Genomic DNA, 112,843 nt, shown 5'->3' with positions numbered 1-112,843 from the left:
AGCACTATGAACACCACACGCATTGTCCTGGAGTATATGCAGAGCCCGAACATGCCAAAGCAAAACCAGGCGAGGAGGCGATTGCAGCAATTGCAGCACGGCAACGAGAGTGATGAGGAAATTGACATGGACATAGACCTCTCACAAAGTACAGGCCCCAGCAATGTGCAAATCATGGTGTTACTGGGGCAGGTTCATGCCGTGGAACACCGATTCTGGGCCCGGGAAACAAGCACAGACTGGTGGGACCGCATCGTGTTGCAGGTGTGGGACGATTCCCAGTGGCTGAGAAACTTTCGCATGCGTAAGGGCACTTTCATGGAACTTTGTGACTTGCTTTCCCCTGCCCTGAAGCACCAGAATACCAGAATGAGAGCAGCCTTCACAGTTGAGAAGCGAGTGGCGATAGCCCTGTGGAAGCTTGCAACGCCAGACAGCTACCGGTCAGTCGGGAATCAATTTGGAGTGGGCAAATCTACTGTGGGGGCTGCTGTGATCCAAGTAGCCAACGCAATCAAAGACCTGCTGAAATCAAGGGTAGTGACTCTGGGAAACGTGCAGGTCATAGTGGATGGCTTTGCTGCAATGGGATTCCCAAACTGTGGTGGGGCGATAGACGGAACCCATATCTCTGTCTTGTCACCGGAGCACCAAGCCACCGAGTACATAAACTGCAAGGGGTACTTTTCAATGCTGCTGCAAGCCCTGGTGGATCACAAGGGACGTTTCACTAACATCAACGTGGGATGGCCAGAAAAGGTACATGATGCTCGCGTCTTCAGGAACTCTGGTCTGTATCAAAAGCTGGAGGAAGGGACTTTCTTCCCGGACCAGAAAATAACCGTTGGGGATGTTGAAATGCCTATCGTTATCCTTGGGGACCCAGCCTACCCCTTAATGCCATGGCTCATGAAGCCGTAAACAGGCAGCCTGGACAGGAGTCAGGACCTGTTCAACTATAGGCTGAGCAAGTGCCGAATGGTGGTGGAGTGTGCATTTGGACATTTAAAAGCGCGCTGGCGCAGTTTACTGACTCGGATAGACCTCAGCGAAGCCAATATTCCAATTGTTATTGCTGCTTGCTGTGCGCTCCACAATATCTGTGAGAGTAAGGGGGAGACATTTATGGCGGGATGGGAGGTTGAGGCAAATCGCCTGGCCGCTGATTACGCGCAGCCAGGCACCAGGGCGGTTAGAAGAGTACAGCAGGGCACGGTGCGCATCAGAGAAGCTTTGAAAACGAGTTTTGTGACTGGCCAGGCTACGGTGTGAAACTTCTGTTTGTTTCTCCTTGATGAACCCTCCGCGCCCCCTCCCCCCGGTTCACTCTACTTCCCTGTAAACTAACCACCCTCCCCTCCCCACTTCGAGCACCGCTTGCAGAGGCAATAAAGGCATTGTTACTTCACATTCATGTATTCTTTATTAATTCATCGCACACCTAGGGGGATAACTGCCAAGGTAGCCCGGGAGGGATGGGGGAGGAGGGAAGGAAAAGGACACACTGCAGTTTAAAACTTTAAAACTTTAACACTTATTGAAGGCCAGCCTTCTGATGCTCGGGCAATCATCTGGGGTGGAGTGACTGGGTGGCTGGAGGCCCCCCCACCGTGTTCTTGGGCGTCTGGGTGAGGAGGCTATGGAACTTGGGGAGGAGGGCTGTTGGTTACACAGGGGCTGTAGCGGCGGTCTCTGCTCCTGCTGCCTTTCCTGCAGCTCAACCATACACTGGAGCATATCAGTTTGATGCTCCAGCAGCCGGAGCATCGACTTTTGCCTTCTGTCAGCAAGCTGACGCCACCTATCCTCTTCAGCCCGCCACTTGCTCTGTTCATCCCACGATTCAGCCTGCCACCTCTCCTCTCATTCATATTGTGCTTTTTTGCACTCTGACATTGACTGCCTCCACGCATTCTGCTGTGCTCTGTCAGCGTGGGAGGACATCTGGAGCTCCGAGAACATATCATCCCGAGTCCGCCATTTTCTCCTTCTAATCTTCACTAGCCTCTGTGAAGGAGAAATATTTGCAGCTGGGGAAGGAGAAGGGAGAGGTGGTTAAAAAAGACACATTTTAGAGAACTATGGGTACACTCTTTCACGTTAAATTTTGCTGTTCACATTACACAGCACATGTGCTTTTGTTACAAGGTCGCATTTTTCCTCTTATATTGAGGGCCTGCCGGTTTGGTGTGAGAGATCACTCAAGCAGTGCCAGGCAACAGATTTCGGCTTGCAGGCAGCCATGGTAAGCCACAGTCTTTTGGCTTTTTTAACCTTCTTAACATGTGGGAATGGTTTCAAACAGCAGCGCCCTCATTTCGCATACCAAGCACCCATTGGGTTGGCCATTTAAAATGGGTTTGCAATGTAAAAGGAGGGGCTGCGGTTTCCGGGTTAACATGCAGCACAAACCCAACTACCCCCCCCCCACACCCAATTCTCTGGGATGATCACTTCACCCCTCCCCCCTACCGCGTGGCTAACAGCGGGGAACATTTCTGTTCAGCCGAGCAGGAACGGGCACCTCTGAATGTCCCCTTAATAAAATCACCCCATTTCAACCAGGTGACTGTGAATGATATCACTCTCCCAAGGATAACAAAGAGAGATAAGGAATGGATGTTGTCTGCATGCCAGCAAACACCGGGACCATACGCTGCCATGCTTTGTTATGCAATGATTCCAGACTACGTGCTACTGGCCTGGCGTGGTAAAGTGTCCAACCATGGCAGACAGGATAAGGCAGCCCTCCCCAGAAACCTTTTGCAAAGGCTTTGGGAGTACATGAAGGAGAGCTTTCTGGAGATGTCCCTGGAGGATTTCCGCTCCATCCCCATACACGTTAACAGACTTTTCCAGTAGCTTTAGTGGCCGCGATTGCCAGGGCAAATTAATCATTAAACACGCTTGCTTTTAAACCATGTGTAATATTTACAAAGGTACACTCACCAGAGGTCCCTTGTGTGCCCTCTGGGTCTGGGAGCACGCCTGGGGTGAGTTCGGGGGTTACTGGTTCCAGGTCCAGGGTAATAAACATATCCTGGCTGTTGGGGAAACCGGTTTCTCCGCTTCCTTGCTATGAGCTATCTTCATTGTCTTCATCATCATCTTCCTTATACTCCGAACCCGCTTCCCTGTTGCGTGATTCTCCATTGATGGAGTCAAAGCACATGGTTGGGGTAGTGGTGGCTGCACCCCCTAGCATGGCATGCAGCTCTGCGTAGAAGCGGCATGTTTGCGGCTCTGCCCCGGACCTTCCGTTTGCCTCTCTGGCTTTGTGGTAGGCTTGCCGTAGCTCCTTAATTTTCACGCAGCACTGCTGTGCGTCCCTGTTATGGCCTCTGCCCTTCATGGCCTTTGAGACTTTTTCTAATATTTTGCCATTTCGTTTACCGCTACGGAGTTCAGCTAGCACTGATTCATCTCCCCATATGGCGAGCAGATCCCGTACCTCCCGTTCGGTCCATGCTGGAGCTCTTTTGCGATCCTGGGACTCCATCATGGTTACCTGTGCTGATGAGCTCTGCGTGGTCACCTGTGCTCTCCACGCTGGACAAACAGGAAATGAAATTCAAAAGTTCGCGGGGCTTTTCCTGTCTACCTGGTCAGTGCATCTGAGTTGAGAGTGCTGTCCAGAGCAGTCACAATGAAGCACTGTGGGATAGCTCCTGGAGGCCAATAACGTCGAATTCCGTCCACACTACCCCAAATCCGACCCGCAAAGGCCGATTTTAGCGCTAATCCCCTCGTCGGAGGTGGAGTAAAGAAACCGGTTTAAAGGGCCCTTTAAGTTGAAAAAAAGGGCTTCGTCGTGTGGACGTGTCCAGGCTTAATTCGATTTAACGCTGCTAAATTCGACCTAAACTCGTAGTGTAGAGCAGGCCTCAGAGACCGTTTCTCTCTCGCCACACAACATATGGCCACAGTATGTAGCTCAGCAGAATGTGGCCCAGCGTGTTTTGGCTCAGATGGAAGTCACACACTTGTCTGGACGGGAGATCAGAACTGAGGGTGATCATGACAATTGGTATATTTTATCCAGAGCTTCTTAATTGTTTTTAAATGTGTCCCATTACAGATGCATCTGAAGAGTAACCATGGCCTCCTAGTCCTGCACTCAGCTATGCCACTGGGGCTGCTCCCCAGAGCAGGATTCCAGCCATTGGATCTAGCTGAAGGATCGGGGCCATCGCTCTAACTTTCCCTACAACAAGTGCATGTATTTAATGGAAGCCATGACCCATGAGACTGCTTTCTAGGCAGGATAGTGCTAAATGACTCTGCTGTTCCAGCAACTATCCTTTTGAGAGTTTTCACGCTGATTGTCAAAAATGGTCAGATATCCATCAAGTTGGCAATTGCTATGTAGCAAAATACGAGCAGTAAATCTGAGTTGTGAGGTTATGATTAAAAGCAGATTCTGAAGACATGGATTGTTTTGTGTAACAGGAAATTTATCTATTTTAGTGCTGGAAACTAGCTACAGGAATGAAGTCTTGCCTGCAGCTTGGCATTGCAGCAGTGACCTACTGTCATAGTGCTATCACAGCAACTTTGCAACTCTATTGATTTAAGGTTGCCAATTTTGGTTGGACATATTCTTGGAAGTTTCATCACATGACATAATCTTTCATTAAAGATTAATCTTTAATTCCTGGAGACTCCAGGACAATCCTGGAGGGTTGGCAATCCTATTATGTGGTGTTGCACTCGATTTATGCGGGTGTAAATTGAGAGCAGACTCCGGCTACACTCCAATCAGAGGTGCGACTGCAGCAAATATCCAAGCTAGCTTTGCTCTAGCTAGCTCAAATAACAATAGCAGTGAAGCTGCAGCAGCACAGGTGGCAGCATGGGCTATATACACCCACCTGGGATCCTGGGTACATAGTCAGGTGACTAGCCCATGCTGCCATGCTGCGGTCACACCTCTGATTGCAGTGTGTAGATGTACCTTCTGACCCAAGGGGTTTGTTTTATTCTTACAACAAACAGTTGGAAGATCACAAAAGCCAAACAGCATTAGTGAGTCCCCTGACTCTTACAATACAGCAATGTTCTAAATCTAAGTGCATGGGATTTTGAATGACCATTGGCCAAAAGCTTTGAAAAAGACCTCTGGCTTTTTTTATTTGCTGCAGTTAGGCCACTTTTGGGAATGATACAATTTCAGTATAGCAGTTACAAATAACTGGCACGTCTGTGGCACGTTCCATCTCAGCATGCTGTACAAACATCAGTAAATGAAGTCCTTGAGAACATCTCTGTTAGGGTGACCAGACAGCAAATGTGAAAAATCGGGATGGGGGTGGGGGGTCATAGGAGCCTATATAAGAAAAAGACCCAAAAATCGGGACTGTCCCTATAAAATCGGGACATCTGGTCACCCTAATCTCTGTGAGGGAAGGCGGGAGGGTATCGTTATTGCAGCGTTACAAAGCACAGTTACTAAGGACCTGATCCAAAGCCCATTGAGATCAAAAGGACTCTATTTACATGGACTTCCATAGGCTTTGGCTCAGGTCCTCAGGGACATGCCCAAAGGCACACAGCAAGGCTGTAACAGAACCAGGACACAGTTCAGTGCTTTAGCCAGCAGGCCATGCCCCTCCTGCAAAGCAGAAGCTACTTTTGCCATCACCAAGCTATATTCTGCAGGCAGCGAGTGTCGAAGGGCTTAGTAGCATTTGAGGTGAAACATGCAGTTTGCCACAGCCATCTGGACACGAGGGTGGCTGAATGATTGCAATAAGCATAACTGTTCACGGTGTGTCTGCTGTCTTTCCAATCCACCTCAGCCTGAGGCAGTCCCTACTTCTCATGTGATGACCAGTGCCTGTTGCCAATTGTCTTTCTGCTTGTGTCGCTAGGAAATGTCTGACAATGCAAGTGAATGTGCGAGGGAAACAATCTCTCATGAGTTGTCACATCCGATGATGGCACAAACTTGGGGCATTACTATTGAATAAGAATTGCTTATACTGGGCCAAGAGAGAATGAGGTGTTCCCCAAGCCTGTATGAAAGACAAGGTCCCTGCCTGTGGAGCTTGCAATCTAAGGACCTGATCCTCCCTCGACCAGTCTTCTACTGATTTCATTTGCACTACTCATGTGAGTCAAGTAAGTATTTGTAGGATCAGGCCCACCATGCTCATTGCATGGAATACTGAGAATGACATGCTATAAAGGCATCTATAAGGATTATCCTGATCTTTACGGAGATCTCCAGTTAACTCGTGTAACTTCAAAAAAAAAAAAAATCTGTTCTGCATGATTCAACTCTTGACTGGCTGGGATGCACTGGGATATCAGACCACATCATCTGCCCCAGGACTAGAAGGGTTCAGATTGAGATCTTTCTCTGCTTTTGCCGCACTTGGTTGTTGTAGTGGTGCTCTCATAAAACTTTTGTTTTCTTTTCTACAGCAAAAACAAACAAAGAAAGACAAGCCAATAAACAGAATAGGCAATGATGTTGGATTCAAACTGATTCACACTGGGCAAGCCAAAAGAGAAAAGGAACAGCTCAGCCAGAGATGTGATATTGCAATGAATTGGTTAGTGGAGCGGTTCTCAAACTGGGTCCACGGATCTGCAAGTCACGTCTGACTCCAGGGGATCCACAAGACCCCGCTGATCAACTCCTCCCCCTCCCTTCCAGTGCCTCCTGCACACTGCGGAACAGCTGTTCAGTAGCGTGCAGGAAGCGCTTGCGGGGGGAAGGAGTGGGGCAGGGGAGGGGGCAGAAAGAGGCGTGGAAGAGGAGGGGCAGGGGTGGAGTGAAGGTGGGAAGAGGTGGGGCAGGGGCGGGGCATTGGGGGAAGGAGTGGAGTGGGGGCTAGGGCCTGGGGCTGAGCATGGGTTGAGCACCCCGAGGGAAAGTTAGAAGCTGGCTTGGGCTGCCGTGAAAATTTTTAAATCAAAATGGGGGTCCTCGGGTTGCTAAAGTTTGAGAACCACTGGGTTAGTGTACAAGTAACTGCATTTTTGCTCACTATTGGACAGAAGCCAAACTGTCCAACTATATGTTCGGGGTGGTTCTTAGGTTCTGTACCAGTAAGTTTCACAGTTTTGGACCAGCTCTTGTGTCTCCTGCACAGAGTAGTACCCTGGCTGTAACAACTCCATGGTGCTAGAGGAATGGGATTGACTTTGGCAGTTCTGTTCTATTCTACATAGGTTTTTATACCCTCTCTGTGATCTTGAAGCTCAAGATAATCTTTTTGGTTCTCTGGACCCAAACTGTTACGAGCCTTGAAGAAAAGGACCAAGATCTTGACCTCAGTGTGCTATTCACTGGAGTATACAGATTGGAGGACAGGTCTGATGATCTTGCAGTAAATTTTCCCAGGGCTGGAGTTTTCATGCCCAGGTAGATTACATTGCTGAAAGGTGATAAAAGCATGATAGATGTCAAGTGATCCAACAGGATTGCCCATTTTATGCAGCATACAGTACAGCAGGACACAGGTTGAGAATACACATAGTGCTGCTCATTTACATGAGTTCCCTGCTCCCCAAAAGTTCTGCAATTCCTTCCTGTGCATTTAGTGCATTCTTTCCCCACCCTCAACTGGGCTGACGATCCCCAGGGGCTACAGTAGCTGAAGAAGAGCAGCTGTGTAGGATCTCCAAACCAAACTGCTGAATTGAGGGAGAGAGAAGGTTTCTTCCTCCTAATCTGTAGGCAGTTTCCCAAGACTTTGCATTGAGAGAACAGAAAGCAGCACTGAAATCAATGGAAGTTTTGTGCTGAATAAGGACTGCAGGAGTTGACCCAATATAAGTGAAATAAACAGCAAAACAGGTCTGATGCCCTTTGCATGTTTAGATTTCATTCAGTCATTACAATGAAGGCCTAAAACATGCACTAATGGGATTATGGTCTAATAATATCCAGCTCTTATATAGTGCTTTTCAGCAGAATACCTCAAAGGACTTTACAACTGAGGTCAGTATCATTTCTCCATTTTACATATGGGGAAACTGAGGTGCAGAGAGGGGAAGTGACTTACACTAGGTCATCCAGCAGGCTATAAGCAGAGCTGGAAATAGAATTTAGGTTTTCTGAGGCCTAGTCTACTAGATCACACTGCCTCTAGCATGCTACCTCTGAAGACAAAATGATTTACAGTGGCAATTCCTTATAGCGATCTTTAGCCAGTATTTTATTGCCAGAGTCAATGCAGAGATGTTCATATTACCAGGAGGTTGCTGGTTATTGAAGCCATTTCTTTTGCTATATTTAGGAACTTTTAAAATATTCTGTGTGTGAACATCTGTGCAGAATATGTACTGTGCCACAGTGACGATTAGTGAATCAGTCTACAACAGGGCTATTTGCGAACATTTAGATTAGCTGCACATGACTCTGCAGCCCATCATCATATGAAACTTGCAGTGATCTAAATGAGACTTCTGCTTAAGCCAGGACTGCACATATCCAATGTGAGTACCTAATAATTTTAGTTTCCTTCATTTTAACGCTGAGTTCAAACTCTCTTTAGCAGGACATTGCCGGAGGAGTCGGACATATTGCAGATATTATAGAGCCAGAAGTCCAAGTCCTTTTCAGGCATGCCAGCAGACAATGTACGTATATAAAATGTTGTGGTTTAGTGAAATAAATTGGAATCATCTGGAGCTGACTGGCATGATAATCTCTGAAATGTCATTTATTTCCCAATTCCAGCAACTAATTTGACGTCAACAGTTTAGTGCCGGCACGAAGGATAATAAAAGTCTGCAACTGGCCCCTTAGGACAGATTACCACAGAAACATTGTGGTTGGTGGCTTCATGCAACAGCTGTTAGAATCTTCAAAACAGGCCATGATATAATCCAGCCATTGGAACGCTAAGAGTGCCATAAATGGACCGCTTACATGGACAGAACTATTGTTTTATGTTTTTGTTTGAGTAACTGCAGGAAGTATCAGAAGAGTGAATAATTCCTGGTAGGTCACTCTCCTGGAAAAAATACCTGAGAATCTCTCAATACCCCAGCAGAGGAGGGCAGGGCTGTGCCTGGGGGTTCTCCAGCTTCTCTGCTCCACTACCTGCAGCTGGCTGCATCCAGGCTCCACACAGCACCCTCTACGGCTGGGCAGGAGGCCCAATGCAGGGAGGCGTCACTCTGAGCTGCTGTTGTAGCCACTGCCAAAGTTGTCCAAAGTGCTGCCACCTCCCTCTCCACAACATGGCACCAGAGGCCCAGCTCCTGCTGTGGAAAAGCAGAGAGACACCTTGTCAAGGCTGATTCCCCACTCTGGCACTTCGAGTGCAGAAGGTGGGGACCCGCAAGCATTCTAAAAATTAATACTGGCCACTCCAGGCTGGTAGTAAACTCCCAAGGTCACAGCTCCTTTCTGACCTTGGATGGTTAGGTGCTGCCACCACCCAAGTGCAAAAAAACCCCTTGGGACCCAAGAAGGTGCACCTGGGAATTCCTCCCTGTGGGGTACCCTCAAGCCCTTTCACACACACCCCCGACCTCCCGGGGAAGAGCTGAGAAAGAAAACAAAGGAAATCAGCTATTGCCACCAGCTAATTAAACAACATATGAATAAACCTCTTAGGACACCAAAAATCCAATCCTGTCCTTAAAAAGGGTAAATTTAATTAAAAACAAAAAGAAAGAAAATACATTGGAACTTAGGCTTTTGCTAGATTTAAAAAACCAACTCACAAAAATTAAACATCAAGAATAAACTTCTTGAGGTCCAGCTTAAAGGTTACAAGCAAAACAAAAAGCATTTGGGGTTAGCACCAAGGAGTCCACAAGCCAATAAGAAATAAACAGAAATAAACCTAATTGTGTCTTTCTAAACCTTCCTGATCTACTTACATATCTGGGTTGTTAAATAAGTAGTTCTAGATATGATCTGATGATTTTCATATCTGGCCTTCAGCTTCTCACAGCATAACTGCACCCTGTTCCCTTCTTTCCTGGAGAACCGCCTGTGGACTTTTTAACCCTTTACAGGTAAAGCAAGTAGAGAACAGCTACTAAGAGGAATTTTATAGCTAACTGGCTGGCTGGGTGTCCATGAAAGGGAGCTATCGCCCCCCCCCCTTCATTTATCACACACCTGGCCAGCCCCTTCTGCAGCACGATGAGGTGGCCTCAGCCTGACACTGTTGCCGTCACACACAGGCCCAGCAAAGGGACTAGGAGAAAATCAGGCCATCACGAGTCCTACTCAAATGCACTGAGGTACTTGGAGACCAGCCCTTTAAATTGAGGGACTGCCCCACAAAGTTCAGGCTGGGAACTGCACATTGTGGGGTGGGGGAGAGGAAGCAAAAAGCAAACAGGATGTTAGGAATCATTAAAAAGGGGATAGAGAATAAAATGGAGAATATCTTATTGCCCTTATATAAATCGATGGTACGCCCACATCTCAAATACTGCGTACAGATGTGGTCTCCTCATCTCAAAAAAGATATACTGGCACTAGAAAAGGTTCAGAAAAGGGCAACTAAAATGATCAGGGGTCTGGAACTGGTCCCATATGAGGAGAGATTAAAGAGGCTAGGACTTTTCAGCTTGGAAAAGAGGAGACTAAGGGGGGATATGCTAGAGGTATATAAAATCATGAGTGATTTGGAGAAAGTAGATAAGGAAAAGTTATTTACTTATTCCCATAATACAAGAACTAGGAGTCACAAAATGAAATTAATGGGCAGCAGGTTTAAAACAAACAAAAGGAAGTTCTTCTTCACACAGCGCACAGTCAACTTGTGGAACTCCTTACCTGAGGAGGTTGTGAAGGCTAGGACTATAACAGCGTTTAAAAGAGAACTGGATACATTCATGGAGGTTAAGTCCATTAATGGCTATTAGCCAGGATGGGTAAGGAATGGTGTCCCTAGACTCCGTTTGTCAGAGGCTGGAGATGGACGGCAGGAGAGAGATCACTTGATCCTTACCTATTAGGTTCACTCCCTCTGGAGCACCTGGCATTGGCCACTGTGGGAAGACAGGATACTGGGCTAGATGGACCTTTGGTCTGATCCAGTACCACCGTTCTTATGTTCTTATGTAAGGGAAGGACACAAGTGGAATGGGGAACCACATAGCAATGAGGGGCAGGGGGAACTCCATAGAGGAGGAAACAGAGAGGAAAGGGGAATGTTACAGTGACTGAGGAGAAAGGGGAACCCACAGCAAGGAGGGATATGTAGGAAGAAAAATCCACAGTGATGGGGAAGAGGAAACCCTGCACTGGGGGCGGGAGAATACAGGAGAAGGGGGAACCTCAAAGCAATGGAGGAGAAAGTGTACAATGAAGGGAGAGGGGAGGAGACGCATTAAAGGTGGCAGAAGGACATGACAGTGAGGAACATTTAGGGGTGTTTGAGAGGAGAAGATGCTCCATGAAAACACCAGAGGAGGGAGCAAGTTTGGGGTAGCAGGGCCAGTGAGCTTTTCTCCAAGAAGGTAACAGCTAGGGAACAGAGGAACGGTGGTTTTGAGTAGGAGGCTCATGGGCTTCCTGTAGTGTCTGTAGTTTCTGATAAATATTTGTAGCGTAGATGGAAAGGAAGGGTGGTTCGATGGTTCAGACTGGGATTTAAGAGACTTATGTTGAATTCCCTGCTCTGCCACAGACGTCTTCTGTGACCTTAGGCAAGTTACTTAGTGCCTCAGTTCCCCATCTGCAAAGTGGGGGGTATAGCACTGTCCTGCCTCACAGTGTTGTGAGGATAAGCACACTAAAGATTGTGAGGCACTCAGACACTATGGTAATAAGGCCATATAATCACTTTAGGGTATGTCTACACAACAAACAAATAACATGCAGCAGCGACTCTTAGAGCCCGAGTCAACTGACTTGGGCTCATGCTGTGGGGCTAAAAACAGCACAGTAGATATCCAGGTTCGGGCTGGAGACCAGGCTCTGAGACCCAGTGAGGGGGAGAGGGTCTAGGACAGTGGTGGGCAACCTGTGGCCTGCAGGGACGTGCTGGCCGTTGCTTCCCGCAGCTCCCATTGGCCGGGAACAGCGAACGGCGGCCACTGGGAGCTGCGGGGGGGCCATGTCTGTGGATGGTCAACATCAGCAAATGGTCTCGCGGCCTGCAATCAGATTACCCTGACGGGCCGCATGCGGCCCGTGGGCTGCAGGTTGCCCACCACTGGTCTAGGAGATCAACTGCAATTTTTAGGTCCACAGTATGAGGCCAAGTCAGATGACCTAGACCATGAGACTCTCTACCACGGGTGTTTCGTTGCTGTGTAGACATACCCTGAGATAGATGGGACTATAAGTGAGCTTTCTTTGTGCCGGCCTCTTGTTAGTTTCATGGTTCACCATCGAGATCACCCACAAACTAATTTTATTCCCTTTAAAATGGATTCTAGCAATCACCTTGAAACAGGTCTTGTGCCAGCATGCCCCTGCCTCCCTGACATAGTACATTTTACCAGCACATTGTTGGCTGTCTGGAGAGTTAAAAATATGATGAGAGATTTGTGACAGACACCATTTTGTTAACCGAGTGGTATACTGTACAGTCCAGCAGATTTTAACGATGGATAGCACTGCCGAAATGTACAAGTAATCCCATGATTTTCATAAATCATTTACATTTGGCTGTGGAAACCGACATTGTTGCAAAGCAGTTTTATATGCTTCATTTCTGTGCAAAAAAATCCACATATACCCCTCCCCAAATAACAGCCACAGTGGGAATTAAGTGCATTTGGTACTGCAGATATATGTGCAAAAAGTCAGACTATAATATCTGGAAACACAGAAGGGTTTTCCTTGTGAACAAAGCCCCTAATCAGCTCCACAGAAGAAGAGTTTATCATTTCTTCCATCAGGAGTTTTTTTCCTTCTTGATAAATATTGGGTGAGAAACAGCATTTTAGGAGCAGTTAGAATTCTGTGCGACAAATTAAAGGCTTGGGAATGGCTTCATTGAATGCCTTTAAATTACAAGCATGTGACCAGATTGCTATATAGCTCCCTAAACCATTTGACATTTCCTCTTGTTAGGGCGAACTGTTGCTTCATCCACTTTTGACCCTGATATCTTATGAAAGAGCAAGTTGCTCTCAACTAAGTTTAAACAATTGCCTGTACTAAATGCTCATAATAAGTGCAGTGGCCTGTTAAATGAAGTTTGAATTCATTCAGGATATGTTAATTTTATGAATACTTTTGAATAAGTAATTATGATCTTTTTGCCTGAAGCTTGTCATTGGGATGCTGAAGTAATTAAGGTGCCACTTAGCCAGTTTTTATTTGTATGCTACAGCAAACCAAAGGAAGGGAAATGTCTAGGTGAGAAATATCCAGTTATATTCTGGGAAAGGAGAGGACTTGGGGATAAGAATTAGAAAACATTTATCAACAGGCAAAAAGTGAATGAAATAAATTCCTGGAGCTGATTAAATAAAGAGATGGTTGAAGAGTTCTGCTTATCAACAGCACTCATTGCAGCTGGGTGTCCAGAAGCAGAAGCACCAAATGATACTTTGGAGTGGTTGGGAACAATTCTTTCATGTGGAATGGAGCATGACTGTCTCATGGTAGCGCACTAGCATATGTCTGGTAAATGGGACAATTCACATCAGCTGGTCATGACCAGATGAGATCAGCCTGCTGTCTAGAGAAAAGGGTGAGAACATGGAAATACCCCGATGCTCACTGGCTGAGAATTTCATGCATTTCCCTCCTTTTTGACAAGTGCCATGGTGTATCCACTAAAACCTGACAACCTATTTTTAACAAATGCTTGTTGATTTCTATGTTCTGTTGTAATAATTTTGTTAGATCCTTTTCTCAAGCTTCCTTTATCTGTTTATTACCATCCGACTAAGGCCTCCGTCCTGCAGCCCTTACAATGAGTAGTGCTTATTCACACAAGAAGTCCCACAGAAGACATTAGGGCGACTTGCTTAAATACTACTCAAGGTGAGTAAGTGTTGCACAATGAGGCCCTTATATTATTGGGGTGGGGGGTCTTCAGAGGTGAAAGTAAGCCAGTACGAGCTGGTACGCAGTGCCGGACCCGACCGGCTTCCCCAGGCTGGTGATTTAAAGGGCCGGGGCTCCCTGCAGCGGCCGGAGCCCAGGGCCCTTTAAATTGCCTCCTGAGCCCTGCCGCCGCTCCCCGGGGCTCAGGCAGCGGGGCTCGGGCGGCACTTTAAAGGGCCAGGGCTCCCCGCAGCAGTAGGAGCCCCTGGCCCTTTAAATCACAGCCAGAGCCCTGCCGCCGCTACCCCAGGGCTACAGCAGCCAGACTCGGGCAGCGCATTAAAGGGCCGGGGCTCCTGCCGCTGCGGGGAGCCCCGGCCCTTTAAATCAACACCGGAGCCTGGCTGCCTGAGCTCTGGGGTAGCAGCGGCAGTGTTCCGTTGGAGATTTAAAGGGTCCGGAGCTCCGCTGCGGTAGCGGCGGCCAGAGCCCCGGTCCCTTTAAATCTCCCCGGAGTCCCAGGGCTCCCAGCCGCCTCTGCAGCTGGTAGCTCCGGGGGTGATTTAAAGGCCCTGGGGCTCCCAGCCACAGCCGGAGCCCCGGGGCTTTAAATCTTGATGTAAAGGCCCCGCCTCTTCCGGTTGAGGCCCCGCCCCTGCCCAGGACTCCGGCGTACCGGTAAGTCCTTTAACTTACTTTCACCCCAGGGGTCTTTCTGTTAAGAATCCAACTCTAATGTCTGTAAAGTGCCATGCACACGTCTGACTGTAAAAGTAACAGAGAGACGAGGTAGGTAAGGCAATACACCTCTACCCCGATATAACGCGACCCAATATAACATGAATTCGGATATAACGCGGTAAAGCAGCACTCTGGCAGATCAAAGCAAGTTCGATATAACGTGGTTTCACCTATAACGTAGTAAGATTTTTTGGCTCCCGAGGACAACGTTATATTGGGGTAGAGGTGTATCTTCTAGTGGACCAACTTCTGTTGGTGAGAGAGATGAGCCTTCAAGCTACACATAGCTCTTCTTGATCTCTGTGCAGCTCGAAAACTCATCTTTCTCACCAATAGAGGTTGATCCAATCAAAGATATTGCCTCACTCACCTTGTCTCTCCAATATCCTAGGATCCACACGGCTACAACAACAGTGCATATAAAATTAACAAACAATCCTAAATGCTATGGGGTAATACAAATAAATAAACAATAATAATATAATGTGCTAAGTGCGTATGACTTTAATAACAATATTTGCCTTATATTAGCATAATAAATGCTCTCCTCCAATTCTGGATGTGGCAACAGTAGCCAGAAGGCATTGATTGGAGTCTGCAAGAAGCCTGCCTCACAGACTTTGCATTGTCTGTAGCATGTGATGAAGTACAGTACACTGTTGTTTCTGGAAATACTTAGAATCTGGATGTCTTGTTCAGTTGTCTGGTCATCTCTGACCACTGAATAATCATAACTATTACTGAGAATATAAATATGAAAACAAAGGATTAGTTTTTCTCTTCAGATTGTTTGGGGAATTTATTTCTGAAATTCCAAGAGTTGAGGGGAAGCCATAGAAAAGTCTCACAGCTGAGGTAAAGAGAGCGTTGTCAGATATTCAGCGAATAATACAAACCACAGAAAATAGAGGAAGGGAAATGTCATAGGTTAGCTGGTCCCTGTTCATAGACTAGGCCCAGCAGCTCTGGACCCGAAAAGGTGTACCAATCCAGCCAATTAAAAAGGGTTGGGCAACACCTCGGCCTATAAAAGGCTGCTGGGGGGAAGGGGAAGAGGAGAGATAGAGGCCTGGTCTACAGTACGTGTTTAGGTCGACTTTAGCAGCGTTAAATCGAATTAAGCCTGGACACGTTCACACGATAAAGCCCTTTCTTTCGACTTAAAGGGCCCTTTAAACCGGTTTCTTTACTCCACCTCCGATGAGGGGATTACTGATAAAATCGGCCTTAGGGGGTCGGAACTGGGGTAGTGTGGACGGAATTCGACGTTATTGGCCTCCGGGAGCTATCCCACAGTGCTTCATTGTGACCGCTCTGGACAGCACTCTCAACTCAGATGCACTGGCCAGGTAGACAGGAAAAGCCCCACGAACATTTGAATTTCATTTCCTGTTTGCTCAGCGTGGAGAGCACAGGTGACCATGCAGAGCTCATCAGCACAGGTAACCGTGATGGAGTCCCAGGATCGCAAAAGAGCTCCAGCATGGACAGAACGGGAGGTACGGGATCTGCTCGCCATATGGGGAGATGAATCAGTGCTAGCTGAACTCCGAAGCAGTAAACGAAATGGCAAAATATTAGAAAAGGTCTCCAAGGCCATGAAGGACAGAGGCCATAACAGGGACGCACAGCAGTGCCGCGTGAAAATTAAGGAGCTAAGGCAAGCCTACCACAAAGCCAGAGAAGCAAACGGAAGGTCCGGGGCAGAGCCGCAAACATGCCGCTTCTACGCGGAGCTGCATGCCATTCTAGGGGGTGCAGCCACCACTACCCCAACCGTGTGCTATGACTCCCTCACTGGAGAAACACACAGGGAAGCGGGTTCGGGGTACGAGGAAGATGAGGATGGAGATAATGTAGATAGCTCACAGCAGCAAGGAAGCGGAGAAACCGGTTTCCCCAACAGCCAGGATATGTTTATCACCCTGGACCTGGAACCAGTAACCCCCGAACTCACCCAAGGCGTGCTCCCAGACCCTGAGGGCACACAGGGGACCTCTGGTGAGTGTACCTTTGTAAATATTACACATGGTTTAAAAGCAAGCGTGTTTAATGATTAATTTGCCCTGGCAATCGCGGCCAGTACAGCTACTGGAAAAGTCTGTTAACGTGTATGGGGATGGAGCGGAAATCCTCCAGGGACATCTCCAGAAAACTCTCCTGGATGTACTCCCAAAGCCTTTGCAAAAGGTTTCTGGGGAGGGCTGCCTTATCCCGTCCGCCATGGTAGGACACTTTACCACGCCAGGCCAGTAGCACGTAGTCTGGAATCATTGCATAACAAAGCATGGCAGCGTATGGTCCCGGTGTTTGCTGGCATGCAGACAACATCCATTCCTTATCGCTCTTTGTTATCCTCAGGAGAGTGATATCATTCACGGTCACCTGGTTGAAATGGGGCGATTTTATTAAGGGGATATTCAGAGGTGCCCGTTCCTGCTCTGCTGAACAGAAATATTCCCCGCTGTTAGCCACGCGGTGGGGGGGAGGGGTGAAGTGATCATCCCAGAGAATTGGGTGTGGGGGGGAGGGGAGTTAGTTGGGTTTGTGCTGCATGTTAACCCTGAAACCGCAGCCCCTCCTTTTACATTGCAAACCCATTTTAAATGGCCAACCCAACGGGTGCTTGGTATGGGAAATGAGAGCACTACTGTTTGAAACCATTCCCACATGTTAAGAAGGTTAAAAAAGCCAAAAGACTGTGTCTTACCATGGCTGCCTGCAAGCCGAAATCTGTGGCCTGGCACTGCGTGAGTGATCTCTCACACCAAACCGGCAGGCCCTCAATATAAGAGGAAAAATGCGACCTTGTAACGAAAGCACATGTGCTGTGTAATGTGAACAGCAAAATTTAACGTGAAAGAGTGTACCCATTGTTCTCTAAAATGTGTCTTTTTTAACCACCTCTCCCTTCTCCTCCACCAGCTGCAAATGTTTCTCCTTCACAGAGGCTAGTGAAGATTAGAAAGAGAAAGCGAAGGACACGGGATGACATGTTTACAGAACTACAGATGTCCTCCCACGCTGACAGAGCACAGCAGAATGCGTGGAGGCAGTCAATGACTGATTATAGAAAAGCCCAATATGAACGAGAGGAGAGGTGGCATGCTGAATCGCGGGATGAACAGAGCAAGTTGCGGGCTGAAGATGATAGGTGGCGTCAGCTTGCAGACAGAAGGCAAGAGTCGATGCTCCGGCTGCTGGAGCATCAAACTGATATGCTCCAGCGTATGGTTGAGCTGCAGGAAAGGCAGCAGGAGCAGAGACCGCCGCTACAGCCCCTGTGTAACCAACAGCCCTCCTCCCCAAGTTCCATAGCCTCCTCACCCAGACGCCCAAGAACACGGTGGGGGGGCCTCCGGCCACCCAGTCACTCCACCCCAGATGATTGCCCGAGCATCAGAAGGCTGGCCTTCAATAAGAGTTAAAGTTTTAAACTGCAGTGTGTCCTTTTCCTTCCCTCCTCCCCCACCCCTCCCGGGCTACCTTTGCAATTATCCCCCTAGTTGTGTGATGAATTAATAAAGAATGCATGAATATGAAGTAACAATGACTTTATTGCCTCTGCAAGCGGTGCTCGAAGGGGGGAGGGGAGGGTGGGGTGGTTGGCTTACAGGGAAGTAGAGTGAACCGGGTGGGGTGGGGGCGGAGGGTTCATCAAGGAGAAACAAACAGAAGTTTCACACCGTAGCCTGGCCAGTCACAAAACTCGTTTTCAAAGCTTCTCTGATGCGCACCGCGCCCTGCTGTGCTCCTCTAACCGCCCTGGTGTCTGGCTGCGCGTAATCAGCGGCCAGGCGATTTGCCTCAACCTCCCACCCCGCCATAAATGTCTCCCCCTTACTCTCACAGATATTGTGGAGCGCACAGCAAGCAGCAATAACAATGGGGATATTCTTTTCGCTAAGGTCTGAGCGAGTCAGTAAGCTGCGCCAGCGCGCTTTTAAACGTCCAAATGCACATTCCACCACCATTCGGCACTTGCTCAGCCTGTAGTTGAACAGGTCCTGACTCCTGTCCAGGCTGCCTGTTTAGGGCTTCATGAGCCATGGCATTAAGGGGTAGGCTGGGTCCCCAAGGATCACGATAGGCATTTCAACATCCCCAACGGTTATTTTCTGGTCCGGGAAGAAAGTCCCTTCCTCCAGCTTTCGAAACAGAGCAGAGTGCCTGAAGACGCGAGCATCATGTACCTTTCCCGGCCATCCCACGTTGATGTTGGTGAAACGTCCCTTGTGATCCACCAGGGCTTGCAGCAGCATTGAAAAGTACCCCTTGCGGTTTATGTACTCGGTGGCTTGGTGCTCCAGTGCCAAGATAGGGATATGGGTTCCGTCTATGGCCCCACCACAGTTTGGGAATCCCATTGCAGCAAAGCCATCCACTATGGCCTGCACGTTTCCCAGAGTCACTACCCTTGATATCACCAGGTCTTTCATTGCCCTGGCAACTTGGATCACAGCAGCCCCCACAGTAGATTTGCCCACTCCAAATTGATTCCCGACTGACCGGTAGCTGTCTGGCGTTGCAAGCTTCCACAGGGCTATCGCCACTCGCTTCTCAACTGTGAGGGCTGCTCTCATCCTGGTATTCTGGCGCTTCAGGGCAGGGGAAAGCAAGTCACAAAGTTCCATGAAAGTGCCCTTACGCATGCGAAAGTTTCGCAGCCACTGGGAATCGTCCCACACCTGCATCATGATGCGGTCCCACCAGTCTGTGCTTGTTTCCTGGGCCCAGAATCGGCGTTCCACGGCATGAACCTGCCCCAGGAACACCATGATTTCCACATTGCTGGGGCCTGTGCCTTGTGAGAGGTCTATGTCCATGTCAATTTCCTCATCACTCTCGTCCCCACGCTGCAATCGCCTCCTCGGCTGGTCCTGGTTTTGCTTTGGCATGTCCTGGCTCTGCATATACTCCAGGACAATGCGCGTGGTGTTCATAGTGCTCATAACTGCCGCGGTGATCTGAGCGGGCTCCAAGATCCCAGTGCTAGCTATGGCGCCTGGTCTGAAAAAAGGCGCGAAACTAGTATCTGACGGACCAGGGGAAGGAGGGAGGGAGGGAAGGGCGAGTGACAACATGGCGTACAGGTACAGGGAATTAAAATCAACAAAAGTGGCTGTGCATCAGGGAGAAACACAAACAACTGTCACACAGAATGGCCCCCCCAAAGATTGAACTCAAAACCCTGGGTTTAGCAGGCCGTTGATTTCACGGAGGGAGGGGGAAGCTAATGTATACAGAACAAATCTATTTTTTACATCTTAAGCTGGCAGCCGACAGTGCAGCATGACTGATAGCCACTGCAGTACAATGACGACAGATACCAGTCGTAATATACTATCTTCTACCAAAAGGCAAGGGGCTGCTGCTGTGTAGCAATGCAGCCCCACGTCTGCCAGCCCCACGTCTGCCAGCACCCAGATCGCCCTCGGCCTCTTCTGGGTGCTTAGCAGAAAATACTGGGCGCTTGGCAGAAAATAGCATACTACGACTGGTAGCCATCATCATCAAGACAGTTCAATAGGACTGAGCATGTCTGCCCAGGTGCCTCTGATCGAACCGCAATATGACGACGATGGATACCAGTCATAATATACCATCTACTGCCAAAAGGCAAGGGGCTGGTGCAATGCAGCCCTACGGCTGCCAGCCCCACAGCTATCAGTCATGCTGCACCGTCTACCGCCAAAAGGCAGTTAGCTGCTGCTGCTGTGTAGCAATGCAGTCCCACATCTGCCGGCACCCAGATGACATATGGTGACGGTGAGCTGAGCTGAGCGGGCTCCATGCTTGCCGTGGTATGTTGTCTGCACAGGTAACCCAGGTAAAAAGGCGCGAATCTATTGTCTGCCGTTGCTCTGACGGAGGGGGAGGGGCCTGACGACAGGTACCCAGAACCCCCCGCGACACTGTTTTGCATCATTCAGGCATTGGGATCTCAACCCAGAATTCCAATGGGCGGCGGAGACTGCGGGAACTGTGGGATAGCTACCCATAGTGCAATGCTCCGGAAGTCGACGCTAGCCTCGGTACTGTGGACGCGGTCCGCCGACTAGAGCACTTAGAGCATTTTATGTGGGGACACACACAATCGGCTGTATACAACCGATTTCTATAAAACCGGCTTCTATAAATTCGACCTAATTTCGTAGTGTAGACATACCCAGAGTAAGACAGGTAGGTGGGGAGGGAAAGCCACAGTGGAGTAGCATGGAGTGGTGTGGTGGGTCTCCTCGAGAAGGGGGCCAGGTGCTCCAGGACACAGCCCTGAGACTGCTGCCCCAGAGAGGAAGAAGAGCTGGGAACCTGCCAGAAACCCCTGAGCCAGGTGGAGCTGAAATTTGAAAGTAAGGACTGAGTTAAAACTATTTTATTGTTTGTTTGCTGGCTTTTGTTAAGAAAACAAACCTCCTTGCAAAACAGTGGGGGTGGCAGTGTATATTTTGGAGCAGGAGAGAAATCCTGCCGGCTTATATAAAACATGTACATTTCCTGGTTGAGAAGTTGGCATATGTTTTGAGCCACAGAACTGATGATGGATGGGTGTGAATTTCCCAAGCTTCCAGTCTCTGCAAATCTAGCACAGGGTATGGCTCTCCTGAAACAATGACCGCAGTAGGGAAAACGGTCCATTCCTCACAGAGCTTGCTGAGCAATTGGTATCTTATAAATACTCCTCCCCAGCCACGCACTAAACTGCAACCAACAATGAGACAACCAGTTTCATCATCCCCACTATTTCAGTGCCTCCCTTCTCAACTTTTCATGTGGAGCTGGGACTCCGGCCCTTTCCACACCACTTTCACTCTATTGGGTTCAACAGATGTGGCTCAGTCCAGGGGTGCCCAAACCTGGTCCATTCCATGCAATTGTTTGGAGTCTGAGGACAGCACCTAATTTGCATGGAAGGGAGCCATGCTCAGCTTTAATCAGGAGGTACGGCTGAGTGCATCCACCTTTCTGCATGGCCAGGCTGTCTGGCCAGGCCTGATACACTTCATGTAGTGGAAAGCAAATGGCCTAAAGCAATAATTGGGGCTTTTTAATTGCCAGACCATCTGAATCAATATGGAACATTGCATGCTAGAATCTGTGGTCTCTATGGACCTCAACCCCCATATGAAAGATGAGGGCAGCTGTGACCCTCTCTCTACCCAGCCCCACCTCAATCAATACCTACCAACATTTAAGTCCCAAAAGGTGCGATTAAGACACTGCTGCACCAAGTTAGGATTCCCTTCTCTACAGCCTATTGGCTGTAATGAAATGACCTGAAAACCCTGGTCCCAGGAGGGTCAATGGCCAGATGTCCCTGGAAGGAAGCTCACCGCCCCTCCCCCATGGCTCCAATCATTACTGTAGTTGGTTTCCCTGTGCCTTAGCTTTAGTGAGTTGCATTGAGCTCTCTCCTGGAATAAGTTACTTTGCAGCAATAAACCCAATGAACTCACAAGCAGATGATCTGGATGCTAGTTTTTTTTTTATAGTACTAACATACACCTTTTGTGGGTGCTCTTGGAGGTGTCACATACCTTTGAATTTGTATGTACTTGCAGAACTGCCTGGAGTAGGGTGAACAGAAATGTGTGTCTTTACTAACCCATGGTAGGAGCTCGGCTTTCCAAATCCATGTTCAACAGTAGTCTCTCTGGAGAGGCTCAAGGAATGGGGTGATAGCCCTTGTGAGCCTGGATGTACTAGCAAGTCTTTAATTGAGCCCTTCTCTCATGAGATTAAGGATCTGAGACCTTGCAAGCTGAACATTCTGATGTCAGGAGTCTCTGCTCATTCTCTAAAGGAGGGGAACTACTGCTGTGGAGGGCTGGGAGGAAAGGCTTCGGGTTCACTGTGGCAGAGCTGATTGGGAGGGACACTAGATAGGTGAGGAGAGGGGTTGGTTTGGAGAAATGAATAAACAAAAAGCACAAGTTGCCAGGCATGTTAGGTATGGCTTATAGCTGTGTATAAGTAGTGTGTTTAGCTGTGTTAAATACCTGCACATTCTTCCCAAAAGGCTGTTTCAAGATCATTATTTCCATGAAGAAATCTAACAGACTGCATCAGGTCAAAATGGTTTTATAATCCGATGCTCTTTCTATATATGTTTTTTCCCACCATATCGTCACCAAATAACCCAAAGGAAGAGACAAATGCATGTATCTTGTATTCTGCATGGTTGGTTTATTATTGACTATATGTCATTCCATACAGAATACATGGTTGGATTGGCATATTGGTTAGCATAGTAAAGGTGGGGTACATGGTAATTGATGGGGCATGATTAACAATCTATGTAATGTTTTTGCAGTTATTTGTGATTTTTTATTATTTTCTATTTCCAGGTTCAATATTATTTATGTTTTAAAATTCTGGAAATCTGGAAGAGGCATGTATACATCTATGGCTTTGCCGCCAGTGGCAGATATGATCTTGGAGAAAGAAAGGACCTATGAATATTATGGCTCATGTCCATGATTTCTCCCTTGCACGTGAGTCTGTCTCTAAGAACAAGTAATTAGTTGTCTGTTGTTCAAAGACAGACACACATGCAAGGCAGAAATAGAATCACTCATGCACAGATCAAGGAGCTGGGGGATGAGTGGAAACCAAGGTCAGTCTGGCCACAGGTTAGGCTCTAGATTAGTTTCTGCTGAAATGTCATGAGAAACCATTTACTGATAATATTATGGGAACACAACCTAGGTCACAGCCAGGGAGGGAGACTATTTGAGGGAGAGACTGAAGGCAAAAGGGAGTACATCAGACAGATGTCTGGAAAGGGGCTAGGGTTCAGAGTCTAGGTTTGTATCCCAGCAGACCTGACTCAGCCCTTCATCATTCTTTGACTGGTGAGTAACTGAGTTGAAGGAAATGTGACCAGATAAACCCAAATGTGCATATGTCTAAACAATGGCCTTGCAGTTGCACAGATAAAATGTGTGCTGTCACCAGAAGATCTCCACTTCCGCTCATATAGTTTCAATACTGGCAAATATATGGAAAAATAATGAGACTCATACAACAACCAAGATAAAGTTCCACAATATTATTGAGATCCCCCACATTGTTACATGCTTCTGAAACTTAGCCAATGCTAGACACCCACAACAGGAAATGTAATGCATGTGCATGCCATCAGAGATGCTTGTAGAGAAGACTTGGAGTCTGCAGGTGGGGAAAAAATAACTAATGCTGATGTGTTAGGACTGGCCAACAGACTGTAGGGATAATGATCCGAAAAAGAAGGCTGAAGTGGTTTGGGCATGTTGTACAGATGTCAAAAAAAAGTATTCCTAGACAAGTCCTTAACTGGGTATCACTTGGTGGAAGATGGGAAAGAGGACAACAGATGACACATAAGAAAACCATTGAGAAAGATGTCACTGTCATGGACACAGACACAGTGGAGCAAGAAATGTGGCACTAGTCAGACAGAGGTGGAAAAACTGGATTGCTTCGTGTCACAAGGCAGGAGAGCATCTAATAAAAATGTCTATCTTAATTAGAGATATGCACTTTACTGAATATCATAGCTCACACTTGTTTTTATGATTTTTTTTTCCAGTTTCAACAGTGTGGAACATCTAACTCCTCCCTTCATTTGAAACAAGCAAAGAAAGATCCTCTGAAACCATGACTGTGAGCCAAAAGATGATACACAGTAATGCTACTAGAGTTTACAATTCTGAGAAAGTAGAATATTCAGCTAGAATAATTCAGCATAATAAATATTTGGAGCTACATTTGCCTAGAAAACCATTTGTTTGCTAGCTGTGACAGAGATGCAGCAGAGATGAAAAAGAGATGGAGTGAGCCATGAAGCTGCAAAAGAAAAAGAAACTGGCATCAGGGTAAACAGATTCAGAATCCTAATTCTGCAAAGCTCCCAATGATGTCAGCTGAACTGAGGGCTCTTGGCATTTCAATAAGTGAAAGGATAGGCTCTGGACTTGCGTAAAGCCAAGCATTCATGTGGGAAGGTGCCTCAAAAACCCATGCATAAAAACAAGCACTTGTGAAAGGAAAACACTGATAGAATGAATGGCACATTAACGTACCTTCTAAAAATTATACCAGATATGGCAGCAGATAATAGAGCCAGACTCTTCCCAGAAAGTGTCAAGAAAATAATGAAGGGCCAAAAGAGCCTGGAAATGAACTAAGCCTAGAATTCATCTCAAATGTAGATGACAATTGCAACAAGGATAATAGCATAATGGAGTCTATTAGTGCAGTAGGAGGCAGAAGGGCACAATATATACAGGGGCAAAGAGTCATTTAAGATTATTTTGCAATCTAAGTTCATGAGCGACAAGGACGGCAATCATAGTTGTAGTCATGATAACACAAAGAATGTGCTGAGTTACTACAGGAAATTGGGATTTATTTTCCTTTGCATGCAGGGGGGGTGAGTGGCATCTTTAGTGCCCTCTCCAAAATGAGAGTTCTCTCCAACTAGCATTTGTTGCAAAACAATATGAAGCTCAGTGTCTAAGCATGGGCTGCTACCCAAGCAGAGAGGAGAGCTGATTTGACATTCCCAGCAGAGCTATGCCAGTGCTGGGCAGCCTGAGAGCGATCCCAACCTTTCCTGGAGTTCCTGGGATTGTCTTTCAATGTTCAGGAGTTTGGATCAGTCCTGTTCCCAGGAAGTGGGGATTGTGAAGCCCATAAAGAAAAATGACCAAGGTGGAATTGTCTCTTGCTCTTTTCTTTGAGTTCATCTGAGTGAAATTTTATAATGGTATTTCCAGAGCCACCTGGTTCTTCCGTCTCACACAGAAGAGCAGTGCCACCTGCTGAAAAGAGATGTGTATGTAATAATGACTTGTGACTCCAGAGACCAAACATTCAGGGCCCGATTCTCCACAGCCTCACACCTCATACAATAGTGAGGATGAAACACTACCAAATCCGAGTGGTAGCACTTTACACCTCCACAAAGTGAGTGTAAGAGACAACACAAGGTGAAGAGAATTACACCCTAGACTATTGTCCCATAAACAACAAGATCCCCACCCCTACCCCAGTGATCACCTTCAGAAGAGGATATATGTGCAGCTAATGATGAGACCAAGACAGTTTGCAGCTGACCCTGGGTCTTTATATAATTGAGATGGTTATTTAAATTCTAGTTGAATTTATTAAAATGGGTCTGAGCTACAAGGCAGAGACGGATTCAGCCTCTCCCAAACTCTTGTGTGGATAGATGAAGGTTTGGCTACACGCAGAACTGGGCAGCAAGATGTCTTCCTCCCTCACCCCCTCCACCAAAGGCTGATTAAAATTCAGTCATTGTAGAACCTTGGAATATAAGAAGCCCTCTTGAGAGAATTATCAACTTGGTGTTGGTCGAACATCTCCCTGAGGGTTTCTCTACATAAACATATCCTGGTTTAGAGTGGGAGGGAAGGATTGCTTTGCCATGTTCTATGATGAGGCCTTCTGCTACTGAGGAATGGGTCTCTGCCTTTAAGGTTTTCCAGAGATTTTTCTGGTTCACTAATTAAACTCTTCTTTGGAAATTCTAGAATTCAGGGGCTTTCTCACTTTGGTATTTATAAATACCAGGCCCCCCAGCTAAATTCCCTTCCCCACCTCGCAGTCCCAATGGTGCAGCAGTGATGTCATAGTGGCCTAACCCATCTACCTGCCTTTGTCTCTCACCTGAATGTAAGGCCAGGAAGCTCCTAACCTGCCCGGTGCTTTCTAGGAGGTGGAGGTGTGAGCAGCACTTGGTTGCTTTTGAGCAACTTGAGACATCTGGAAAGATTTGCCAGATTCTCTTGTATATACAAAAATAATCTATCAATACTCTCAATAGTACTCGAAGGCTTCTAAACAGTCTAGTGCATCTGGACTGGCTACTGTTTTATTACTGACAATAGCTGCATTGTTTCTTCTCATACTGACAAAGTGAGTGAAATTCTAGAACTATGGAGAGATAGAGAGTGAAGGCATTTCATGTTAGTGATTAAATGTGAAACTTTCTTGAAGCTGTGTGAATCAGCTGGGATCCTCTCCAGCAGGGGGCAGTGTAAGTGAAGCTGTGATCCCTTCTCTTCTACTTCCCTGGCTTTCTCAGTTCTTCCTTTGCCCATCTCTTACCTTCCTCCCTCCTGGCTGCTCTGTCCCTTCGCCACTCCCTTGATGTTTTGCTACAATCCGTTGTGGAATGTCACTGCTCCAAAATGACTAGTTCAGAGATGGTTGCATTTGGATGGAAGGCAAATGATCCCACTACCACAGAATCATGGACACTGGAGATTTGGTCCATTTCCATGACATCTGGGCTGCAATGCAATGCAATTCCTTGTGGAATATTCTTGAGTATTTCAACCATTCTGAATGTAAATTCTGGACATCCTGTACCAGATTGTTCAGGCCCCTGAGGGTCCTCCAGGATGGAAAGTACCATATTTAAGGTACGTGATAATTTGATGATGATAACAGATGGCCTGAGCTCTTTGTATTTAACATGTTTGGGGGCCAGTTCCAGGGACCATTCTTTTCTATTATAAAAACTTTTGGGGTTAAAATGCAACATACCTAGTGCTGAGGGATTAATTCCTCCAGGAAGACCAAGTGGAGAACTAACCTCGTGTTGAGGTGTTAGAGAGCTGAGGAGGGAGCTCAGGGGCTCCTTAGCTGAGAAGGTCAGCCAGGCCACTTCTGTATCCTGAGAAGAGAGAGAGATTTAGAATGCCCCAAAATAAGTTCCACCTCCCAGAGAGGAAGGTGTCCTCTTCCTTGCTTCTGCTGCACTAAAGAACTCCCCTGACAACCAGCAATGTTCCTCACTGAGACCTTGTGTCTTGGCTTCAGTCTTTCTGACCATGAACGGGGGCCACAGTCACCAGCAGTAGATATTTCATCTGCTTGTCCTTAAATGGCAGGGCTGATATTCTTCCTTACCAAAGTTTAACTCATAAAACTGTGTCATCTTCTACAGATTGACTGACTGCTGCTCTTGGCTGCCGTTGTGTTGTTTGCTGTTGGCTTACTCCTAGGGAACATCTGTCTGATCAATAACACACTAATTACAGGTGAGAATTCACCTGGTCTTATCATATTTCTGTAATGTACTTGCCAGACAGCCCCCGTAATCTCCAGTGTCCCAGAAGAGAAGAGTCTCTTCACCCCAGCCAGCTTTGCTTTTATAGGCTAGCCCTTCCATTCATCTCTAAGATCTGCTCCTATGAGTTGCTATGGAATTTTGGTCTAACAAATGTATTGCTTTAAAAATGGAGCATTGGCTTGAGTATTGAGATCAGAGTCTGCCCTGCCTATTGCAGTGACCCAGTGCTTATGTTGATAGTGACTGGGCCAGTTATTTGTATGATGGTATCACCTAAAGCAGACGTGGGCAAACGCCCACAGGACTGTCCTGTCCAGCTCCTGAGCTCACAGCCGGGGAGCCTAGTCCCCAGCCCCTCCCCCGCTGTCCCCCCTCCCCCGCAGCTGGGCCGCGGGAGCGGACTGCGGTCTGGCCCACCGCTCCCGCTGGGCAGCGTGGAGAGCACAGCTGGCTCTGGCTGGATGTTGCGGCTGCTGGTAAGGGGACGGGGAGTGGGGGGTCCTGGGGAGCAGTCAGGGATGAGGGGGTGGTTGGATGGGGTGGAGGTTCTGGGGGCGGCGGTCAGGGGATGGGAGACAGGAAGGGTTGGGAGTGGGAGTCCTGGGGGGACCGAGCGGGGATGTGGATAGGGGTCGGGACGGCAGTCAGGGGACAGGGAGGGGGGGGAGGTTGGATAAGGGGGTGGGATCCTAGGGGGACAGTGGGGGGGGGGGGGTCCCGGGAGAGGGTGGTCAGGGGACGAGGAGCAGAGGACAGTTGGATGGGGGTGGGAGTCCCAGGGGGGCTGTCAGGGGGCGGGAGTCTGGATAGGGGTGGGGCAGTCAGGGGACAGGGAGCAGGGGGATTGGGTAGGGGGCGGGGGTCCCGGGAGGGGATGGTCAGGGGACAAGGAGCAGGGGGGTTTGGATGGGTTGGGGGCTCTGAGGGGGGCAGTCGGGGGCGGGAAGTGGGAGGGGGCGGAGGCCAGGCTGTTTGGGGAGGCACAGCCTTCCCTACCTGGTCCTCCATACAATTGCGCAACCCCGATGTGGCCCTCGGACCAAAAAGTTTGCCCACCCCTGACCTAGAGGCTCCAAACAAGAGACCCATTGTGCTAGAAATTGTACAAACATGTAGTAAAAGTCAGTCACTGCTCTGCAGAGCTCACATTCTCAATAGGTGACATAGACAAAGATTGGGAAGGGAAACAGTGACTTACCCAAGGTCACCCAGCTTCAACCTCCTCCATGTAAAACTTGTAGGCATCTCAGGTAAGAATCCTCATGGTCTCTGCATAACTCTGTTCTTTCAGGACCCCCTCCAGTCTTTGGTTTCATCACATCCATTAGAAGATTTGTCTGTTTCACCACTATGTAAACTAGTGGGCACTCAGCATCCTGCTGTTCAGGCTTCAGCCTCAGCCAAATTGTAGAGAACAAATTTACAGCATTAACAATTAGTATTTTACCTAGCTTATTTGGGATCGGGGAGAGAAAGCAAGGGGGCAATGCTGGATTAAACTTTATTAAGATGGAGTTGTTTGTTTGCCACACATCAGTGCCTTCTACCTCTGGTACCCTTCCATTAGGGGGGACTTCACAACCACAGACTCAAACATCTAATAACCAGGAAATGACTAGTTAAGGTCTCTCGTATATCCCTTGGTGTGTGGGAGGGGTTTCCCCCCTGGTCTTCTCTCTTAGGACCTGGACTGAGCAAGATTCCCTGCACCAAGCTTTCCCTCCCATTTAACTATCTAAAAAAAAAAAAAAAAAAGTAAGGCTGAGGTGGTTACTATGTGCAGAGAAGGGGTAAAAATTTACTGAATCCCAAAATGAGGCTGTGAAAAAAAGTCTCCTAGATGGCTGGATCTCCTGCATATTCCCGACCAGAACTTTGGAACAACTGAAGGGGCCATTCCCAAATAATCCATCTTATGTTTTACAAAGACACCCATGTGTGCTGGTACAGTACTTTGGGAGTTTTAATACTGTCATCTCTAGCCTCTATAAAATATCATGCATACCTGCTGAAGGAATGGTCACCATAGGGACAGGTTAGAATACACTTTACAGAATTTCCCTCCAAATAACACCTTGGATATTTTTGTTCAAAAAGATAACTGGAAAGGTTATTAGTAAACCAGGTGCTAAACTTGAACCCAAAGTAGTAAGGCCCGGAACAGATATCAGAGATACAGGATGAGAAAGCTCTTGAGGCAAGGACCATCTTTTTATTCTGTTTGTACAGTACCCACTGCAATGGGATCCTGATCCATGACTAGGACTCCTAAGCACTATGCTAATACAACTAATCAATGATAAGAACTCTAAAGAATTGGTATAAATGTTATTTCTAACTGGGGTCTTAATTCCCTCTGATACAAGTTGGTTACAGGAAGAGGGGCATCTAGATTCTAAGTGTTCTTTTCCCCTGGATATTACTTAGCAGACAGTTTCAACATGCTTTTTTCCCCTCAGAAACACAGTTTAGTCCCCTGTAGCTCTCTCACTCCTGGCTAATCCCCCCTCCCCCCGCAACAGAGAAAGAAAGCATGTGACAAGTTACGCAACCTGGAGGGGGATGGAGGGAAGAGGGCTCAAATCAATCTCTCTGAAGACTTCCTGATGTCATTGGGGATGTTAAACCTGTGTAGCTGCCCTCACGCTAGATAATACATACAGTAGTGTCAAAGAGAACATTCATATTCATTTTCTTTAATTCTTCCTACTATTGTCCAATGACATGAGACTTAAAACTCTTGATCATCTTACTGATGGCTAATTGTCACTGTCAAATTGGCTGTTCCTTCTTTTTTAAACTAGCATGTCTTTGAGCAATGTCTGCGTCATTGTTTCCCTAAACATGGATTACTGGTCCTGCCTGTCTGTGTAGATTTGCTCATGTGCCTTAGACGGACCATTGCTAGATTGGACTGACCTTAATTTCTTACATAAATGTTCTACAGAAGTTTTTAAAGCTGTGTCATCCTTTATTCTCAGATTTCACTTGTGAATGGAAAAAAGTTCAGTTGCTTTATTTCTGTACTGTAGCTAAATACTGAACTGAAGAATAGAAATTAGAAATAGAAGAGAGTGATTAGGTCCCATCTTGTCCTTCTCCAGGGAACCATTGTAGGATAGCATGTTCTCCAGTTCTTTGTCCAGTCTTGTTTTATGGGGCTCAAGTACTGGAGCTTTTGCCATTTCCCTAGAGTGACTATCTATAATCTTCTGGATACACAGATAGCACTATTATTTGTATTTTCGTAGTGCCTAGAAACCCCACTCAGGGACCAGGACCCCACTGTGCTATATGGTTTCCTGTAAAATACAGCTCAAATTGAGGGAATCTTTCCTGATGTTTATTAGTAATACTTTGCATTTCCTACAGCACATTCCATTCATGGATCTCAAAACACTTAAATGTGCGTGAAATACCCCTCCCAATGACCCCTTTGTGAATAATAATACTTATCTATTACCCCCATTTTATAGATGAGGAAACTAAGGTACACAGAGATAAGAGCTCAATTCTGCAAGCACTCCACATTTAGATATCCCAGTGATTTAAATGGGATGGCTGTACAAGGAAGGAGTGCTGGATTGGAGCCCTAAGCACCCCAAGCTCACACAGGGAGTCTCTGCAGCCCAGATTAGAACACCGACTTCAACTCACAGTCCTATGCTTTAAGCACTAGGCCGTGCTTTCTCTCAGAAGAGAAAATGGTAAGGGGAGGATGTGGTTTTATGGGGGGTTGGTTGGTAACATCACTTTTTCATCTGGTTTTATGAGCAAGGGATCCAAAGCAAATAGGCAACAGTTAAAAAGTCTCACATATTGCCCTGCTCTCCCCTCCCCCTTTGTATTTTTCTTTATTTACGGTGTAAGCTCTTTGGAGCAGAGACCTGAGAGTGTAATGTGGCCCAATCTTATCCAGTAATAACTGTGCTTCCTGTTTGGGACTTATAAACTATGGTGAATGGTACTCTTAAAATCCCTTAGATTGATTTAGATACAGTAACAGCCTTACTCAGAATTTTGCACAAGCACCCTGGAACGCTCGCCTTTGCTTTCTGTGTTTCACCGAGAAACTTCAGTGGGCTTCTGTCAGTTCTGATTACAAAGCAGAGGCAACTGACCTTGCTTTTTCTTCATGGTAAACTCTCCCTTGAATTCAACTTCCTCTAGGATACTGGACTCCAGCTGGGAAGCTAAGAAAGAATTCTGAAAGCAGCAAACCATGCTCGGACCGTTATACAAACATACTATAGGTATCCATTAATTTATTTCTAAGGCTCCTTTCAGATTCTGATAGAACCATTGAAAACCACCGGGCAGAACTATGGAATAGGAGGAAACTACTATGCAAACCAACAGAAAGGTTTTCAACCTGAATTAACATTAAGAGCCCATACGCCTTACCCTGCCCAAACAGCTTGTTAAAAATGTGGATGTTTGTGGTTTTAAAAACTGCCTGTTTGTTTAGGTAAAGGGTATTAGAAAACCAGAGGTCCTGTGACACTGGAAAAACATTTCAATAAGTGTCCTAAAAAGATTTGAAATAAACATGCACAAATTCCTCTGACTCGTTTTGCCTCATCCACCACAGCCAGCCTTCAGCCAACTGGAGATGATCACCAGAAGTCACACTGACATTGTCCTTCTGGAGACCCCTCAAGCCTCCTTCAGAAAATAAAAGCAAAACAAAAGGGTCAGCCAGAACCTCCTAGGAGTCAAAGGAAAGGATCTCTCTGAAGACACGTCTCACTTGTCTCCTAGAAAGAATGTCTGCAACTACCTCTGCAACATCCACCAGCCAAGCATTTACAGATCACTTCATCAACACTGGGATCTCCTTCTAGACACTTCCTGGAGCAAATTGCTTCTAGCTGGCATGTGTCACATTGCCCTGTGTGATGGAGGGAGCAGAAGGTGATAACCTGCCCTCTGCCCCAGGTTATTTGGCTGCAGCACAGAATGTTTGGATGAGGCTTATTAGAAAAAGCTACTACAGAAAGCCAGTCAGCATGAAAGCAATGGATAGGACACTGCATACAGCAAATATATATAAAAAAGAGACATGGCTTTGACCAGTCTGACATGTAGGTAGTCTGGATCTCTCTGGGCACATCGACACAGGGATAAAAAAAACTGTGACTGGCCCAGGTCACCTGACTTGGGATTGTGTTTGAGAGCAGGTTGGGAAGGGCACCTGCTCACGTGAGCATTTTGCTATAAGTTGTCAGTTTGAATCCTGCCCACAATGGTAATCATTACAAATGGCTACTCTTAGACAGGGGTTTGGAGGCCTTGGTGAAATGAATTTCTGGTCTCAATTTAGCTTCTCGTGGGCAGGTGTCCATACTACAAAAACCAGCATCACAACCAGCACCCTCAGCAGAGAACTGAAGACTGGCTCCTTCAAACCACAGCTGAGGCACATACACCTACACTACCCTGTCAATCGTAAATGATATATAAACATAATGGTAAAATCCTGGCCCCAGTGAAGTCACTGGGAGTTATGCTATTGCCTTCAGTGGAGCCAGGATATCACCCAACATGTTTCAGAGTATTCATTGATTGCCCAGTAGAACTGATGGCAAAAATAGATCCCTATATAATATATTATGTATGCTAAACTTTCCCTCTTTGTACATGCTTAATTAATGACTTTCTTATACTTGGTTGTTCCTGTTTTGTGGACAAAAAACGGTCATCGGTCTCAGGGCTGTCAGTACAGCATCTTCCACTGGCATTAAACTCACTTAAAAGATGTCAACAGCTCTGGTGAATGATGAAGATGAGTGGAGATCTTTCTTCCCAACAGCAATGACACTAGAGGATGAACTGTGGAGCATGCAATCTAAACATTTGTATAGCTAATGCTTACTCTGCACTCCCCCATTCTGAAAGCCACATCAGGAATTGTCTCTGAGGCTTTTTCAGCACTATGCCTCCCAAAGAGGTTTGCCATTACCTGAACCTCTCCCTAGATGCTATTGTTTACCAGTGAGAGCCATGGCGGTGACAATAGACAAGTGTAGAAATCATCTTAATAAAATTTTTAAATCTGTTCTTATCAGAACACTGAGAATCACCGCATGCAGCACTGAAGGTAAGGGGAATTCCAGGATGCTGTCCTAAAGGTGCCACACATAGCTGGGCACTCTCACAGACAGGCTCTGGAGTGGTTTCTCTATGGGAAAGGGGTATACTTACTTCCATTTATTCTAAGAGGCTTGTTCTGGTGGATTGGAGGAGTGGTGGTTTGGTTAACTAATGTAGATTGGCTGACACATTGGATATTTTTAATGCTCGTATTGTATACATGCCTAGAGATTGCTGATAGGCAGATTTTAAATGACAACAATTAGTATCGTTCATTTTACTCTTTCTGGGTAAATCTCACCTCGGTGCAAATTTTAAACCCTATGTTAAGTACTTAAATGGGGCTGCAGTCATACATAGACCTTGCTATGTATCATAATCAGTCCTTATGACTGAATACAACCCAACTCTAACATTACATATAACAAACTAATTTAAAAGCTGTGCAAGTTTCTGGCCAAAAATTTAGCCAGTTTTCTTTCCTTCTACCACTGCTTTTATTTGAAGAAACATAAGAGAATCAATTATTTATGATTTTTGTATACATAGATATGAAGTACATTATGAACTAGAGAAAGCACTTTGAAGTTTCTAAAACTTAGCGATGTTTCAGCATTCATTTATGTTGGTCATTGTCAATTATTTGACCACTGTCAGTTTGCTTATAGAGACAAGATGGGTGAGGTAATATCTGTTATTGGACCAGCTTAGAAGTTACCTCACCCAGCCTCTCTCTCCAAACGGCTACATTACTTATATTATAGTCACAGAACTCCCTCTTGTGGCCAGCGTAATACAATTAGACCCTTACTAATCTACACGTTGCTACTCCACAAATCCTATAATTCAAGCAAAACCCTGCCACTTCAACAACCTTTCAGCAAAGATGGCTGAGCCAAGTGCTGTGCCTGTTCACAAGTATACTACAAAGTGCCAGCAGAGAACAACTCAAAGGAGCAAGCTGCTCACACAATATCCCACCTCCCGCACTTAGCACCTGTGGGTCCCACCGATGTGGAGGAGAACTCCTCTACAATTCCTTTGATCCTGGTGACAGATGGGCCACTTTTAATGAGTCAGGTATATAACCAGTTTGCACAGGAGGAATTAATGTGCTCTCTTCTCCTTTAAGGGTAAAAGCAGGCCAGTGTAGATACACCTACACATAGGCGCTGACTCCGTGGGTACTCCGGAGTGGACTGGAGCACCCATGGGGAAAAATTAGCAGGTGCTCCGCACCCACGGGCAGCCAAGGTCCCCACTTGTCCCCCCCCCCGAGCGCACCGCGGCCCCACTCCTCCCCCCCCCCCCGCCGCCTAACAGCTGTTTGGCGGCACTTAGGACTTTCCGGGAGGGCGAGGGAGGAGCAGGGATGCGGTGCGCTCAGGTGAGGAGGCGGAGAAGAGGCAGGGTGGGGACTTGGGGGAACAGGGTGGAATGGGGGCAGGAACTTTGGGGAAGGGGTGGAATGGGGGCGGAGTGAGGGCGGTGCAGGGGTGGGGGTTGAGCTCCCACCGGGCAGAGGGGAAGTCGGCGCCTATGCACCTACATAGCCCACAGGAGCAAGCCTCCCAGCCCGGGTCGATAGACTTGGGCTCACAAAGCTTATACTACTGTGCTAAAAATAGCTATGTAGACTATGCAGTTAACTCACGCGATTAACTCAAAAAAATTAATCACGATTAAAAAAATTAATCATGATTAATGGCACTGTTAAACAATAGAATACCAATTAAAATGTATTAAATATTTTGGATGCTTTTTCTACATTTTCATATATATATTGTATTCTGTGTTGTAATTGAAATCAAAGTATATTATTTTTCATTATAAATATTTGCACTGTAAAAATGATAAAAGAAATAGTATTTTTCAATTCACCTCATAAAAGTACTGTAGTGCAATCTCTTTGTCGTGAAAGTGAAACTTACAAATGTAATTTTTTTTGTTACATAACTGCACTCAAAAACAAAACAGTGTAAAACTTCAGAGCCTACAAGTCTACTCAGTCCTACTTCTTGTTCAGCCAATCGCTAAGACAAACAAGTTTGTTTACATTTACAGGATATAATACTGCCCTCTTCTTATTTACAATGTCACTAGAAAGTGAGAACAGGCATTTGCATGGCACTTTTGTAGCTGGTATTGCAAGGTATTTACGTGCTGGATATGCTAAACATTCGTATGCCCCTTCATGCTTTGGCCACCATTCCAAAGGACATGTTTCCATGCTGATGACGTTTGTTTAAAAAAACAATGCATTAAGTAAATTTGTGCCTGAACTCCTTGGGGGAGAATTGTATGTCCCCTGCTCTGTTTTACCTGCATTCTCCCATATATTTCATGTTATAGCAGTCTTGGGTGATGACTCAGCACATTTTGTTCATTTTAAGAACACTTTCACTGCAGATTTCACAAAATGCAAAGAAGGTACCAATGTGAGATTTCTAAAGATAGCTACAGCACTCGAACCAAGGTTTAAGAATCTGAAGTGCCGTCCAAAATCTGAGAGGGACGAGGGGTGGAGCATGCTTTAAGAAGTCTTAAAAGAGCAACACTCCGATGCCGAAACTACAGAACCCAAACCACCAAAAAAGATGCTGGTGGCATCTGACCCAAGATAATGAAAATGAACATGCATTGGTCCGCACTGCTTTGGATTGTTATCGAGCAGAACCTATCATCAGCATGGACGCATGTCCCCTGGAATGGTGGTTGAAGCATGAAGGGACATGAATCTTTAGCACATCTGGCACGTAAATATCTTGCGACACTGGCTACAACAGTGCCCCGAGAAAGCCTGTTCTCACTTTCAGGTGACATTGTAAACAAGAAGCGGGCAGCATTATCTCCTGCAAATGTAAATAAATGTGTTTGTCTGAGTGATTCGCTGAACAAGAAGTAGGACTGAGTGGACTTGTAGGCTCTAAAATTTTATATTTTATTTTTAATGCAGTGTTTTGTACATAATTCTACATCTGTAAGTTCAACTTTCATGATAAAGAGATTGCACTACAGTACTTGTATTAGGTGAATTGAAAAATACTATTTCTTTTGTTTTTTTACAGTGCAAATACTTGTAATCAAAAATAAATATAAAGTGAACACTGTATACTTTGTATTGTGTTGTAATTGAAATCAATATATTTCAAAATGTAGAAAACATCCAAAAATATTTAAATACATTGTATTCTATTATTGTTTAACAATGCGATTATTCGCGCAATCAATTTTTTTTATTGTTTGACAGCCTTAGTGTAGACCCATTGCAGCTCAGGCTCTGAAATCTAGTGAGCCTTGACTTGGCTTCAGAGCCAGAGCTCCAGCCTGAGCCACAATTTCAAAGTGCTGTCTACACAATTATTTTTCAAGCACTAGCATGAGTCCTGCTAGCCCAAGTCTATCAACCTGGGCTGGAAGGCTCACTACCTCAGGCTGTGTAGACATACCCAATAAGGCCCTAAGGCTGTATTTGCACTGGAATTTTCCATAAAGCCTACCACTGTTGCACTAACTGGTGCAACTCCACTGGTCCTAGAAGCAATGGTGGGAGGACTAGTGTAGACTGGCCACCAGCATTTTAATGCTGTGGTAGTGATCCAAGGTTTAATGATGCTGGAGAATTCTAGACCTATGTCTACACCAGCGCTCCCACCAGTGGAGCTGCTAGCACAGTGATGGGAGATTTTGGAAAAAATTGAAAGTGCAGAGTTGTAAAAGTATGATCTCACTTGTCTCCCACCAGTAGTCAGCCCCCCCAGCTACATTCTATTCTAGCTAAACCTCTCCTTATTTGGCTGTATGCTTAGTGGATGAACACCATCAGCCTTTGTCTTTCCTTAGCACAGGTGACAGAAACTGGAACAGCCTGCACTGTCATCAAAAATCTGTGTTAGGTGCAGGAATTGAGAGACAGTAAGAAGTGCCAAGATGAATTGTGTTAGAAAGCACAAACTAGCTGCATGGCTTTGAGTAAACTGATTCTTATGAGTTTCTACCAGAAACTTGTAACCAGTAGAGACAACTTGTGTTTTCACACTTTAGATCCAGGAGTAAGAGATTTTCCAGGGTAACACTGCAGACTTCAAGTAGCAGTATGGATGAGAGGCCATGTTGCCCAATGGACAGAGCACTAGACTTGGATGCAGGAGACTGGGTTCTATTTCTGCCACTGCCTTACGGGTGACCTTGGCAAGTCACTATGCCTTTCTGTGCCTCAGTTTCCCCATCTGAAAAATTGGGGTAATGATTTGTCCTTTGAAATCCACTGATGAAAAGCACTATAGAAGATGTAGGTAGGAGTATTTTATACTCATTACTCATTCTATTAGTTCCATTGTTCCCAACAGCTATTTAGGCCAGACTTTGAACTCCACTGAAATTATTCACGTAAATTACTATTCACTAGTATAAATAAGGGGCTATATATGTTATAAGAGGCTATAAAAGCCTTTGGAGTTGTATCTGCTCAATTTATATGTGACAAAGCGGCGTTTGTTCATACCCCTTCTCTTGAACATAATTCTGCACTCCACAAGCTGTGACAGACATTTCAGAAGGTGAAGGAGGAGGAGTTTAATGCATACAGACATATCAGCCAAGGGTAGATCTATTTTTTAAAGTAAGTTTTTGTATTGAAAAGAAAAGGTGGAAAAAAATTGTGCATAGAGGAGTCTGATTCCTATCTTGTATCCATATATTAACATCTGAAATAAAGATACAACCAAAATACATGTTGTGTAATATGTTCAAAAAAGGGAGAGAAAAGGAAAAATAAATCCCAATAGTCAAAATAAGGGGGGGGGGGGGGAAGTTCCTAGTTGCAACACATTTTGTCTTTGTTGCAGCATATTTGCTGTTCTTCAGGGGCTATAGCTCCAAAATTACTTTGACCAAGAAGATTAAAAGGCAATGGTCATTTGTTTCTTCTGATAAGCCAGTAATAGGATTCCAAACCCACAGCAAATCATCTGAGGTCCTAAAGATATAAAATGTCCAAAGACATGAATCTGAGTAGTGTGGAGATGGTGAAGTCCTTTAAGCAAGTGTCTGTTCATTTCATCAGGGTGCCCTACAACCCAGCAAACAAGGAACACAAGGAATCATCTTGTTCAGACAACCTAACAACGGAGTAGCTGGTACATAGTCTCCTGTGGGCCACCTTCCATAACTGCAGGTCCAGGGACTTCCTTGACAAAAAGTTCACTGGGGGAAGATTGCAGTGGTGCAAAGAACTCACTCTCTTGCATACTCCCGAGGACCCAAAATGGCCTGGGGGCAGTGTTGGTCAGGGAGGATGTCCAAAAAATGGGCAACGTTGGTTATTGAGGGGCATAACTAGAGTAGCTAAGGGTGTATCCTAACTGCAGCACATGCTGCTAGGACTTCGGTAGGACCCTCAGTGAAAAGTAAAGAAACTTACATATACTGATGGAAACCCCAACCAGTGCAAGTGACCTGCTCTCCTTTGCCTGAATTTTGCCTGGGGCACAGGGGACAGGCAGTTGCATGGAGGTGTAATTTATATCTGCTATTGCAGGAAAAACAGATCTGTCCCAATCTTTTCTACCTGGAAGGTCAAATATTTGATTTTGGACATTGCACAGCTGTGGGGAGGACATGAATTATCAACTTTTTAAAAAATGTCACTCTTCAGTCTGAATTTCAATTCTTACTGACCTTACAAGTAACACCTCCAACTACTTTAAATTTGTTTATTGACTTGATTTCAAGCTGTGTCCCTTTATTAAAAAAACCCTCTCCTCTGCTGCATTACTAATCCACTTTGTTATTAAATTACAGAATTAATGAAGCCTAATTTACTAATTATTATCTATTCTGTTTACTTTTCGCAGTCAATTCAGCTTGGCCAATGAGAATGGACTAGTCAATTTCACTTGTATTTAGCATCAGCTCCGGATCTGGGATCTCAGGTGCTTGGACCACATTGCAATAGTTTGTGCATCACTCTTCAAGCAGATGACAGCAGGGCACAGAGCTCTTTGGTTTGCTAACATGCTCAGTGCTGGAGGAACAATAAAACATCCAGTCAGAGGAACGAGGGAATCATAGAATCATAAGACTGGAAGGGACCTCGAGAGGTTATCTAGTCCAGTCCCCTGCTAACCTGCTCTTAAAAATCTCCAATGATGGGGATTCCACAACCTCCCTAGGCAATTTATTCCAGTGTTTAACCACCCTGACAATTAGGAAGTTTTTCTTAGGGCTTGTCTTCACTACCCGCCAATCCGGCGGGTAGCAATCGGTCTATCGGGGATCGACTTACCGCGTCTAGTGAAGACGCGATAAAATCGATCCCTGATGGCTCTACCGTCGACTCCGGAAATCCACCGCGGCAAGAGGCGGTAGCGGAGTCGACGGCGGCACGGCAGCGGTCGACTTGCCGCCGTCCTCACAGCCAGGTAAGTCGACCTAAAATACGCCACTTCAGCTACGCTATTCACGTAGCTGAAGTTGCGTATCTTAGGTCGACCCCCCCGCTGTAGTGTAGACCTAGCCTCAATGTTCAACCTAAACTGCCCTTGCTGCAATTGTCCAATTGCTTTTTGTCCTAGCCTCAGAGGTTAGGGAGAACAATTTTTCTCCCTCTTCCTTGTAAGAGCCTTTTATGTACTTGAAAAATGTTATCATGTCCCCTCTCAGTCTTCTCTTCTCCAGACTAAACAAACACAATTTGTTCAATCTTCCTTCATAGGTCATGTTTCCTAGACCTTTAATCATTTTGTTGCTCTACTCCAGATTTTCTCCAATTTGTCCACATCTTTCCTGAAATGTGGCACCCAGAACTGGGCACAATATTCCAGTTGAGGCCTAATCAATGCAGAGTAGAACAGAATTACTTATTGTGTCTTGCTTACAACACTCCTGCTAATACAGCCCAGAGGTTTTTTTTTTTTTTTTTTTTTGAGCAACAGCTTTACACTGTTGACTCATATTTAGCTTGTGATCCACTATGACCCACAGATCACTTTCCAGTTCTCCTTCCTAGGCAGTCATTTCCCATTTTGTATGTGTGCAACTGATTGTTCCTTCCTAAGTGGAGTACTTTGCATTTGTCCTTATTGAATGTCAGCCTACTTTCTTCAGACCATTTCTCCAGTTTGTCCAGATCATTTTGAATTTTAATCCTGTCCTCCAAAGCACTTGCAACCCCTCCCAGCTTGGTATCCGTCACGGATTTTATAAGTGTACTCTCTCTGCCATTATCTAAATCATTGATGAAGATATTGAACAAAACCGGACCCAGAATGGAAGGGGCGCTAAAAAGCAGTTTCCCCAAGCTCACGGCAAGCGTGAAATGAACCCGAGCACCCACCTGCCCCCTGTGAATGGCCCAGCTGGATAGGACCTGGGTGCTGCCCTCAGGGCCAGCCACCCCTTGTGCCCCCAACTCTCCCTGCCTGGGGCACAGCTCAGGGGTGGCACATAGCCCTTGCCCTAGGAAGCCGAGCGTTCAGAAGCGCCGAGCCTCGCAACCCGCGCCTGGGGGCCGCCCCCGTGGGACAGTCCCAGTCACCCACAGTCTGCTCCCGCGTAGCCCAGCACAACCACGGTCTCGCCGGGGCCCCAGGGCATGGAACAAGAGAGTCGCCGGAAGCTGAGCTCACGCCCAGACTGAGGCTGACCTGGCCTGGCACCCAAGCCACTAGTAAAAACACTTTCCCCCAAGCAGCCCCACCCCCTCCTTTATTGAGCCTGGAACTGTCGCGAGAGCGGCCGCGCACAGTATCCTCCCCCACAGCTAATTCTCACGAGATCCCCGCTGTTTTTCCTTTATTGCTATGACCCAAGGTCTCGCGCGAGCTGTGTCAACTAATCGGACGGGCGGAACTCATTGTTAGTCTCGCGATGTTTGGTGATGGCTCCGCCCCCGCGGCCCCCCTCCCCAAGTCTTCCTCGTCCCCCTCCCCACGTAGAGTTAATATGGTCGCCAGCGATGGACCCTGCAAGGCCAGGTCAGTGCGAGCCGGGCTTGGCGGGGAGGGGCGATTCCTCTCCCGAAGAGCTCCGGCTTCTGCCCAGCGCTCCCGCGTTCCTGTTCTGGTGCGACCCTTCCCCCCCCCCCCCCCCCGCAGTTAGCGGCCCGGGTTGCACCTCGGCCCCAGCTCCCCCGGCCTGGGTCCGCGACCCCCGCTCGCAGATGCCCCCCGAAGTGATGGTTATTTCCCCCCCCCGGTGCCTTTCTCGTCTCATCATCCCCCCTCCCGGACCGGGTCCGCCTTCGATGCCGTCGCTGCCACCCCCCCGCAGCCGCCACTATCTGCCGTCCTTTGTTCAGCCCCTTTCCGCTATCACCGGCTTGCACGGACAGGCTCGCAGTCCCCGGGCGGGGGGGGGCTCGGCCGAGTCAGGGTGAATCCCTTCTCCGCTGGGCAGGGCCCAAGGCGGCGTGGAGAGCCGCCCGTGGGCACCACTGAGCGGCACCGCGAGCAGTTGCCCCCTTGCTCCTGGCACCGCTCCGTATAGATCTAACGGTGCTGCGTAGCGGCCCCTGCTGCTGCCCCGCACCCCATCCCAGGGGAGCTCTCAGCCTTCACCCCCCGTGCCCCTCCTTGTCTGCACACCTCTCAGCTACCGATCAGGGACCCGGTGCTGCTGACTTCTCTCTTTCCCCCCCCCCAGTAGCTGCCCCCCACAGCGAAATGGCCAAAAAACTGTCCTGTAATTAGGGCGGGGAGGGTGTCAGCTATACCGGACCCTGAGCTGAGAAGGGCCCTCAAGACACCTGTTATGAATGGAATGGAGGACTCCCAGCGAATGTGATGTACTGGGCCCCAAATTTCTCAAGACAGGCCTTTCTGTGACCCAAGTCTCTCAATCCTTATTGGGCTCTTTTCCAAGTCATGGATCAGAAATGGGTTGAAAACAACGGATCTCATACTTGTACTCATCTTGGGTACCTTTTACAATAGATAGGCACAGATCAGACAGGGCTTTGTTTTTTAACCTTTAATTCAAAAGCCCACCATGTAGATAACTGAGTTCTATGTAGTTCATTACTTCAAAAGGTTGAAGGGCATAGGTTCATGCTGTTACTATTTATTAAGCTGCCTCACTTTAAATATTTGTGAATAGATACCCTATCTCACCAAGTATCTCACTCGCTTTTTTAAAACTAGTATCTCCAAATCTTTCAGTTATTTTTATTGACCATTTCTGGTTCCTCTTTAAGTTCATTATCCTGCGAACATTTAAGCACATGAGTAACATTATGCCCATAAATGGACTACTTGAGCATGTTTGCAGATTCAGGGCCTTACCATCAAAGCAAAATAATTTGTAAAGTGCCCATGATGCTGCATTTACATTACAATGAAAATGTAAGCAAAGTAGGAGGTGAAAACAAGGCAACCTACTAAAAAAGATAAGCTTCTATTGCTGATACAGTCTTTTAAAATCAACAAAGGCCCTCTGCCTGCAAAAACTTATGCGTATACTTAACTTTACTCACCTGAGTTGTTCCATTGATTTTTGTAAGACTGGGAGTGGGTGGTGTCACAGTTTTAACTTTTGTTTTCAATCCAAATTTGAATTTCTTAAACTATATTGAGTTCTTTAGGCCTTCCTAAGAGATATTACTGACATTGTTCATTTAGATTAATATTATTTGAGTGGCAATAAATATTCTTTTTGTATTCCTTCTGAAAACAATTTCAAATTAATATGCAGTTCTTTTCTACAGATTTTTTTTATCTTCACTTTTTAAATAAGGTCCGTTATAAAGTGCATTTCTGTCTGTTATCTTTAGGTACTTATCTGGCTCTTGTTACCATAGTACTTCACAATCTTTAATGTACTTATCCTCACAACTCCCCTGGGAGGTAGGGAATAATCATTTTGCAGCTGGGGAACTGAGACTAGATGCCAGATTTTTAGGCACCTAAAGATGCAGAAGTGGGTTTTAGCCCACGAAAGCTTATACCTAAATAAATTTGTTAGTCTCTAAGGTGCCACAAGTACTCCTCGTTGTTTTTGCAGATTTTTAGTGGTATTTAGGTACCTAGTGGGACTTACAAAGGTTCCTAGGTGTCTAACTCCTATTGAGTGCCTGACTCCCTAAGAGATTTTGAAAATCCCACTAGGTACCTATCTGCATCTTTAGGTGCCGAAATATCTGGCCCTGAGTGATTTGTCCAAGGTCACTCAGGGACATCTGTGGTGAAACAGGGAATAGAACTGCATTCTTTTGAGCCCCAGGCTACTGCCTGAACCACTGCACCATCCTTTCTTTCCACTTAATAATTTGCTGCATTATTTTTCAGAATGCCCGTTCCAGTACTTAATTGAAACATTAAATGACAATCCAGAGAAGAAGTTCTACAATATCCCTAAACTTGGGGGCACCAAGTATGGTAATACTACTTTTTAATAGCTTTTTAGTAGTATGGTTCCACTAGTAAATATGCACCAGTTATGTGATGCAGGAGGAGTGACTACATTGTCTTTAGTAGGTTTGTATGAAAACGTGTAATTTTACCCTAAACATGCTGTTTTATTAAGTTGATTAATAACTTGCTTTAAGTGAGATAAAAGGAATGATGCTTAACCAAACTTTTCTACTAAGGGAAAAGTGAGGGATACTTCTTGGCCTTTTACAGGCATAATAGTTAATGTAGTAATAAAAAAACATTTCCACTACAGAAAATCACCACTTCTGTTATGGAATTAACAAGTGGTGACAAAAACATAAACTCTGTGTTACCTCACATGTAAATAAATGTTTTTACTGAAATGAATTCATGGTGGTCACATAAATGCAGAAGAATTATGCATCATTGACTCATTTACTCTAATGACAATCTCATATTTCTTTGAGGGTTTCCTTGTGTCACAGTTTAGGGCCAAAAGCATCTGTATTTCCATGCATGGTCCAACAAGGGTACCTGCTGTCAGGTTTCTGGCTCCCTCGCTGTTGTCTTTCCTGGGTGGAGACCTCCTGACTGGGTATTTCCTGCCTGAAAAGTTCCTTGATTATACTGTGTATTCACCATCAAAGTCAGACTGCCTGCTTTGCCTTTTTTCTCAGAGATGGTTAACAGTGCAGTTTCCACAGTCATAAGTTACCAAACAGCACTTCCTATGCAAGAATATTTATTCTTAGGGTATAAACATTACAGAGAAAACATTAAAGAAATAAAAGAATCTACATGCATGCTAATAAGCTTACCAGAGATCAGCCCAGCTGTCTTTAGTATGGGCTCTGGCAAGTGAGTCCTTCAGCACCCCTCCAAAGAGGTTTCTTTTGTGGTCACAAGTTCATAACAGCCTCAGCTCAAAACTAGTGCACACGTGAAAAATTTAGGCCCTCTTTATACAGTTTGGAGGTCTTTGAACTGAAGTTTTCAGGAGCAGGTAATCAGTAGACAATTGGTTTCTCTCCGAGGGCTTAGCTTCAAAAATAGTGGGTCATTTGCATTGCTCTGACCCCCAGGTATTTCGTAGGAAATTCACTTCACATGTATTGTTCCAAAAAGTCCTTTGAAGTTCCTAATATCTCCCAGAGATTGCACTAATCCTTCCACCTCCTAAAGAATTTTCATACAATTCCACGAGAGTGCACAAACAGCATTTTCAATACAGTGGATCCCAAAGGTGTTAAATGTAGTTCAGTAATGTTTAATTCCATAAGATTTGTCCATGATATTGCAGAATACTATCATAAGTGTCACATCTTGATTTTAATTTTTTGGGTGAACTTGGTGTTCATGAAAATGATGAAACTAGCTAGAGCCAGACAGACCTTATGAAAGTTTTCTCATAGAGTTCTTCAGATACACCTTTGTCCTGACATGCAGTTGACTTCTCTCCAGCAATGGCTCACAAGGCTGTTCATCTAATAAGTAGAAAACTACACATACATCACTCGGGTTTCATGCATTTTGTGGAGTAAACTTTGTCAGGGGAGTGAGCTTAGTCCAAATAGTCTTGGTTGCTGATGACTTTCCTAAAGCCCAGTTCTGTTCAGTAGGACTACCGCTGTTAGCCTTATCTCTTTTGCACTGTTTCTTGCTATCCCATATCTCTCCTCTTCAGCAATTCCAAAAAAACAAAACAAAAAAAACTCTAGTTCGAATGGCAGCAAAGATGTGAAGATAAACATAAATGTGAACGTCAGACAGACAGCTCCTCTGTCTCTACTCATAGCTTTTCAAGTAGCATCAGTAGAGTAGAATTAAGAAAACCAGTCAGTTTCACCTGTGCTTTTCAGAACCTTAAGGACAGCAGTGTAATTGAATAGTATTATTTCACTTTCTGTCTGAATGCTTTGGAAAGCTATGAGGAGCAGCAGAAATCACTGGAGCAATTTAGGGCAAAGGACTGTGTAAATGGAGACTGTGGAGGAGTAGACGAATAGTGACTCTCTCCAACAGTCAGGCCTGGTCCACACTAACCCCCCACTTCGAACTAAGATACGCAACTTCAGCTACGTTAATAACATAGCTGAAGTCGAAGTACCTTAGTTCGAACTTACCGTGGGTCCAGACTCGGCAGGCAGGCTCCCCCGTCGACTCCGCGTACTCCTCTCGCGGAGCAGGAGTACCAGCGTCGACGGCGAGCGCTTCCGGGATCGATCCCAGAAGATCGATTGCTTACCGCCGGACCCGGAGGTAAGTATAGACGTACCCTCAGAGTGCTGAGTTGTGAGAGGGAGAAAACCCTCTCTTCCAGCAAATATAGGTGCCTTCAAAGTTATCAAACGCATTAAAACGGCCAGAGACTGTTATGAAAGAGAGAATTCCAAAGCCGAGCCCCGAGACAGCATTCTGATAGAAATCCTAGCACCTGCATCTTACCGGGTCATCCATCCTGGATCTCCTTTGTGACTCCTCTGTCCTGCAGTTTAAAAGTGCAATTGATTTCTTTGGTTCCAAATTGCTATAGAGAGTCTGATTGTCTTAATAATTAAAGTGGGAGCAGAGGTATTCAGTTATGAAAAAAAATTGTAGCTAGGTGACTGAGACACCTTTTCTGGACAGCTCTTGAAGGAGCACACACTCTCTCTCTGTGTATATATCCTAGAATATCAGACAGATTTTTGCCCCAGATCCCTAAGTGGCCCCCCTCAAGGATTGAACTCACAACCCTGGGTTTAGCAGGGTAATGCCCAAACCACTGAGCTATCTCTCCCCCACTTCCAATATGGTAGTGTATTGGAATGCCTTTATTCTTCATTAAAGGGACGAACACAACTGACAGGGATATAAGATCATTTTGTTCTTGTAATTTGAATATTAAACACACTTAGTGCTGACATTACACCACATTTATTTTAATCAGATTTCTGTACAATTTGCTTTTTATATGAATCATCTAATTAGAGAATTACAGTGACTGCCTTGTAAAATGTATCTAATGTAACATAAGCCACCAAACCCTGAAGCAATAGTTTATAGGCAGACAAAGTCCATGGACTTGGTTGAAACTGCCAAACTCATCTGTTTGTTAACATTCAGATCTGAGCTTTGGTCTCTAGAGCTCAAACACTAGTACGTGAACCTGTTTGACCAGTTACCTAGCATCTTTTATATTTACTCCTATTACTGTACTCTCATTTGATCACCTGAATTATTGCTGAATGGAGTGATGTTTGTGAGCGAAGATCGTACCTAAGAGCTCCTTTACTGCCTTCAGTGGTGACTGGCAGCCCTTTCTTTTTTTAATCTGTCTCCACCCCTGTGTTTTCTCTTCCTTGAAAGCTTCTCCCAATTTTTACTTTGCTGTTACTTTATAGTAATCAGTTTAGGTCCAGTTTTCTCCCACTTTTAGAGCCCACACTGAGATTATTTCTTGTCTTACTGTCGCCTTCTTCTGTGAACGAAGGGGAAACTGCACATAGTGATCCATATTCTGGCATTAAAGTCAGTTCTGACTTGATATCACAAAGTAATTAAATGGTCAAGTTTAGGATTCCAAAAATTATCTGTATTAATAGTTAGCAGCATATCTCATTGTGTCATCTCTTCTGCTTTGTCGATGATACCAGCCTTGGCCCTCCCTACAGTCATTTCTCCTACCAGCCTCTCCATGCCTTCTCATTCTTTCACCCTACATATGGAGTATCATTGCTTCTTTGTTCAATCAAGCCATTATTCTCTTCCATTCAAATCTTCCTTGAAAACTCACCTCTTCTGTAGTGCCTACAATAAGTGACTCACTATTCAGTGTTTGTTTTATATATTTAAAACAAAATCCCCAACCCTCCCAGATGTGCACTCTCCTAATCATACTGCTGTAGCCCTCATCCTAACTTGACTGTTTGTCACTCTCACACATTTTGGTCCATCTATAATAATGTCCTGACCCTGCAATGAGCTCTGTACGATTGGACCTCTACACTTGGGTGGTATCCCATTGACTTCAGTGGGGCTCTGCCTTGATTCACATATTCAAAGCTCATTTTCGGATCAAGGCCATTTTTTTCATAAGCTTTTATACTAAGGACCAGGTCCTCCTCTCTTCTGTGAAACATTGTTGCACCCTTCTGAGTGCTATAAAATAATAATAGAGAACAAATGCACATTGATTGATTTAGTGTTTCCTTGTAACTGTATTGTATTCCGGTGCTATTATGGGGTTGGAATGAATTTCACTGCCTGATTTGTCAAATCTCTTTAGTATAGTAAGGTGCTATTAGTTAAAACATATATAGGCTAAAAGTGTTTCCTTGATTAATTCATTTACTTTCCCGTAACCAGATATTCTGCCTTATTCCATACGGGTACTGTTGGAAGCTGCTGTCCGTAACTGTGATGGCTTCTTAGTAAAAAAGGAAGATGCTATGAATATTTTAGACTGGAAAACAAAACAGAACAATGTTGAAGTGCCCTTCTATCCTGCCAGAGTTCTTCTTCAAGACTTTACGTAAGTGAAATATTTTCTTTTTTTTATTACATTTTTCTAACAAAGTTTTCAAAATCTGTCTTGGTTCACCGTGCTCAGTGAAGTTACCAATCTTTTCTCAGGCCTGAAAACAAAATGAGGTGGAGTTTAAGCATTCCATTAGTGAATGGAAATCCATAGTTTTTGTTTGTTAGTGCACTTTCAGTGATGTTCCTACATTGTAAATAAAGCCTCTGATCCTGTACTCTGATCCTGAAAGTTGGTCCAAGAAGGCAGATGCCTGTGCCCACATGGAACTTTGCTGGGACTCCATGTGGGTGAAGGTTTCTGTCTGCATGGAGTAATTTGCAGAATAAGGGCCAAAGAACCAGCTTGGCACTTTAACTGTAGCAGGATTGTGTGATGGTGCAATGAAATACTTAGAAATCTTACTTGTGATAACCTAAGGTCAAATCCTGCGTGTTTTACTGGTGCATATAAGCCTGCTGAAGTCAATGGGACTACATACATGAATAAGAAAAGCAGGATTTGTCCATTAGAATGTTACCTATGGATTATTGAGATTTGTTGATGTGAGGTGGCTAAAAGGATAATCCTTAAGCAGCTACAGAATATTAAACTAAGCACATTTAATTTTGCCAAGCTAGGTAGTCATTTATTTGTCAAGAAGCCATGCAGAATAGAGAAGAACTCTGTGTAAGCTCAAAAGCTCATCTCTCTGACAAACAGAAGCTGGTCCAATAAAAGATATTAGTTCACCCAACTTACCTCTCTAAGAAATATCCTAGTAATATAAAAATATATGGAAGTGATTTGTTAGTTAAATCAAATCATAAGATTTTCATAAAATTTCAGTTTATATCAGTATTCTTTTCCTTTCCTTTAGTTTTGTATGTTGTCCTTAAAGAGTGTTTTTTATCTGTAAAATGGGGATGACAGTACTTAACCACTTTTGTAATGTGCTTTTAGATCCTGAAATGAATACTGCTATAATATAAGTGAAAAACACAAATTGCAAAGTAGTATTAGAAAATATAGCATATGCATTCATTTGTATAGCAAAGTGGTGGTGTACAGCTACCATACATCCAGAAGTGGCCATTATGCCAAGGTTTCCTCACAATTCAGGAGCATAACAAGACAAAAGGGCAAATACCAAATGTAATCAGTTGGCCAAGGAATTTGCATATTCCTATTTGACACAGTCTTGAAATGTGTTGGTGGTTATGCTTGGGGTTAGGATGGCGCACAGTTTTTATTTAGATATATTTAAACAAACCAAGCACATGAATACTTAATATTCCTTAAAACATGTTAGACAAAGTAAAACAAGCATTTCGAGATGGTATTCAAATAGGCTGCTATGGAGGGTGAATTAAAAACAAGCTTCTACAGTTAGCTTTATTTTACAGAATTGTCAATGCATCATAATACATGTAAAGTGCTATTTCTTTGTTTTTCTTTGTTAGTGGAATTCCTGCAATGGTGGATTTTGCCGCCATGAGGGAAGCAGTGAAAAATCTTGGAGGAGATCCTATGAAAGTCCATCCTGCCTGCCCAACTGATCTCACTGTTGACCATTCTTTGCAGATTGACTTCAGTAAATGGTATTTAATCTACAAAATCCAGTTCTGTTTAATGATTAAATTTCAGGGGGTGATCAGTGTTCTCAATTGTGCTTTGTTCACTGCTCCTTTGGTAGCATAGAGGTAGCCCATGCAACCATCATGGAGTTACTATGTAATAATTCACGAATATCATATGTTCTATACATTTGATGTAAGGGGGTTTGCTATATGATTATAAAGTGAATTCAGTTGCATATATGTAGGAAAGAGGACAATAGTCTGAGAGAACCACTCATTTACCCACATTTGAAGAACAATATTAGACCCATTTGCTTCTAACCCCCTCTCAAACCCATATCATGCTCCTTGGACCAGTTTGTTGGGTGGGTGGGGGATCACAGATTGTAGATGCATGGAAACCTAAGACAAAGGGCTTCTTGGGGGATAAAAGACATTCTCAAGCTGTGAGGACAGTAGTTGTCAGGAGCTGTTCAGGAGCAAAAGGCTGACAGCAGGGCCAGCTCCAGGCACCAGCCTACCAAGCACGTGCTTGGGGCGGCACCCTAGAAGGGGCGGCCAATGTTGGGGTGGCGGGGGGCGTTTGCAGTGGTTTTTTGTTGTTGTTGTTCGGCGGGGCAGCGCTTGAGGGTTTTTTTTTGTTTTTTTATGTTGTTGTTTCGGCCGGGCAGCGCGGGGGATGTTTTGGCGGCGCGATGCGGTGCGGCACGGCGCTGGGGGAGCGGGGGCTTCGGCGGCGCGGCCCGGCGCTGGGGGGCGCGGCGCTCAGGGGGCGGGGGTTTGAGTGGCCCGACGTTCCTGGGGTTTGGGCGGCCCGGCGAGGCGCTCGGGGGGTTTGGGCGGTGCTCCGGGAGGGGCGGGGGTTTGGGCAGCCCGGCGAGGCGCTCTGGGGGGGCAGGGGTTTGGGCGGCCCGGCGAGGCGCTTGGGCGGGGGTTTGCGCGGCCCAGTGAGGCGCTCGGGGGGGGGGGGGGGCGGGGGTTTGAGCGGCCCGGCCCGGCGCTCCGGGGGTTTGGGCGGCGCGGCACTAGGGGGGTGGGGGGGGGTGTTACGGCAGGGCAGCGCTCTTCTTTTTTGCCTGGGACGGCAAAAAAGTTAGAGCCGGCCCTGCTGACAGACACATCCCTAAGGAGGACATCTGAAGCCATTGGACCTTTTTAAGCTTCCAAGCGTTGGTTAAGTTCAAACAGTACTTTGTTTTAAGAACATAAGAACGGCCATACTGGGTCAGACCAATGGTCCATATGGCCCAGTATCCTGTCTTCTGGCAGTGGCCAATGCTAGGTGCTTCAGAGGGAATGAACAGAACAGGCAAAGCCAACAGCATCAGGACCTGGAAGGAGGTGTGCTTTGCCTGTGTGGATGGAAAGGAGTTCTGCCTAGCACAGATCTACGGCTTGCACATAGTAATCCATGCAGATGAACTTGAAGAGCTGATTAGCTATTATCAGGATCGCGGCTACTTTGAAGAACAAGTGATCCATCCCCTGTTTCCCATTCCCGGCTTCTGGCAAACAGAGGCTAGGGTTGCTTCAGAGCATGATTTTGCATCCCTGTCCATCCTGCTAATAGCCATTGATGACCCTATTCTCCATGAACTTACCTAGTTCGTTTTTGAACCCTGTTACAGTTTTGGCCTTCACAACATCCTATGGCAAAGAGTTTCACAGGTTGACACTGCGTTGTATGAAGAAATACTGTCTGATCCCTCAGAAAGCTGTCTGGTCCCTGTATTGACTGCGTGTCATACCTCCTGAAGGGCAGACTTACAGGTGCCAAGCCCAGTTGGACCTGCTGAAAAATCACATTGGTACTCCGGGCTGTAACCCAAGGCCAGTCTGAGATTGGCAGAATCGCAAAATCCCAGCCCAGGCAGGTAGAGGCACAAGACCTCATACCTGAGGAGGTGCATGCAGAGAGACTAGAAAAGGGGTCAGAGGCAGTGATGTCATGAGATTGTGTCTGGAAGTTTTGACAGCGTGGAAAAGAAAATCTTTAAATCACGCTTACCTTTTGCCTCACTCATGTAACAGTATGTCTACACAGCAAAAGCTGTGCATGTGCTAGCCTACTCAAGCTAGCTTGAATCCAGCTAGCATGACTAACAATAGTGGGGAAGTATCAGAGTGGTAGCCGTGTTAGTCTGGATCTGTAAAAAGCAACAGAGAGTCCTGTGGCACCTTTAACACTAACAGATGTATTGGAGCATAAGCTTTCGTGGGTGAATGCCCACTTCGTCGGATGCATGACGAAGTGGGGAAGACATCACCGTGAGGGGTAGCAAGCAGAGTATGTACCATGGGGCCGTGCCAGGCTTGTGCTACCCATGCAGAAGTCTGTACTGCACTGTCTTCACTGCTTTTTGTTACTCTGCTAAATGGAGTGAAGCTAGCTTGGGTAAGCTAGCCCATGCACAGATTTTGCTGTGTAGACATACCCTATGTGATTACAGCTCCTTTTCTTCTTTCAAAGCAGTTAGCCTTCCAAAGGGCATATTGACTGGTCTAAACTGGTTAATAGTGATTTCAGTCTCTGGTGAATTGAAAAAGTTCAGAACTGCTGTGAAAGACAGTCTTGTGCATATTGGGTATTTGCATGGACCTTTGAAATACATACACAACTCCAATTTAGGCAATAGTAATTTAGAAGAATGAAAAGCAAGAAAGTACAATAGAACCAAGTTAACCGAGCCTCTATTATCCAGCTCTCGGTATTAACCAAATCACCAGCCGCCCCAGGCTGACAGTGGCTGCGGCTCGGGCTGTCAGCCCCGGGTGGCTGGGACTCCTGCTGTCAGCCTGAGCCCCAGCTACCCCAGGGCTGACAGCCTGAGCCCTAGCCACCCATTCTCCAGTGTATCCAGATTTTTTGTTATCCGATCTGGCTGCGGTCCCAATTAGACCGGATAATCGGGGTTCCACTGTATAGCTGTGAAATTAAGATTATTTTGTGATATTGCTTCCCCGGCAGTCCAGTTCTTTTTTTAACCCTTCCTTGTGTTTGAAGGGAAAAGCCCAAATTGTGATTCGTTAAGTCTGAAATTATCAGAAAGGCCAGATGTTGGCAAGAGATCTCAACATGCTGCTTTGTACTGATATATCCAGTTCTGCTAGTTCACTGTTGGAAAGTCCACAGGAGTCTGTCAGCATCTGCTAAAGTGTGATATGAGGCCCTTCCCCAAGGTGCTGCACGTGCTGCGTCTGCATAGCTTCCAATTGCCGCTAGCTGAGGGATTGTGAACTGAGCTTAGATTGCCACAAAATGCCCTTTGAGGTGGTATGGTATCCTGCCACTAGACAATGGAAATTTGTTCTTTTTATTTTAGAGCAGCAGAAACATTGATAGCTCTATTTATCAATGTGACAAATTATTGAATGTAACCATTAGAGGTAAAAAGTCAATCATCTTTCACAGTGGGTTTTTTCAGTGTGTTCATGTTAAGGTTGAATGTAGTGTAAATAGAGTGTAGTATGGTAAACGTGTAGATGGTTTTAAAAATGTTTACCTACAGTGTTTTATGTATGTACTTATATTATTTTCTTGAGCCTGAAGTATAATAATTTTATATTTGTAGTAATAAAATGTGTTTATTGCTTGAGCCCTTATTTCCAAAACACAATTAAATATAAAATATCACAACTGCTGCCTTGAGTAAACTGTAGCAAGAGACAGTTCCCCAGGGATCTAATAAATGTCGACAGTGCTGCAATAGAGAGTAAAACCAAACACAATCCCCAACCCTTCCCTGGGACAAGACTTTCCTCACATCCCTTCCCTTCAGATCTTGAGTAAACAGTGCAAGGACCATCTGTGTCCTGTTAATAAATGTGGTGTTTGGCAGACCAATCAGGTGAGTAAGTAGTTTATACGGCAGATAATACAGTTCCTTTTAGAGAAGCTAAAGGTCAGTACAATTTATTTTTGTGTGGTCACCATGCTGTATTCTTTGGTAAACTAAACTTACCCAGTGACACTTTACTTTGCACCAGGGTTGTAATAAAATGGTGACCTTTTAGATACAGTTGGTCATTTGTTGGGGGTATTTTTTCAGTAGGAAAATGTTTTTATGCACTTGTTTCATTTTCTGTTTAAAATACAGTGCAATACAGAATGCTCCGAATCCTGGAGGTGGTGACTTACAGAGGCCGTTGGCAAAGGTTTCTCCACATAAAGTGCAGCCTCGGAAGGTACCTTGCAGGGGCCAGACTGGCTGCAAAGGGCCATGTGATGCTGGAGAATCAAGTCGTAACTCAGGAAAATTTTCTACGCAGATTGAGAATACCCCTATCCTCTGTCCATTTCATCTTCAACCAGTGCCTGAGTATGAAATGCTGTTTTTGCTTAGCATTTAATTGTCAAATCCTTCTTTTGCTGGAGGGAATTATGGTTGTGTTTTACTGACTGGAATGCAGGCCCTTTTTGTGTGCTGTCTCCTAGTTCAGCACTTCCTTTTAGTTTGCAGTGCTTTTGGTTTAAATTTAAGGTTGAGCAGAACAATTGTACCATGCTATCAGATGATGCAGGCTTGTGCCCAGAGCAACAGTACAGCTTTTAAAAGTGTTGGCCTGCCTTGTGAAAGCCTGTTGGCTAATTACAGCTAGCTTTTTGGAGTTAATTGTAAAATTTAAATATTGCCTCCAAAATACAAAAAAAGTAAGCTGTCTGTCCTCCACAAAGCAGGCAGTGCGCCTTAAGCTGAACTGAAGGGGCCTCTTGGTTGTCATCCAGAATGCCTGCAACAGCTGACAGAGATGCTGCTCTATGCTAAATATGCCTTTCTGCATCTTTGTCCACTCCACCCAGAAACAGGCCTGAGCATTTAGGATGATGTCTAACACCACAGGTGTTTGAACTGACCTAAAACAGGAGAAGAACTTAGGTAAAGCATTCTGTAGAGGGTCATTTATCTGGTGGTTGATTGTCTTTTTGAATCTGAGCTGGAGACTTGCCTCATTTCCTTGTAAGGGCAGTGATACATAGGAACAGTGCTCTATAAATTAGTTAATGTAATAAGGCACTGCTGAAACTTTGGTTTAAATCTGAAAGTCCCTATTGTTTTATATTTCATGTAAATGATTTACAGAAGGTTTAAACTCCTTTCTTTCCTGATAAGAATTGGACATCCCCATACTAGCTAAGAAAGCAGTCTATATATCATACCCCAGGCCACAAATAACTTCTAATCCAGTGGTCCCCAACACGGTGCCCGCAGGTGCCATGGCGCCCGCCAGGGCACCTATGTGCGCCCGCCTACTGCGCCCCGCCGCCGAGGAGCGCAGCCGCCGGACAAACAGCCGCCGAGAAGCGGCAACGACAAGAAGTGTTGCCGCCGAAATGCCGCTGCCTCGGCAGCGACGCCTCTTGATGACGCTGCTTGTCGGCGGCATTTCAGCGGCTGCTTGTCTGGCGCCCGCCCACACTGAAAGGTTGGGGACCACTGCTCTAATCCATCTGTCACTGAGTTGAAATGCAGCATTACATCTTGGCTGTATGTGACACCCCACAAAGGCCTCATCTGCTTGCCTTTTCCCAAGATTCATTTATTTATAGGTCCTTTTGCAGCACTCCATCTATGACAATTACATGTAATAACCCTCATCTTTCAACTGCCACCTATCTTCTCTGATAGATTGGCTAGATCTGTCTTTCTGTAGCTGACATATCTAGAATTTCAATGCTATATCAAAGAGGAGACCCACAACAATACAGTATTTTGATTGTGTTGCAAATTTTATTTTAAAAAAATTATTTCCATCCTCTTTTGCTTTTTCCAGACAGAAATAGAAATGTGATGAGAAAAGTTAAATGTTTTCTGCAATCTGGATGTTGCTGATCCCAGTACACCCTTTTCTACCGGCAGTGGCATTCCTTAAGCTGCAGTTTGAGTGATGACTATCCCTTAGACCTTTGTAAAACAATACACCTCTATTGCAGAAGAGAAAGGGGGAAAGGTCATGATGTAAAATGCAGCCCTAAAATATCATTTAGAGAAGGGCTTTTATTACTCTCTCTCACAAAAAAGCTCCCAGAGAAGCAGTAGCTATAAAAACACAATCCAGCAACGAATTTCACTCATTTAATAAAATGATGCTTTTCATTACAAACACATACGAAGGTTAGTCATCTGTGTTTATGTTTAGACACTGTGGTGATGAGCGCCTATATATAAGTAAATGAATACAGTTCCTGGAAGACATTTACAAATAAATTATACAGTATCTTATTGGTCTTCTAGTCAGCAGTTAGAGGACCAGAGTTGAAAATGAGCAATTCTCTTGCCAGCAATAATATAAATCAGACACCTTATTTCTTTCTCAACATCAAATTGCTTGAGGTAAGCAACTCCTACGAATATCAGTTAGAAGAAATACCTTCCTTATTTGACAGTGCAGTTATTGTAGTCCCTCACATGCTGGGAAGGTATCTTTTTCTGATGGGTGTTTTTTGAGGTTACTTGCTTCAGGCAAATTAGAGCTAAAAACTCTCATTTATGCTGTGTGTGATGAGAAGACCAGTCCTTTTCTCTGCTGTTTTCAGAGGGCATCTTCTCCTTTCCTCACTTCCTTGTTTGGAAGAAATTGCCTCAGTCTTGTCTAAAAGGATTTAAAAGAATTCTGCTATTTGCAGCAATGAATGAGCAGTCCAGCAAATATAAGCAAAAAGCAAATCTCATTGTTTATCATTCAAAACATGCCATTGTTTATCAATTAATTTTAATTAATTTCTAGGCCTGAAACAGTGTTAAAAAACCAAGAGGTGGAATTTGGCAGAAATAGAGAGAGGCTTCAGTTTTTTAAGGTATGCCATTTTTTTTCTACAGCCCTCTTATTATATTTTTCATTTGATTTGATGTTTTGTCAATCTTTCAAATGGCCTTGGCAGTTCATGATGGTAGAGGGGGATTTATTATATCACTTTCAAAATTTCAGGTTTTCAAGTTAGAATTTTTGAGTGTATATTAGTACAGCTGGCTAGTGCATAACATGATACAATTTTTTGGAAGAATGCCCAAGTAATGACTCTTAGGCATTGTAGAGCCCTAATTAAGGTGTGTGTGGGTTTTTTAAAGGAGGAAGGGTACAAAATATTAATAGAAATAGTAAATAAGCTAATATTAACTGAAACACTGGATTTATTTGGATTTAAACTTTTCCCAAGTGTTTGTAACCCAAATATCAATAGTATGGTGTTCACACCTGAGAACCGGAAGTGATGCTAACTGGAAACAAAAGTGAAACTGACCAGACACTAAGGACTTGATACTTTGAGGTGCAAAACATCCTAAATTTCCATTGAAATGAAAGTGTGTTGAGAGCACTCAGCACCTCAGAATTATCTGCTGCAGATTATCTGTCTGCGTCTCTACAGGTTAACTGCTTCATCAGTCCAAAAGTGTTTTCATCTAAATTGTCATAGGAATTTTTAGTAGATAGCCAATAGAGCCCATATACTTAAAAGTTGGTACTGTCTATTGAATCAACAATCATCAGCCTTAAGAGGATTGGAAAGAGGTGCCATATATGAGAGATTTTAAAGCCTAAATAAAGCTGAGTTTCACACCAGCCTTATCCCTAGACAAAGCCCTGATCCTGCAAATCTCTGTTTAAGCCAATAGTCCCATTTAAATCAGTGGGACTACTTCTGAATGGGGTTTGGGTACAAGTCATTGCCACTCTGATAACCAGCTAGCAGTTGTGGTGGGGTTGCTTTACTGATGTAAGTCATTTCTCCCTTCCTCTGATTCAATGTGTTTCTGTAGTGCTTGCTGCTAGCCTAGGAACTTGTGACCTGAACTCTGATCACTATAAGGCAGCATGCTGTGCTGCTACTCAATCAACAGACAGGATACCTAACTATGTATGTTGCTGATTGGCTAGGACATTTTTCTTCTGTAATACCATTACATATAATTACAGTAAAAGCTGTTTTATCTGGCACTTCACCAACTGGAAAGCTCTATAAACTGGCATTTCTGATCTTCATTGAAATTCTGGTTTATAGTCCGGTTGGACTGGGGCTGGTGCGCAGGAGGGGGTACGGAGCGCGGGCTTTGGGGGAGGGAGTTTGGGTGCGGGAGGGGGTTCGGGAGTGTCAGATCTGGGGGGATGGTCACCTTGGGTGGCTTCCCCCCAAGCGGCGACTTGTCCTGGCTACTCCTAGGTGGAGGTGCAGCAGGCAGCTCTGCACTCTGCTCCGCCCCGAGCGCTAGCTCCACAGTTCCTGTTGGCTGGGAACCGCAGCCAATGGGAACTGCTGGGCCGGTGCCTGCGGGCGGAGGCAGTGGGCAGAACTACCTGCTGTGCCTCCGCCTAGGAGTAGCCAGGACAAGTCGCTGCTTGGGGGGAGCTGCCCAAGCTGACCGCCCCCCGGATCCGGCACCCCAACCTGCTGCCCCGAGCCCCCTCCTGTACCCAAACTCCCTCCCTCTTAGTTAACACATATTTTTCACTTACCGGCACCCCCCATTCCCCCAACATGCTGGATAAAACAGCTTTTACTGTAATTTAACACATAACCAACTAAGAAAGAAAGAAATTAACAATTAAAGTGCAGTTCTACTCTGAAAAGTAACTCTGAAAATTGGGTTTCCATGTTTGTGATCTGAGTTTACAGGTAAACAGGTGACATTGTAAACAAGAAGCAGGCAGCATTATTTCCTGCAAATGTAAACAAACTTGTTTGTCTTCACGATTGGCTGATCAAGAAGTAGGACTGAGGGGATTTGTAGGCTCTAAAGTTTTACATTGTTTTGTTTTTGAGTGCAGTTATGTAACAAAAAATTCTACATTTGTAAGTTGCACTTTCATGATAAAGAGATTGCACTACAGTACTTGTATGAGGTGAATTGAAAAATACTATTTCTTTAGTTTATCATTTTTAGAGTGCAAATATTTGTAGTAATAAATAACATAAAGTGAGCACTGTACACTTTGTATTCTGTGTTGTAATTGAAATCAGTATATTTGAAAATGTAGAAAACATCAAAAAATATTTAAATAAATGGTATTCTGTTATTGTTTAACAGCGCGATTAATCACGATTAATTTTTTTAATCGCTTGACAGTCCTAGTAAAAAGATGTTTTTCTAAGTGTCAGCTTTGCAATCTCAGCCAAGTTTGTGAGAATCAATCTGTATTTTTTGCAATCTCATAAAACATAATCAGTACTGAAGGTTCTGCTGGCCAAGTATTACCCTTGGTTACACTTGTGCTTTCCAATTGTCTCAGTTCAGTGACATCTGTGTGAGCCCATTGCTTTCATTAGGTTTGTACATATAAGTGATTATGAATTTAGTAAATAATTTTGTTGATGAACAGGAAGGAATAGAATCCAAGTCATTCTCTCATAGCTGTGATGGCTTTGCAGTACTAACAGGAGGAGTGAAAACCACAGCCAGGAATATCAGAAGATGTGTGTCTGTATAACCACAGGAAGCAGATGTGTGGATTTTTACATAGTCACTTTTCAGAGCAGAACCATGTATAAATGCTGAAATTGCGTATTTCCCAACTTACTTTTGAACAGCCAATTGTATGTGAAGAGCAAGTACGATGATGTTCATTTTTTTTTATTCTTTATTATGTGTTCTTTAAAGTTATGTGGCTTTATGTCACTAAACAGAGTTTAGTACACCTTTACAAATGCAAAACATCCTGGTTGATTTAAATATAACACAATAACCTTTTTTTTATTCTCTCTCAAAAAAATGTAGTGGGGTTCAAAGGTTTTTAGGAAAGTTGCTGTAATTCCACCTGGAACAGGAATGGCACACCAAATGAACTTGGAATATTTGTCAAGAGTTGTTTTTGAAGTTAAAGATTTCCTATATCCTGACAGTGTAGTTGGCACAGATTCTCATACAACTATGGTAAATGGTTTGGGGATCTTGGGATGGGGTAAGTATTCTGTACATGACTTGATAATTTCAATTGCATTTGTAAGTTTTTTTTACTATCTAAATGGAAAATAATTACTATTTAATACTTTTTTCATATTGGATATTTCTCTGTTTCAAGCCTAACAGCATTTCAGAACTTGAAATTTTATTTAGGGGAAACATATTTTGAAGATAGAGTTTCATGACATACGAATAATGGACAAATTGTTTGCAGTTCTTCTAAAAGAAACTAGAAAGATTCCATATAGTAAGGCCAGTTTCATTCCCAGGATAATAGTGATTCACAACCTAAACGGTTGGGTTTTTAAGACATTTATATAATGCATAGATGAGCGTTTTGATGTTGTCATTGGAAATCAGTCAAGAACTGTGTAATCCTGAGAAGGGATTTGAAGGAAATCATAATATTTCAAAGCTCTTGTTACTGTAGTTAGACGCACATTGGCATGGCAGTGTGGGGAAGCTTCCATGGCTATTGTCCATGCTGCATGTGTTCTCTGGATGAATAGAAAACTTCTATCCAACACCTTTCACCAGAAATAAATAGCTTTTTTTCTAATTTAAAGAAAAAAATTACAAGGAAATTAATTCAATGTTCAGATAAATACTGTTTTTTTGAACGTGTAGTATGAAATTCAGATAAATATTAGTATAGTTGTTATATAAAATCAGTAGTAGATATGGTACACAAGGCCAGCAGGATTAAAATGTGATAATTTGAGCAGTAGTTTTGCAAGATTCTTTCATGTCCAATCTTTTTAGTAGAAGACATTTGTATTGTACATATTGTCTTTCAGTTGGAGTCAGATACAAGTAAGGATGTGTTATTGTACAGATTATTATAGCCTTTAACTTCATTAGACTTTAATATGCACTTCAAAATGTTTATTAGGTCAATTAGCACAATAAAAACAGTTTAATATTCTCCCTCCAGGTGTTGGCGGTATTGAAACAGAAGCAGTAATGCTGGGAATGCCAGTTGCACTCACTTTGCCTGAGGTAGTTGGGTGTGAGCTGACAGGCTTAGCCAGCCCACTTGCTACATCCATAGATGTTGTTCTAAGCATTACTAAGGTAATTTAGAATTTTGTTTAATCCTAAATCAAGCAGACTTCGTTATTGTGGGAGTTCTACCCGAGGTGCTTGGAAAGTGAAATAAAAGACACTCGCAGTCTCTGATGCAGCATCATTAACTGTAGCTATATGAAACGGCAAGATCTCTATTAACCCCTAAGTGCGCATCTGCTCATTTAAGTCATATTTATTTTCTTTTTACCAATGGTCCCTTAGAGGCCTTACATATAACTATGTATTTACAGACATTTTATAAATGTAACTAATGTCAGTGTTCCCTAGTGAGAGCACTTACGCAGTCTCTGCAGTGGAAAAACCCTCCTGTTTGACTCTTGGCTCCAAAGTGTTCCTGCAAAACCCTGCTTTTGCTCTCAACCTGGGGTAAATCAGGAGTAACTTTACTGAAGTCAGTAGTTACAGTAGTGTAACAGAAATGTAGTGAGAGGAGAATGCGGCCCTGTCTCTCTGGATCTCCACTCCTGGGCTTTGTGGCCTCTGGTAAATGGTGTCAGAGTGATTCATGTCAGTATGGTGAACGCTTCCTTTCTGGTCAGATCCTTAGCAAGATTTAATCAGTTTCTATTTTTCAGTTTTTCACTGCACTTGGAGTTTTTTCCTTATAAAGCAGAAAGTGTAAGAGGGGATAAATATCAATGAGTCCCTGCTCTCTAAGCCCAATAAACTAGTTACAGTGGATTGCACCATCACACAGAAAAGCCTTGTTAGATTTCTGTTCCCAGTTTCTTGTTTCCCAGGATACCCTAGCTGTGAATGCAGCATGCTTGGCTCCAAGAGATGAGAGTGTAATGTTTCACACTGTTCACCAGCAGCTACGCTAGCCTAAGGAGGACAGGTGTTGGCATCCTGGAAGGATTAGTGAGGCAGTGTACAGTGCCTCAAAATGAATGGGGGTTATTCCAGGGAAATTAGGGGACCATCAGGGATAAGGCAGCACTTAGGTTTCAGTGACTGCACCCAACAAACCAGTAGTGTCGCTTTGCTTAACTGTCTGTTCGTTCCAGTGTGGTGGTTTTATTTTCAAAAGTTGTTCCAGCAACATGTGTTGCTGCTTAGATATTTGTTATTTGTCTTCTCATCCTGACCTCTACAAATATATTTTCCCTCAAGCAGTTATCCCATTCTTGTCATTGCCATCCACTGTTCTCTAAAATTTCACTGCCTTCACAGCTAGGGTACCTTGGGGAACAAGAGAGGGGGAAATAGTGTCTAACTAGGCTTTCCTCATGACAGTACAAAGCACTGTCACTAATTCACTGGGCTTAGAGTAGAGCTTTAAATTCCTTCCTTTGAATCTTTACCACCTTGACTACCAAATGAAAAGCCACATGTTGCCTTGTGAATTCCTGAATCCTCCTAGCAACACTTTAAAAAGCATGGTACACTCACTGCTTGAAAGTCTGCAGAACTGAGTGGGTGGGGAGAGACATTTTGAGGGTTTTTACCTCTGTCAGAGTCCAGTCTAAGTGTTAAAGTTTTGAAGTTTGTGGACATGATTTAGGTATAAAGAAGTTTTGTGCTGTATTTCATTTTGTGAAATTAGTAATTGTTACTAATTTCAAACTGTTGCACCAAACATTCCTTGTAGTATATCTTCTATTCCAGATGTTTTATAGTTCTGTATTTCATTTTTAATAGCAACTCAGGCAAGCAGGAGTGGCTGGAAAATTTGTTGAGTTTTTTGGAACTGGCGTTTCTCAGCTGTCTGTAGCTGACCGAACCACAATAGCAAATATGTGTCCTGAATATGGTGCTATTCTGAGCTTTTTCCCTGTTGATAATGTGACGCTGAAGCACTTAAACCATACAGGTAAGGATGAAATTAAGGTAAAACACACATGATTCAGCATATTAGCATTTTAAACTCACATGGCAAGTATTTTTATCTAAAATTGCATCATGCGTTATATTTGGACAGTATTTTTCTTCAGGATTATAACCTGCTTGATGGAGATAATGTAATGAGTTCTGCTGTGCAGTAACATTCTGTGTCATGGGGAGCTACTTTGCAGATCCCTCCCATGAATAGCCTCATGGACACAATGGAATTTTAAATTTAATAAAAATTATATTGCTTTAATGAATATCGACTACCTTTTTCTGTGGAAGTGGCCATTGGGTCTTGGAGCTTATTAGCTTGTAAATTTCCTTATGGCACTACATTTAATTAATTACGGTTTTTCTAGTTAAGCTAGGAAATAATTTTTTTAAATAAATCTTGACAGATGGATAGCTGGCATGCCCCTGAAGCTTGTACCAAATCTGGTTATATTATGTCTGCTTTGATCAGTCTGATCATTGCCATCACTGTTCAGGGTCAACTTATTCTTGAGCATGCAGAGGTCTTCTTTGTCAAGACAGACCATTTTCCCGCCCCTCCATGAGTTATTCTATAAGGCCAGGTATGGCAACATGGTAAAGTGGTTCCTCTTGACAATTAATGAAATCTTCCTTTTATATTATGGGAAAAGATTTGTGAGCATATATTTAAAAGTGGTTTCTGCCAGGATGGGTTAAACATGATTTGCCTTGTCACTACAGACCTCACAAACCATTACTTCATCTAACCAGTGTTTGAAACAGTGTTAGAGAATCAGTTATATGTGATTCAGACCAACCAAGTAAACCACGTTTAATACATATAATCAAAATTGGTTTTAACCCATGTTTAAAATGGTTTATAACAATTTGAAAACAAGTTCAGACAGAGTTTGGTGGCTGCTGGGAAACTCAGCCTGCCGAGAATGGTCTTTTGCAGGATTATTTTGGTGTGTCTCATCTTAGTTGGTTTTTGAGTTATCTTTTGGTTTCTCCCTTTTCACCTCCTATGAAAGTGAAATTCAGTCACTCCTTTTGCCTAATTTGGCTCAAAGGATCAAGAAGTTTCTGCTGACGCTCCCCAGAGACCAGGTTATAATGAGAAGGGTATCTGGTGAATGAATGTTCTTTTTCTGAGTTCCATCTTAGGCTGCAGTGAGGTGATCAGATAAAAATGAAAAGAGCTCTTAATTATGAACTAATAGTACATATGCTTTCAGCAAGCTATTCAGTTTGTGTAGCTTGTCAGTCCTTGTTTCAAAGATTGAAGTATTTCACTTTTAGATTTTTGTCGGCTCAACAAGCTGCTAATAGAACAGAGGTAGAATGTATATTGAAGATTATATGGCAAGAAGACTGATATTCAGGGCAGTTATTAAAGGGCAAAGTCATAATTGTCATGCTCTTCAATAGTGCTTGATTCATGGAATCCATGGGGCGGCACACAGATTCTGTGTGAATTTGTCACAATATTTATTTCTGAGAACCCTAGTTACAAGTAAGTTATGCTTTTTTTCAGTAGCATACCTTTTCCCATGTCTGGAAATATTTTCCATAGGTTTTGACAAGGCCAAGCTTGAGTCCATGGAAGCATATCTTAAAGCTGTGAAGTTATTTCGAAATGATCAGATTTCTTCAGAGGAACCTGAGTATACCCAGGTATTTATAAAATGACTTTTGCTTTTGCAACTATTTGTATTAATTATTCATAAATTATTTTTATTGTATTGTAATTGTTGCCATTTTTAATTGACATTTGTACATGAATATCTTAACTCATAGCTTTGGATAGTTAGATACTTTACAAAAAACAACAACAACCTTAAGCACTATAATAAGTGTAGGAAAGGCTGATGAATTCCTTTCGTCAACCAGCTCTTTCAGGGTATCATATAAGTCTGACTTCATGAGAAATTTTGGCAGCTGGCGTCAAAGCACACAGATTGTTCACGATAAAGGGTTGTTAGTCATACTCCATCTTAAAAATGGAAGCCTCACTTTTCAATGGAAAAACATCACAGAATATTCAAATTACTAAACCGGATAGGCCCAGTTGCCTTGAAAAACTAGGGCTAAATGTGCTGTTACCTATTGGGCAATGTTTACTAGCACGTGTTACTGTTTTTTTTTTTCTTTTCCAGATAATACAAATAGATCTGAGTTCTATAACGCCATATGTCAGTGGGCCAAAGAGGCCACAGGATAGAGTGGCTATTACTAATATGAAGAGTGATTTCCAAGCCTGCTTAAATGAGAAGGTTTGTACAACTTTGCTTTTAGTGGTTTGGTAGATAGATTTATTGTAACTCATTTTTTGGCTTTCATACTGAACACAATAGTTTATAAAGTCATAGTCCATAATCTGAAGCATTTATTTTACAAATATTCACTGCCTCAGTGAGTGTCCCTTGGGCATAGCTCTGTGTGCTAACCATCATAGGAATGTTACTGGGCCTCAAACAGTAGAAAATTTGAATAAAAATTGCAAAAAGCCTCAATTCATATTATGGACCTAAGAATCTACTAAGTAGAAAAGTGAAAAAGTTAAGCAATCAGGTGTTCCAAACTTCTACAGTTTGTCCATTTAAGTCATTTTTAATTGCTAAATTGGTTATGCATATGAGTGGGATTTTTTGGGAATTTCTATTTTAAAGCAAAATTGGGGCAAAAATTATCGTACAGTGCCATTTCTTATGAATGAGTTAAAAATCCCTCCAAATCAGCCTCATTGTTTGAAATTGAAATGATGATTCTCAGTGTTTTTGGGAGGTAAATTCAGTTTATTCCGGCTTAATATAACCGTTGATTTTAATCAATTGTTAAATTAACCAAAACTTGAAAAAAAGGAGAGAAAAAACAAACAAACAAACGTGCCTTAACAACCCTGAGCCTCTGATTTCCAGTGCTTTTGAATGGGAGCTGAATTTTCAATCCTAACATCTACTGTTAAGTTCAGGGATCAAGAAGGGCTGGTTACAGCACTGAGTCAGAAGTAGAATTGCAAGTAGCATAGAGTCGGATTCAAAGGCCATTGAAATCTCTGTCTACTGCTTCAGTGGGCTTTGGATAAGACCCACAGTGTGTAGCAATCAGCTGTGGTGGGCTTGCCTTATGTGGGAGAAAAATCAAAGACTCGATAGTGAAAAAAAATAGATGATCGCAGGGAAGCTGTTTAAACTGACTGGGAATGGTGTGTCTGGGTGGGCCATGAAGACTTCTGGGAGATTAAATGTTACAGACCCAGGCCCGGTTTATCTTTAATCCTCTCCCAGTCAAACTTGGTTTGACAGCTTCCTGTCTGATTAACTCATCTTTATTATATTTCAGACCGTTATAAAATAGTGCTGAAGAAATGTAATTAATTAGGTTTAGAGCAGGGGTGGGCAAATTTTTGGCCCGAGGGCCACATCGGGGAATAGAAATTGTATGGTGGGCCATGAATGCTCACAAAATTGGGGTTGGGGTGTGGGAGGGGGTGAGGGCTCTGGTTAGGGATGCGGGGTCGGGGGAGGGACTGGGGATGAGAGGTTTGAGGTGCAGGAGGGTGCTCTGGGCTGGGATTGAGGGGTTTGGAGAGCGGGAGGGGGATCAGGGCTGGGGCAGGGGGTTGGGGGTGGGGAGAGGCTCGGGGTGCAGGCTCCGAGAGGCGCTTACCTCAAGCGGCTCCCGGAAACAGTGGCATGTCCCTTCTCCGGCTCCTACGCAGAGGTGTCGCCAGGCAACTCTGCACGCTGTCCCATCCACAGGCACCGACCCTGCAGCTCCCATTGGAGCACTGGAGGGAGCCATTGAAGCGTGTATGAGCCAGAGCGGGGCCGAGCCGCGTGGTCCAGCCCCCGACTCAGAGCCCCGGACGGAGCAGGACCTAGCCGTGTAGTACGGCCCCTGACCCTGCTCCCCGGCGGGAGCTTGTGGGCCGGCTTAAAACGGCTCGCAGGCCGGATTCAGCCCGCTGGCCATAGTTTGCCCACCCCTGGTTTAGTGAGTAGAATATCTTGTACATGATGCTGGAGGAATTGTTTTTAATGGACCTATTATGGTTTATATTAAAATAGTCTTGAGCCTTGCCACATGATACATGCATTTCTAATTTTGCAAACTACATATACCTGAATGAATGCCTATTCCTTTAAATAAGGGAATTCCCCTAAAAGAAGGGGGGAAATACTCTAGAGATTTGATCCCGCTTTTGATACATAGGTACTTATTGCCACACATTTTGTACTATTAACAATGGCAGTTACAAAGGTATATGGATGAGTGCATCACTGTTCATTTGAGGGAAATGAGTCCTTGCACTCATCTCTGACGACTTCTTTGAAAACCTATTAGATTTCATTCCACTCATATGACTGAAAAGCACTTTTATGGAGTACATGAGTCTTAAGTGACGGTTCACATAATCGTGCTATGATGAGGTATCTGTTTAAGTGTTGAATCTGTTATAGTTGTTGAATTGTCTCTGTTCTTGACTTGTTATATATTTTGTCATCTAGATTGGCTTTAAAGGGTTTCAGATTGCTACTGAGAAACAAAATGACATTGTGCCTGTTGAGTATGAAGGAAATGAGTACAGATTGTCTCATGGATCTGTTGTCATTGCTGCAGTAATCAGTTGTACAAATAACTGCAATCCATCTGTCATGCTTGCCGCAGGTATGTTGGGACTGGTGACAACTAACTTTGGTTCACTATTGCAATCTGGTGTTTACATGGTCTTCGTCAGTTTTGACCCAATTCTGCAAATGCTCAGTGCAGGGAATTCCCAGTGTCCAGACCTTTTAGCTCAAAGTTACACTGTTCATTGTACTTTTAGGCCTGAATTCCTGTTATATGTATTGAGAACTGTGTTAATGAGAAGTGGCCTTTATTGTACACAGTGCTGTGTAATTTCAAAGTTTCTGTGGCCTTATCAGACATCTATAAAAACTAGATGCCTCTGGAGGTAGTTCTGATACGTTTGTATTTGGTAATGTCAGATCATAAAGTAAACAGTCTGTTTAGGGCTCCTTTCAAAAGGCTATGGATATTGACATAACCATTGATAGTGTCAAGAGGTTTTGATCCCTGAATGAAAGGGTGAAGTTTAGTCTATAGTCAGATGCTAGCTGAGCTTTAACAGCAGGAATTGAAAAGTTAGTGACAGAACTTGAAATAGAACCCAGACCAGACCACCCTTCCATGCTCTAACCACTAGACCATCCATTAAAACATGGAGAAGAGATTTTCTGTCAGGTAAGGGCAAGAAAATGGGCATCTGCTTGATCTGAATAAGAAAACAAGTATGACTTCTTATTATTGATAAAACAACTTTGTTATATTACTTGTCTAAGGAATATTACAAATATATACTCTTTTAAACAGTTTCCTTAAGAAACAGTAAATTGTGATTTCCCTTATTTTCCCCTCATCACAGTAATTTACCTACCTGACACCATCTTGGTAGTTATAAATCCAATTGCTCTTCCAATAAATATGCACAAGTCTTATTTAACTATTGTTTTGTTTAGGTCTTTTGGCCAGAAAAGCTGTCGAAGCTGGACTGATGGTTAAACCTTATATAAGAACAAGTTTATCTCCGGGTAGTGGGATGGTTACACATTACCTCAGTTCAAGTGGAGTGTTACCATACCTCAGTAAACTTGGGTAAGTTTAACTTCTTTATTCATACTGACAGAGGGAAAAGTGGTGCATGTGTAAGTGGATTTATGTATAGTCCTTAGATTTGGCCCCAGTTCCGCAAGGTGCCTAACTTTAAGCATGTGAATAGTCCCATTGACTTTGGGACTACTTGCATGCTTAAAATTAATCATACACATAAGTGTATGTTGGATCAAGGCCTTGGCCCCTGCACATACAATTTACAAGGTGCAGGTGATCTCCTGTGCCTGAGCAGAACCCTATTTTCTTTAACAGAGCTCCACAGGACTGAAGGCTTGGATTGTAATTTTTTCAGGACAAGAACCATGTCCTGGCTTGCTTGTCTGAGACCCCCCTACTATACTTTTGACTGCTCAGTAGCAATAATAATCAGACTCAAATCACACTGTGTATTAGCTTTGTTTTATGCATGAGCTTTACTGTCCTTGCTTACATTTCACTAAATAATAGCAATACATCAGGAGATACTCTGGAGACCTGACTTTTTGTAATTCACCAAGACAAATGAAAAATAATGGGATTATTAGCTCTTTTCAGTGTACTCACTATAAAATGCCCAGTTAGCCAAAAAAAAAAAAAAATTCCCTCAGCTTCAAATGTTTCACTAACCCTCATTTTAAATAATTGAATGTGCTACTTACTCCAATTTTTCAATGCAGGTTTGAGGTTGTTGGATATGGATGTTCAACATGTGTTGGAAACACTGCTCCCTTGCCAGAAGCCATTCGGAATGCGATAAAACAGGTACAGCTTAAAGATTATGACAGGGTATATACAATGTAGCAGATTCTTTTATACTCAGATGGTCAGGAAATAAAAGAATCTGTATAAAATAATATACTTTGTCCTTGGCTGGAATTTTGCAGTGCATTTGGAGATGCATCTTTGCATGCCAAATGGAGTATATAAAGTAACTAATTTGGTGTCTGAAATAATAAGAAAGTCGTAGTGAATACAACTTTATACTACACAAATCTCAGCTGTAAGATGAAGTTTGTGTATTCTTGCAAGAGTTAGTCATATTGTGTATGATATATACATACGCTAACCTGAGTTTCTGCTATTTTCTTGTCATTGGCAAAACAAGGTTAATGGGGTGTGATACAGAAATGAGCCACTTTATTGTATATCTAGTAACTCTGTGAAGCACAAATGTGTTTTGGAATATTAAAAAAAAGTCATGAGCAACTTTTAGACAGCTAAATGGTAAGCTGCCTTTAGCCATGTCAGTGTTATAAGCTGCTGAGTCCTTAAGGCTGCCGTTAGCAATGAGGGAGTAATAGAGGCATCAGCCTGGGAAAAAGTGACGACAAGAAGTAGGAGAAAAAAGGAGGGGAGAACTAGTCCGACTGGCTTGAGAGGACGAAGAGTGAGTTCTGTGACTGGGGAGACAGAGTGGGAATAATAGTGGTAGAGAGCAAATTACCTTTCCCTTTAGGGGCTTCCATAAGTACTTAGGGTGCCTTTAACTTTTTTTTTTTTTTTTTTTTTTTTTTTTTTTTTTTTTTTTAAAGACAACAGAAATCTAAGCAAACTGTCATTAATGCACCTATAAGTTTGTGGGGAATGCTGAGAAATGTATTTGTTTCTACCTTTCAGGGTGATTTAGTTGCTTGTGGAGTTTTGTCTGGAAACAAAAACTTTGAAGGCCGTCTCTGCGATTGTGTCCGTGCCAACTACCTTGCTTCTCCACCTTTAGTAGTTGCTTATGCTATAGCAGGCACTGTTAATATAGATTTCCAGACTGAGCCTTTAGGTAACTATTTCTTTATATCTAATATTTCAGAATGGTACCAGGTTTTCTTTGGGTGTTTTGGCTTAAAATGTCTGCCTTTTAAATGGCAGCAACTTTTGCATTTTCTGTTTTGAAACAGGACTATCAGCCTTAGACCACTTCATCTCTTCTTTTATTTATACTCAGATATTTTGTCTCATGATAGAAGGGGAAAATTAGATATTTCCCCAGTTTTTCACAACGTTTGTTTCATTTAACTGGCATTTGAGCATGCAGAGAGCATTACATTATTATAGTACTAGACAAAGAATGACCATGCTTTTCATACCTAGCAGCTAAGAAATAAAAAATCACTTAGCTGATTTTTTTTAATCAGCTGTAGCATCTTTGAATAAAGTCTCAACAGATATGGGGTTTTTTGTTTGTTTGTTTTTGCTTACAAAAAAACCTTTTACATAGGCATTGATCCTAATGGCAAAAATATCTACCTGCATGATGTTTGGCCCACTCGAGAAGAACTTCAGCAAGTTGAGGAGGAGTATGTGATATCATCCATGTTTAAAGAACTGAAAGAAAAAATGGAGGTAAGATAGGTCTGTCATTTTAAATAGTTTAGAAAACAGTGCATTTCTGGATAGCTTTACTGTATCTTCTGGTTGAAACAACAGCCGGTATGGAGGGTTCTGATACCATAACTAAGATTAAGTGACGAAGATATGGCCACCTGTATTCTATTATACTGGGGTTCTTAAACAGTGTACCGTATATACTTGTTCATAAGCCGAATTTTTTTTAGTAAAAAAGGGAAGCACCAGAGAAGGGGGTCAGCTTATGAATGGGTATAGAGAGGGAGAGGTGGGACACAGCCCCTCCCCCCAACAGAGGGAGCAAGGAGAGGCAGCACAGCCAGCAGAACCAGAAGGGAAGAGGCGGGGCCAGAGTCTCTCCGCTTCTGGCCACGCTGCTGTCCCCCCAGCCTCCGAAGCAGCCCGTCCCAGCCCGCTGGAACATGCTGCAGCCATACCGCCCAGTCTGGCCTGCCGGAGCAGCTCCAGCCAGGCCAGAGACATCCTCCCCTGGCCCTCCCCAGATAAGGTGGGAAGGGATGGGATGGGGAGAGTGTGGGGGTCCCGGGCTAGGGGTGGGGGTCATGTGGGGGGTGGTCACGGGTTACTTTCCTGACCCCCAGCTTCTCCCCCCAAAAAAATTTCCCCACCAGTTGCTGTCCCGGCCCGTCAGGGTAAGCAGCTGGCGCACCGGGACGCTTTGTTTACTTAGGTTTACCTCTGTGCCTGCAGATGCTCGAGGTAAACAAACCATTTCGGCCCACCAGCAACTTATCCTGATGGTCCGGGAGCCAAAGTTTGCTGACCCCTGAATTATAGGGTCGGCTTATGAACGGGTCATAAAAATTTTCCATTTTTACTTATCCCTGTTGGGAGGGGTCGGCTTATAAACGAGCCGGCTTATGATCGAGTATATACGTTACATTACGATGGTATCTCCCACAATATAGTACAACCTCAGAAAAAAAACGGTTATCAGAGTTTTTGCTTTAAGACTGTATAAGATAATTGTAAATCAGTTTCCCTGATAGTCTAATTGGCTAATATACTTTCCTTTTGTAGAAAGGCAATAAGCGATGGAATTTTCTGGAAGCACCAGAGTCAGTTTTGTTTCCATGGGATTTGAAGTCCACATATATCCGATGTCCTTCTTTTTTTGATAAGCTTGTAAGTACAGTGATTCCATCTAAAATAATATTTTGGGAAGTGTTGAATACTAAACCAAGGGGAAAGTTGTGTTTCAATAAGCTTTGGTTGTATCTGATCAAGTTGTGTAGCATTAACCATATCTAACTGTCTCTAACTGGTGTTCACCCCATTGGAATGAATGGAGCTTGTGGATGGATGCTCCATTTTTGTCATGAACAAACCAGTTTAAATATGATTTGTGCTAGGAGTCCTGGGGGAAATGTATGTATTTTCTTTTTTCTTTTTTCCCCCCCCTAATAGGCCAAAGAGCCAGTTTCACTACAACCAATTGAAAATGCCCATGTCTTGCTATATTTGGGAGATTCTGTAACTACAGATCACATATCACCCGCTGGAAGCATTGCAAGGAATAGCGCCGCTGCTAAGTATCTGACAAACAAAGGGTATGGATCGTAACGTATATTTAAGCCCCTTCATTTTCAGTTTAAACCAATTTTTTTACTCAAAATCTCCTGGGTTTTACAAAAAGTATTATTCAGTTTTTTCTGATTTTCATCCTACTTTTGTATCTTCAAATATATTTTAAAAACCTTGTTTTATTAGGAAAATACAATACATTGCATGAGATATATGTATTATGATAATACGTTAGTTTGTATATATATGCAAAGCTGCCTGTTGAAGTAAGTCTATGTATTAGTCTAGAAGATACACACAATGAAACAGGCACACACGCAAGCTCTGAAGTGTGTGCGCATCTGAATGTACTGATGAATCTCACACCCACCACGTACACATTTCAAGCTGTTAGCAGATAACGGTTTAAAGATTTGACACACTAAAATGGAAAGAAAATAAAAATCTATCAGAATATGTTTCAGAACACAAGGAAGTATTCAAAAGGAGAAAAGGATGAAGTCAAGTGCGTGCGCTGCAAATGGTGTGGCCCAATTATTAAATGTAAATATTTATAGGTAATAGTTCTAACCCTACAACAGTAAACTGTTTATTCAAATGAAACGTTTTATTTGGGGATAAGAGATGTATTATTTTCTTAAACTCAGAGGTGACGTGTTTTGAGTTCTGTTTTAGACCTGCAGCAAACCACATTGATGAACGGAATTCAAAGTGTTATTCTACTGAATACTTCCCCCCCCCTGTCTTTCTGTCCAGCAAAATAAACCCCTATATTTACCCAGAAAAATTAATAATATTTTTGCACTGATTTTTCACCTGCTTTTGTTGTTGTGGTAATAAACAAATTCCCAGGAAAAATTAAATAAAAATAAAATAAAAACTGAAAACGAAGGGCCTTACGTATATTTTATCAAGCAAATGAATCTGCTTTATTTTTTGTCTCAGTGGGGAACTTTATATGGTAAATTAACAACTGATCATCAAAAATTGCTTTGTTCTGTAAATGCCATTATGCATTAGAGAAATTAATTGTGTATGTCCTGGTTAAAGTGTAAACTGTCATTGCTGTGATTGTAGGCCATCCCCAGAAATGTATTTGAAATTTCTTTTGCCTTCTGAACAGCTGAAATCTATTTTAAAATATCACATCGATGAGATAGACCATTGTAAAAGGATAATGGTCTGCTGCCAAATCCATCTCAAAACATAGATGAATTGTTAATTTACAAAGCAGATAGCACTAGTCTTGTGCTAATGTTCTAGTCTCTGTCCATTGATTTTACATAAGAAATGATAATGTTGCTTTCACTTCACTTGATGGGTATTGAACACAGTATAGGGATAATTGCTTACTCCACTGCTGTTGCAAAATTATTGTCCTTGACCAAGAGAGCAGACTGGCAAATAGACACACAGAACACATCAGAGACCAGCTTGTTCGTAACATGCCTCGTTTAAAGACTGAATTGCCCCTGTAAGAATGTGAATTTGGCTGAAGGTTTGATGTTGATTCATCTCTCAAATAAATGAACAGTTCTGGACCCAATACAGTGAGATGTTGAACACCCTTAATTCCCAGTGAAGTCTGAGGGTACCCAGCTTTTCACAGGAGGTGCAGAGCTCCTCACAGAATCAGACCTTCCATTTGGTAGCACTTTACACGGACTAATTGTACTGTACTGCACCAACAAATCCCAGTTTATCAGCCAAATATCTCAAAATAATGGCTTCCTGTGCCCACTATTTGCCCATGACTATCTCCCTCAGTCTAAATGAAGGGTACTCCGTAGAAGTAAAAATGAATTCACCTTCACTGCCAACTCGTGAGACTAGAACTTGCAGATACTGCTCATGTTGATTTCTTCTATAGACTGCTTAACCCACATTTGTTAGAAAATTAGTCCTCTAGATTGTCACCAAAAAGCCACTTAAAACTCAGTTCGGTTACGGTTGTAATGTTCATTAGCTAGTGCTCTATACCACCTAATGGTAAAAACCCTCCAAAACAATACAAGTAGACTTTCTGTTGAATATTAAATACTGTCTTCTGATATTTGTAGCCTCACACCTCGTGAATTCAACTCTTACGGAGCTCGAAGAGGTAATGATGCTGTGATGACCAGAGGTACCTTTGCAAATATCAAGCTTTTGAATAAATTCATAGGAAAACCAGCTCCAAAAACAGTTCATTTCCCATCAGGACAAACGGTGAGCATGTATTTGTTCAAATGACTCAATTAAGAGCTATGGATTAGAGCTTGTCTAATGATTTCACTTTCTTTTTTCCTGCAGCTAGATGTGTTTGAAGCAGCAGAGTTGTACCAGAAAGAAGGCATTCCTTTGATTATTTTAGCAGGGAAGAAGTATGGACTGGGTAGCTCAAGAGACTGGACTGCAAAGGGGCCTTTTTTACTGGTACTGTTATATTCTCATGAAGTTAGTTTCAAATGTATTGTTCTAAGAAGATGTCTTTAAGCATCAATTCATGTTAGAAGCTGTCTTCAGTTTAAATTTAAATATTTGCAAAATATTGTTTGCTTGAAAATGTATAATCTGTAATTTTTCCTTGGTAGGATCTGCACAGAAGGGAACAGGTGGTTACAGGACCAGCTTATTAAATTTCAGAAATGTATAATTTATCAGGTTTGACCCACAAAATGGGGATCCAACATAAGAGATTCCAGACTTAGCTAGATAAATGACACACACACATATACTATTGGTCTAGGTCCCCGTCCTGTGGAGATGCTCTGTATACCCCCCACATCCCCCAGCTCTCATAGGGGTTAGTGGGAATGAAGGTCAGGTTTTGTAGTAGGTAAGGTAAGAACCAGGCAGTTATTTTTGTGTGCTTGCTTTGGCAGCAGTATAAGTATCTAGGGTAAAAAGTACATTGAGGTTGGCTAGCCTATTAATTATCATTTACCTTTTATGTAGTTTCTTAAATTTAGTTTAAACTTTTAAAAGTTTCATTCTCTCCCGTCAATTCCCCAGAATCATCGCTCTCCCATTTTAGTGTCTGTTAATGTTTTTCAAGCAAAAAGAGGAACTTGCTGCCCTTTTTTTTCCCCCTGGAAGCTTTATTTAAAAATTATGTTCATAGTTTTTAAATGTTTGATTTTCATTTTTAAATTCAATCCACATTTTGCAGTCTTGTGAGTGGAAAGGCTGTGCACCATTATTTGGAGTTGAATTTCACTAGTGAGCTAGATCACCACCAATTTTCAGCTGATATTGTAAAAGTGCAACTCTTCCTCAAGAAAGGAAAACATCCAGACAAACTAATGCTCTCATTACCAATGCTTTGCATTTTTGATGGTTTTCTCTGTTTAGTTTGTGCATGTGGTGGTGACAGCCATGGGATACATTGCAGACTATTCTGATAAACTGCATTTATCATATAACTCTTTCCGTGTCACTTGCTCCCTGCCCATCTATATTCTCCATCTCTCTGGGAAAGCATCTAGAATTCCATGCACCTCAGCAGCTTCAGATAAACATTTTTTTAAACTCTCAGAGAAATGTTTCCTTTTGTCTTCAACTGTCAAAAGATCCCCCTAATGCCTACAAAATAACAATGGACTCTGAAGCTCTTGGTGGACAGTGTTTGGTCCTGCACCACTAATAGATTTCAGTTTCAGTAATGTTCTGAAAAATAACTAAAAATGACACCACCTTATTGCACTGGTCTGCTTCCTGGGTTTATTCACTGCCATCTGCTTGTTTTAGTGCCAAAAATAAGTTGTTACTGCATTTTACCCTTGCTAACACTGCAGAGCCAATAACAAGGCATGTCCAATAAACCAGACTTCCACCAGCTTACGATACAGGAGTCTGGAAGTCGCTGCCTCTGGGTTGATCAGAAGAATATTTGGTGTTTATTTTAATGGTTGTTTTCATTAAACTTCATTATTATGCAGACTGCTGGACTGAAATTGGAAACCAATTATTTTATTTACATTTTATAGGGTGTTAAGGCAGTTATAGCTGAAAGCTACGAGAAGATTCATAAAGGTCATTTGATTGGAATTGGCATAGCTCCACTTCAGTTCCTTCCAGGGGAAAATGCAAACGTTTTGGGCCTCACTGGCAAAGAACAGTTTTCTGTATCATTTCCTCAAGAGCTGTTTCCAGGAATCACATTGGATATTAAGGTATTTCTAAAATATAACATCTCTATTTCAAGGTGCAGACAATTGGAATTATGAAGTAATATGCTGATTTACTTGAAAAAGCAAACATAGTCTTGCCTTCTGCTTAAACTGCTAGTGAACATAATTTGCCAGAATATCTTGAAAGTACATATAATTATAGTTGCCTTCTTGTTCCGTTACTTGTCTGCATGTGCAGCCCCAATCACTTCTATTTTCCCCCAACACAGAAATTTTGTTAAAAGCCAATTAAAGTTTAATCAAATCCCACTCACATAACCTGGATTAAAGCAACAGTCTGCATGATTCCTTTCCACCTAGACATCGTGTTCAATGCCAACAATGACACACTTTGCACAGCCACAGGAAAATCACTCCTACTTCCAGCAGAGAATGCAGCACAATATGCTCCCCAAAATTATCTAAAATTGTGCACTAATATAAAACTTAATCCTGGCTTTAGCAATGCGAATATCTGGAATGGTTGGCATATGCAGATTGAGTTTTTGTCCGTCTCTACCGTTTGTGGGTAGAGTCTGAGTTCAAAAATTGGAGACAAGTTTTTAAAAGTAATTAACACTAATTGTTCTTGTTTTTTATTTTGAAGACGAACACTGGCAAAGTGTTCAGTGTGATTGCCTCGTTTGAAAATGATGTGGAAACAACAATATATAAACATGGTGGAATTCTAAACTATGTGGCTCGAAGATTCTTATAGTAGCTACTGACTATATGGATACCTTGCATAACTGGTAATTCTGAAAATGCCTTGTGTGAACCCGGGAATCCATACTATGGAACTGCAAACAGTCCCAGTCGCTCAAAGTTATTTCGTCCATGGATGTAGAAGATTGTGAATCATTGTAGTGACCGCAACAAGATCCTTCCTGATTTTAAATAATATTCGAATGGTGCTATTAACATTGCTAAAATCGACATACGTGTTTTGTGGCAGAAAGCTGTAAGTATGGGGGGGATATTTTATCACACCATTTTGTAAATAAAGGATGTGAAATCCGAAACTGAATTGTGCTGAAGATTATTCTGTAAGAAGACTCTTCCTGCAGTTGTTTTCACTTAGTTTTCACCTGTAAATCTGTGTACTGCTATTTGTTGGTTTAAGGGTAGCAGATGGTATGGAATGTTAGAGGCAAGAGAGATGGATTCTTCCATTGTAGTAGCTAAGAATACAGACCCGAAGGTTTGAATTCATTATCCTTTAAATTGTGGGTTGACCAAAGAAGGTCCACACAAAGCCCAAAGAGTTCTGTAACATAGGCCGTGGCTCTCTTTACCTTCACTGTGGAGATGGTGTGCTCCATCTGATCCAGATCAAACATCACTCAGAGTAAGATGAAATATTGTACACTGGGGATATGAAGTCTCCATGGGCCACACCTCTGTATTTAAAAATGAGGATGGCTGCAATAAATTCTATTTCATGGAAGTAAGATGCAGCTCTGAAACTTTGGGCAAGTTCCTATGTCCCTCAAGTGGGCAGCTTGCCCATCTTTGCTGCAACTGGAGCAGCATGGTTGTCCCCCTTGTGTGACACTGGGAGTTAATGTGTACTGTTTGCAATGTCGCTAACCAAAGTACTGACAAGCTGAGTTGTGAAAACCTACTTTTAAAAAACGTACTAGGCTTTTAGATTTTCTTCTTTGCTTTTAAGTGTGGCCTACAATTACTATGTTTTGTTCCTCTTAAATTACATTGTAAAGCATTACATGGCTGAGATAACCACATTGTCTTTTAAAACTTCTAATGTGTGCTCTGAATACTCTTCTCTTCCCATGACACCAGAACTCTGCTTAAGATCCCAGTTTTCTAACCAAAGCTAGCTGTTTTGGCATTGCCATTTGAGCTGCTGTAGTTTTGGTTGTGTCAGCACTTCCATGATAAAAGCCTATTTTCCATGAGTTTACAATTGGAAATATACTGTCTCAGCACAGGAACTTATTTGGTTTCATTAGTTTAAAAAAACATTTTACAACTTTTAAATTATAACGATTTTTAAATCACTTGTATAAATCAGAATTTCAAATTTTTTTCCCTCTTGAAGCTCTTTTCAAATTATATTTTAAAAATTGGCTTGCGATTATCTATTATGGTTTATAGTTCCTTTTGGGAGAGAAATAACATTTATTAGCATTAAATATTCGCTAGTCCACTGCACATGCCCAGTAAATTATTTCCATAATTATGCTTCAGGATTTCTACTGCAAATAACATGTATATCAAAACTCTTAAGAGAACAATTTCAGCTTTATTGCATAGATAGGGGGTTGCATTTTAATATAAATTACTAACTTATACTCAGGCAATAGACTGTAGTGGTCTTTCAGTCAAAAAATATAGGGCATAAAAATACCTTTCAAGTTTTTACATGAAAATGTAATTTTTAAAAAATCCTGTTTAAACCATGTTACAGTTTTGACAAAGTCCTGAAAAGACATGGTTAAAACTGGCAAACTTGTAGCACTTTCAGGTGGTGGTAATTTTCATGACATGAGATAACATAGCTCTCAAACTGAACTTTGAATTCCCTAGTGGCATTTAAACACCTTTGTGTGTAATATGCTTTTTGAAGAAGGAAAGTTTTTCTATACAAATTCCAAAATCCTGTGTAATCTTTTACTACATTTTACCAGCTGAGCTGTGCTTTCTTTTAGCAGAGAGAAAAACCATTGACAATTGCCACTGCTTAGTAAATTAATTTAATACATTTAAGACAAAAACTACTCAGCTGTATGACTGCTGTGTGAATTAAGTATTCAAAGATCCATTTCTATCTTGGACGTTTGTAATGACAGTTGTGATTGAGGAGCAAATCTTGTTTATTGTATAAAACTGGCCTATCTTAATCTCACTCTGTTTTTCAGCTGAGTGGTATATTTTCTCTGGGTTCAAGTGAAGGGGAATGTGTGTTCATTATTGGGGAGCAAGTGGAAATCCTGTTGTTTGGCATAAAAGAGTTTAGTTTAAACATCTCTCTTGTCCAACTACCATTGCTTGAGTTCAGCACACAACCTCCCAACGTCTGCAGTCTTGCAATAAAACACTTGTTGCTGCAGCAGTAAAATACTCAAGAGAAGTGATATAAGACACACCAGAAGTAAATCAATATTGTGACAGAAAATGCAATTTAACGAGACATTTATCAACCTACAGTTTTTCCAACATTAAAACAAGTAAATTCTGTTGAGGCATTCCGATGTCAGTCCTGTAGTGACTACTTTAATTCTGCTGCTCTTATGCTTTAAAATCAGTGAAAGAATATTACGAATGCTTCAAAGTAAGCTTTGTTTTCATAGTTTAGGTCCTGCCATTGCTATTTCACTAGGGCCGATCCAAAGCCTATTGAAGTCAATGGGAATCTTTTCATAGACTTCAGTTGACTTTGGATCAGGTCCTCAGTGCCCACAAGTTTGAAGCATGGTGAATGCTGAGAGAAATGGCACCATAAATGCACCTATCTGTTTTGCTTGTCACAAATTAGCAAACTGCTGTAGAAATGAAGGAACTTGCTTGGCTGTCTTCCCCTGTCCCCGCAGCACGTGCATGTGATCACAGGTGTTACATAACACTCTCTCAACACAGCAGCAGGGGAAACAAATTAATTTTGACATAGTGCTAGGATCTAGTAGTTTGACATGTGATAGCCCGATTAAATGACATCCATCTCACAGCAGTGGCAGGATACAGTCCAATTAGAGGACTGCTTTGACCATAGAAAATACAATGTTCAATAAGCTCTCTTTCCTGTATTTTAAAGCATAGGAGGGAAAAAATAACAAAGTGACTCTTCAAGTGTTAGACATATTTAACTTAGAATTTTCTCTTCAGTTTGATTTGGAAAAGAACCTTATTCTGATTTTTCTAAATGTTTTCCCCCCAAACTTTGGGATAGTGTTGATGTTTATAAATTTTACACATACATATAGGGACATGAAACAAAATGTATATTAATCACATTTAAGCAACTGCAAATCAGTGTCTGCTGTTTAAAGCCAACAAAACAGTATAACAGTTTTAAGTTCAATAATGTTAAGTATTGTATAGAAATATTATCTTGAGACAAAGTTCATTTGCTGACAATTGTGCATAAAACGTTACTGATGTTGTAAATTATTTTTAATAAAGAAAATTGTATCACACTACTTGTATGCAACCATCTGTTTTAAAACAAATCACATAGAATGTGTTTAAAATGCCAGCATAATTCCTTATAAAAAGGAGGCAAGGATATTTCTCTTAAAATTTGGGAACTGTTATACATTAAATCACTGGCAGTGCAAACTGCAACTTTCGTGTATGGAGTACTCTGCAGTGAACTGAACAGCTCAGAAGTAGTAAAAAATAAGCAAAGGACTGCTTCCCTCCCTCTCTTATGGCAAATACCTCTGAGATTCATCTTTCCTTCTCCTAAATTAAAGGGAGGGAACTCAGATTAAAAACTACATTTTAAAATAAATGCCCCTAACATTAGAAATAACATCTTAGAGTACCTAAAGAAAGAATTCTTAAAATCTGGTTTACTTCAGAAAATTCATGCTCTTAATTTGGAGGGGGTGTTTGCATTTCTCCTTATGAGTCCTTTTCGCTTTTGTTTCTAATCAACTTCACTTTCTTGTTCTCACAAACTCAATGCTGCATCATGGAGGTTGTAATCATTGCAGGGAATGTTTTTTATTATTTTATTATTTAAGTTTTCCTTTGAGATTTCAAAAGCAAAAACATACTCATCTTCAGGGAGAGAGTCTGGTATGTGAGTAAAATTTTAAAGTATTGTTAAAGCTTGTTTTCACAAAACCTATATGTGGGGTCAAATTTGACCAGTCACTTGAACTAGACTAGATGTGTACTCTGCATTTGAACACTTTGGCACTCTAAAGGACATATCCCAGATATACAAGATGCTTCAGATTTGTTATAGGGACACCGTACCAATTCACAGAATTGTCTTTGGGACTTGTGTTAACCTCGTTCATAAAGGGTATGATTTTCAAGCACTCAGTGTTGGCATTTCTGCTTCCACTGTAGTCAGCGGGAGTTGTAGAGCACTTTTAAAAATCCCAACTACATTTTTTAGCCTTTTTTCATCCCTGGGCTGGGGGGATTTGAGACTATAAGAAATTACAGAAAGCAAAATAAAGATGATTAATGATGCTTATAAAGTTTTAAAAATTAATTTAACTCAGTATTAATGTGCAAAGTGTAACAGAACTATAAAACAAATATATTTTAATACCTTTTAATTATTAATTGGGTATCTGACCTTGATCACATTCCTATTGAAAATAGTATTATCCAAGCAACTTGTAACACATGATAGTTTAAGGTTGCTTTGGCAATGAAACTTCTTCAGATGTGAAAGGGCACAATTGTAGGTCACTTACTAGCTGGATCATATTTATTACATCTCTTTTTACCTGCTAATACATCATTAAAATTTGAATCAAATATAACAATCTGCTTATTACATAGACCCTCAATTACTGAGCACATAATAAGAAAGAAAAAAAGTTGGCCATAGTGCTGCTTATCACATAGTAGTGTGGCTGGCTTATCTTCCTACCCACTTAATTAGCTCCTGGCTTGTTAGGGTTACTCCACAAAATTCTCAGGATTCTGCCTGACATTTTTAGAAACTTGGGCCTCAGGTAGGCTCAAGATTACTGGCAAGTACAGTATTATTAATAATTTAAGTCCATATTCTATGCTGTCAGCATCACAAGTGACTGGTCTTAGCGTATACACAACATGCCTCAGGTGGCACGTGACCAGGACACATCACTGAATTTGGTCCGCTGGTTGGATCATTAGCTTTCCTGGCCTTGGCTGGGTACTGTTGGGGAGTGCGATGTGAACACTAATCCGTGCCCCCAGCTGGCTGGTTAAAGATTATTAAGGAAACAACAGAGATTTGCAACAGACGTTTGAGTCCCCAGAGTCTTCAGTCAGTTTAGAAAAGGGGATGAACCTGCAAGTGCCTCAGTCTGGCTGTTAGGTATATAGCCCCCATTACTGTAGTATCATGATCTTTAATGTAGTTGTCCTAATGCCGCTGGATGGTAGGAAAGTGCTGTTATCCGCATTGTACAGAACGGAAACAGGCAGAGAGACTTAACTAGCTTGCCCGAGGTTCTATTATAAGAAGTCTGTAGGGGCTTAGGAAATTGAACCCATATCTCCCAAATCCGAGGCTTTCACCCTCATATTGTTTTTGCCATAGTCTAATTCAAAATTGGCCTGGGAATTTCCCCTGGATTCAACACAGGGATTTGATATCCGTAAACCCATACTGCCTGCCTGTATGTTAACATCAAGGAAATGAACTCTGAGCCTTTCAGGAATCTGATAACTGACAAAATTAGGAGACTCCATACCCATGATGAGCTACTGATGTATGATGTCTGTGAGCAGGGTCCTAGTGGGGAGCCAACTATGGTCACTCAATTAGGGTGAACTGCAAAGAATGGGGCAGACAATCCCCATAAAGCTGGTGGATATTCCAATACTTAGATTTACCAAGCCAGCATAAAACAGCTTCTTTATTACTTTACTGGTTACTCAGAAGTCCAAACAACACAGTTCCCTTAAAGCAGGGGTGACCAACCTGTGGCTCCAGAGCCACATGCGGTCTTCAGAAGTTACTATGCGGCTCCTTGTACAGGCACCGACTCTGGGGCTGGAGCTACAGGTGCCAACTTTCCAATGTGCCAGGGGGTGCTCACTGCTCAACCCCTGGCTCTGCCATAGGCCCTGCCCCCACTCCACCCCTTCCTGCGCCATGCCCTCACTCCTCCCCCTCCCCCTCAGAGTCTCCTGCATGCCACGAAACAGCTGATCGGGAGCTGTGGGGAGGGAGGAGGAGGCGCTGATCAGCAGCCGGTGGGTGGGAGGCGCTGGGAGCAGTGGGGGGAGCGGATGGGGGGCTGCTGATGTATTACTGTGGCTCTTTGGCAGTGTACACTGGTAAATTCCGGCTCCTTCTCAGGCTCAGGTTGGCCACCCCTGCCTTAAAGTGATCCAGCCTCAGACCTCCATCCAGGTACCCACGTCAAATATGATATACATTTCTGTAAATCTTATTTCATCATATAAAAGAAAAGGTTCTACCAGTCCCAAAGGATCGGACACATTACCTCCCAGGTTATTGAATATTTCAGATCTTACCCAAATACACGCTACAGCCAATTCTTATTAACTAAACTAAAATGTATTAAAAAACAAAAGAGAGAGTATGGTTAAAAGATCAATATACATACAGACATGAGTTCAGTTCAATTGAGGTGCAGATTCATAGCAAAGATGGTGAGCTTCGTCGTTGAAAAGAGTTCTTTCAGAACTAGTTCATAGGTTATAGTCCAATGTCCAAATAACATATTCGGGGCGTATCAGCATAACTGGGACCTCAGTTTTTCGACTCAAACTTCCCTTGACGAAGTCTGAGCAGATCTGAGATGACAGAATCAGGACCCAAGGATCTTTTATACAATTTCATGTCTTTTGACAAGTTGGGATTTCCTCAGGGAACAAAAGGTAATTCGGATGACTTTGAAGGAGGTCCATCACCGGTACTTAACTAAATGAATTAACTAGGCCGTCAATTAATCACAGTTAACTCACGCGATTAACTAAAAAATTTTTATCATGATAAAAAAATTAATTGCGATTAATCGCACTTATAACAATAGAATACCAATTGAAATTTATTAAATATTTTTGGATGTTTTTCTACATTTTCAATATTGATTTCAATTACAACACAGAATACAAAGTGCACAGTGCTCATTTTATATTATTTTTTATTACAAATATATGCACTGTAAAAGTGATAGAAATAGTATTTTTCAATTCACCTCATACAAGTACTGAAGTGCAATCTCTTTATCATGAAAGTGTAACTTACAAATGCAGATTTTTTTTTTTTTGGTTACATAACTGCACTCAAAAACAAAACAATGTAAAACTTTAGAGCCTACAAGTCCACTCAGTCCTACTTCTTATTCTGCCAGTCGCTAAGACAAACAAGTTTGTTTATATTGACTGGAGATACTGCTGCCTGCTTCTTATTTACAATGTCACCTGAAAGTGAGAACAGGAGTTCGCATGGCACATTTGTAGCCAGCATTGCAAGGTATTTACATGCCAGATATGCTAAACATTCATACGCCCCTTCATGCTTCGGCCACAATTCCAGAGGACATGCTTCCATGCTGATGATGCTTGTTAAAAAAATAATGTGTCAATTAAATTTGTGACTGTATTCCTTGGGGGGAGAATTGTATGTCTCCTGCTCTGTTTTACCCATATTCTGCATATATTTCATGTTATAGCAGTCTCAGATGATGACCCAGCACATGTTTGTTTTAAGAATACTTTCACAGCAGATTTGACAAAATGCAAAGAAGGTACCGATGTGAGATTTCTAAAAATAGCTACAGCACTCGACCCAAAGTTTAAGAATCTGAAGTGCCGTCCAAAATCTGAGAGAGACGAGGTGTGGAGCATGCTTTTAGAAGTCTTAAAAGAGCAACACTCTGATGCGGAAACTACAGAACCCAAACCAACAAAAAAGAAAATCAACCTTCTGCTCGTGGCATCTGACTCAGATGATGAAAATGAACATGTGTCAGTCCACACTGCTTTGGATCATTATCAAGCAGAACCCATCATCAGCATGGAAGCATGTCGGTGGTTGAAGCATGAAGGGACATATGAATCTTTAGCACATCTGGCACGTAAATATCTTGCAACGCCAGCTACAACAGTGCCATGCAAACGCCTGTTCTCACTTTCGGGTGACGTAAACAAGGAGCAGGCAGCATTATGTCCTGCAAATTGTAACCAACCTTGTTTGTCTGAGTGACTGGCCAACCAAGAAGTAGGACTGAGTAGACTTGTAGGCTCTAAAGTTTTATATTGTTTTATTTTTGAATGCAGTTTTTATTTTACATAATTCTACTTTTGTAAGTTCAACTTTCATGGTAGAGAGATTGCACTACAGTACTTGTATGAGGTGAATTGAAAAATACATTTTTTTGTTTTTTTACGGTGCAAATGTTTGTAATAAAAAATAAATATAAAGTGAGCACTGTACACTTTGTATTCTGTGTTGTAATTGAAATTAATATATTTGAAAATTTAGTAAACATCCAAAATATTTAAAATAAATGGTATTCTATTGTTTAACAGCGTGATTAATCGCGATTAATTGTTTTAATCACTTGACAGCCCTAGAATTAACATAAAGCCATTTGCTTGTTCCTCCACCATTCACAGCACATTTCAAAGAGAGATGAATACCGAGATATCCCGTGTTTACAATTCATTGAAATAATAGGATTTTTTTTTTGACTTCTGAATTATCAGAATACAGCATATTCAGGGACTGTTGATTACATTGTCGACCCTACTCATACATATGTAAATACACAAAAACACAAACATTATCTCCCCACATGTCTTTTGAGGGTTATTTATTTTGCAGGATGTTTAACTCCTTCTAGCCATGCGTCACAATGTCACTGAGTAGAAAAGACAGACTCACTGTGGGTGTTAGAGAACTACTGACACATGAGCCAGGACAACCTAGATCTTCCTTGACTGATTTGTACTGCAGTAGTGCCTAGAGAGGCTTCAGCCACATTGTGCTAGGTGCTGTAAAAACAGGTATGAGTGAGTCCTTCTCCAAAGAGTTCAAAATCCACATAGACAATGCACAAGAAAGGATTATTATCTCCATTTTATAGATGGGAACTGAGCCACAGCCTGATTGTGACCTGCCCCAATCAAACAGAAAATCAGCAGCAGAGCCAGGAACTGATGCCAGATCTCCTGAGTCCCACTCCACTGCCTTAACCACAAGATAATCCTGCCTCTACTTGGGAGCTCAGTTCAGGGCTGGCTTAGCATTTGAACAGGAACTGGTACTGTCCACCTCCACTACTTTCAGGACGACTGCTTCCCTGTGACCATGAACTGCCTTGGTAATGTTTGTTACAGGGCATTGCAATAGCACAGACAGCTGTCCCCCGCCGACAGCAGTAGCAATGCAGATTTGTCTAGATTACCTGCTGGATCGACGGGCAGCGATTGATCCAGCGGGGGTTGATTTATCGTGTCTAGTCTAGTCTAGACACGATAAATCAACCGCCAAGTGCTCTCCCGTTGACTCCGGTACTCCACCAGGGCGAGAGGCGCAGGTGGAGTCGACGGGAGAGCATCAGCCATCGACTTACCTCAGTGAAGAAACCGCGGTGAGTAGATCTAATTACGGTGACTTCAGCTACGTTATTCACGTAGCTGAAGTTGCGTAACTTAGATCAATTCCCTTCCCCCTCCCCAGTGTAGACCAGGCCTTATAGAGCCTTGCACCAGCACCTTTACAGCCAACGAGTTATTCAGCCTTCATGTAGTCCGTGGGATTTAGGCCTGGTCTATGCTGGGGGGAGGGGGGATCAACCTAAGGCCTGGTCTACACTGGGAGGGTACTCAATCTAAGTTACGCAACTTCAGCTATGTGAATAACGTAGCTGAAGTCGACGTACTTAGATCGACTTACCGCGGTGTCTTCACTATGGTGAGTTGACTGCTGACACTCCCCTGTCAACTCTGCCTGCGCGCCTCGCAGCACTGGAGTACAGGAGTCAAGGGGAGAGCGCTCGGGGATCGATTTCTCGTGTCTAGACTAGACACGATAAATCGATCCCCGCTGGATCGATCACTGCCTGCTGATCCGGCTGGTAGTGAAGACACCCTAAGTTACGCAACTTCAGCTTCATGAATACGTAGCTGAAGTCGTTGTACTTAGATCTACCCACTGTGGTGTCTTCACTGCGGTAAGTCAACGGCTGCACCTCTCGCCCTGGTGGAGTACTGGAGAGGGGACAGGAGAGCGCTCAGCAGTCGATTTATCGTGTCTAGACTAGACACGATAAATCGCCCCCCCCCTCCAATGCCTAAGGTAGACATGCGCGTGGACAAGCCGGTAGAGCGCGCCTTGCCTGGTCCCTAACCCTGGTAATTAACCCAGGCTGCCTCGCGTCCAAAGGCGGAACACACCCAGCAGCCAATCAGACGTTTCCTTACAATCCGCCCCTGGCGAAGAGCCGTGGAGCTGGAGCTGGAGGGACTCGTCCGGCCCCAAGCTTCCGAGGCGACCAGCGGAGCCGAGCGCTGTGTGCGGAATGGAACCGTTCCGGTGAAATCGGAGCCAGTCCGCTTTGCGGTGGCTGTGCGGGGTTGATGCGCTGTGAGAGGCGCAGAGTCTTTCTGAAACAGACGCGGAAGGCTTTGTCGTGTGTAAGGGGCCAGGATCAGAATCGACGCAATGTCCTGCCCAGTGTGTCTGTTTCTTTACGATCTGTTTCAATGCAGTTTGCTGCTAGGAGGCTGGGAAACTTGATGTAACCCAGACTGTTGGGTTGCCTAATATCTCTGATGAAGCGTTTGGAAGGTGTGGGGCACTCTGCTATCAGAGGCTGTATTCTGAGCTGAGACTTCCTAGCTGCTGTGAAAGCTGCATTCCCTCCTGGCAGGGCAGCGGTCGCGGATTTCCCACCCCCGGGAAAGCGTGGTGAAAGAACCAGTTTGAAAGATGGAGCAAGCAGAAGCTTGGACGTTAACAGGTGTAAGAACAAGGGGGTCTAGAGCCCGTGTAGGCTATAGGAGACAGGCCAGAGCTGTGGCACAGGTCAGAAATGGAGCTAAAACGGCGTTTGGTTCTGTCTATTACACGAGACCAAACTGGTTTATATCAAGATTGGGCCACTAATAAGTTTGTAACTGGGGAGCATAGTTCGGTTGTTGTGGATGGGCCCTTGAGAAGCACTCACTCTCCTGTCCCTCCCTCTGTACCCACATGGGTAGTAGTATGTCCCATCCCACATCAAAATGTAAAGGATGGGGCTGCTGACTTCAACAGAGTCCAAGGTTCATCAAGGCTCTGCTGAGGTTTTGAGGAGAATTGTTGACTTAGCACTTTCAACGGAAAAACTGACAACTGGCATTGGAAAAAATGGAAAGGAACCTTTTGGGAATGGATTGGATGTTTTTAATGGTCCTGCTGTTTTGAATGTATTGTTGATATATTGACACTGAATATTTCTTGATATTTAGTTGAATTTTGAATGATAGCCTCTGGCAGAAGGATTACACTTATCTTTTTACAACTTAACATTGGTTGAAAGGGTTATCTGATCTTGGATCTGAATTTAAGAGCCGTGGATAGCATTTTGATCCCTTTTTTTCTTAGGAAATTGTTGGTACATTAGCAATATGCCTGGTGGCCTTGACATTGACTGGTGATATTTTATATTTTGTGTTTATGAATTTTATTAGCTAGTATCCACTAAGTTGTTCATTTTTATGTTTTATTTCTCAACAAAAATTGTGTGTGTGTGTGTGTATATATATATATATATATATATATATATATATATATATATATAAAAATAAATTAGGCCTTATCATGAAATTGCAGCAAAGGATGAAGTGAGGTTACAAATAAGAAGCTGGAGAAGAAAGAGAGAATGCACATGGAGAATCCTGAATGGTTAAATTTTCATTAAACACGGAAGCTTTTTTTCCCCCTCGTTAATAAATGTATGAAGCCTCCTACCCAAGAGTCTGTTTTGTTACATTAATTTATGCCCGTATTAAATGGCAGAATACAATTGAAATCTTCTAATCTCTGCTTTCTCCTAGATACACAATGTCTTCTGGAAACAACCAGGAATCCCAGACATTAATTAAACCAGCATTCAGTGAAAAAGAAGCCACTGAATTAGTTGAAAGGGTGTTTGGATTAAAAGTATCTGCGATCAGATCACTCCCCAGCTATGATGATCAGAATTTTCACGTTCACATTTCAAGAAGTGAGGGAACAGCAGACTGTGCTGACGAGTATGTTCTCAAAATCACCAACTGTGAAGATAGCCAGAATCCTGAACTCATTGAAGTGCAGACCCAGATCATGATGTTTTTGAATGTTGAAGGGTTTCCTTCAGCTACGCCCCATCTTACTAAAGATGGTAACATAATGTCTCTAGAATCATTAGGTGAGAGATTACAAAATCCTCCAAAAAATTATCCTCTGCTTTGTCATCCTCGTGCCACAACAAGCTACCACTGAGTATCCCAAAGGATTTGTCCCAGTGATTGCAATTGGGCCACATTCTGCTCTGTTACACTTGTATAAATCTGGAGTAATGCCACTGAAATCCACGCCAGCATGAGTGACCTAGAGCAGCTGCATATCTGCAACAGTTGCCCTCTTTCAGGTGCTCAGCTTGCACATACAGCACTCTCTGAACTGTTGCAGTAGCAGTGTGTTGTAGGTACCTGTCCTATAGGTCCAGACACTGCTTCCAATCCACTGTCCCATCGAATTTTCTATTTCTAAAATATAAGCACTTAAACTTTATAGGTGAAATATCACCTCTGCTCTGGGGAGGAGAGCCTTGACCAGAAAGCTCACTGCCAGCATATCCAGTGCACTGTAGAACTGTGCTAGGAAGACCAATTGCACCTATGCAAGTGCTTTCTGTCCCACACTGGCACTACCATGGTGCAGGGAGTCCCAGGGCAACAGGCAATTTTTAAATTAAATTAATGGAGATATCCTATCTCCTAGAACTGGAAGGGACCTTGAAAGGTCATTGAGTCCAGCCCCCTGCCTTCACTAGCAGGACCAAGTACTGATTTTGCCCCAGATCCCTAAGTGGCCCTCTCAAGGATTGAATTTACAACCCTGGGTTTAGCAGGCTAATGCTCAAACCACTGAGCTATCCCTTTCCCCCTAAAGTTAGGTGAGTCTTGCTCAGAATAAGTGCAATTGCAAAAGCACTGATAAAATGCTTGTGAACCCCTACAAGTACTTTTGTGTGTAGGCATGTGAAGTGTATTAAAAGAGATGTTCAGGTAATTAGGCTAAAATTCTCTTTGGTAGCTCTAGCAGGGTGTGACAAGGTGCTGGACAACAGCAGTTGTACCAGCCTTCTGATCTCTGAATCACCAGTTAAATTGCCCTGGAGTAAACTTGGGGACAAAGCTGTGTGTAATTGATAGTTTGGGATGGGCTGAGGAAAACCCAGAAAGCAAAAAAGGCACGGGAATGAAGTGTCCAGGCCAGGGGGAAGAGACAGACTGGCAGGCTTGAGAGAGCCAGAGCCAGGGGAGATCTCTCAGAGGAAAGATATCTTCTGTCTCCCCTCCTTGGCTGAGAGAAGCTAAGGCTTCTATGCTTGTAAATACAGAGTTGCATGAGTTTGTAAAGATGGTGGGGAGAACGCTGTAAATAGATTGCATAAGGTGTTTGACCAGAAGAAGGTCTCTGAGCATAGGTGCTGGAACTAGGGGTTCAGGGGGTGCTGCTGCACCCCCTGGCTTGAAGTAGTAATAACAACCCAAATCCATGCTTTCCATCTTCAGCACCCTCACTATAAAAATTGTTCCAGCACCACTGTCTCTGAGCAGTTTATGTCTAGAAAAAAGACAGGAGTGGAATGATGCCTTGTCACACAGGGTCATAGCATGGTTTAACAGAACTGTGAATTCTCCAAAGGAATTTCTGCACATATTAATTCTAATTTTTCAGTTAACTTGTTTTGACCATGTTATGGCCATTTTTGTATTTGCTTTCTGCAAATGTTCTAATGTGTTTCTGGCAGGACTGTTTGTAGAAACAGCAAATTTTAGCAAATATTGCAGTGAAGGAATCACCAACAAGGAATTTGGAATTCACAATCATGAGTATTCAGACCAGAAACTTAAGCCTATGGGCTATCCTCATCCATTAAGGGAACAGAAACCTGCCATGTGACCTAGGTGGTCAGTCAAAATACCTTGAACTTCAAATAGTGAATGCATCAAACTGCTCAGAAATAGAAACAGAACAGAAAAAGACTTAGCCATAAAAATTATTCAGAAAATACATTCAAATTAATAGATGTGAGAAAACGCTGATCTGCTTGCAGGCAAATCACAAACAAAAAAAAGGCAAACGTCACTAAATAAATCTTATTACAAGTTATTTCCCCAGCTCCATGGTTTGGGGCTGTAGTTTCAAACACAGTTCAGACCCATCTACAATGCAAGAACATGCATGGTGGGAGAATACTCTATTGAACCTGGTTCCCCCAACACTGTAATTTCAATACAGTAACCAGGGCCATTGAGACTCATCACTCTGATAGAGAAACCTGTTATTTTAGGTTCTCTTTAGTCCCGCTGCAATCAATGCAAAGTCTGCCATTGGTGTTGGATCAAGCCCTTTGTGCACATGAAAGGGGAACCTTCCCAAGGTGTGTCACTCTCATACGTAAAGGCACGGAATTGCACTTACACTCCACGTGCGCTGAGCGCTGGCCTTTCCTAATGTCACCTAGTAAATCTATTCTTTGAATTGTCTCTTTTTGAGCTGAGTTTGATTTCGTTTATGATGGGAGAAACCTCCTTGTCCTTACACACAATGATCTTCAATGGAGTGTATTGAAATGATTCACAATCTATCTCTTTGCCTATTAGGTACTGGCTCTATGACAAAAAAGTACATGGTGAGACTGCTGACCTACCTCCCAGGCATGACCACGGCAACAATCTCTACAAATCCTCACATTTTATACGAGATTGGGAAACTAGCTGCCAGACTGGATAAAACTCTCACAGAGGTGAGACTTTTTGTTCTCAGCATGCAAGTGGGAGTGATCTCTTCCCACCTAGTATTTTATGCATTTCATAACATGTATAACTAGCGACATATCACAGTATCAGAGACATTCACATAAGTCCTGCAGCTTCAGAGCTACCTGCAAACACCGCCTGAACACTGCAGACATAGAGTACTCAACACACGACAGTGCTCTTGTGCATGGCTCTGTAGTACGTAACTATGCCCTAGCCATGGCTTCCCTTATTCTTTCCAGGCTTGAAAAGAGAACACAACCACGTTGTTAAGTACTACAAATCTGCAGCCACTTAGGACTCCATGTTTTTCACTATGTTTCATATCGTGACCAACCGGAATGCCTCAGTGAACCAGGGTTAGAACGTGGATCCTCCTGCTTGGACTGAGCTGTCTCCTCTGCTAGCTGCCTTCACCTCAAAGAGCTTGTGGTTCTTATGGCTGCTCTGTTTTATGCCAGAACTGGTGCAGTGCAGACCAGCCCAGAGAACAGGGGAGCAGTATCTAGCTTCCCCCAATCCTGTGTTGAATGGATCTCGAATGCAAGATTGAATCTAGTCCTTGGCCTTCAGCCATGTTCCTCAGCGCACATAATAGTGGATAATATTAGACAAGGTCCCCAAACCCACCCGTGGCTTTACTGTTTAACAGCATGTCTGCCCATTATTTTACCTTGTACTTTAGGGTACGTGTGATGCTCTTGTGGTTAAAGCACCTAACTGGGAGTCTAAAGATTGGGGTTCTATTCCCAGCTCTGCCACAGACTTACTGTGATCTTGGTCAAATTACTTCACCTCCCTGTCCCTCTCAGTAAAATGGAGAGAATGCTTCCCGCACACAAGAGCTATGAAGCTGAATATATAAATGTGTGTAAAGTTCTTTGAGATCCTTGAATGGAAGGCACTATAGAAATGCAAAAGACTTCATAACAATGCACACAAACAATACAAGTGAAATTCTCCCTTCCATTCTGGCCCCTTTACATAGGGTTAAAGGGCCAGAGTACTATTAAGGGGTCCTAAAAGCCTCAATTCTGGTCGGGGGGATGATTTCCCTGGCAGAATCACTGCAGCAGGCAGTGATGAGGCTGTTTGTAAGGAACCCCTTGCAAGCTCTGGCGTGTAGAGGGGAGAGGGGCGGTGCTTCAGAATCCAGGAGTGTGGAGATTCTGGACAATGCTGCATCCTACAGGGAAAAGCTGTCTGCCTTATTCCAGGGCCTCTACAACCCCTGGGGCAATCCAGGAACAGGAGGATACAAAGGTGGCTTAAAGCTACCATAGACCCCCTACTGCATGGGCTGCACATTTTAGGCTGTGACTCACAGAATCTCGTCCTATGTGTCTTTCTTACTAATAGAGACACAAGGTGGGTGAGGTAATATTGTTTATTGGACCAGCTTCTGTTAGTGAGAGAGACAAGCTTTTGAGCGACACAGCTCTTCTTAGTCCTATTCTTCACAGAAGTTGGTCCAATAAAAGACATTACCTCACCCACTTTGACTCTCTAGTATCCTAGGACCGACACGGCTGCAACTACACTTTCTTTCTTATAGTTATTTGCCTTCTCCCTCTGGCTATTGTCTGTATTTTGTTGACGGTGTAAAGGAAATGTGTGCATTCCCAGTTTTAGATGTACTTTTATGACTGGGAGTCACTCTATTTTGAAGCACATTTCACTGTGTATTCAGAGTGAGGAATATTTTTTCTCTTTAAACTTTAAAAATGCTGAACAGAGCAAAAGTGATGGTGTCTGCTCTTTAATGTGATTCCAGCAGGTCAGCTATTTTCAATTTTGATATATCCTGAATTAGTGGAGAGTGGATAAGGCAGGAGCGATTCATGTCTAATGTGTGACGCAGCGGCTCAGGGAGCAGTCATTTTTACGACACCACATGAAAAATTCACTTCACCTGCAAATAGCCTTCCCTTCTCCACCCCCTTAACCTCCTCTCCCTCACTTAAACTAAAAATTCTTCCTTCTCTTCTTTCCACCCAGTGGAGAGATGTTCAGGCAAAATCACTTATGGCCAGCTAATGAGAACATCCTTACTTTGCTCCTGTTCGTCAATTTAATTTGGCTTTCAGCTGAAAAATACCTATAGGAATTCTCAAATATGATGGTTATTGTTAAATGAGTCCCCCAGCAATGAGCCTAGTCTGGTGGGTCAGATTATGACTGTGAATGTGAAGGTATGTCTGCTCTGCAATCAGGAGGTGTGATAGCTGCACATGTTGGCAGTTCCAAGTTACCTTGCTAAAAATAGCAGTGAAGTTGCAGCGGCATGGGTTAGGTGTTAATATGTACTCAGGTGGGTAACCTGTGTCTCCACCTGTGTCGCTGCGATTTCACTGCCATTTTTAGCAAGCTAGGTCAATCAAAGCTAGCTTGCAGAGGCAGTGCTGCCCCATTGGGGTCCCTAAGCAGGAATATTTTGGGGGGACCTCCCACACATCACACATAATAAAAAGCAAATAGGGGGCCCTCCTTGAGCTGCTCGGGTCTGCTTATGCCTAGCGCCAGCTCTGCTAGCTTAGGTATAGCTACATGAACTGCAGTCAGACCTCCCGATTGTGACGTAGATGTACCTTAACTGGCCATATGCCAGCATGATGGAGTATATACATTTCTTCAGCAACATACTTTCCTACTTGTGATCTCGTCCAATTCCCCTTAACTACACCCAAGAATCATTAGCCATAACTACACCTGGCAATAAGAACAAAAGAGAATCCCCCCTATTCTTTAAAATCCCTTTTAAATTGAGTGTGCACTGATGATTAGTGCACTGTTCTATGGAGTTCATTGCAGCTGTGGAGGCCAAAAAGCTTTCAGACCCAGTGTGCCCCACGGTTGTGCTAGACCTTTTTCAGATGGGGCAGATAAAATCTCTGATCTAAATGCCTCTGGACTTTGTGAGAATTTGGATCTGAATCCAAACTTTGCAGCTCATGAGCCAGCCATCCTTAGGGATTTTAGCAGCTAGTGACTGGGATTATGTACATTTGCAGCCTGAAAATCGCGTTCACTCATTATTACAGCTATATCAGGAGCTGCCCAGTGCCTGAGAGATGATTTGAGAGATGGTCTCTGAAGGCATCGGAACAGAGGCATGCTCTTTTTGTGAGTGAATAAAGCTAACACACAGGACAATACTGTTAGAGAGGAAGGATGGTGCAGTGGAGAGGCCATCAGGAGACCTGAGTTCAGTTCCTTGCTCTGGCACAGACTTCCTGTGTGACTTTGAGCAAGCCACTTTTATTCTTTCTCTGCCTCTGTTCCCCATCTGTAAGATGAGGATAATAGTACTTCCTTACCTCACAAAGGTTTTGTAAGGATTAAATACATTAAAGATGGTGAGGTTCTCAGATACTGGTAACAGGAGCCATAAAAGTACCTAAGATAGGTAGATTTATACGCATTAAATATATATATACCCAAGGAAAACCGGACAGAATCAGCCTACTGTGTCTGTCTGCAGCTCCTTTCTCTATTAGTGCTAACCTCCCAACGATTGTCTTCAGAGCCAGAGTTCAGCTATGGGGTCTTAGCCATACCCATAATTAGTATAACCCTTCCTGTAGGAAGAGCTTCTTCTATTAATAGATTGTCCTCCATAATAGAATTGCTGCTTGACCTTAACTGCTCTGTGGCTCATCTGCAAAATGGAGATACTATTGCCTACTAATCATTGGAGTGTTCATTTATGAATTTACGTATCATGGCCCCCAAAGTTCCATTAAACCTCTCCACCAGGCCATTGGTTTGATGGTGATAAGGGGTGGCAACCAAGTGATTCACCCCATGAGCTTCCCACAGGTTTTTCATGGTCCCTGCCAGGAAATTAGTTCCCGAATCTGTAAGGATGTCGGAGGGCCACCCTACCCTGGCAAAAATGTCTGCTAATGCCTGGCACACACTTTTAGCCCTGGTGTTGCTTAAGGGTACTGCTTCCGGCCATCGGGTAGCAAAATCCATGAAAGTCAGTATGTACTGCTTTCCTCTGGGTGTCTTCTTTGGGAAAGGACCCAGAATATCCACAGCTACTCGCTGAAATGGGACCTCAATTATGGGTAGTGGCTGGAGAGGGGCTTTAACCTGGTCTTGGGGCTTTCCCACTCGTTGGCACACCTCACAAGACCGGACATAATTAGCAACGTACTTGCCCATTCCCTCCCAGTGGAAGGACTTCCCCAACCGGTCTTTGGTTCTGTTCACCCCAGAATGGCCACTGGGATGATCATGGGCTAAGCTCAAGAGCTTTACCCGATACTTAGTGGGAACTACCAACTGTCTTTGAGGAGGCCAGTCTTCCTGGTGCCCACCAGAAAGAGTCTCCTTGTATAAAAGTCCTTGTTCTACAACAAACCGGGATCGGTTAGAAGAGCTGAGAGGCGGTGGGGTGCTCCGTGCCGCCGCCCAAGCTTTCTGAAGGCTGTCATCTGCTTCCTGCTCGGCCTGGAACTGTTCCCTTGATGCTGGAGACGTCAGTTCCTCCTTGGACTGTGGACTGGGGCTTGGTCCCTCTGGAAGCGATGCAGGTGCTGGGGCTGTTTCCATTGACTGTGAACCGCTGTCCGCTGGTGCACTATGTGGTATTTCAGGCTCTGGCTGAGCCTCTTGGGTAGGGTTATCTGCTGCTTCTGCCAGTTCAGGCTCGCTGGTGCCCTCTGGCGTTGGAGTGGTAGACGGGTTTGCAAGCGCTGGACTCAGTGCTGGCAATGGTTCTGGCGCTGGTTGTGTTGCCAGTTCCGGTTCTGGGACTGGCTTTGGCTGGGTCTCTGGGATTGGATCCACTACCGCTGTTGCAGTCGTTGGCAGGGGATCCGGTTCCACCACCTTTGTTTGGGTCTCTGGTAACACAGACGGGGCCCTGGTGGACGGCTCAGGAACAGGGATGGGGGTGAAAGCTTGCTTAGCCTGGCTGCGGGTGACTATTCCCACCCTCTTGGCTAGCTTCACATGGTTGGCCAAGTCTTCCCCCAGCAGCATGGAGATGGGATAATTGTCATAGACTGCAAAAGTCCACATTCCTGACCAGCCCTTGTACTGGACATGCAACTTGGCTGTAGGCAAGGTTACAGACTGTGACACGAAGGGTTGAATTGTCACTGGAGCCTCCGGGTTGATGAGTTTGGGGTCCACTAGGGATTGGTGGATAGTTGACACTTGTGCCCCAGTGTCCCTCCAAGCGATAACCTTCTTTCCGCCCACTCTCAAGGTTTCCCTTCGCTCCGAGGGTATGAGAGAGGCATCTGGGTCTGGGGATCTTTGGTGTGATTGTGGTGTAATGAACTGTAATCAGTTGGGGTTCTTGGGGCAGTGAGCCTTTATATGTCCCAGTTCATTACATTTAAAACATCGCCCTGCTAAGGTATCACCGGGGCGATGTTGGTTGGTGGAGACTGGTGTGGTGGGGTGAGAAGGCGTCTGGGGTTTCCCTTGGGATGTGGGTGGGGCCTTGGGTTGTCCCCGGTGGTAAGGTTTGGTTTCGGGTTGCCCCTTCTGATATTCGCTCCAACTGCTACTAGTTTTTTTTCTTTTCTGTCACCTCCACCCATTTGGCTCCAATCTCCCCCGCCTCGGTTACAGTTTTGGGCTTCCCATCTAGGATGTACCTTTCTATTTCCTCAGGAACACCCTCTAAAAACTGCTCCATTTGCATTAGGAAGGGCAACTCTTCCGTAGATTTAACATTTGCTCCTGATATCCAGGCATCCCAATTTTTCCCAATGTGGTAGGCATGTCGGGTAAATGACACATCGGGTTTCCACCTTAGGGCTCTGAACCGCCGACGGGCATGCTCAGGTGTTAGCCCCATTCTGATTCTGGCCTTGTTTTTAAAAAGTTCATAACTGTTCATGTGTTCCTTAGGCATTTCAGCCGCCACCTCTGCTAAGGGTCCACTGAGCTGTGGCCTCAGCTCTACCATGCACTGGTCTGCAGTGATGCTGTATCCAAGGCAGGCCCTTTCAAAATTTTCTAAGAAGGCCTCAGTATCATCGCCTGCCTTGTAGGTGGGGAATTTTCTGGGATGGGAAGTGGTACCTGGAGAGGGGTTGTTAGGATTGGCTGTTGTATCCGGCCTAGCCCTTGCTACTTCCAGTTCATGCTTCCTCTCTTTTTCTCTCTCCTCCATCTCTTTTTCTTTCAGCTCCATAGCTCTCTTGTGGGCCTCCTCTTTGGCTTTCTCTTCTCTTTCTCTCAGCTCCATAGCTCTCTCATCAGCTTCTTTCTCGAGTTTTTTTAATTGAAGCTGTCTCTGATGTTTTTTTTCATTTTCTTCTGCTTCTAGTCTGGCCAGTTCTATTTTGTTAGCTACTTCTTTGGTAGTCATTTTCCTGTTTTCTTGTGCTGGGCCACACCCCTCTGCAGTTGACTGAAACTGGGATGCACTCAGCTCAGGCTGCTGCTGAGGTAACAGAGACTTTCTAACTAGCTATTTCCGAGGAGGTAGAAAGAAAAAAAACAATTCAGCTTGTAAATTCCTTTTACCAGTTGTTTGCTCAATGATTGAACCCTTCTCTTAACAAAGACTCTTGTTAAAGAAAACTTAACACCTCTGCCTTCAGGCAAGGAGAGATAAGATATGCATCTACCTTCAGCTCTGCTTTCCAAGCAGCTAGAAGGAAAAAAAAATCTTACTGGCTTTTGGGTTTAAAATGATTCCCACCGCTCTGCCACCATGTCAAGGCTGCTTCCCCACTTTGAACTTTAGGGTACAAATGTGGGGGCCTGCATGAAAACTTCTAAGCTTAACTACCAGCTTAGATCTGGTCCGCTGCCACCATCCCAAAGCTGATTCCCTTCCCTGGGTAGCCTTGGGAGACATTCACCAATTCCCTGGTGAATACAGATCCAAACCCCTTGGATCTTAAAACAAGGAGAAATTAACCATCCCCCCTCCTTCCTTCCACCAACTCCTGGTGAATACAGTTCCAACCCCCTTGGATCTTAAAACAAGGAGAAATTAACCATCCCCCCTTCTTCCTCCCACCAACTCCTGGTGAATACAGATCCAACCCCCTTGGATCTAAAAACAAGGAAAAATCAATCAGGTTCTTAAAAAGAAGGCTTTTAATTAAAGAAAAAGGTAAAAATCATCTCTGTAAAATCAGGATGGAAAATAACTTTACAGGGTAATCAAACTTAAAGAGCTCAGAGGATTCCCCTCTAGCCTCAGGTTCAAAGTACAGCAAACAGAGATAAACACTCTAGTAAAAGGTACATTTACAAGTTGAGAAAACAAAGTAAAACTAACTCGCCTTGCCTGGCTGTTTACTTACAAGTTTGAAATATGAGAGACTTGTTTGGAAAGATATGGAGAACCTGGATTGATGTCTGGTCCCTCTCAGTCCCAAGAGCGAACAACAACCAAAACAAAGAGCACAAACAAAAGCCTTTCCCCCCCCCCAAGATTTGAAAGTATCTTGTCCCCTTATTGGTCCTTTGGGTCAGGTGTCAGCCAGGTTACCCGAGCTTCTTAACCCTTTACAGGTAAAAGGATTTTGGAGTCTCTGGCCAGGAGGGATTTTATAGTACTGTACACAGGAGAGCTGTTACCCTTCCCTTTAGTTATGACAAATGCAAAGTGAGGTCTTCCTTTCATCTTTGATTAATCAAAGTAACGAAGGCCAATAAATCAGCTAGTAATTGAGTTTCTGTTACATAAGAGAACTTTGTACTCTGTAGTACTTTTCATTAACCTCTGCTTCTCATTTTCTGGCTACAGACTTCAGATAATTGTACTACTGAAATTTGAATTGCCAGTGTTACTGACCATGTTTTTAAATGTTAAGCGCATTTATCAGTGTGGGAAAGATAATTTAGTGTTACAAGAGTCCATGGTGTTAAAATGCAATGCGGTTGAAACAATTTAAATAGACAAGCTGCTCTCAGAATATATATACGTTACATTATCTGAAGAAAGAGAGAAGTAGATGATTAACTTTAATGAAGAATGGGGAAAAATCCATATGCCCCATATAACTTCAGTTATACAAGTTTCATTTATTTAAAAGGAATAACCTTCTTCTTGTCACTCAAGAGACACACAAAATCTAAGATTACTATAGCTGACAGATAGTAGAGAAAAATAATTTCCTTTTTTCCCCCCAGTTAGTTTCCTTGTACATTTGACAGCACTTTGTGTATAGTAAGTTTCACTGTTTCCCCTATTAGATTCTCTGTTTGCCTGTGTGGGTCTTACAGAGCCACAGGGGAGAGAAAAACATTTTTTAAATAGCAACATGTTATGGTAAAACCATAAATATTAGCAGGGGATACTCATAGGAAGGTATAGAACCTGAGTAACATATAACTTGTATTTTAAAACTGTGTAGATTTCACATTGATGGTGTCCCTCTCTCCTGAACAGCTGACATTGCCTGTTATAGAAGGTTAAAATTGCAATGTTTGATCACCAAGTGGCATTGTTCTTACTAGTACAGTGCTTCTTACTGCATCAGAGATGCTGTAATAGTATGTAATCACATGTTAGTTTTGAGGCAGTATCCTGTTCATTGTCGTATCTGTGATTTTCATCCATACTTCTATTTTCAACTATCCCAAACCAAATAAACAATACCAAACCAACATGGGGCTAGATTTGCCACTGCAATGTGCTTTTGCACTGCACCACTGGCAGAATCTGCCCCTAAAACCAGCTTAGCCAAGCCAACCCAAGGAGATTGTGCCAATATAAGAGTGGCAAAAATTAAGAAAGGCACTGGTATGCCACTCCTCCTCTATGCTGCTTTCAGAAATTACCTGCACATGTGCAAGAGAGAGAATGGCTTAGTGACCTAAAGATTAAGTTTGAAATACCTAGATTCCCTGGATACACAGGGTCAAATCAGAGTACGGTTGACTTGGCTGTTCATCTTTTCCAAGTAAATAAAACGAGATGCAGTTAGTTTACTGCGTGCAGATCTTATGGGTGAGTGTCTGCCTGTGTTGAATGGACATTAAAGGTCCCATGACACTTTTTATAAGCCTAGAGCTTTGCTCCATTATCATTGGCCAAAGTTTCCTATCCCTTGCACTGTTGTGCAGTATGCTGAGAGCCAGCTGGTTGACAGACTCTATCCCAGAAGTGGTTGCATTTAAATGGTCAGATTGTATCCACTTTTGGTAAATACCTTCAGGTTCTGTCTCTTTTACACTTTGGCAGCAGTTGTATGTATAGCTTGTGCCCAAAAAGTGTTATTGGATGTATGCAATTTGAGAGGCACTGTGGGATTCTTACGGATTAAAGTTTCTACGTGTATGTAAGATATTATCATCGCCAGCACTTCTATAATATTTTAAAGAATGATGAATTGCTTAAATTAATCTTTGTTACTAAAAGATGTGGATGGGTATCAATGTACTGAAACCAATCATCTTCCAGGACACCGTTGGTATTGTTTCCCTGAGCAGCTAGTCAAATTTTGGGGTACTGGAGATGTTCCCGGTGAAAGTAGAAATTGATGGAGTCTGGTATTTTCTTTGATGCAATCTTGTGTATTTACAAGGAATGTACCAAGTCCTGCTTTTCCAAATGCAGGAGGAACCAAAAACAAAAAGAGCAGTTTCTTAGCTTACTGCCCAAGCCTCTTTAGCCAACAGCCCCAAAAGCCCTCTCTCGAGCTTTTTCCAGGATGATACTGTGCTCAGATGCTACTGCTCGGATTTTTTGCTTTTTGCCCCTGTCCCTCTCTCTGTTCTTGTCTGTCCTCAGCTTCTGTGTTCTCTGCTTCTTTCTCTAATGCACGCGCGCGCGCGCACACACAGTCACAATGGGTGTGGAACCATAGTGCTAGTTTCTGGGGAGATTCTATTAGGCCTTGTTTTTAGGTGTGGACCTTAAGTGTTTCTTACAACTATCTTAAGGGAAGGATTTTCACACTTCAGCTTGAATGAGGCTTTAATTTCAGACCATCACAAGATTTCACATGGTATGAAATGACAAAGCAAAGCCCCCTCTCCATGGACTCCAAAGCCCATTAAAATCAATGCATTCCAACTGACTTCATTAAGCATTGGATCAGGCCACTTCTTCATTGTAGCAGAGCTGTTGTATACAGTCTTTTTTTCTTTCTTGTGTTTTCCTTAAGAAATTCCATCATCCATCAATAAAAAGTCTGCATCGAGGGAAGTTCATTTGGAACTTGGCAAATGTTCCTCTTCTAGAACAGTATATTCATGCCCTGGGCCAGAACAGTTATCGTGAAGTTGTGGAGCAAGTTATTCAGCAGTTCAAAGATAAAATAGTACCCAAGCTAAGGAATTTTCGAGCCTGTGAGTATTTTTAATACAATTATACTGTAATGTAATGTAAGAAATTTTTAAAAGGGAATGTGTTTGTAAGAGGTGGCAAATTCAAGGCACTGTAGGCAGAAATTATTTACTTTATCCACAGGACATGTACAAATTTCCCCACAATGCACCATGAGCATGCCTCAGAAACAGGACTGGGAGGGAATCATCTCAAAGAATGAAAGGGGAGTTCAGTCTCAGGGCTTGTCTACACTGGCACTTTACAGTGCTACAACTTTCTCGCTCGGGGGTGTGAAAAAACACCCCCCTGAGCACTGCAAGTTGCAGCACTGTAACATGCCAGTATAGACAGTGCACCAGCGCTGGGAGCTACACCCCTCGTGGAGGTGTTTTTTTTAGTGCCGTGACTACACAAGCCACGTTAAAGGGCTGCTGTGGCAGCGCTTTAACGTTGCCAGGGTAGACAAGTCCTCTGTTGAGACTGCCACCTACAGTGAGGTTTTTCATTATGTAGACACCAAATGGTAGAAATAGGCAGAGACTACTAACTCATTTAATATAGGCCACCAGACAGCTATCAGATAGCAATGTCTTTGAAGTCCTCTGTGCGATCCCTTGCATTTGGAATGCACTTAGCATATTGTGGGTGTTACCACAAGCTAAATAATAAATCATCACGATCCCATTGCCAGTTGCCATCTAGTCACCTATTATATAGGATTAATGAAGCTAAGGTTCTTATTAGGAAGCAATGAGACCAAGCAAGACATGATGGGTTATAGGAATATTGTTATGCCTTTGTTTTGTTATGAGATAGATCAGTATATGTATCCATTCACACTCCGAGTATTCACATATGATGAGGAAATCAAGTGCATATTTTCAGTGTCAAGAATCAGGGGGTAGCCGTGTTAGTCTGTATCTACAAAAACAACAAGGAGTCTGGTGGCACCTTAAAGACTAACAGATTTATTTGGACATAAGCTTTCGTGAGTAAAAACCTCACTTCTTCGGATGCATCGGTTTTTACTCACGAAAGCTTATGTCCAAATAAATCTGTTAGTCTTTAAGGTGCCACCAGACTCCTTGTTATTTTCAGTGTGGTTTTCTTAAGAGAATGAAAAAAGCCAGAGGAAAGTTTCTTCTGTTTATTATTTACACATAATATTGTTCCCATTTTTTCTGCATTTAGGTATCAATCATGGGGACCTCAATGACCACAATATCTTATTAGATTCCAACACTGCATCACCAGAGAATCCACAATATAGAGTGTCTGGTATTTTGGACTTTAGTGACATGAGCTATGGTTACTATGTATTTGAATTAGCAATAACTATCATGTACATGATGATTGAGAGCAAGGATCCTCTCAGTGTGGGAGGGCATGTTCTTGCAGGGTTTGAAAGCATTGTACCATTGACAACAGATGAGAGAGACGCCCTGTTTCTCTTGGTGAGTGGTAGATTTTCTCAGTCACTTGTCATAGCCTCATACACTTCCCTCTTGTATCCTGAGAACAAAGAATACCTAATGATCACAGCAAAAACTGGATGGAAGCATTTATTAAGAATGTTTGACGTGGGCCAAGAAGCTGTAGAGAAGATTTGGTTTGAGACTGCAAAAGCATATACGAACAATGAACCTGTGTAGCTTTCATACCTTTATTACAGACACAAATGTTCATATACTTACAAGTAAAGATGCACCTAACAATTTATGTAATTGTACAATTTGTGTTCACTACAGTTTAAAAAGTAATTTTAAGATAAAATAATGCATTGGGAATGTTTTCATAGATGTATCAATGGCTCTTAAGACAATGATTTTTTTAAAAAAACTACAAGGTGTCTGCTCATGTTCAGTTACCAGGGTGGTGCATGCACACTGAATACTTACACACCCAAACAGCCAGTCATGTATATGCCTAGAGATAGTCACTTGGTTTGCTAAATGTGCATTGAAATTGTACATTTTTTTCACAGGTAATTGCCCGTGTACAGTTTAAAAAATTGGGCTCAACATTGTTACCTAGCAGCTCTGTGTTCTTGGGGAACCAGGGCGCAGTACCCAGCCTGTCTGACTCATGGAAGACCTTCCCCCTTTTCCCCTGCTTTCCCCCCTACCCCCTCGCCTCTGCTTGAACCAAAACCGATCAGAAGAAAGACTTACAAAAAGCAATGAAAAGGCAGTGGGAGACACACCTAAACCCCTGGGATAAGGGTGACAGGATTAAGGAAACTCCCCTAGCCTCATTTGCATCGAAGATGGGACAAGGAGGCATCTCTATTTGCATACAGAATGGAGAACAGAGATTCCAAGGCAAGAACCGCACAGAACTCTGGGCCCAGAAAAGCAGGGAGGCACTGCATGACGGGGGATCTCTGCTCCAGATGTTAATGAACCCATGCCTGCACACACCTAGCTCAGTAGTTATCAGACCAATTCTAGTAATAAATCCGTTATTGGTAGTGAAGCTCCCTAATTGCATTGTGAACTCCCTCCCAGGAACATGGCCCATAGCCAGAAATGATCAGCTCCCATTGTCTAGCCTGAACAAAACAACTTTGGTATACTCCCTTGAGCCATCAGTTTACACATAAACAAATCTAGTGTTCTCCCTTGAACCATTGCTGTTTCTCTACAAAACCCCCTACCCATGCTCAAGTAAGTGTTCTGATGCCTGGATCCAAAATCTGCATCAGTTCCATTGGGACTTCATCTTCTCCTGACTGATCGTGCTGGGGGCTCTGCCTGTCTCCAGCACTCCAGACCCTCAACTACCACCAGCATCTGGGACCCCTGATTGATTCAAGCTTCACAGAGTGGTGAGAACCCATCTCTCTCTCTCTCTCTCGGTTTAGCCTTCTGACCCTGATTTGTGCGATTAGTTATAATTTTCTAAACCTGACTTTTATAATCAAATTTAAGTTAGATTTAATATTATAACTGTTTTGTTTGTTTGGCTCCCCTATCGTTATTACCTGGCAATAAATAACTTTCATGATTAAGCTGGTTGCTTCTCTCTCTCTCTATCCCCCTCGTGGGTGTTTTTTGGTTTCCTCATTCACTCTGCAGCAACGCTCCTCGTACCTAAGGTAGGGTTACCATATTTCAGCAAGCAAAAAAGAGGACGGGAGGAGCCCCGCCCTAGCCCTGCCCCCGTCCTGCCCTAGTCCTGCCCCTCCCACTTCCCGCCCCCCTCAGAATCCCCAACCCTCCCCCCCGCTCCTTGTCCCCTGACTGCCCCCTCCTGGGACCCCTGCCCCTAACTGCCCCCCAGGACTCCACCCCCTACCTAAGCCTCCCTGCCTCTTGTCCCCTGACTGCCCCCTCCTGAGACCCTCCCCCCATCCTAACTGGCCCCCTAGGATCCTACCCCCTACCTGTACCCTGACTGCTCCAACCCTTATCCACCCCCCCACCCCCAGACAGACCCCTGGGACTCCCACGCCCCATCCAACCACTCCCCACCCCCTGACAGCCCCCCCCCAGAACTCCCGACCCATCTAAACCCCTCTGCTTCCTGTCCCATTGACTGCTCCGATCCCACTCCTGCCCCCTGACAGCCCCCCCAGAACTCCCAACCCCCCCCCTCGCTCCTTGTCCCCTGACTGCCCCCTCCTGGGACCCCTGCTCCTAACTGCCCTCCAGAACCCCACCCCCTACCTAAGCCTCCCTGTTCCTTATCCCCTAACTGCCCCCTCCTAAGACCCCCCCCAACTACCCCCCAGGACCCTACCCCCACCTGTACCCTGACTGCCCAAAACCTTATCCACACCCTCCCCCAGAAAGCCCCCCCCCGAACTCCCGACCCCCCCCGTCTCTTGACTGCCCCATCCAAAACCTCCCTGCCCCTTCTCCGACCCCCTGGCCCCCTTGTTGTTGGCCTTCGCCTAATGTCTCTGTGAACTTGCTCAGGAACGGCCTGAGCCGTTCTTCCCGGCAGGCTGGCTGGCAGGGGAGGAGGAGCGGGGGAGGAGCTCCAGACTGCCGGAGGCGACCTGCGAATGCAGGGAGGGAAGAAGGGAGTGATCTCTGCTGCAGGGGAGAGGAGGAGGGGCTCTCTCTGGCTGTCAGAGCCCCATGTAAGTGACACATCCGGCCGGCTGCCCTGTTAGCCGCGCGCGCTCTGCATGGGGGGGGGGGGAGTCCGGACATTTACAAATTCCCCCCGGACGCTATTTTTAGCTCAAAAATCCGGACATGTCCAAGGGAATCCGGACGAATGGTAACCCTACCTAAGGCCTTGGCTACACTTGCGAGTTACAGCGCTGTAAAGGCTCCCCCAGCGCTGTAACTCACTCCCCGTCCACACTGGCAAGGCATTTGCAGCGCTGTATCTCCGTGGTTGCAGCGCTGCATGTACTCCACCTCTCCGAGAGGAATAGCGAGTATTGCGCTGCAGCGCTGCGGCGCCAGTGTGGCCACCCAATGAGCTGTGAATGGCCTCCAGAATTATTCAGCAGTATCCCACAATGCCTGTTCTAGCCACTCTGGTCATCAGTTCAAACTCTACTGCCCTGGCCTCAGGTAACCAACCATGTGACCGACCCTTTACATTCCCCGGGAATTTTAAAAATCCCCTTCCTGTTTGCTCAGCCCGGCGTGGCGTGGAGTGCTATCAGCGAATCTTTCCAGGTGACCATACCTCCACGCGCCAAGCGAGCCCCAGCATGGAGCAATGGCGAGTTGCTGGACCTCATCAGTGTTTGCGGGGAGGAAGCTGTACAGTCCCAGCTGCGCTCCAGCCGTAGGAATTATGATACCTTCGGGAAGGTATCAAAGGACATGATGGAAAGGGGCCATGACCGGGACGCCCTGCAGTGCAGGATTAAAGTGAAGGAGCTGCGGAGTGCCTACCGCAAAGCCCGCGACACAAACGGCCGCTCGGGTGCTCCCCCTGCCACCTGCCGATTCTACAAAGAGCTGGATGCGATACTTGGGGTTAACCCCACCTCCACTCCGAGCACCACCATGGACACTTCAGAGCCGGTGGGGGGGGGAGGAGGAAGAGGAGGAAAACAGGAGTGATGGTGATGGGCCGGATGGAGACACCCCGGAATCCCTGGAGCCATGCAGCCAAGAGCTCTTCTCGAGCCAGGAGGAAGGTAGCCAGTCGCAGCGGCCGGTACTTGGTGGAGGACAAACAGAAGAGCAGGTTCCCGATAAGCGGGGTTTTTTTTTCGGGAAGGAATTTTTTCGGTGCGGGCTCTTTGGGAGAGGAGGGTTAGGCATGCATGCCTAGATGAGGAATAGTGCACTGATGTGGTTTATCACATCGCGGTAATCAGCCTCGGTAATCTCCTCGAATGTCTCATCCAGAACGTGTGCAATGCACTTGCGCAGGTTTATCGGGAGAGCCACCGTGGTCCTTGTCCCAGCCAGGCTAATGTGTCCGCGCCACTGTGCCGCGAGGGGCGGGGGGACCATTGCTGCACACAGGCAAGCTGCATATGGGCCAGGGCGGAAGCCACACTGCAGTAGAAGACCCTCCCTTGCTTCCCAGGTCACCCTCAGCAGCGAGATATCGTCCAGGACGAACTCCTGTGGAAAATGTTGGGACAGTGTTCAGTGTAGGTGCCCCCTGAAGCTGTTGGCTCTCCCCCAGGCACAGAAACCCAGAGGACAGTGCAGCCCTGAAACAATCAGTCCCCCTTACTCACCATTTTGAGGCTCCCGTGGAATATGTGTGCTCTGTTTCGGACAGGAAAATTATGCTATTGTGTAGACCCTGTGTGTTTTCTACTCCTTAAGTGCGGAGGGAATCATTACTCTGTCTGGTATAAACAATGCTGCCTCTGTTAAATGTTGCATTTTGACTATACAGCTGCATCAACCTTGAGACCTCAGCCGTCCCTCTTATCGCCTGCTCAGAGACTGCAAAGACTCAGGAAGAGACCGCGAAAAAGCAAAGAAGACATGCTGCAAGAAGTGATGCGGCAATCTATTAAAGAGAATGAGAAAGCACAGGACTGGAGGGAGAGAGAAAGCAGGATCCGCCAGGAAAACGCAGCGCACCGGCGGCAAAGCACTGCGCATCGGCAGCAAAGCACTGATAGGCTCATAAGCATCCTGGAGCACCAAGCAGATGCTATCCCGGAGCTGGTAGCCATGCAGAAAGAGGAGCAGTACCACAAACGCCACCCCCCCCACAGCCCTTGTACCAAAACTCTTTCCGTTGTGCCCCACTGTCACCTCCAACCCACTTTCCCCAACTTCCGTGTTCTTCACGCCACCCGCTGCCTCCAACACCAGTATCTTCACCACCCAGCCCTGAAAACCACGACCATTACCCTCTGCACTCAACCCCCATCACCATGCAGTATAGCTGTCCTGAAGTGCAGCACTCACTGCACAGCACACCAGACAGGACATACGCGAATCTGTGATTGTACCATTCCCCACTCCACCCCCTTGTTTCTTTTCAATACATTTTTTTTTTCTTTTCAATAAATGGATTCTTTGGCTTTGAAAACATTCTTTATTATTGCATAAAGTAAAAGACTCCTTAGCCCAGGAAATAAACAGGCACTGCAAGTCTGCTTGTCTGCTTAGCAAACACTGATTCCTAAAGATTGGAACTACTGCACTTCACTCCCGTGCAGGGCACCAGATATCACTGCTGGTTTTCAGCCTCAAATTGCTCCCTCAAGGCATCCCTAATCCTTGCAGCCCCACGCTGGGCCCCTGTAATAGCCCTGATCTCTGGCTGTGCAAATTCAGCCTCCAGGTGTTGAACCTCGGAGGTCCATGCCTGAGTGAAGCTTTCACCCTTCCCTTCTCAAATATTATGGAGGGCACAGCACGCGGATATAACCACGGGGATGCTGTTTTCGGCCAAGTCCAGCTTCCCATACAGAGATCGCCAGCGGCCCTTTAAACGGCCAAAGGCACACTCCACAGTCATTCGGCACCGGCTCAGCCTGTAGTTGAACCGTTCCTTGCTGCTGTCAAGGCTCCCTGTGTAGGGTTTCATGAGCCATGGCATTAACGGGTAAGCGGGATCTCCAAGGATCACAATGGGCATTTCAACTTCCCCTACCGTGATCTTCCGCTCTGGGAAAAAAGTCCCGGCCTGCATCTTCCTGAACAGCCAAGTGTTCCGAAAGATGCGTGCGTCATGCACCTTTCCGGGCCAGCCTGTGTTAATGTCAATGAAACGCCCACGGTGATCCACAAGCGCCTGGAGAACCATAGAGAAATACCCCTTCTGATTAACGTACTCGGATCCTAGGTGGGGTGGTGCCAGAATAGTAATGTGCGTCCCATCTATCGCCCCTCCACAGTTAGGGAACCCCATTTGTGCAAAGCCATCCACTATTTCCTGCACGTTACCCAGAGTCACGGTTCTTCTGAGTAGGATGCGATTAATGGCCTTGCAAACTTGCATCAATACGATTCCAACGGTCGACTTTCCCACTCCAAACTGGTTTGCGACCGACCGGTAGCTGTCTGGAGTTGCCAGCTTCCAGATTGCAATAGCCACCCGCTTCTCCTCTGGCAGGGCAGCTCTCAATCTCGTGTCCTTGCGCCGCAGGGTGGGGGCGAGCTCCTCACACAGTCCCATGAAAGTGGCTTTTCTCATCCGAAAGTTCTGCAGCTACTGCTCGTCATCCCAGACTTCCATGACGATGTGATCCCACCACTCGGTGCTTGTTTCCCGAGCCCAAAAGCGGCGTTCCACGGTGCTGAGCATGTCCGTGAATGCCACAAGCAATTTCATGTCATACGCGTTACGCGGCTCGATAGCATCGTCGGACTCCTCACCCTCACTGTCACTTTGGATCTTAAGGAATAGTTCGACAGCCAAACGTGACGTGCTGGCAAGACTCGTCAGCATATGCCTCAGCAGTTCAGACTCCATTTCCCGCAGACAGATCACGCTGCACCGAAACCGTTGAAAGATGGCGCCAAAGGTGGACGGAAACAAAGGGATTTCTGGGATGCAAAGCGATGCATCACGGGGCATTGGGACAGGACCCAGAATGCCCCGCACCCACGCCCCCTTCCCACAACCCACGGCGCCAGAATGGGAAAAGGTGCTCTGTGGGATAGCTGCCCATAATGCACCGCTCCCAATAGCGCTGCAATTGCCGCAAATGTGGCCACAACTGTGCGCTGGGCAGCTGTCAGTGTGGACAGACTGCAGCGCTTTCCCTACTCAGCTGCACAAAGTCAGGTTTAACTCACAGCGCTGTACATCTGCAAGTGTAGCCAAGGCCTTAGCTAAAAGATCCCTGCAGCGCCCAGAAACCAAGGGCCTATGAGGGTGGCAGCTTGGAAGTGCTGCTTGACCCAGCCTACTGAGTCCAGGGACATAGACTCATAGACTCATAGACTCATAGACTTTAAGGTCAGAAGGGACCAATATGGTCATCTAGTCTGACCTCCCGCATGATGCAGGCCACAAAAGCTGACCCACCCACAACAGAATCTTCCAGCCTGCGACCCCTGCCCTATGCTGCGGAGGAAGGCGAAAAACCTCCAGGGCCTCTGCCAATCTACCCTGGAGGAAAATTCCTTCCCGACCCCAAATATGGCGATCAGCAGAACCCCGAGCATACAGGCAAGATTCTACAGCCGGACCCTCATTCTACCCGCGATGGCACGTTAATGCCTAATTGACTAAAATCACGTTATCCCATCAAACCATTCCCTCCATAAACTTATCAAGCCTAATCTTGAAGCCAGAGAGGTCCTTCGCCCCCACCGTTTCCCTCGGAAGGCTGTTCCAAAATTTCACCCCTCTGACGGTCAGAAACCTTCGTCTAATTTCAAGCCTAAACTTCCCCACGGCCAGTTTATATCCATTCGTTCTCGTGTCCACATTACTACTAAGCTGAAATAATTCCTCTCCCTCCTTTGTATTAATCCCTTTGATATATTTAAAGAGAGCAATCATATCCCCCCTCAGCCTTCTTTTGGTTAGGCTAAACAAACCGAGCTCCTCGAGTCTCCTTTCATAGGAAAGGTTTTCCATTCCTCGGATCATCCTAGTGGCCCTTCTCTGTACCCGTTCCAGTTTGAGTTCATCCTTTTTAAACATAGGAGACCAGAACTGCACACAGTACTCCAAATGAGGTCTCACCAGCGCCTTGTATAACGGAAGCAGCACCTCCCTGTCCCTACTAGAAATACCTCGCCTAATGCATCCCAAGATCGCATTAGCTTTTTTCACAGCCACGTCACATTGCCGACTCATAGTCATCCTGCGATCAACCAGGACTCCGAGGTCCTTCTCCTCCTCCGTCACTTCCAACCTATGCGTCCCTAACTTATAACTAAAATTCTTGTTAGTCATCCCTAAATGCATCACCTTACACTTCTCACTATTAAATCTCATCCTATTATTGTTACTCCAATTTACAAGGTCATCCAAGTCTCCCTGCAGAATATCCCGATCCTTCTCCGAATTGGCAATACCTCCCAACTTTGTGTCATCCGCAAACTTTATCAGCCCACTCCTGCATTCGGTTCCGAGGTCAGTAACGAATAGATTAAATAAAATCGGACCCAAAACCGAACCTTGAGGAACCCCACTGGTGACCTCCCTCCAACCCGACAGTTCACCTTTCAGTACTACCCGCTGCAGTCTCCCCTTTAACCAGTTCTTTATCCACCTCTGGATTTTCATATCGATCCTCATCTTTTCTAATTTAACCAATAATTCCTCGTGCGGCACAGTATCAAACGCTTTACTAAAATCTAGGTAAATTAGATCCACCGCATTTCCTTTATCTAGAAGGTCTGTTACTTTCTCAAAGAAGGAGATCAAGTTGGTTTGGCACGATCTTCCTTTCGTAAACCCATGTTGTAATTTGTCCCAATTGCCATTCACCTCAAGGTCCTTAACTACTTTTTCCTTCAAAATTTTTTCCAAGACCTTGCATACTACAGAAGTTAAACTAACAGGCCTGTAGTTACCCGGGTCACTTTTTATCCCCTTCTTGAAAATAGGAACCACATTAGCTATTTTCCAGTCCATCGGTACCACCCCCGAGTTTACAGATTTATTAAAAATTATCGCCAAGGGGCTTGAAATTTCTCGCGCGAGCTCCTTCAATATTCTAGGATGAAGATCATCCGGTCCGCCCGATTTAGTCCCATTT

The 112,843-nt window shown here is 44.0% G+C and overlaps 2 protein-coding genes across 3 annotated transcripts; both read left to right on the top strand.

Annotated features, from left to right (window-relative positions):
- Positions 1–41,717: 41,717 nt before the first annotated feature.
- IREB2 (iron responsive element binding protein 2) lies at positions 41,718–77,968 on the top strand. The gene is given in 23 exon segments (XM_065411488.1): positions 41,718–41,747; positions 41,749–41,824; positions 44,132–44,221; positions 48,566–48,731; positions 50,180–50,317; positions 54,394–54,615; positions 57,023–57,092; positions 60,007–60,190; positions 61,127–61,266; positions 62,923–63,094; positions 64,661–64,761; positions 65,244–65,360; positions 67,599–67,758; positions 68,613–68,748; positions 69,423–69,507; positions 70,363–70,519; positions 70,958–71,082; positions 72,127–72,231; positions 72,514–72,656; positions 74,691–74,838; positions 74,923–75,045; positions 76,599–76,784; positions 77,389–77,968. Coding segments are annotated over 23 exon segments (2,985 nt in total). The 3' UTR covers positions 77,500–77,968.
- A 10,016-nt stretch (positions 77,969–87,984) lies between these two features.
- Positions 87,985–104,875, top strand: HYKK (hydroxylysine kinase). Of its 2 annotated transcripts, XM_065412483.1 has the most exons (6): positions 87,985–88,091; positions 89,496–89,848; positions 92,316–92,458; positions 102,569–102,752; positions 103,924–104,186; positions 104,717–104,875. In XM_065412483.1, exons 2-6 carry the CDS (start codon positions 89,503–89,505, stop codon positions 104,873–104,875), a joined length of 1,095 nt encoding a protein of 364 aa, XP_065268555.1. In that variant the 5' UTR covers positions 87,985–88,091; positions 89,496–89,502. The 2 variants fall into 2 exon arrangements, with proteins under 2 accessions (XP_065268555.1, XP_065268554.1); XM_065412482.1 differs by lacking the exon at positions 104,717–104,875 and having other exon boundaries at positions 103,924–104,479.
- Positions 104,876–112,843: the final 7,968 nt, after the last annotated feature.

Source organism: Emys orbicularis, chromosome 10 (assembly GCF_028017835.1).
Source record: "Emys orbicularis isolate rEmyOrb1 chromosome 10, rEmyOrb1.hap1, whole genome shotgun sequence".
Taxonomy (NCBI): Eukaryota; Metazoa; Chordata; order Testudines; family Emydidae; genus Emys; species Emys orbicularis.
The sequence above is the reverse complement of the archived record's forward strand: the minus strand, read 5'-3'. Positions and strand labels throughout refer to the sequence as shown.

Excerpts from the sequence above, each read along its gene's own strand:
- HYKK (XM_065412482.1), top strand. The coding sequence starts at position 89,503 with ATGTCTTCTGGAAACAACCAGGAATCCCAGACATTAATTAAACCAGCA. Across the intron at positions 89,849-92,315 it reads AATGTCTCTAGAATCATTAG|GTACTGGCTCTATGACAAAA; the intron begins GTGAGAGATTAC and ends TTTGCCTATTAG. Across the intron at positions 102,753-103,923 it reads GCTAAGGAATTTTCGAGCCT|GTATCAATCATGGGGACCTC; the intron begins GTGAGTATTTTT and ends TTCTGCATTTAG.